Source organism: Gallinula chloropus (assembly GCF_964237585.1).
Source record: "Gallinula chloropus genome assembly, chromosome: 10".
Lineage (NCBI taxonomy): Eukaryota > Metazoa > Chordata > Aves > Gruiformes > Rallidae > Gallinula > Gallinula chloropus.
The window spans coordinates 8,947,293-9,088,159 of record NC_140095.1 but is presented as its reverse complement, the minus strand read 5'-3'; the positions used below and the strand labels follow the sequence as shown (position 1 = coordinate 9,088,159).

General features: G+C 51.6%; 7 protein-coding genes across 8 annotated transcripts in view; 4 read left to right on the top strand and 3 right to left on the bottom strand.

Annotated features, from left to right (window-relative positions):
* Positions 1-12,409, top strand: part of RAD50 (RAD50 double strand break repair protein) — a gene marked incomplete at its 5' end in the record, with an annotated part of 23,403 nt that extends 10,994 nt beyond the window's left edge. The window contains 12 exons of the mRNA XM_084268928.1: positions 322-511; positions 1,175-1,301; positions 1,534-1,727; positions 2,063-2,173; positions 2,644-2,736; positions 2,817-2,930; positions 3,685-3,812; positions 4,989-5,213; positions 8,129-8,214; positions 9,031-9,173; positions 11,378-11,511; positions 11,990-12,409. Coding sequence (XP_084125054.1) covers positions 322-511; positions 1,175-1,301; positions 1,534-1,727; positions 2,063-2,173; positions 2,644-2,736; positions 2,817-2,930; positions 3,685-3,812; positions 4,989-5,213; positions 8,129-8,214; positions 9,031-9,173; positions 11,378-11,511; positions 11,990-12,176 — 1,732 coding nt within the window. The 3' untranslated portion in view covers positions 12,177-12,409. The remainder of the gene's footprint in view (positions 1-321; positions 512-1,174; positions 1,302-1,533; positions 1,728-2,062; positions 2,174-2,643; positions 2,737-2,816; positions 2,931-3,684; positions 3,813-4,988; positions 5,214-8,128; positions 8,215-9,030; positions 9,174-11,377; positions 11,512-11,989) is intronic.
* Positions 12,410-24,854: 12,445 nt separating this feature from the next.
* On the top strand, positions 24,855-26,996 carry IL4 (interleukin 4; the record flags this gene model as incomplete). Its single annotated transcript, XM_084268708.1, has 4 exons — positions 24,855-24,989; positions 25,212-25,259; positions 26,566-26,700; positions 26,892-26,996. The coding sequence occupies 4 exons, from the start codon at positions 24,855-24,857 to the stop codon at positions 26,994-26,996; spliced, it is 423 nt and encodes a 140-aa protein (XP_084124834.1).
* Positions 26,997-31,382: 4,386 nt separating this feature from the next.
* On the bottom strand, positions 31,383-47,724 carry KIF3A (kinesin family member 3A; the record flags this gene model as incomplete). The annotated part of the gene is made up of 18 exons (XM_084268707.1): positions 31,383-31,431; positions 31,947-32,071; positions 32,265-32,333; positions 32,477-32,530; positions 33,804-33,929; positions 34,641-34,751; positions 35,033-35,213; positions 36,007-36,163; positions 39,628-39,699; positions 41,208-41,309; positions 42,412-42,586; positions 42,944-43,141; positions 43,994-44,133; positions 44,853-44,958; positions 45,409-45,493; positions 45,724-45,868; positions 47,120-47,402; positions 47,710-47,724. 18 exons carry the CDS (start codon positions 47,722-47,724, stop codon positions 31,383-31,385), a joined length of 2,193 nt encoding a protein of 730 aa, XP_084124833.1.
* A 4,420-nt stretch (positions 47,725-52,144) lies between these two features.
* On the top strand, positions 52,145-57,879 carry CCNI2 (cyclin I family member 2; the record flags this gene model as incomplete). The annotated part of the gene is made up of 6 exons (XM_084268706.1): positions 52,145-52,258; positions 53,230-53,364; positions 54,094-54,168; positions 55,285-55,425; positions 56,485-56,715; positions 57,481-57,879. The coding sequence occupies 6 exons, from the start codon at positions 52,145-52,147 to the stop codon at positions 57,877-57,879; spliced, it is 1,095 nt and encodes a 364-aa protein (XP_084124832.1).
* Positions 57,880-63,675: 5,796 nt separating this feature from the next.
* Positions 63,676-101,280, bottom strand: SEPTIN8 (septin 8; the record flags this gene model as incomplete). Of its 2 annotated transcripts, none has more annotated exons than XM_084268486.1 (10): positions 63,676-63,730; positions 71,058-71,248; positions 71,993-72,125; positions 72,373-72,541; positions 72,830-72,926; positions 74,422-74,583; positions 79,639-79,825; positions 80,495-80,699; positions 83,982-84,096; positions 101,251-101,280. In XM_084268486.1, 10 exons carry the CDS (start codon positions 101,278-101,280, stop codon positions 63,676-63,678), a joined length of 1,344 nt encoding a protein of 447 aa, XP_084124612.1. The 2 variants fall into 2 exon arrangements, with proteins under 2 accessions (XP_084124612.1, XP_084124613.1); XM_084268487.1 differs by lacking the exon at positions 63,676-63,730 and adding an exon at positions 68,137-68,393 and having other exon boundaries at positions 79,639-79,819.
* Positions 101,281-110,112: 8,832 nt separating this feature from the next.
* Positions 110,113-111,651, top strand: SOWAHA (sosondowah ankyrin repeat domain family member A; the record flags this gene model as incomplete). The annotated part of the gene is made up of 2 exons (XM_084268937.1): positions 110,113-110,385; positions 110,596-111,651. The coding sequence occupies 2 exons, from the start codon at positions 110,113-110,115 to the stop codon at positions 111,649-111,651; spliced, it is 1,329 nt and encodes a 442-aa protein (XP_084125063.1).
* Positions 111,652-120,230: 8,579 nt separating this feature from the next.
* Positions 120,231-131,681, bottom strand: SHROOM1 (shroom family member 1; the record flags this gene model as incomplete). Its single annotated transcript, XM_084268436.1, has 7 exons — positions 120,231-120,810; positions 122,496-122,768; positions 123,002-123,055; positions 123,441-123,588; positions 123,930-124,511; positions 128,479-128,549; positions 128,985-131,681. The coding sequence occupies 7 exons, from the start codon at positions 131,679-131,681 to the stop codon at positions 120,556-120,558; spliced, it is 4,080 nt and encodes a 1,359-aa protein (XP_084124562.1). The 3' UTR covers positions 120,231-120,555.
* Between the last annotated feature and the right edge of the window lie 9,186 nt (positions 131,682-140,867).

Sequence of the window (140,867 nt, the reverse complement as noted above, 5' to 3'; positions counted from 1 at the left end):
GGGGAATCTGCTAGAGGATGGACCTTGCCTTCGCAAGAGGGCACTCTTGCACAGTGGATTTAGACCCTTGTGAGCACTTGCAGTAATTCAGTTAAAAAACAAAGGAGAGTGTTTCGTCTCACCTGTCTAAAACAAGGGCTGTATTTCCTTACTTGGGTAGATAACCTCACTCACATTGGATTTTGTTAAGGGAATACTATTTTAGCTAAATTTAGCCTTCTGCTATTAAATCATAGCACAGATCTTGTGATCTTGAGTGTCTTGGAATTTATGATGCTGGTTTTGACAAAGGGAATGTTATGGATTTCTGTTTCCTTTAAGACAAACTGTAGTTGAACTCCAAGATAGGGACATACCAGACCTGAGGAACAAGATCCAGAATGCAAACAGGGATTTAACGGGCCTGAAGGAGGATATAGAAGAACAGGAATCAGCCTTGCAGACAGCTTTATCTGAGGAGGAAGGAGGCAAGGCACATCTACAGGACATAACACTAATGGAAAGGTACCAGGTATGCTTGGTGATTTCTTTTAACATATAAAACAATACTCACTTGCTAACCCTGAACCATGTAGGTACCCAAGAATGTGACAGAACACTGAGTTCTTAAGACCTTTCAAGCCAAGTGACAATACTTTAAAGGGCAGCATAGCATACATGATGTTGATCCTAATAGCACTTTAAGCTTTATGTAATGATGTTTTTCAATTATGTGCAATAATAACTGGGAAAAAAAGGTATGATCCAGACCTTGAGCAGCACAAGTGCACCAAAGTGTGTTTCAGTCCTCAGAGTGGGCGTCTGTCATCACCATTCAGCCTGTTCTCAGCAGCTGCTCAGAGTGCTTTCTGAGATCTTGTTGTGTGCTTCCTTGTTCTGTGCTGTCTGAATGTATGCTAAGGGGGAACAGTTGCCCTACGCTTTCTACTATGCAATTTGAGACTGTTTTGAACAGTCTTTGTGCCTTTAAAACCAACACGAAATCTTTGCTCAGCTGAGAACCACAAGAAGAACAATTATCTAGAGAACCTGAGGCCAGACAAAGGACTGAGAGCATTTCAAATAGTCACGTGTGCCTCAAGCCCCAAGCTCATTCTTGTGTACCAAAGATGAACAAAAAATACATTGTTAAAGATGAATACAATAATAATAGTACTTTTCCTCATCCTTCCAGACTGATATTAGGGATGTTGAACGAAAAATTGCTCAGCAGGAGGCTAAGCTGCTAGGGGTCGATTTAAGTAGAACTGTTCTACAAGTAAGCCAAGAAAAACAAGAGAAAAAACACTTGTGGGATACAGGTGGGTCATACACTAACCATATTTCATTTTTATATTGAAAAGAATGTTCCCAACTTGCTGCCATTAACAATTTAAACTTCAGTTTACTTATTTTAAGTTTTGAAATAACTGGATTGTAATTGGGTGTTTTGGGGGGAGGGCTCGTACTGGCTCGATTTAGAGTTTAGTTTTCATAAGGAGGACAGATGTTTTTGGTAACAGATTGACTGTTTCACCCTCTTTTCATCCACAGTTAATGGTAAAATTGAGTTAAACCAAAAACTCAAGCAAGACCAGCAAAACCAGATCCAGCAGCTAAAGAGTACAGCTAATGAGCTGAAAGCAGAGAAACTCCAGATCTCCAGCAGCATGCAGCGTCGTCGGCAGCTGGAGGAGCAGTCAGTGGAGCTAACCACTGAGGTCCAGTCCTTAGGCAGAGAAATCAAGGTATGAAATGTTCTTAATTGTTAACCCTTAGTGTTATTGTCCTGGGGTGGGGGGAATAATCTTGTTACATTCAGCATTTCTCTGCAATCCAAGCAAATAAGATGTTATTTTTAAATTTTTATCCTCTTCTGCTACTGTGTATCTTGGAGAATTTCTAGAACTTTATTAATATATATTTTTACTTCTTAATCCCCCCTCCAACCCAACAAACAACAAAACAACCAACCAAAAAACCAACCCTACAGTAGTAAACTTTTATTTTTACTGCTTGAAAATTAGTTGGTCTGTAACAGAAAGAGAAAATTAAAAGGACTTTTCTCCCAACTACTTTTCAGGAAGCAAAAGAACAAGTACTTCCTTTGGATACAACTTTAGAAAAATTGCAGCAGGAGAAGGAGGATCTAACAAATAAAAGGACTGTGAGCAACAAAGAAACACAAGAGAAGGTTGGTTCGCTTTTGGTGTAGCTGGGAGATGGATTATGCATGATTTTTCAGACATGGATGGAAGCTGTGGTAATGAGCTTGCTTTAGGAAAAAGCAATGACTTCAGTGAATGCTTTAGATTGGAGCAGCTTTTAGGGAAGATAAGGAACACACCCAAGTCAGGAGATGAACTCAGTTGTAATTAACCTTTGATAATCTTGTCAAAAGGCTTTCTAGGGAGATGTGGCGATATTTTATAAGCCTTTCCCAGTAGATCTAAGAGAAATGGCAATAATGTCTGTATTCCACACTAGCCAAGAGACAAGAACCTGTTCTTCTCAGAAGCTGAAGACTTCATTAGTAAATTAAAGGCAGTTATGATAAGGAATTGTTCTTTAGACTGTAGTGTTTTCCAGTGTCTAATCGTTGATACAGACTGTATGAGCTCTTGGCCATAAGACTGCGTTTCATCTGAAATGTTTTCCCTGCAGATAAATGCTGTAAGAGAGAAAGCTAAGGATATAAACAAGTATGTGAAAGAAATTGAAAACTACATTCAGCAAGGAAAAGATGACTACAAAAAGGTAATCTAAACCCCAGGCAATGTAAAATTGACATTAAAAGTGCTCCTGTGTCTGAATCATATGCTGGTTTATTTCTTCAGCAAAAGGAGTCTGAACTTGAAGAGGTGAATTCTCAGTTGGCTGCCTGTGAGAAACAGAAGGAAAAGATAAGTAAAGAGATGGAAATGATTCGACAAGATATTGACACTCAAAAGGTAGATGTGTTGTTTTACAGCAAAGTTTGACTTGCGTGGTTGAAATAATGTGGGGGTTTGGTTTCAGCCTGTCTAGGTCCATAGTGGTGCAGAGTTTTTCTCCTCCTGATTTACCTAATCATTTGTTTGTCAAAATAGCTGCTATACACACAGCAGATTGAAAAAGTCTTGAGATTAGGATGTGCAAAAGTAGATGTATTTAAAAAAGCCCTGTATATCTAATCATCATGGTGTGGTATTTCCAAGAGGGCTGAGTCTTTGGGATAGCAGCCAGCGTTTTCAAAAGCACCTTTGTATGGAGAATGCCACCTGCCTTCTGAAGTAAGGTACCACACTGCAGGTGGGATTTTGTTGTGTAGTTACAATTCTTGTGTATATATTGGAAATACTATTTACATTGTTTATTGGAAAGATGTCTTTCCCCATTCTGCCACACCACTTGCTGTCTAACCAAGATGAGGGACTTTGTTAAACCTCACTCTCCATTACTTGCCCAGTTGGAAACATCAGTATTCACACACAGGATCACTCTTGTGTTTGCCTGTGACAATAAATACTGGAAGTATTATTTCAGTTTGAATTATGTAATAATGCTGCTGGGTTCCATTGTTGCCTGGATCTAGCACAAGGTGAGTTTGCACTGTGGTAACTCCTGTTGTTAATTATTTCATGCTTGCAACATATTCTAGAGTTGTGCAGAACTTTGAGAATTGATATACTGAAACATACAGCTTCTTGCTTTCTCTGGAGATAGATCCAGGAAAGGTGGCTGGAGGATAATCTTACTTTGAGGAAGCGCAATGAAGAGCTGAAAGAAGTTGAAGACAACATAAAACACCTTGTGAAGGAGATGGGAGAAATGAAAGTCCCACAGATGAAAAAGTAAGCATCTTCAGAGCAGAGCAGCATGTTTTGTGTGAGAATTCACTGGATTTCTGAATGTAATATCCACGGGGCTGTGCTGTTTCCTGGACCACCTTGCTCCCCATTCACACAGACCACTTCCTCCTCCACGCTCATGTTTGCATCATGTCCCCATGACGACACCGTAGAGGAGTCTGAAATAGTGTAGAGCTTTCAGCTGGAGATACGTGTGTGTGTGCATGTGCTGGTTCCAGCCTGACACGTGGGGTTTTAAGTCACTCCCACTGTTAAAGCCACATTTAAAAAATCATCCATGTCTCTGGATAAGAAGATTTACTTTTCATTTTCTCACTTATGCCCCAGCAGCAAGTTTTACATTTATTTCAGTAGTTACATACATTAATTGCTTGATAATAAACACTTCTGAAAAGGAATTAGCCCTATGTTGGTTCTCCAGTTGAACCATTTATTTAGCTTTCTAAAGATTACCTAATGAATTCTTCTTAATTTCCTCAATATCTTAATTTCACCTATGAAATTATTTTATATGTTTCTACATACAGCCCTTTGGCACTTCAACTTGGTAACTTGCTTCTCCCACTCAGAATAGTGATTTTAATATGTTTGTAACAAACTTAGTATTTTTATTTCAAGAATGTCTTCACAGTACTGGTGACACTGGAATTATTAGCTGTTACAGGCTTCAAGAGAAGGCTGTGGGGGGACCTCATTGCAGCCTTCCAGTACCTGAAGGGAGCAGAGAAACAGAAGGGGAATCAGCTTCTTAAAAGGGCAGATAATGGCAGGACAAGGGGGATGGAGTGAAGCTGAAGGAGGGAAGGGTGAGATATTAGGGGGAAGTTCTTTCCAGAGAGAGTGGTGGGGGGCTGGAACAGGCTGCCCAGAGAGGGGGTGGGTGCCCCGTCCCTGGGGGTGTTCAAGGCCATGTTGGATGGGGCCCTGGGCAACCTTGTGTAGCTCCAGGCCTGGAGGTTGGTGGCCCTGCCTGTGGCAGGGGGTTGGAGCTCTGTGATCCTTGGGGTCCCTTCCAACCCAGCCCAGTCTGGGATTCTATGATTCTGTGATTCATAGATACAATAAAATGAGCTACTGTCTAACACAAGCTCAGGATTAGAACCCTGATCAGAAAATGATGAAATGCTAAATACAAAAGCTTTATCTATCCATTCACAGTGAACAGAAGCATCTGGAGGAGACAATAGAATCCCTGAAAAGGAACCACCACGTTGCGCTTGGCCGGCAGCGCGGGTTCGAGGAGGAGATCGTCCGGTTCAAGAAGGAGCTTCGGGAGTCCCAGTTCAGAGATGCTGAGGACAAATACAGGGAGATGATGATTGTGATGAGAACAACAGAGCTGGTGAACAAAGATCTGGACCTTTATTACAAGGCTCTTGATAAGTAAGTACTGTCATAGGAGGGTAGTTCAATGTTTTAGGCTTTGTTACTGCTGCTAACCTTGAAGCACGAGCAGCTTTCAGTTGCAGACTTCCTGGGGTAGCTTGGAGGCAGTAAAATGAAATTTTTCTTTCTTTACAATTCTTTCTTTGAGGTACATAGCTGTTTCTCTTTATAAAATCAGGCATTTAAATATTAATGTAACATAACAGGATACAGCTGTTTTATTAAGGTATGCTATTAGCAGCAGAGGAGTGATAGGCTGTAGGAAATGTGTAAGTTAATGTATGTAATGTACATACATTACTGACTGACAGTAATTGGAGTCTAATGAGTCAGAGAGGTCCAGCCATCATATGGTTTAACATGTTGCAATTTGTATTTGCAGTGCAGCGATTCCAGCTGAGAGATAATAGTGAGTGAACCCAGCACATCACCCTCCTGTGCCTTCTCTGCTGAACTCTGGGTGTGAAATTATCTCTTGCTGTGTTGCCTGTGGTAGTTAGAGAACATCCAGACAATAAACCTGCTCAATTTTGGCTTTTCTGTGAAAACAGGTGGAAGAGTCAGGGGAGCTTCAAGCTCATCCTGTTCCTCTACTGTTGTTTTTTTGCTGGACTTTAAGCTTTTGTAAGCATGTCTCTCAAGATTTCCCATGTTTCTCATTTCTTCCTGTAATTTTGGTTTTCTTTGAGGTTTTTGCAGGGAAGTAGAGGAAAGTATTACAGGATACACAGTGGAAGAACATGTTTCTTAAGAGTCTGTCTCACATACTCTCTCAAAATACATTAACTCCATGAGTTTAGGGAAGGTGAAATCTGTGTTTAAATCATTAACCAAGATCTCCCTTGCATAGTCTCTCATACTACTTTGGTTTCTATAATAGTGTGTTTCAGCATCTTCTGGTTGTATCTTAACATGATTAAGATAGGCTGGGTAGATGTCATCTTCCCCATGAACATCTTGGGTAAATGATTGCATTCTCATTGAAGAATGTTGCAACACTGAGGTGTTTCTTCCCTTTTTGTGCTTATATTACAAAGACAAGATCAAAAGAAGCATTTGATGGGAAGTGTAGTAAACTTTGTGAAGGGTTCTGCTTCCTCTGGAATCTTGTTTTCTAGGGTTGGGACTGACTGGCCCTAAAACAGGATCTCAAAATTTGTAAAGACAAAGTACAACAAATGACTCTACCAAATAAACCCCCCAACAAACTAACAAATCCCTCAAAAAAAACCCCCCAAAAAAAAACCCCACCCAAAAAAAGCCCCAAACAAACAAATCCCTCAAAAAAAAAACCAAAAAGAAACCCCACCCAAAAAAAGCCCCAAACAAACAAATCCCTCAAAAAAAAAAAAACCCCACCCAAAAAAAGCCCCAAACAAACAAATCCCAGCAAAAAAAAAAAAGCCCAAAACAGACAAATCCCACCTAAAAAAAAATCCCACCAAAAACAAAAGCCACAAACAAACAAACAGGACCCCACCACCACCATTTTAGCCTCTATATGAGCCTAAATACACCATATTTTGTCTTGAATCTGCTATGGAATTGGGCTCTGCTGCGTTGAAAGAGGTCTGGTAGGGCTGGGAAAAGGAGCAGAGAAGAGCAGCAGTGTGGTTGAAGGTACAGCATAATGGTTAGGAAGAGAAACTAGATAGATGAGAACTTTCCAAGTTGACAAGATGGGTTTCAGTGATTATTAAACACAGAGGTCTAGAGGAACCCTGTTTTAATGGTACAATGAGTATGGTTAATGTCAGAATGGAAGCTGATCCAGAATGTATGTGGGGAAGATCTGAATTGTTCAGAGTGTTTAGAATTCTCCCACCTTCAATGGAAATGCACTCCAAGAATTTCTCTTGTAGGGTTGAGACTCTTCTCTGTCTGCTGTCAAACCAGCTATTGTTTCTATTTAAGGCCATGCAGGAAACCAGGCTTGTCATTTCAAGAAAAATAGATAAGCATCACTTATTGGTAATCGTCTGAAAAATCTGAGAGACAAAATGCTAACTCTAATGGCCAGAGATTGAAAGCTCTGTCTCTAGCTGGGAAAACTTAATTGGGTGCTGAGTGCCACCAGTTGTTCTTTAGTGACTTCTTAGGTGGAGGGTTTATGATAAATACTGATGAGGAATGCATTCTTGGATTTAATTTAGTAAAGAGTTGAAGATGCTTCCTTCTTTCTTCAGACCTGACAAATCCTTCTAGAGTTGATGCTTCACTATTTCCCTGAATTTTCCCAGTGTTTTCTCCTTCCCATTTTCAGACATTTCCCAAACAGGTGGAAATAGGTCTGTGAGAGAGGAGGTAGGAAGAGGATGTGCAGAAGCCCATTTTGAAGCATATTTTATTTCCAGCTTATTTGGCATAAACTAAGCAAGCGTTTTTCCATTACAGAGCACTTTTTCTTTAAAAAGCTGAGTTAGAAATGCAGCATCCTGTGCTTTCTTGAGTGCTTTCATAAGGAATCATCTACTACTGAACTGAAATCGTGTTGATAATACTAACCAGGGAAATGACAGATTATGCTGAAGAGAAAGGTAGCTCTAGTCGTGGCATCTGCGTGGGTCATTACAAGAACTGTGGTTTTGGAAGAATGCACCTCATGTGTAAACTGTAAATCTCTTAAAGTCAGGGAAGCTTCTGCTCTGAGCCACTGACTGCTAATCTTCTTGTCTTCACTGCTGTTCTGCTTCTTGAGTCTCAGCTGCTCGTGAGAGTAGGAGTGTTGATGCAGCAGAGCATGGTTAGTCCTCAGGGATTTCTGCATTCAGAAGGATCTGGTATTTACTGTGGGTTTAGTAAAAGTCTTTAGGGAATGAAAGGGAGCTGCTGCCTTCCTTACAGCTCCTTTTGGCCACAGCAGCCCATGGGTGCACCTGTAACAATCTCTACTCTTGGTTTGCCTTCCTTAGAGCAATAATGACATTTCATAGCATGAAGATGGAAGAAATCAACAAAATCATCCGTGACCTTTGGCGAAGCACCTACAGAGGACAAGGTTTGGGATGAAACTTCTTTTCTATTGCCCATACACATCCATTCAGCACTGAGCAGGGCATCCTGGAAAGTGTTAGCTCAGATACTGAAAATCCAGGATCTGACATACCTGGTTGAGTCCAAAGGCTGCATCTGTTGGTCCATGCTCTAATCTCCCTTTTATTATTATACAGTTAGTTACAGAGGTAATTTTCCCTTTTCCCTGTTCTCCAAAGTGAAGGTGCCCTTGAGACAGGGGAGCTGCATGGGTTCATTCCTGCAGTTCTGGAAAACAATGAAATTTCACAGATAATCTATTAGTGGGAGTTCTGTTACAGGCTTCAAGAGAAGGCTGTGGGGGGACCTCATTGCAGCCTTCCAGTCCCTGAAGGGAGCAGAGACACAGGAGGGGAATCAGCTTGTTAAAGGGCAGAGAATGGCAGGACAAGGGGGATGGAGTGAAGCTGAAGGAGGGAAGGGTGAGATGAGATATTAGAGGGAAGTTCTTTACAAAGAGAGTGGTGAGGGGCTGGAACAGGCTGCTCAGAGAGGGGGTGGGTGCCCCATCCCTGGGGGTGTTCAGGGCCAGGTTGGATGGGGCCCTGGGAAACCTTGTGTAGCTCCAGGCCTGGAGGTTGGTGTCCCTGCCTGTGGCAGGGGGTTGGAGCTCTGTGACCCTTGGGGTCCCTTCCAACCTAGACCAGTCTGGGATTCTATGAATGGATTTTTTTGCAGTTACTGCCTATTATACCTCTCAACTCTGTGTAAGGCTGTGATGTTGTTAAAGAGTTTTAATAATGTAAAAACCCCATAAACCCTGTTTCCTTCCCATTTTCAGATATTGAATATATAGAAATCCGTTCGGATGCAGATGAGAACGTCTCAGCCTCTGATAAGAGAAGAAGCTACAACTACAGAGTGGTGATGATAAAGGGAGATACAGCACTGGATATGAGAGGAAGATGTAGTGCTGGACAGAAGGTAATGGCTTGTCATTTTTTAGACCATGGTGAAGAGGATTCTGAGGATTGCAAGAGGGAAACCCTGAAGGGACTGTGAAGAGCAGGTGGCTCCTCAAACAGTTCTGTGGGAGTTTACTTCTCTGTATCTGGATTTTGCTGACAGCATGCACCATATGATTCTGAACATCTGAGACCTATTTTGGGGTGCTAAAATCCAGTGTTTCACTTGGGGACTGGTGTGAGTCCCTGCAGGATTGAAGGGATCACCTTCCCTCTCTCCAAGTTTTTCCATCCCAAGGGCTGGCCCTTGGTCTTCTTTTCACAACAGCATTGACCTCAAAGTATGAGAATACCTCTTTTTCTCCCTGTTAGGCTATACCCCCCTACTGCTGAGTGTCAGTTCATGTCACCAAGTATCCTTCTGTGCCATGCTTTCAGGAGTTGCATGTCACTGTGTGCTCTGTGTCAGCGCTGCAGCCCAGCCCTTCACAGTCTCTTACTCACCTGCCCTGCCAGTACCAGCCATCAGAGGCTCTCCATAGTTAACCACACATCTTCCACGGGTTGGGGCTTGAGAGTTGTTGTTTCCACCTGTCTGTTATGATATGACAGAGCATCTATAATATTCCTAAGCAAGAGAAAAGAACTCCCCACCAGCCTTGCTTATCTGCCTCCAAAATCACTGTACTGGGGTTTTTTAATGTTTTGTTGTTGTTAATGGTATGGAAAATCCCCATGAGATACTTCAGACCATGTGAGCTTACAGCAGAAAACTTTACTTCTTCCTCAGGTGCAGCATTTCCATCAGAACAAGCAATCCTCCTAAACACAGAAATAGTAGAAAAGTGGCAAAAATGCAGACAGGGCTGCTCAGATTCCTTCCCTGCTCAACACTGCACCCACCCTCTGGGCCTGCTGTTGCTAGACAATGTGGAGAGCTCTCCCTGACCTCAGGTCTCACTGTGCAAGGTGCCAGTGGCAGCTGAGCAGAGGAAAATGCAGTGGTACAGGGGAGATGCTGTTTCATTCCTCCCTTGCAGCAGGAGGTGAAGCTTTCTGGTTTCATTTCCTCTGCGGTAGCTGAAGGGTTTATAATGGCAACAGATTTAGATCTCTGTTGAGGAGCTATCACCATTATCTGTGGTAACAAGCTGCCTACTGCCTTGCCTCCAGAGTAGTGATTCCCACTGAGGTGCTTGCATCCCACAGAGCTTCACTGGCAGCCAGGCCTTTTCCCCAGCCCAATGCTGCAGGCAGGAGTAGAAAATGAAATCAAGGATCAAACCAAAACAATACACAGCATCTTGAAGGGCATACAGCAATAAAATCACAAAAGGATAATAATGCATGAGAAGAATACTGTGTTGTTGCTTGAATATGAAAAAAAGCTGTCAAATTAATTCCCACCCAGGTGTAGATGTCTACTTGGTTTTGAAAATTCCATACTAACTTTTTGGGGAAATCCAAATCTTCTTACAAAACAGCAATATAGGCAAAAAAAGTGTCCTCTCCTAAAGTAGTCTAGAATGTTACGTTAGAGTCCTATGTAAATGAGAGTGAAACTTCCTCTTCAGAGTTTCTTTGCTTATATATATTCTGAGAATTCTTTGATCATGAACTGTGATGCCAACAGTTGTGATAGTTGGAAAGTATTTTTGGCAGCACAGTTTCCATCGAGTGTTCTGTCACTCTGAGGGCCTAAGGAGATGTGTTAACATGCCTGATGGTATTATTATTACAGACAGCTCAGGGGGTAAATCCTGCTGCCTTCAGTTCTAGTAAGGACTCAGGAGTTCAGTAACTCAGACTTGGATATGGATAGATTTTTACTGTCCCTGCTGCAAGGGGGATGGGCTTCCCCACCTGCTTGGAGAAGAGAAGGCTGTGGGGGGACCTCATTGCGGCCTTCCAGTCCCTGAAGGGAGCAGAGAAACAGGAGGGGAATCAGCTTGTTAAAAGGGTAGATACTGGCAGGACAAGGGGGATGGAGTGAAGCTGGAGGAGGAAAAGTTTAAATTGGATATTAGGGGGAAGTTTTTTACAGAGAGAGTGGTGAGGGGCTGCAGCTTTTCAGTGACTCCTTTGATACTTGCACTTTGGGAAATACCAGCACATCATTATGCAAACTTCAGTCAGGATTTGTAAGGGCATTAAAAATAACACCTTACTTGTGGTTCCCTAAATGCTTTGAAGAGTGAGCCTCTGGTTTTGGTTTTCCCTTAGGTGCTTGCTTCTCTTATTATTCGTCTTGCTCTAGCAGAAACGTTCTGTCTCAACTGTGGCATCCTGGCTTTAGATGAACCTACTACCAACCTGGATCGTGAAAACATAGAGTCTCTGGCACACGCCCTGGTGGAGTAAGTGGCCTCTTCTTGTGCAGCTCAGGGATTGGTATCTTCCAAATGCTAATAGCAGTCAGCAGAGGTGAATTGTATTTTAAGGTGGCACATCTTTGTTGATGTCTGCAAATATATGTGCAAAGCAGGAGCCTTGGGAACAGTGGTGGAGGCCCCATCCCTGGAGACATTCAGGTCAGGCTGTAAGGGGCTCTGAGTGACCCGATCCAGGGAAGATGTCCCTGCTCACTGCAGGATGGGACTAGATGGCCTCTAAAGGTCCCTCCCAACCCAACTCATCCCGTGACTCCCTGTCCTGTACCTGGAAGAGGAAAACATTCTTAAGTAATTTGGGATTTTTTAAATCTGGGATAAAAGAGTTGTTAGTGTGTGTTGGATTGCTCAGCAGTTCATGCCAATAGATACATACCTTGGTACTGTGTATTGAAGAGCAGAGTGTGCTGTGGGTAGCTGCAGACTAAGTCATGTCTCTGTGCAGGATCATCAAGAGCCGCTCGCAGCAGCGTAACTTCCAGCTGCTGGTGATCACTCACGATGAGGATTTTGTGGAACTTCTGGGCCGTTCTGAGTACGTGGAAACGTTCTACAGGATAAAGAAGAACATTGACCAGTGCTCTGAGATCATGAAGTGCAGTGTCAGCTCCCTAGGCTCGTATGTTCATTAGGCTTTCAAGTAATTGCCTATTATAGGCTGGTTTAGCTGCCTAATTTGATAGAGCTCAAATGAAGCCATCTGAAAATATAATGGTGTTATGTCATGTACTGCTGAAGATTTGTAACAGTTTTAGGTAGAATCTGAAGTCATCTGACTTTTAAACTCTCTGCCTTTCTGCATATTTCTGTGCTTGGGCTTAATCTCCAGGATTTGGACAAATTTAAACGAATATTTTGAAAATAAAGCTGTGATATTCTTTGGCTCTACCTGGATGAATGAGTGATGGTGTGGCAGAAGCCTGTTCGAACCATCTTCCTTGGCATTGTGCCTTGCAGCCTCTGAAGCCTTATAACCCCCCATGAGGTGATTTGTGGCTCTCCCTTGCTTTGTAACCAAATAAGGGGCTACCTCTTCCCCCCTTGAGCTCTTCTTCCAACAGAAGCTGGACTTTGATCCCTTTAAATCCCTGCAGACAGCAGTGACTAGTTGAGCCTCAGTAGCAGGCAGCATGTAACCAATGCTCCATTTCAGAGGAAGATGGTTAAACCACCAGGAAAAAATTGTTAATCTCTGTACCATCAGTCCCTGTGTGTGTGAGACAGTTGCACCCTCCCTTCCTCCTCCTTCAGGCTTCAGGAATACTTTATTTCCCAGGGCAGGAGAGTGGTTTCCAGAGGGGAGCAAGGACAGGAGGAGGCGAGCACTGGTGAAGGAGGGGAGTGCAGGGAGGCCTGGGGCTGGTTAAGCACCACGGACAGAGGCAGCTCCGAGGCCTCTGCCCCGGGGCACAGTGCAGCCTGGCCCTGCCTTCTCACAGCGACCACGCTGTGGCTCTGTCCTGGCTTAGCCCAGCCCCTCGCCTTAAATCACACCCCTGCTGCCACCCCTGTTGCCTCTGGGCAACATCTGCACCAAGACAGACAAAACCCAGCAGCACCCCACGTCTTCAGCTTTGCGGCCAGAGTTAAACATCTCTTCTGGGAGGTGATGGGTGATGACACACTGAGCACTAAGGATTGTTTCCACCTGAATTTTCTGAAACTGCAAGTCACCAGAGTCAGGGTGGCCCCAGTCATCGGGAAACTACTCAGAGATAAGCGAATGAATGGGACTTCCTAGCAATTACCAACGCGCTGGGGAGGAGGGGACAAGGAAAGTGCTGCTGATATGCACAACGCTTGCAGTTTGAATCGAGCGGCTTCTCTGCCTCTTGTACGACATCCTGAAGGGGAATTTCCTCAAAAGATAAAATCAACAGGAAGAAAAATTACCTTGAATTCTGAAATTTTCCCGTACTGCTGCTGTCTTTTAGTGTGACACATATATCCCAGCGCATGAAGAGCTACATGATCTTCACAAGCAACCCATCAATTCTACGTTTTTGCCCCCCACACCCCCCCCAGTTAAAGCCATGGGGTGCAGTCCCTCTGTGGGGCCGCTCCGGCGCGGTTCTGCCTGTGTCAGCCCTTCTTTGGTCCCCAGCTGCAAGTTCAGAGTTGTACACTTTGGGGATTAAGCTTTTTTGGACCAGAACTTGGAAAAACTAGAGCAAGTGTGGTGGGAAACCAACCTCCCTCCTCTCTTGAGTGTCGGGATTAAAATGACAGAGTAATCCATGTAATCTTTTTAGTCCACCTCTCACTGGAATAATCCAGAGGCTCTGCTGTAGCTAACAGCATGGCAAGGAGACCACCAGCCCCCGCCCCCAATTTTGATATGGACTGGGGGGGGGGGGGGAAAGCCAAACACACTCATGTGAATGGAGCATAGGAGAGATTTGGAATACTTGCCATGGTTTTCTGTGGAGTGAGGACAGACGGACCCTGCTGCGACCAGGCCTGGAGCAGGCCTTGCTGCCCCCCCTCCTGCACCCACAGGAAGCAGGGCTGCGGCAGATGGGCTCCGTCAGCCACCCCCATTGCCACGTCAAGGGGATCCCGGCCTCGCCACGGCTTCCTTCCTTGGGTGCGTGACGTGGAGCCACCGAGCAGCGGCGCGGGGGCCTGGCTCGGCCTGCTCTCCAGACAGGTGGAGGAGCAGGTGGCAGGCAGAGCAGTGGGTCAGGGAGAAGGGGTTGTCGCCCTTACCTGATGCTGTGTGAAGTTCAGCGCTGGCGCTAGGGCAGGACCAAGCAGAGCGGCTCTAAGGCGAGCGAGGGACAGGTTTAGTGCAGTAACTCACCAGGCAGGTGGCAGAGCAGCACAGGAGCCATTTGGCTGGCAGTGGAGGCTGGTTTCCAGTGCAGGACTGCGGGCACAGGTTGGAAGGTCAGCATAGAGAAGAGCTGTGGATAAATCCCTCCTGGGGATTTGGGTCCAGAGGGAGCCCTGCGGGCTGCAGCTTCAGCTGGGTGCTTTCAGCCAGGTGTCTGCAGCAGAGCTGCGGCTCCAGCATCCAAACACTTCTCCTTCCACCTCCACCCCCGTCAGCTGCTTCAGCAGCACAGCTTCCTTTCGGTGTACCTGCCCATGGTAAGCAAGGTGGCAGTGCTTTCACTAGGGGAAAAAAAGGGTCTTAAAGCCAGCCTGGCCTGAGCAGCTTTGTTCCCATGGAGGATTTATCTCAGTGGTGGAAAAACCAAGGCTTCAAAGCTCTGATGCTTCCTGTGCTATCACTTGCATGGTAAAATACTGCTCTGAGACACACACTGAGCCCAAAGGCCTTTGGATCATCACTTAGTTTAATTTTTATAGATTTTTTTTTTATTTTTCCCCAGCCAAAACTGCTCCCAGCCCTGCCTGAAGTAAAGTGACTTACAGAACACAGAAGTTCCTACTCCTAGGAGCAACTTTCCTACAAGGCTGCTAACTGCAGAGCTCTGGTTTTCCTCCTGTGTGCTGGTTTGGGCACAACACCCATGTCCTAAAGAGTAATAACAGACACACACACACCCCCCATGCCCCCCCACTACCCCCCTCCAACCAGATGTGATTATCTACAAATAAACACCACAACCCAATAAATGCAGATGATGCTGGCAAAAGCTTAATCATGGCCTGTCTCCTTGTAGCTTTGGCAGCATTTAAATGTCACACTAAATATCATTTTAATCTATTTCAGTATGACAGTTTGGTTACTGCCCCCAACCCCCCGGCAAGCTGCCAGGCGGCAGCGCCTGGGCTCTGCTTGCTGCAAGGTTACACCTTCAGGAAATAATGCCATGCACTTTGCAAAGTCTCCTTCAGCTGGCTTCATCCTACTCCTTGTACCCTGACTTGGTGCCGGAGAAAGAACCGGCTGTCACACACCGTGCACCAGCCGGAGGATGCGGCCGGCTCGAGCGGTCGGTGCCAGCCCAGCACGGGGGCTGACACTCCTTTTCTAAACTCAACCACTGATTCAAGAGATATTACATGTGCTGATGCTAGGCCCTGCATGCTGACCCACATTTGGGGTTGTTCTTTTTTTTTTTAATAAGTTATAAAGTGTTTAACTTCCTCGCTGGCTCCTGAAGTAGGGACGGGCACACGCGAGCGGCCTGGAAAGGGAAATGGTGTGGCTTTGCACTGAGGATTCCCTGAAGCTGGAATAGTGCTGGAAACAAGCAAAGGGTGGGTGGGGTTGGCCAAAATCAAGCCCTCAGAATGCTAACTGAGCCCTGGAGCTGTTCGTGCCACCTCAGCCGCAGCAGCCGCTGGACCTTACAAGGTCTGAGGCTGTTTCTTAATCACACGGTCCCGTCCTGTCCTGCCAAAAAAACCCACAACTGCTGCCCCACAGGAGTGGGCTCACCTGCTGAACCAAAGGTGTGGAGCTGGCACAGGTCATTCCCCCCGCCCCGCTTTGCTCCCACAGCCAGGAAGAGCTGTGCAGACACAAGGGAGTTGCAGGAGGAACCATGGGCTGGGAATTGCCTGGCAGAAGCTGGGGTCCTCTCCCCGTCCCAAGCCAGGATGCGGCTGGTGGGAACCCTCCCACTCCTCTCACCTGTACCTGGAAAGGCTCAAACTCTGCCCATCTGAAATCGTGGGCCGACGTCCCCCCGTTTCCTACAAGACAAGGGGGCACTGCCAGGTGCCCGTCCGCCATACCTGATTCCTTCCACTCGTCCCCACCGTGTCCACTGGCGCTGTCGCACGGCGCCAGCCTGCCCCGCGGCCCTGCACCAGCACGTGGTGGCTGAAGCTTTGGTTTTGCTGCTGGTCACAGCCCAGGACACGGAGCAAAGGAAAAGGGGCTGCTTTCAGCCTGCCCGAGCGTCTCCTCAGCTCACTCCTCTGTTCGCTGGTGCCACCATCCAGCGATGCGGCTGTGGAAAGATCTGGCCACTGCCAGCCCAGTGTCTGCCTTGGCCTTCCTCCCCCAGACCTCTGCTCCATGCCAGGGGCAAGAAACGCCCCACAGGGAGGGGAACTGCAACCTCCAAATTAACTACTTGGATCATTCTTCTGGATTGGTTGGAGACCAACTTGGGGTGGTTCAACCAGGCATAGGGAGAGAGGTGGGGCAGCTACAAGACCCCTCCCAGCTGCTGGACCTGGGGAACTCGCCTGCCCTCAGCCTCTGGCCACAGCTGGAAGTGAAACCAGCTTCTCGTGAGGAGGATGCCCAGTTCAGGCTGGGTCCATGAGTCCTCAGCCATCCTGCAGCACGAGGACGCCATGTCCCAGCCCCACGTGCCCCATTCCTTAGGGACCGGCAGCGCGACCGGGTGATGCATGGGCAGACATTTCCCTTGGGATTCCACAGCCAGTGTGGGGCTCGGTGCTCAGGGCACTGAAGGAGCCATGCCAGCTCCCTCCTAGGCCAGGGATTCTCTGGAAGGGCTGGGCCCCCCTCTCCTGTGCCCAAGCCCCCAGCGGGATGCTGTTTCTCAGAACCAGGCTCCACTTTCAGGCTATCATCTGCCAACCACATGAGCCGTCAGCTTTCCCATCATCAGCTTCATGTTCACGATATCAATAGTTTGAGGGGGTGATTTTTATCTGCCCTTGGGGGAGGTGACAAAAGCTTTACGTGGAGTCTGCAGCTCAGGGTGTTTCCAGCCAAGAAGCTTCTGTCCCCCCTTAGCCCTGCAGACCCCATGGCCTCGTGGTCCCCCCCAAGACCACCGCTGGACCCCACGCCAGGGCACAGGGATGACACCGCAGATGGTTTTTCCCTGGGGTCATGGCACATCCTGCTCTGGCATCCTGCTCTGGCAGCTTGGCTCAGGACACCCAGGAACACCAGCTTGGGGACAGATGGACACACTCACTGGGTACAGGCCACCTTCTACACCTTCCTCCCAATGCCTGCAACAGGAAACCTCTGAGACAGCCCAGAGGTTTATTTACAGGCAAATCAGTGACCAGGAATTGTCACCATCTTTTCATTGTCTTTCCCTGGAAAAACCTTTTTTTCCAGGCTAAAGGCAGCGATACTGGCACCAGTGTGCTCCAGCACAGTCTTACTGGTATAACATTCGATCTCCCCAGCCAAAAAGCCCCCAGGGAGATGTGAATGGAGGTCAGAGCTTCCTTGGGCAGCACGACACCTCAACAAAAAAACGAACTCATTAAGTTTCACTGTTTCTACATTTTACAGTTTCTACATGACTTAAACCATTTACAACGATCTACAAGGCTCTACCTGGCTGTAAGGTGAAGTCTAGGGCTGCCCCTGGCTTGAGCAGAGCCATGAGAGCTGCCAGCACCGAGCCCCTGGGACAGAGGCCGTGAAGAATTTGGGGAAGAAATGAGCCCCTTTGGTGAGGTAACGCTGGACCCCAGAGAATTCCCACTCAGGGCCCAGCTCAGCCATGGTGGGAAATGCCTGTGGGTTTGTGGCTGCTCTTCTATGGACGGGGTGGGTGGAATCCCTGAGATCCAGCTGGTTGTCTGAGGGCCTCTGGGGTGGCATGGGGTGGTGTGGGCTGTCATAGGACATCATGACCCACAGACATGGCACGACATGGGACTGAAAAACACCGTGCTGAGCCAGACTCTGCAGGAACTGCCCTCGCAAGATGGGATGCTTGTGGCAGAGTTGAGCAAGGCCTAGTTCACACCAAACACCCACACGCCAAAAAACCCCTGCAGCTACATCTTTCCAAGTAGTTACACTTGATAAATCTTGAGGTTTTCTTTCAAATATGACTTTGGCTCCTTGAGCTGCTCGCTGGAGCTGCTGCCAGCCTGGGCAGATGATGGGAATTGTTTCCTGGCCCATGGTCTTGTCCGGCAGCAGCCGTGGGCCATGGCCAAAGAGCTGCCATCTCTCTGGTGGCCATGGCCATGGCCACATTCCAGAGCAAAGACAAACCTCTGCTCTTGTGCCACTTCAGCTCCTGGATTTCCAACGTGAGGGTGAGCCAGGCACAAACCCACCTGCACGGCAGTGCTGGGCCAGCTCCCAGCACGTGGGGTGGAGAGGACTCCAAAGTCAACCAGATGCTCACTGGGGTTGTGCTGTCCCCCCATGAGACACCAACACCCAGGGCAGGAGGCAGGAGCCAGGCAGCATCCAGCCACACACATCCCAGAGCCTGTCCTTCTGTCTTTCATGGAAACAAGGAGAGGTTCAGCACGTGACACCACGGCTGGGCTCTGCTGGAGCATCAAAAGGCCCCATGCAGCACATCACAAACACTCAGTAGTAAATACATCCTCAAAGAAAAATTCTCAACTTCACATCCCAGTATCTCAACTATCAATTAGGTGATTAAAATCTGCATGGTAGCCAAACCCAGGGTGCAGAACAGCCCCCCCCATTACATAATGAATGCCCTTCTTTGGGGTGAATAGCACATCCCACCAGCTCACCGACCTGCTGCAGGAAGACACCTATATTTGGTAGCCAATGGAGATGCTTCTACTCCTTCTTTGCCCTATAAAAATGATGCCTGTAGCAAGCAGCGAGGCAGAGAGGCCCCGGCCAGCCAGCCCCACCGGCACGGGACGCGCTCGGACGGCAGCGGCAGGATGCTCCCCGTGCTGAAGGCAGCGCTCACGCTCCTCTCCCTGCTCGGGCTCATTTCGGGCAGACCCCCAATGACCACCTCTCCCAAACGGAAGCTGTCAGAGATCACTCACCGCATCCAACAGCTCAACTCAGGAGTGCAGGTAACCGCCGCTACGCTTCCTGGCTTTCCTTTGGCGCTGGTGATGTTCCTTGGTGCTCCAGGCCGGGCGCCGGCGCTGCCACAGCAGGGACTGTACTGGCACTCAGCCTGATACTCCTCACCTCCAGCTTTGGGCACCCCAGCCCACTTCAGCCTGGGCTTTGGGTGCTCAGCACTTGACTTGGCGGCACAAGAAGCTGTTGGGTGATGTTTTCCACCTGACATTAGGCACAATGCAGAAAAAAACCCTGCTGAGGAGCACAGCAACCTCCCCCAAACCTCCCTGTGCCACACGCTGAGCCGTGTCAGGGCACCGGGGCAGCTCAGTGATGGGGACAGGGTGGCCTGGCGCAGCAAGACCTGCTGGGGGGAGTCCCTGCTCTGTTCTGCCCTGTTGCACCTGGGGACCCTCCAGCCCCTTCCCAAGCAGCTGCTTGCAAGTGCTGTGCAAACCCAGGTGCTGTTTGCAAACACCTCTCCAAGCGATGGGTCTCGGAGGTGGCAGCACCCTGATGCATCCGCGCTGTGCCCTGCTGCAGAGGGACGGGGACACAGTGCAGGGCACAGCTGGAGCATCCTTGGGCACAGGCTCCTGATGACGATCTCATGACAGTCTTGTAACGCTGGTTCTCCCTTGTGTCGCCTCTCCAGGTCCCCTGCAATGACACCCGAGTGGCACAGGTCGTCTTCACAGACCGAAAGGTAAAGATGATGGGGAGGGAGAGGCGGAAAATGCATTTGCAGGAGACAGGCACCGCCGGCGCGCTCCTCGCCGCGGTGCACAGCCCACAGAGTACAGGTAGTTTTATTAGTCACCGAGCAAGAGCTGCTCGGGTGGCAGTCACCAGGGGTGAGCACAGGGAACCAGCTGCACCTGAGGACCTGCCTCCAGCTCCTCTGCCCCCCCTCACACCCCGGCTGCCCTCACCCCAGCCCTTGGGCACAGCCCGGGGCCTGAGTCACAGCGCGGGGCTGTGACCGAATGAAAGCAGCTTAGCAAGTCAGTGTGAGACTTCCCACCAGCCCCGAGCACCTTGAGAAGTAGCATCAGCCTCAGTCTCTGCACACTTGTAGTAATTTCCCCCGTCTTCCCCAGCTGTCGGAGCAGGAGCTGCTGTGCCAGGCTGCCACGGCGCTCACCAAAGTCACCCGCTGCAAGAAAGACTACGAGCCGTTCATCATCAACTTGCAGAGCCTGCATGGCAAGACGGTAAGCAGGAGCCACAGCTCCCCTCCCCACAGCTCCTGACCCCCACCACCGCTGTGCCCCCACTCTGCCTTTGCCAAGCATGGGCCCTGTCTCAGTGCTGGCTCCCCGATGTACCCATCGAGGGACCCATCAAGCTGGTCTTTATCCAGCGCAGGGCCAGAGCTGGGTGCTGCAGGATACGCTGCCTCTGTGGAAAGGGGCTGAGCCCCCCCAGGTCAGCAGGGATGGGGGTCACACCTGTGTTGAAGGGCTGGGTGCTTGTGCTGGGTGGCGCGCTCACCACTCCTAACCCAGTTATTCACGGGGGGCACAGAAGCAATGAAGACAAGCCCTTTGCTTGGACACTAACCTGGCTCCTGGCTGCCAGAACCACTGCATCCCACCATCAGCTCTGACACAGTTCTGCTTCTCCTCCTCCAGAACTGCTCCCTGAGCAACGAAAACGAGATCTACCTGCGCAACTTCTTGCCGGAGCTGGGAAACTTCACCCAGGGGATGTACAGGCGCCTGGCCAAGTCCACTGCGCAGTGAGACGGGCAGCGCTCCGGCCAGCGCTGCCACTGGCAGCCCCCAGCCCAGCGACCTCACTGCTGCCAGCTCTTAGGATAGGTTTTGCAGTTTCTTTGCTCCTCGTTGCATATGCACTTCCTCAGCTCTGCCCCCGTCCTCCTAAACCCAACGCAACCCCACCTGCCAGTCCCAGCAGGAGCGCTGCACTTCCACTCCCGGGATCTCTGGAACATCCCCAGCCCAGCACGCACCTGGCATCGCCCAAGCTTCCCGTCCCAGCGCCCCGTGCTTGACAGGACTCAGCCTGGAGGTCTCGCCTGGACCAGGCTGCCCTTAGCGCTCCCTCGCAGCCCCGCCGCTCTTCCAGCCCGCCCGAGGTGGGGTGCGGTCCGGGGGGGGGGGTGTGGGGTGTGACCCCCTGGGGAAGGATGGGAGCCCTGGGGAAGGATGCGGTCCCTGGGGAGCGATGCGCATCCCGCCGCAGGTTGAGCTTTTAACTCGTTCACCTCCTCCTGCAGCGCCGACCAAAAACAAAACCAAATTATCTGCTTCCTGTTGCTGTTAATGAAGGGAGGCTTCTGCACAATCGTCGCTCCTTTCTAAAAAGATCAAAATCTTGGCTGAAACGAGGCCTACCACAGCTAAAGGGGGGGTGGGGGTGGGGGGTGGGGGGAGGTGACTACCCACGGGTGCCTGGTGGGAGCAGAGCCGGGAAAGTGCAGCATCCGAGAGCGAAAGCCGGGAGTGTAAAGGGCTGCCTCCCCCCCCATCCCTCAACCCAACCTTTAACTTGCCTCTTACCTTGCCAGATTTAAGTTATTAATATTGGAAACCAGGGGAGCTTGTAGGTTAGATTTGGATCTAGTGGATGTCCATCGGGATCCTTCTCCTGGAGTTTATTTATTATTATATTGTTATTTAAAAGTAACTTATTTTTATACTGCATTAATCTAAAGAGTCAAGACCAAAAATAAAAGTCCTGGCTGTTGAAAGCTTTGCTTTGCTTGAGACCCAAAAGGAAAGGAAAAGCCAGTGTTCTATTTTTAGCTTCTATCAGAGTGGCTCTGTGGAGTCCAGGCGTCTGAAACCCTGCTACCTCATCCTTCGGGACCCGTGACCGCCCGAGCGCCTGCCCACCGCCACCAGGGGACGTGTGCTGACCTCTAATTTATTGTTCTCCTATTTAAAACGTTTGTGTGACGACAGAGTTAATATATTGGAGTTGCCGTGTGCTTGGACAGCCTCACCAGTTGTTATTTGACATAAAGATGCCTCAGGGCTTGAAGCAATAAAGGACCAAATCACAAGTGCTTGGTAGCCATGGTTTATGGTCTGGGTTCCCCTGGTCTTACCTTGGGTGGGGAATGGAGCCCCTCAGGGATGCTGCTCCCCCCTTTGGGCAGGGGTGCGATGGCATTTCTTGGGGTGATGCTCAGCAAATCTGCCCAGGCTGCTGCTGAGAGCGAGTCTTCCAGAAATCAGATGTACATGGGGAATGTGGGGGCTGGAAAAGGCTGGGATGAGAGTGCCAGGTTGGGAAGAGGGTCCTGGGGCCAGGATGAAGGGGAGCGTTGTCGGAGGGCTGGCAGGGGACAGCAGGGCTGGAAGGGGAGCTGGCTGATGGCAAGGTGGGGATGCACATGGGGGAGGCACATTTGGCTTGGCTGCCTCCCTGCCAGACCTCAACCCAACCTTTAACATGTCTCTCACCTTGACAGGGGGTTTTTAAGTTCTGAATATTGGAGACCAGAGAAGCCTGTAGGATAACTTCAGATCTGGGGCCGGCTCATGGGATGGCACCCAATGGGAGCTGTCAGCCGCAGGCACATGGGTAGGAAACCACTGGGAATGCTCCCTGGGCAGGGAATGACAACAGACACCTGTGATGGGCTGTGCTCTGGCTAAACCACAGCGCTACTGGCACCAGCACTGGGCACGGGAAGCACGAGAAGCACCTGAGTCCCCAGCACCGCACGACGCCCAGGTGAAGCCTCGCGGCTCTTTTTTGGTGGCTGCCCTGAGGAGGAGGGGAAGAGCAGAGCCCCCCGGCCCCTGCCTGTGGGGATGCTGGTGCTGGGAGGCCAGGCAGGATGCTGTGTGGTGGAAGATGCTTCAAACCAGAGCACAGGGCAGGGAGAACAGCGGTGGAGAAGAACTGGAGCCACGTTTCTGCATCAAGCACCTGCCTTTGGTAGGGAAAACAGCAGCAGGTTCACCCTGGGAATAACAGTTGAGAGAAAAGCTCTGCTGGGCCTCAAGCAACAACCATCCCAGCCAGCACAGGCAGAGACAGGGACTGTGCTGAGGCTGAAGCTGTCCCCACAGGGAGTGACTGGCTGTCGTCACTACCATCCGTGTCACTCCTGCCCTTGGCTGTCGCTGCCATCCACCACATCCTCCCCGTGGGAAAGGATGTGGGCATTTCTCCCTGTGCTGGCAGCTTGCCCATCGCTGCCCAGTGATGGAGTTTTGGAGTTTTCCACCCCAGCAGCTCCATGGTTCCCTCATTTTCTATGAATTCAGGGCTTTCTGTCCATTCACTCCAACTTCAGAGCTTTCCACAGCCATCACTGGGGAAACCCCAGTGCCTGCGGGATGGGATCACCACCTCCATCCCCTTCTCCAGCGTCACTTTTAGGCAGGGAATCTCCCACCACCACTCATCCCACACCAGTGGGGTGGCTCTGGGCATCCCGGCCCCACAGCCATCCCGGCCCCACAGCCGCCGCCGCGCGGTCCCGCAGCCGGAGCGGGTTACCTTATCTGCTCCCCATCGAGCGCGGCGCAGGTGGGAAACGGCGCAGCTCTCCACTGGCAAATCCCTTGCAAAGGTCTATTCTGAGTCAGTGGCACCAACTTCATCTGAGGCATTTCATAATTAGACAAACAGAATTACTCTCGCCCTGGCTGATCCAGGATTTAATCGCGCGCTCGCCGCGTCCTGATCGAGCACCTGATTGCGAGTCGCTATTTGAGTTGGAAAAAAACCTATTAGTTATTACAAAACTCCGAAGTTTCCCAGCTCAGCGGGTTTCGCAGCGCGATTTCCTGCGGCAGCGCTAGGCCATGGTGCCAGCAGAGCTTCAGGCTTCTCCCTGCTCAGGCTCCCCTCCAGGCACAGCTTGGGATGGGCCAAGGCAACCTCCAGTTTGCCCAGATGCTGGAGTCTGAGTTGTAAAATCCCATTTTCCCCAGAAGCAGCGGCTGCCTAACCCCTCACCCAGCTCCCCATCCCTTGCCTACAGCCCCACAGGGTACCATGCGTGGCTCACGCTGTTTTGGGGGGTCCCATTTGGCCAGGGAAGGGGTACAGGGGGGGTGCCACGCTCCCACTCATCAGGCTGTGCCCCAAGGCACTTTCTGTTTCTCCCTGGGCGCAGGTGAAGATAACAGCAGACAGAAAACGAGATGCAGATGAAAGATGCTTTGCATGATTTGGAGATACTCAACCGAAACGTGAGGTGGGGAAGAGCTCACAGGAAAACAAAACCCCAGCGAGCCAGCAGAGCGCCGGCACCCGCGCGCGGCCGGAGCCATGGTGGCCCCATGGTGTCCCCAGCCCGGCCACCTTCACCTCGTGGGGCAGAGCCTTGGGATATGGAGAGATGAGGAATCCCCAAAGCGGGCAGTTTACACGCTCTTCTTCTACGTGACCCGACTCCTACCACCGTTATCTTATGGTGGAAATTTCCTACGTTGAAACGTAATGCGAGATCAGAAGAAAATCTTGACTTTTGAGAGAGAGACCTGTTGTCCTAATTGGATAGGAGCAACTTTGGAAAGTGCAGATAAGGGAAAAATAAGTTTTTCCTACAGGTTCAGCAATTTCACAGCCATAAATTGAGATGCTCCTTCCAGAAAAGCACACACAGGTATAGCTCACCAAAATATCCAGAAAGCGTGAGCTGGGTTCAGTCCAACAGGCCATGAGCACCCCGGTCCTGGTCCTGCTCAGCTTCCTGGTGCTGTCAGCCTGCCAGGGCCACTGGGCCGCCCCGCTGCAGACCTCCACCTTGCTGAAGGAGAGCATCAGGCTGCTGAGCACGCTGCTGGAGAGCGAGGTAGGTAGGGACACCGGCGCCGCTCAGCCCTCACCGATGGGAGGGACAGATCGTTCCGCTGGGCTCGGCGAGAGTGATGCTGAGTCAAAGGAAGGTGCTGGGCAGGGCAGCACTCCTGGGGCACCCAGAGGGGGCAGATGGATGGACAGATGGATGGAAGGGGGTGTGCCCACGTCAGGATGGATCCACCTGATTTTTCTTCTCCTTTGTGTCTTGACAAAGGTTTCCTGTGACACGAAGAACGTGACAAATATCTTTGCAGGCAACAAGGTAAGAGATGGGGGAAAAATACACCCCAGCAAACTCCTCCTTGTTCACAGACAACCCTACGGCCACCATGGGTCCTGGAAGGGGGTGCTGGGGGTGGGAGGGGAGCCCAGGGCACGCAGGAGGCAGGCACGAAGCCCTGGCGGGTTCTGCCCATCCTGGTGTGGTAGCATCTGGGAGCCAGGAGTCTGTGGTGAGCTCTGAGCAGCGATGCCAGGCTGGTCCTCACCTTCCTGCACCTACCTCCAGCTCCAGCCAAAGCGGAAGCAGCTGCTCCTGGCCAGCGTGGAGGCAGGAGGGGTGGCACAGGGCTGAGCAGCACACAGGGGGTCTAAGCTTTGCGGAAAGGAGGAGAGGGACTTCTCCCTGCGCCCTGGAGCGGTGTGTCATGGTCTCAGACACCCACGTACACCTATTGCGCAGCATCTCGAGCTCCGGTGCGACTCAGTATCCCTCTTAAGCCCTTTATCTCTTCAGTGAGTGGATTTAAAAGTAGATAATAAAGCAGATCTCTGCTTTGAAAATTGCTGCCTAAGCCAAGTTCGACGGCCCCAGAGTTCCTGTTTTCACAGAAAGCCGATGCCCTTGCCCCGTGCTGCACGGGCAGGCAGGAACCCAGGGCACAGCAGCCTCCCTCAGGGGGTGACTGAGGGCTGAGCACCCCTCCAGGAGGGACCCTGCACCCCTCCTACCCCAGGAGCAAGAATAGATGACTGGGATGCCACACAGCCTGATGCTGATTTGGTGGAGCCATTTGGATCACTGCAGAGGAGAAGGAAGTGGGCAGAGCTCTGGGCCCCTGTCCACACTGCTGAGGGGATGCAGCACCACAAGCATCCCCAGGGAAGACAAGGGAACAGCTTTATTCCCACCTGTGCTGCACTTGGCTGTTCCTCATCTTCCACATCTCTGCTGGGGGACTTGACCGACTCAAAGCATGTGCCAGAGACCACCTCTCCCCAGGGGCTTGTGCTGTCCCCACAGAGCCTTTGCCCCCCCAAGCCAGCTTCCTGCCCACAGCAAGCACAGGACCCCGTGCTTGGGAAGCTGCTCACACCTGCCACAAGAGCACAATGCTCTGTGCTGGACTCTGCCAGGACTTCTCACCTGCAGCCAAGAGCACACTGTGTGCCAGGGATGGGACAGAGCCACACGCACAGCATCCAGAGCCAGGAAGCTTCAGGGAGGTTTTGGCACCTCTAGCTGTACCTGAGCCCAGAATTGGGGTCTCTGGGCTGGTTTAATCCCTGCTGCTGAAGCTCTGACTGTACAAGAGGTTTCTAACCCAGCCCTGTGCATCTCTTTCCAGAAGCACAGTGACATGGAGCTCTTGTGCAAAGCCACCACAGTCACTTGGGAGCATCGGGTCTGCCACAGGTACTACCTGGAGGGAGTTTCCTTCAACCTGCTGCAGCTTGTCCAGAGGAAGGGCACTGTCCCCAAGGTAAGGCCAAGCCCTACTTACCCCACACAGCCCCCCCACCCCACACCAAGAGCCTTCCACACCTCCGGCTTCTCCCTCGGTCATCATTTCGGCTTTGGCTCAGTCCTGCACCCCCTCCAGCACCCAAGACCCTGCTGCAGAGCCAGCCCCCCCTCAGCAAGCACCCAAAAGGCCCTCTGTTCCCCTTACAGGTACCGTGTCCCGTGGAAGCAGGCAACACTACATCCCTGAGAGAGTTCCTGGGGCACTTACGCCTCGTCCTCCAGCGGTTACTAAAAGAAGAGATATTGAAGTGAAAACAGAGTTAGGGGGGTTTAATGGTTTTAAACTGACACTGCATGTTCAAAGTATTATTTATAATAATCTTTAAATAAATGTATTTTTGGACTAAATTTGCTGCTGTTGCATAAGATGCTTTGTGTGCCTGAGCCTTGGTGCCAACAGCTGGAAAGGACAGGCCCCTGGAGGTGTAAGGAGCTGGTAATTTGCCTTCCCCAGCAGGAAATCCAGGAAAAATGCTGCAGAAATTTAACATCCATTTCTTCATGTCCCTCTCTGCGTGTGGAGGGACAGTGCTGGCTCCAGAGTGCTGAAGGGGGGATGGATTTAGAAATAAGAGGGTGTAGACCCAAGGACAGAAGTCATCTCTGTGACTTGCCATCTAAGGTGCAAGGGCTGCACAGGGCTAAGGTGAGCTGAGGGCTGTTGGCAGAGGAGAGGTGCTGGCAGGAGCTGCCACAATAAAGGATGTGTCCTGCCCTGGGGCTCAGGCTTGTACCAGCTGGAGGAAAACAGCTCCCAGCAGAGGAAAAAACACCCAGGTTAAGCTGGAGTGGAGAAACCAGCCCAAAGTGCTGTGAAGTCAGAGGAGCTGGAAGCAGGGAGGGCAGCTCCACCACTCCCCTCACATCACAGCCCAGCACAACCCTTTGTGAGCCAGGAGAGGCTCCAGCAGCAACAGAAACAGCAACAGAGAGCAACAAACCACACTGCTGGACGGATGACTCTAGGCCACCACGGACCTGGTGCCAGTTCAGGTCTTCCTCTAGCACCAGGGGGCTGGAGGCATTTTGCAGCTTCATTTGGCACAGCGTGGGAGAGTGCTTTGGGAAGCCCCAGACTGGGCAGGGTTCGGTTCAAGCGTCACAGGACTGGGGAGCTGTGAGGCTGCAGACCACAGCAAAGCCTGTTACCCACTGCCCAGGCTGGCTGAAGCCTCTTCCAGGGGCACAAAGGCACCGCAGCCCAGCACGGGGCACGCAGCCAAGGGGATGGAGCTGAGTGTTTCCAGCTACCACAGGTGAACTCAAACCAGCTACAGATACAACAGGCTCCCCCTGGGAAGCCAGGACAGCACAAAGAACCTTCTCCCTGTACCCTCTGTGCAGCACACAGAGGCAGAGCACTGGCAGCACAGGCTGGTTCAGGGCAGCTCGGGACAATGCACAGAGGATGGCTGGAATAAGGGGTACATCAGCTCCTTGGGGTGCATCCCCTGACCTGCACCCTGGCCTCATCTCACCTGTGATCTCCAGAGCTTCACAAAGCATCCTCCTGTTCTCCCCTGGCTGCCTCTTCCACAGGAACTCACTGCCCATGACCCTGGGGCTTGGCAGCGGGGTCCCCACATGCCCCAAACTCACTCCCCTGGCCCCTCCAGGAAGGGCTGTGTACCCCAGAGCCACGCAGGGGCTTTGGGTGCCTGTCCTGGTGTATCTCCTGTATGCCCCAAGCCATCTGAAAACACACAGAGGGGCAGCTGGGAATGGAGACTTTTATTTCATGGTCTGAACATGCTCCAGGGACACAATATTGGTATATACAGTGTAAGGAGTAAAGTTTAATCATAAACCAATGAATAATCAGAAATAAACAGTTAGAAAACCAATAAATAGGAAGATAAATGATACAAAGGGATGAGCAGTTTCTCCTATGTACAGGACTGGCTACGCAGAGCCGCTGCGAGGGGAGAGCTGGACACGTGCAGAGCTGTGTCAGTGGAAGGCACTAGGGACCCTCTCCCCCTCCTCTTAAAAGAAAGGATCAGGAACAAGTTAAATATGGAACAGTTAACACAACATTAAACAACACAAAGCATCAAAAACCTCAATGCTGAGGTCACTGTTGTGGAACAAAGGGGCATCTTCTGTAGCAAGACACAGAGATGAGCACACAGTAAGCAGGTTACAGAGCACGTAGTGACCTGGGGTGAGAGTGGCTGTACTGAGCTCAAGAACCCCACACAGACCAAACCTCCACATCAAAACATGTTATGGATCCATCAGATGCTCCCAGACCAGCCAGGGCTACAGAGAACCCTGCAAGCCAGACTCCTTGGCTTTAAAAGAACATTCCAGATCTTCAACAAAGCCCAGCAGTTAAAAGCTAAGCCAGGCTGACCGAGCAGCCTGACCCTGATACCCTTCCACTTACAATATTGAGCAGATGATTTCTCCAAGTCCCTGCAACAGGGGATTACAGCCAGTTTCTCCAGTCTGCCAAAGCCTACAAGCCATTCTTTTCTTCCCTGCCCCAAGGCTCACTGAAATCCAAGGAGTACTGCTGTTTCCAGCAGCAGGGCTGTAGCTTTAAAGTGTAAAGCACATGCCTTTATAGTCAAGTTTTAAATATCTTAAATGCAGTGCCAAGGTCCACAGGGGTATCTTTAAGCCACTAATGCCTGTCAGGTAAAAGAATTTTCCATGTTTTTTGTGAAAGTAGAGCTCAGGAGAAACTCCCTTAAGAACAGACTTCAAGCACAACAGGACAGAACAGGAAGGGAGATACAACTGTTATCCCTGGTCCTGAGAGCAGCACAGACCAAGCTACTCATCTGTCTGCCAGGACTGAGAACTGACACACAGCCTAAGGCAAAGCAGCATTTAAACCCCTCTGAGGCTGCAGAGGTGAAGTGACACCAGGTAACTCAAGGTTGCCCAAGCACGTTCAAAGTCAGGTCAGCTCTTCAGGAGCAAAACCAGCTACAGCTTAGAACAACAAATTCTGAGTGTTTACCTCTGAGTGTTAGGCTAGAGAAAGCAAGTGCCAGTGTTTCTATCTGGTATGGACTTGGGTGATGGTCCCTCACCCCTCTCCCAAAGCAGGGCAGGGTTGTCTTCATCTAACTCATGATCCCAAAAAGCACATTTGAAAAAGCAGGGAAAAGCTTACAGCTCATTTAGCTCACAGCTGAACATGCCTCCAGAGCCTTCCAAGACCAGCTCTAACCACACTCAACCACCACCACAGAGGAAGGGACACCAGCAACAACTCTCCAGGACTTCAGAAGAACAGTCCTATGGCTGCAAGCGTGGCAACCAGCAAGAACTCAGACACCTACAGAGCCATCTTGTTCCTTCCATCATGCCCAGGGACTCATTTCTATCAGTAACCACAACTTTTTAAAGCTACAGGTGATGCTAAGATCACACAGAAGTTAATTCCTAATTACTACATGGGAACTGTGAGGATGCCTGCAGCTCACATGCTCCAGCGTGACACAGCACACACAACCCAAAGGTGACACATCTTCTGTGGCACAAGAGCAACAAGTTAAAGTGATATGTGTCTATTAGCAGCATTATATCAAAGAAAAAGAGCAGCCACCACAAATAAAGGGTTATCAGAGCCCAGACTTCATCTCCCCGAGCAGAGCCAGACACCCGAGGAGACCCGGTCTGCACAGGAACAAACAGCATCGCCTGCTCCAGGGGTGGTGCTGGAAAACCAGGCAGTTTATGTCTGTTTTAATACAGGAGAGACAATTCACCCTCAGTTTAAGAGCACTGGTCCAGGGATGAGAACACAGCGCCCCAACTCCCTCATCCCAAAGCCCAGTGTTCCAGCATTCCCCCCTTAAACAAGCTCTGCTGTTCGGGTCACAAAACAACACACAGGCATTAAAAACACCCAGCTCAGAAGCATGAAAAGCAGCCAAAGCAACACAGCAACACAGGCTTGAAGGGGGAGGAAAGCTGCCTTCTGTCTTTGCAAAGGTCTCGTGCTCCCCAGCACCTGCAGATCACATCAGACAACTCTCAGTGCTGCTCTGACACACTTGTTCTCTGCTGCACTCGAGCAGAACCCAGCCCCTTCCCCAAGAGTCTCAGCTCATGTTCCCCCTACCCAACTACTCTTTGTACAGCAAGTGGAGGGAAGAGGGTGTTCCATACCCCAACACAATCAGGGTTACACCCACAGGGAGGAATATTCAAACAAAAAGGGTTTGACAACCTTACTCCAAAGGTTTGCAGCAGCCACACTCAGACACAGAGCAGTGCAACAGAGAACAGTGACAGCCACCAGCCATGTGCAAAGCAGGGTGCAAGTGGGATCTACCAGCCTTAAACTTTAGGATTTCCATCAGCCTCTTTGTGTTTAACACATCTAGCACTTGAAACACACCTAGAACCCTTATTTTTTTATACATTTCAACAGGGATTGCCAACAGGTTTCCCTGCACAACACGTTTATCACATGGATTTTCACAACTGTTGTACATACCAGTTTAATGTTCTGTTAATATAACATACAGCATATGGGCAACTAAGGAAAAAATACATTTGTCTTGTAAGTAAAGCTCCATCCCAGGCAGGCATGGATTTTAGAGCCTCTCCAATTCCACATTCTGGGCAAGTCTTACACACTCACTGATTTTTACAGCAATTCTGAGCAGGTGACACCTACTGCAGCAGAGAGTCAATGACGGCTCCTGGCTTTGCTGAACGTTTTCTGTTTGGAGAGCAGAAAGGAAAGGGGAAAAACAACACCACACACACATCATTATGCTGTCTAGGAAAGACAGGGACCAGACACAGTCAAAACTACACAGTGCTACTCTTCCACGAGTGTTTGTCAAAACCAGCCAGACAAAAACAACCATGGAAACCATGCTGAAGTCTCCCCCAACAGCACATTCCTCTCCAGTAATAACAGTACATGTACTGTCGAGGTGTCAGACGTTAAACTGAACCACAGAACACAGCAAAAACAAAGCAAGAAGCCAGAGAGGGGAATGCAGAGAAATGGTTAGCTGAAAAAAATCCCTAGACAAGCTTTTCTGGACAAGATTTTACCACAGTAAATAGATTTCAGCTTGGTTCTGCATCACAAGGACTTTATACTGTGCAAAGGCTTAGTGCTTGGTCTCCTCACTGTTAGAGGGCAGAGGGTAGGTTTGCATGCACAGACTCAAGCCTTCCCATGGGTAAATCCCCCTTATACATAGATACTCCAAAGCTCTTCACCTTCTACCCGTCTTGGGCCTGGATCTTCCTTTTGAAGTCCTTGGCCTCTCCAGCTTCATCAGAGATTGCCTCAAGCTTTCTTCAGTGTAAGCTAAGTAAACATGGGAAAGGTCCACTTCAAAGGGCTACAAACCAGAAAAAGAACACACCACAAACCAAATCAGAATCATACACTGACCAGTGGTGCTTTTATAACACCAGAAAAACTCAGCTCTCAGAGAAAACTGAGCTGGGGAGGGTTGCCTGTGAGCATGCATGGTAGCACAGGCAGAGCTCAGGCCTGTGCTGTTGGATATGAGGTCAGAAAGGGTCACTCACATCTTTTTCTTTCTTATCCAGCACAGGAGTCTGTTTCCTCATATTGTTTCCTGTGTATGCAACGCATTTCTTAAAGAAAGAAAGGTCTGTTAGTAAAGCCACTGCACACAGTAAAACTGACCAGAGCTTTATCAGTGTTCTGAGGGCTTGATCAAACACCTCAGGAGCTCGTGGTGGCATCAGCTCAGACATGAGCTGGTCAGCCAGCTTACCAGCTGCCACTCGCCAATGTCTTCGTTCCAGTGAACGTAGTTTTCAATCATTTCCTAGAAAGAAATGGCAACAGTGATTGTAAGAGACAATCACAGACTCACGGGGTGGGAAGGGACCTCCAGAGATCAAGTCCAACCCCCTGCCAAAGCAGGGTCCCTAGAACAGGGCACACAGGTCAGTGTCCAGATGGGGCTGGAATCTCTCCAGAGAAGGAGACTCCACACCCCCTGGGCAGCCTGTCCCAGGGCTCTGGCACCCTCACCAGGAAGAAGTTCTTCCCCAGATTGGTGGGGAACTCCCTGTGCTCCAACCTGAGGCCATCGCCCCTTGTCCTATCCCCACAGACACTGAGAAGAGGCTGCCCATGGCCCCCTGTGTCCCACACTTGAGACTCACACAAACTACACTCAGATGCATTTTCTAGAACATACATCCCTGAAGCCCTACACAAGCTGCTTAAAAACCAGCCTGGAATTGCTGAGACTGTCTTTACTGGGATGGCCAAACCACGTTCACATCCCCCATTTACACTCAGAATGCTACAGAAGAGCAAATACCACTCCCACGTTGTACACCCTGGAGCTCCCACTACAGCCCAGGTTTCCCATTGTGCCAGCACACTGGGACAGCAGTGAACACAGCGTAACACTGAAAAAATCCAAAATATGAGGAGAAGTAGCTTTTCCATTTATTTAATTTTCTCTTAAGGAACATGCACCCTGTTTAAGCTTATCAATTCTCTGAATGCTGAGGTCACAAAGAAAACAAGAGGTGAGGAGCTCCAAGTTCAGTCCTGCTGCTTTCCACCAGTACCAGACATCAGGAAGCAGAACTTGAAGCACAGGTTGGAAGAGAGAGGTTTGGAATAGACCCAGCACACGGGCACCCAGAGAACAGACCAGTTACATCCATGAATCCTGTCAGGGCAGTGGAGGTGGGGAGAAGGTCTCCCCTCAGCCTCCTCTTCTCCAGGCTGAACACCCCCAGCTCCCTCAGTCGCTCCTCAGAGGATTTGCCCTCCAGCCCCTTCCCCAGCCTGGTTGCCCTTCTCTGGACTCGCTCCAGGACCTCCATGTCCTTCTTGGAGTGAGGGGCCCAGAACTGGACCCAGCACTCGAGCTGCAGCCTCACCAGTGCCCAGCCACACGGGGCCTCACAGCACTACACACCAACTCGCGTGCGCTACAGCTTAGCGGATGAGCATCCATCAGTTCACCAGCACCACATCAGGAAGGGAGAAGGCACAGCATTCCTTCTGTTGGACAGCAGCAGAGCCAGAGAGCTGAGCACACCCAGCACTGCCCAGCATCAGTGCTCCCTCTTTACCTGGTAGTCCTGAGGAATGAAGTTGTCTATGATCAGCATCTGAAGACGAAGCTCCCTGCTCAGCTGCCGAATGTTCTCCAGCAATCCCTCAATCTCCCTCTGGTGCTCTTGTTGCAGATCTGCCATCTAAAAACAAACCAGAGAGGCATCAGACCTGGCTTAAGACACAACCATCTAAAAAAAGAACAGCCTTCTGCTTATAGAAGGTGTTTGGGAAACGAAAGCAAGCTCTGGTTATAAGTGCTAGAATATTTATCTCCGAGTAAACCCTCTGAAACCTTCCAGTTCAGAGACAGCTGAAAACAGCATTAAATTTTGAGTCACACAAATGAAACTGGCCTGCTGCCAATCCAAGTTCTGCACCAGCTAAGAGCGGATGAAGAGCCTGCAGACAAGTTCTATTCCTTGCAAGGTTTCAAGGAAAGCCTCTGATCCCAGGGGCAAGATGCTCTTTTCCTGAAGGGGGAACTCTAGGAACCAGCCAAAGGATATGCTGATCCAGTGTGACTGATCAAGAGACAGCAAGAGCCACAGGCAGAAAGGACAGACAGGTAAGGGCAGAGGAGCGTCTGGGCTGCTGCAAACAGCTTGTGTTTTCCTGGAAGCTCTGAGTCTCAGTCTCACACATACCCCCTTCTCAGCCTGGCTCGGAGGAAAGCTCTACAACACACCCCTGCGAAGCTCTGACACCAGACCTTTGAATCACACAAGCCAAACAGGCAGCACAAAGACACCTCTGAACATACAGTACTTTTTCCAGCCTTACCAAGCTGAGGGCTTACACTCCCCAGCTATAGTCCCTCACACAATCCCAGGCTGAGGACTCCAAACACTAACCTCTGATTTTGCAGCCATAAGCATGGTCCAAACTTTCTTCAGCTTCTTGGTTTTGCCCTGTGCTTCCTCCTGGAGGCTGGTGTACTTCTCCTCGATGTCCAAGCGCTCTTGCTGCGTGCGACATTCAGCAGAGACACCCACATGTTAACAGAGCCAAACACACTCTCTGCAGCAGTATGACCAAGGAGAAGCTACTCAAACAGAGCACAGGGCTTGCCAAGGGCACACAAGCCAGGCTTAGCCAGGCTGGCTCAGACCCACAGCACTGCCAGCACGTGGCCCCCAAAGCTGGGAGGTGCTGCCCCAGCTCACCCACCTGAGCAGGGCCAGGGCACACAGCATGGTGCACCCAGCCACTGCTCTGTTCAGCCAGCTACAGCACTCAGCCCCACCTCCTTCTCCTCCAGCTCCTTGCGAAGCTGTTCTGCTCTTTTCCTGCGTTCTTCTAGCTCCATATTTGATTCTTCCAGAAGCTTCTCTTGCTCTTCTGCTTTTGCCAGCAAGTCCACTCCTCCCACGATCACCTTCTTCTCCAAGGCAGACAGTTTCTCCAGGAGGGACTGGTGCTCTTGTCTAGAGAGACAGGTAAGTGTGAGGCTTCCTACCCTGCAGTGTGCGCAGGGCAGCAGGTCCAGCTCAGCTTCACGGGGCTGGAAAAACTTGTCTTGCTGCCAGGGGTTGAAGCAGGGGTGAGGCAGTGCAAGCCAATGCAGGGAGTTCCCCGAGCCCACTGCCTGCTCCCAAGCACAGCCAGACCTGCAGAGAAGTCTCTCCTGCTGCCAAGTCCCCCCATGAGGCAGCAAGGATGTTACCAGGCTACCCAAGGCAGCCCCTGCAAGGGCTCTGCCAGCACACTGATGCCCTGAGGCAGCTGTGGAACTGGAAGTGTGTGAACCAAGATCAAGGCAAGGCAGTTGAGATGCAAACCAGGAACACTGGCTGCTGCTGGAGCCGCCTCTGAGAGCAGGACTGTCCTATTTACATGGGCCAGTGCAATCTCAGCAGCTTTTTATCTCCAGAGTGGAGAACCCCTACTCCCAAAAACAACATGCTTGTGAGTGTGCTGCAGGAAACCTGGTGGTTAAGAGCTGCTGCCTACAGCCATACTGCTACTCTCAGGTAGGGTTCATTTGTTCCTAGGCTACCTTGCACAACTAAAGTTAAGAAAAGAAAAAAGCTGCTAAAGGATAAAATTTGCCTCTTCTACCTGCTCTAAGCTCTAGATACAGAGTAAGTGCCTCTTTCACTTTGAGGATAGCAAAAGTTGGTGTTCACTGCACTCAAAGTTGGACAGGCACTTCACCATGTGTCTCCAGATATCCATAACCCACACAACCACACTAACTGCTCAGAACAGGGCACTCACTGAGCTTTCAGCAAGTCTTTCTCTCTCTTCTCCAGCTCAGCTCTGGCTTTATTTCTTTCTTCTTCTTCCATATCAAGCTTAGTTTCAAGAGCTTTTCTTTCCTCTTCAATCTTTGCTTGCATCTCTACCATCTTATCAGGGGAAACTTTCTTCTTGCCTTAGAAAGAGGTAGGGAAAACAATTAGTTCACAGAAATATAAGATAATCTCTGTATAAGCATTTTCTCTCAGTTCAGATCCAATGCTTGCATTTAACAGAAATTTAATTAGGTGTCAGCTCCAATTTGGGTGCTGCTCAGTCTTTAAAACCCAGTTTCAACATGGAGCAGTTGTCCCCTGTTCCTACAGAGAGGGAACACTATGTAACTACTCCTGTAACATAATACACCCAAACCAGAAAGCCAAGGGAGAACACTTGGAGCAGGACCACTGCCTGAAGAGAAGCTGCAAACACTGATGTTCTAGTTAGGCCACCTGAGAACACAAGACTACCTCGACCTACAGCTGCAAGAGCCAAGCTACCTGGACTCACACACTCCAAATCCAGAATCACACCCCCACCACAGCCCCTGGTCACTGCCCTCCTTACACACTTACCTATAACAAAGTGAGCACACAGCTGTTTTCAGAGCACACTGCTATGAAAACACAGACTAGAGGAATTTGGAGCAGCCTACGAACAGAAGCAGGTGACCTTTCTGGTGGTGTTTGATCTACATGACAGTGACTGCCCACTGATCTGAAAGTGCCCCTGACTGCTGAGAGTTATCACCTGCACCTCTCCAAAGCAGCTACTGCTGCAGCACCCCAGGTTCACTGCCCAGGGTTACAAAGGAAGCAGCCAGAGCAGCTCAGAACTCTCACCTGGACAGACTGGTCCCAGGCACCTCTGCCAGTGTGAAACAAGGTGTGAGGCTGTGGCTTGTGGCAGCCACTCCAAGTCACCTTTCACTGCAATGCCAGGAGTGCCCTAGCCAGGTGAGCACTTGGGGGTTATATGAAGTGCGAGCACCCCAAATCTCCCAAAAACCCTCAATCCCCCTTTATCCACTACAAGCAAATCCTTCATCATCTTGTTTTGCTCTTCTCCAGACACAAAGAAACCCCAACACACAACCCTACAATCCAGATGCCCGGAAACTAAAGCATCAGCTGTCCAGAGACTGCTTCACAGGGACACAATGCCTACAGTCAGAACATGCTCAAGCAAGCTGTTGCTCCATTAAAGGCTCCCCCTTCTCTCTGGTCTTCAGGGCATTCAGCTTTATTTATACACACCAGTGACCTCTAGGCAGAAAGACAAAATGCACTGTGTTTGTAAACACACATGGCCATGAGCAGGTACCTGCACACAGGTTTGGTCACACTCCAGAGAATATAATCAGTTTTGTGACAAGGTAAAGACTTGAGCAAGCCACAGCTTAGTTTCCATCTGCTGAACCTGGGAACCAGATAATAAACACTTCTATCTGGATCTGCGGTGAAAATAACTCTAATTAGTCTTTGATTAAGCAGCTTTCTGAAAGTGCTACACAGAGATGATTATATCTGGCTTATCTCTTTTTATAAAGGCTTTGCACTCTTGGTGCACTGCACTCTGGATTCTCAGTTAAGGAAAAGGTGAACTAAGCCAAGCTGCAAGACCCCATCACAAGCTCCACAACCGTGTTATAAGGAGGTAGAAATCAGTTACACCAACCTGCTTGATCTTGTGTTAAGAGGAAGTAGAAAGCAAGTCGCAGAGAGGCAGCATGAGCATGAAAAGGAGAAAGAAAGAAAAGAAATTACTGCTTTGATCATTCTGGACAAAGACCATCAGCATCAGAACAAGCACTGATTTCCTACACATGTTCCTAGGGTGGAAAACACAGGATAATCATCACTAGGAACCTCCATTAGAGCCAACGTTAATGAACAGGATTTTATGCTAAAGCAGAGACAGGTTCTGCACTTCAGAGTGCTTTGCATATCCAGGAGAGTCTTCAGCTCAGCCTTGTGTTCCTCTGCCCATTCAGAGCAATGCAGTAAGTGTCAGGTCAGGAGCCTGCTGCAAAGATCATGCCCTAAGAAACCACTACAGGGACAGGGCTCTTCCTCATCAGGGACTTAATGCTTCCCCCCCTCCAGGTGGCCAGTTCTGCTAGGTTACCTGCACAACATGAGCAGACATAAGACTCACTTGAAGCTTTCACCCAGTTTCCAAGCCAATTCTTTGCAAGAGACACGACAGTTGCACACAGGGAGTCTCAGCACAAGATTCCTCCAGTTAATTACACGGGCATATTAGTAGGTTAATTTGCAGTAACTGATGCTTCCATAGAGGTATATAGCCAGTTTTGTTTGTTCAAGCAAGTGCAGCAAAAAAGGCAGGACAGGAGAAGGGTAATGAAAGACACCACATGCAACAGGGTCACACTTTAGGACAGTTAATATCCCAAGCCACAGAGAGCCACTCAATCGCCCAGTGGAACTCACACAACAGAGCTGCTCGTCTCCAAACTGGCAGGAGATGGACTCATCCACCCACTGCCACATCAGCAGTTGGCTATTAACTGTCCTCACCCAAATAAAATACTCAGGTTTCAAGCAAGCTTTAAAAAAGAGCAAGTTTGAAGCAAGCAGATTCCAAGCCTACCATCGTATGAGGCAGCAAAGGTCTCCCTCAGGCTGTGACCCTTCTCAACCTGCTACCTCACTGTCTGAGCTGATGCCTTCTGCTAACAGAACACTGCTGGTGTGACTGAACTCTACAGCAATACTTCCCAGACTCTCTCCACAGAAGAAGGAGAGTGGACTGTGTTTATAGGGGTTAAGCACAACAGCAGCTCAAGTCCCTACAAGCCAAGCCCTGAGATGCAATTTATGTCTTCAGTCATTAAGTGATTGTGGGGCTTTTACAGGCACAGAATCCTCTCCAACCAGGAGTGGGACAGACTTTCCTCACTGCTAACCCAAACCCTAGATCCCTTGTTCCTCTGAACTAAATCCCACAGTGATCCCAGAGCTTAACACCACAGGGCAGTTAAAGTATATGGTACAGCCAAGTAAATAAAGTATATGGCAGTTAAAGTATATGGTATAGCCAAGTATCTGCCAAAATCAAGTTAAACCAGTAAGTGTTACCATGTCTTCTTTGCCATATAAACCTCGTGGCATTTGATCGTTGGCTGCTCCATCCCCTTCCCTCCAAAAGCAGTTGTGAGAAGGCAGAGTCCAACATAGCACAGCACAACCCACTTCACCTCTCCAGCTGCCCTTTTTATGAACTCACTGTAGCAAATCCCATTTAAAGAGTTAGCTTGGGGTTCTTCCTGATAGTTCAGAGGGAGCATTTAGCACAGAAGTTAAACTGGTTTCAACTTAATATTTTTCAGTTGTCTTTAAATCTTGCCCAAGATTTAAATTGCTTCCTACCCTCCCACACACCTGGCTGACACAGCACACATTGAGCAACTGTTTCAAGCGTGGAAGCAGCAAAGGAAAGGCATGCTTTAGCAGTGTTAGGAGTTCAGGTTTATCTTTCCAACAGGCACAGCAGGGGAGAGCACAGCACTGGTTGCAAAATGGAGTGTGCAGATTATGGAAAGGCCAAAGCTTAAAGGACTTAAGAGCTCCCACTCACTAGTGAAGGACTTATCCAGAGGTTTCTCTATGACAGAGCATGTGGAGTCTGAACTACTGCTGCTGCTACTGCCTGGAAAACAGAAATGCGTCCCACAGAAAGACCCAGAGAGGAAGAAACATGCAGATGGGAAGTTAGTTCTAAAGGAAAGAACCCCAGAAGGGCCAGCAACCTTGTTCAAAGAGGCACAAGTTCCCATGAGGAAGCGTTTGCTCGGATCCCTCCCAGAGTCAGCTTGCAAAGCCACCGTTTCCCAGCACAGAATAGCATGCTCCAAAAGACACCTCACTTAAAACCCATCTTAACCAGCCTACAGCTTGAAACAACATGCCAAGGCAGCTTCCATTTCAAGCAACAACAGCACAGGAAACCAGATCACAGTGGAGAGGGCTGTGGGTATCTGCAGGAGCAGAGGATTCAGTGGCCAGGAGGCCTTTCCAGTCTGATGCACGTGGCAATCTGCACCTTCCCTCTGGAAAGCTGAACCAGCTTGCACAGGGACAGTTACTGTGCCTGCTCCTGCTGAGCAGCACCCTTACTTAGGGACCTTAGAGCAGCTTGTTTGGAAGCTGAGTCAGTTATCTGCCCCCTACTCCTTTCAATCTTTTGAAAGTGGTTCCCTCTTGGGAGGAGATTTGAGCAGGACTTGGTTCTTGATAGACACAGTGTCAATCTTTTTGCCTCTAGAAATTACCAGAAGGTTGAAAGTGAGGTTTTTACAGCTATCAAAGGCACAACAAAGGTAACTTACAGCTCTACTTGGACAGCCAGCAAAATGAAGAGAGTGCATCTAGAGCAGGACGCTTAAACAGGAATCTTTTAACAGATTTGGGTGCTTCAGGACAGGAAGGCAGTCTGAATGTCAAAATTAGTTTAGAGCAGCTAAAAGTTGAGGTGTAGCAGTGGGCTTGACTTCTCTGCTCCCCATGAAGAAACATCAGAGGTTCCAGGGGCATACCTGGAAGCTACAACATCCCATGGGACAACCCCCCATTTAACTGAACATCCATGGGACAGTTCAACAACACCCCTTGGAGTTTTGAGGAGTTTAAGACCAGTGTAGCACAAAGTCAAGTCGCCATGGGATTTCCCGCAAGCAAGGAACGTGCACCTCTCCCTCAGCTTTTCAGCTTCCACAAAGGCACCCAAAGAGCAAGCTTTTCTCCTCTGGACACAACAGAAAAGTTACTGAACATCCGTAAGAGCTGAATCCTTTGCCTAAACCACAGCCAGAATTCCCCTCCAACCATTCCCACTGTCATAAAAACCTCATCTGCCTACCAACTCATCTCCAGTGCCTTCTCCCTCCCACCTGCACACAGGGACAAGCCACACACAGCTACTGTGGGAGGACACTACCACAAGCACAACTACCCAAGTGGAAGCAGATACTACAGGTTCAGAGCTGTCCCTCTACAGAGGCATCAAACAGGTTCGTTTCTAGGAGAGGCATGATAATTGCAGCAGCAGTAGGGCAGCTCTAGACCTCCACTCTCCCCCCACCTGGCTTTGGCTACGCTCTGACACCAGCTCCTGGCTAAGAGGAGGTTGGTGACACTGACAGGAGGCTCCTGCCTTACCCCGCCGTTTCTTCCGCTTCTCCCCGTCCTCTCCGATCTCCCCATCCTCATCTTCATCCTCCTCTTCAGAATCGCTGCTCTCGGAGCCAGAAATCTCTTCCCCTAGAAGAGAAGAGTGTGCTTTTTGTTATGCTTCCCTTCACCTCCTACCAGCTCCTTATCTGCAGGCATCAGTCATCCAAACACAGCAGTGCCCAACCTCAGCCGATGAGCACCTGCAGAAGCGAGGAGCTGCTGAGCAGCTTGCCATGGCTCAGGAAACTGAAGGGAAAAAATCAAGATAAGCAATTTAATGCTCTGAGGTCGTGTGTGTGTGTGTGTGTGTGTGTGTGTGTGTGTGTGTGTGTGTGTGTTAAAGCTCAAGTGGGTGCTTTTCACAGGAACTAACACCTTGGGAGTGCAAGGATGCTCTGAGCTATGGTTTCCCTAGCAGGGTCTCCCCACACCTTCTCTCCCATCTCAGAGGAGAAAACAGTCAGATGAGTATAGTTCACATAGATCTGCTACTTAATCTGGCACCCATATACAGGAAGCTGGATGGCTGTTAATTGAATGGTTGTTAATTGAGAAAATGGCCAGTTTCCCACGTTTATCATCACACCAGGCTCAGGTGGTGAGCTTGGGAACCAAACTGAACAGAATCCAGGATTTCACACCCTGGCCTCTCAGTAGCCAACACAAGGCTGTTTGTTCTGCTGCTTAAGAGTCTAAACTTTAAGAAGCCACTCTCAGCTCACCAGAGGTAAAACAGCAACACCCAGCTCCCAACCCCTGAAGAGTTACTGAGCATCTCCTGCCTCTCCTGAACAGGGCAGACCCCAAACAGCAAGTCATGCTTGGGTTATTGCTGCAGCTGTCCTGTGAGCCAAGGCAGTAAGCATCCATCTGGCAAGGCCCTTTGATGCTGACAGACTAAGAGTGTCACAAGGCCATGAAATTACAGCACTTAAAGCAGCTTCTTATTTCTCTGTGCATTGTTTGCTAGTCTGCCCCACTTCTAGCTCCACAAATTGTTTATTTCCCCCCCTCCCTTAAAAATAAGGCATCCCTCCTCCCCCACCAATGAAAGCATTTCACCCTTTGTTAGGCACATAAACTCCCTCTGCCCATCCCAACCCGGGCCAGGAGCCACAGCCACCCCAGTGCTCAGTGCCACCTAGTGGGTACAGCCTGGGGACACGGGCTGGAGGAAGGGCACCCTCACCTTCTTCCAGTTTTTTCTTAAGCTCCTCGATTTCTTTCTGAAACTGGCGCAGCAAAGCATCCTTGGGATCCTCATTAATCCTGGCCTTGTTCTTGATGTTCTTGGCTCGGTTTGCATACCTGAGGGTGCTGATGGTCTCGTCGTAGTTATAGTCTGCTGGACCAATGTTTGCACACTGTGACACAGAGGAGGACAGTGTCAGAGCCCACAGCACTTCAGGGACTCATCCTCATCTCTGTCAGTCTCACACTGCTACCCTTCCCAAGCTTTCCTTCTACACCAAAGCTGCTTTTGGCTGCCCAAGCACAGCTCCTATTTGATCTCATGCATGGGTGCACACTGTGCTCAGACCCTGCTCAGACCCTCCTCTGCACAGGGCAAGGAGGAAGACAGGAAAAACACCCACATACATGTTCTCTGAGCTACAACAGCTCTGAGCTCAAGAGGTAAACACCAGGCTGCTCTCACAGAAGAGTCCCTGTGCTCCCCCTGTAAAAACACCCCTTGACAGAGAGGGCAGCTCTCTACTTACCATCATGGTTTTAGAGTTGCCCCCCAGGGAGTCCTGAAGGAGCCGGGTAAGCTTGGAGTTGCGGTAGGGCACGTGGGTGCTCTTCCCATCCACCAGCGCGGAGATGACGTTCCCCAGCGTGGAGAGAGAGAGGTTGATCTTGGTAGCTTCCTTCAGCCTCTGTCCTGTGGCTCCAGTTTTCGCCTGTCTTTCAGAACCCTGGAAAGAACCAGAAGCTGCAACAGACCCTCCAACACATCCAGAAAGCATCAACTACATCTGAAGTCTCACTGGCAGCCATCAGCCAGCTCCTCTGTTACAGAGCCTGGCTAAGTATCTCAGACACTAATGAAGTGAAGCAGGTCTTAACCACAGCTTTCAGTGCCAGCAAACTCAGGGATGCTCAAAGCAATACAGCTGGGAAAAGAGGTTTTTATCCCCATAAACAAAAACTTCATGAGAAGCAAGCCAGCAGTTATGAGGCATCTCAGCAAGAGCTGCTAAGCACCATCCCCAGCCTCTCCTATCAGTGGATCGAGGGAGAAAAGCAACACTACAATTACTTTAAAGGTTCATAGAGCAACATGAGCATACATCATGTAACTGAAGTTAATGTTCAGACACTGAATGCCTGTAGTCTCCCCTTCCCTGCATCTTCTCCAAGGAAAGGTAGTCCAGTGTGAACTTGATGCTAAAGACACATTTCACCAGCACAGTTACATGCAGGGAACCTGCAAGTGATTATCTGTGTGGTCACAACCCTCTAAAAAAGCTGCTTGTGGAGATCCAGCCCTGCTGTCCAGACAGCTCTCTCCAATGTAGTTTATCCATTTAATTATTAATTTATATAAACAAGAGAGCCCTTTACACTGGGACAGACTCCACTACAAGCTCTTCCCGGTACACCTCTGACTTAAGACCCTGGTTGAACGTGTCACAAGTCAAGCATCAAACAGAAGACAGGCTTTATCCATGAAGCACAGGCCAGGCCCTCTGCTGTGCCTTCAGCAGCATGTACACAAGCAGCAGTGCCCAGCACATGTCACAGCAGAGCTGGCTGCTCCTACTTACAGCCAGGTCGACGAGGTGAAGCTTGCCCATGCGCACGTGCATGTTGCCATCAACGCCCTTCTCGCTGCACTCAATGGTGATGGTGAAGATGGCGTGTGAGCGCGAGCTGTGCTCGTTCATGTTTGTGGCACCCACAGAACCTTTTAAGAGAGGAAAAGCACAGGCTCCTGTGACACTCCTACTGCTCTCAAAGGAGCCCTACCCCCACCTCTTTACCCAGCCCTTCCAGAGGATGGAAGGGCGATGCTCAGACCTAGCAGTTCACTATTCTTGGGCACTGAAGTTGCAGCACATCTCTGATTAGGCTAGCAGAAGCACTACAGCTGTAGCTCTAAGCCAACCATTAACTCCCATCCCAAGAGCAGCAGTTCTCACCTGTTTAAGACTACAAAGATCAGAAGCTTAAGACACTCTCAGACGACCCCTGGAAACAACTGTATGTTGAGAAATAAGGACCCAGCAATCCAAACCAAGAGCAGCAGCAGTCAGAACTTTAGGTCATGAAAGGATCTGAGCTTAACTAAAAAGTCTTCCAGAAAACATAAACCACCTCCCACTCACAGCACAGGGCTGGTTGTTCATCTTGAGCAGGGCTGATGAGGGAGAAGAACCAAGAGACACACCAGCAGTTCTGACAATGCTGACAGCACTCACTTTGCTGTTTCCCTCACTGGCACCAGCCAGTGCAGGAGACAGAGCCTGTTCCACACAAAAGGGGTTTGGGAAGGGATACCCTTTTTGCTCTGCTCAGCTGAACAATCTTTCAGTCCATCACCAGGACGAAGATCTCTCAGTACAGTCTCATAACCAGACTCTGCACTGCCAGAGCTACAAACCTGCCCACAGCAAGGCTACGTACGGTTCTTGTGGCCCAGAGTCATGATTCTGTCCATGTCATCTGCATTGTTCACAACATAAGCTGAAAGGTCTTTGATATAAACTCCTACATCAGGTCTCTCTTTAACCTAAGAGAGAAATAGTTTAGATGGAGCTTCCTTAGGAGATCCCTGGCAGCCAGTTCCAATGGTACTGTAACAGTACAATGATTTACTTTTCCAGGCTCTGGTTGGCACATAAACCACTCTGAATCAGAGCAGGTAAGGGATAACTACTCATGCAGGATAGCATTACACTGGTTTCCTCTGGTGGCAAATAGCAACTTCAGATCAGTCTCTAATTCCTAGAAAGACTGTTGGGGGTAGATCTGACTCAGACTGAGCAGCCAGGTCCTCACTGTGCAACTGACCCAGCAGAAAACATTGCGAGGCATCAGCAGTGACACCCAGCTACTGCACCTCAGAGGAACATGCTGAGGAGCCCGACCTCCCACTTCCCTTCAAGTGCTTCCCTGGCCTTTAAAACACAGTATTGCTCATGGATTCAAACACACACCACGTCCAGACCAGCAGACTCACCTCTAGTCTCTGTGTCTGGTCCTTTCCTAGCAGGTCCCGCACTTCTTCATTGTAAATTTCCAGGTAGGACACGCGGACTAAAAACCTGGAGAGAAGCATCAGGGCAGCTCCCTCAGCAAGGCATTTACTGAAGTCCAACACACAGAATCACAGAGCACAAAGAACACACAGAGATACACTAACACAATCCTACTACCCACCAGGAACTCTCCAAGCAGGAGTCCTTCAGCCAGGGCCAGAGGTACCCTGTCAGTTGCTACTATCAGGGTCAAGCTGCTACTACAGATGGACACACAAAAGAGAGAAGGTGTTTACCTTGTGTCCCCCTCTGCCTTGGCAATGTGACCAAATATATGTGCAAAGGAGTTGGGAATGATGCCTCTAAGCTCAGGAACTGCTCGGACCCCTTCCATGGTGAAGGTTTTGCCTGTTCCAGTCTGCCCATATGCAAAAATTGTACCTGAAGGATAAGAAAATAGATGAACAAGCTCTAAGCAGCTGCTAATTGTGGTTTTACTGATAGCACAGAACACTCGAGAGTTGAAATTTTCCACCCCCTCTAGCAGATTGGAGCAGCAGGAATGCTGGACAGGCACAGCAAACAGGGCTGAGGCACTGTTTTACCCAGCCTGCAAGAGTTCCAAGAGAGAGTCAGCTTGTTTTCCCTCTGCAGAGCGATTAAAGTACAACTGCTAGTACACTTAGGTCTCACACACAAATAATTAAGGCAAGCCCAATTAATAACATGGTCAATTAGAGAAAGATCATTATAAACCAACTGCAAAACCAACCACTGTCAGTGCTCTAAGCCACAGCAGAAACAGCATGAGGCTTCTACAACACAGGCCACACAGCACAAGCCCAGCTCTGAGGCTGCAGATGCAGCTACAGCTGTGCCTGGGTAGTCAGCCTGCACAAGGCAACAACCAGTAAAGTAACTGAGATCCTAGACTCTGGTACTCCAGAAAAATTTGGGGGGTTTAAGTTTAGCCTAGCACTGCTGAAAACTCAAGTTCTGATTGTCAGGGCATTGACATTACAACTCATCTTTCCCCAGCTGTCATCAGCTGATACCTGGGTGTGTTAGCACAGGAGCTTATCAGGCACTCCACAAACCTCCAAAAACCTTTAGAGCACGTGGTTATGGAAAACAATCATCTGTTTCCCTATAGCATCTGCTTTCCTTTACATGCAGAAGAGACACACACACAAATCATGGTTACGCTCTTCCCAGCTGTAGGAAGCAGCAGATGATCTGTGTGGTAGGGCAGATGTGTTTAACTAGTCATCTTAGTTCAAAGCAGCAGAGTTTAGAGCAGGAAACACAGCAGTCACAGGCACGAGCCTGGTATGCATACCTAGGTACTGCAGGGCCATGGCAGCTGCCTGAAATTGCACAGTGAAGAGCTGCTGAGAATTCTGACAGTGAGATAAAGACATTTATCTTTTGCAAACAGAAGATACAGAATAAAAACACACAGCTAGCTGACCTCAGCTGAGTCTTGTTCATCACCAGTCTCCCACTGTCACTGATCACAGTCAGTACAGCCACAGCTCCTCAGAGCAGCAAGTACCTTCGGGGGGTTTTATACATCTGAGGCCAGGACAGGAACAGCACAGGGCTGCAGCCCTCCCAAGGCACAGCTCCCTTCAAGGGCATCAGCAGGAACTCTACAGAGAGCAGGAGATGGGTTTAAAACCAAAGACTCACCATTGTACCCTTCCAGGACAGAGTCAATAATAGGTCTTGCAGTTAAATTATAGACATCCAGCTGTTTGCTCTCCGGTCCAAACACCGTGTCAAACGTAAACGTCTTGGGAGGCTCGTTGGAGGAGTCTGTTTTATGCACAGTTATAGTCCCTCTCATCTCATCCACGTTGACTGCCATCTTGTAGCCTGTAGCCTTCTCTCTCTCATTGAGAGGCCGGCACCGAACCACCACCTTGACATTGTCGCAGCTCTCTGGCTTGTCCAGCTTCTCAGGCTTGTTGATCTATAATTATTTTAAAAAGCAAGAACCATGCAGGCTGTAAGAGCATTAACATGCCTGTCTGCTGCAGCACAAACAGGAACCAGCTCAAGCAAATGCAGACACCTCCACAGGACCACGAACTTGGGGGCACGACCGAAGCTGAGAGAATAACACATGCTTAACCAACACAAGCTTCTTGTGTGCTCAGATGGAAACAGACCAAGGAAAATGTGAGAATTTCCTGTTCAAGATCATCTGTGGATTTCTTCCATCAGCAATTCCACCCTCAGAAGCATTTGCAGGAAGAAGGGATAGTAATTCCCCCCACTAGCACTGACAGCATGCTCTCAGGGGAGCACACGAGTCTCAAAGCTCAGAGATGACAAGCAGGTACCAGGGAGCGCTGGCTGGAGGGAATTCACTGGAGTCACAAGCCCCAGCACACCCGCTGGGCTTTGGATAGAATCATCCAGAAAGCTCAAACACCCACCCTTTCGTTTCACAAAGCCACTAAACACGAGGCTGAAAGCACTGCTGATTAACCTGGTGTCACACTTTATTCACAGATAAATAAATCCAAGCCCCAGCTTACCCTGCCCGGCCTAAGACACGGCCCCTGGGCCCTGGCAACTCGCTGACGTCCAGCACAGCAGCTCTGGCAGTGGATGAAGCCATTAAAGCCACGGAAGCCGGAGCTAAGGCTGCTATCCTGGACAACGACGAGGAACAGGCCCCACTCCCAGCGCCTCTCCCCCCCGGTTCCCCGCAGGCCTCAGCGGAGGCCAGGGCCGGCTCCTGCCCAGCCGCCTCATCACGGCCCCACGGCCTTACTCGACCCCCGGAGCCGCCAGGGTCTCCGGGCCCCGCGAGTCGCGACAGCCACGGGCCGAGGAAAGCGGGGCCGAAGCGGGGCCCCAGCCGGACCCCGGCTCCCAGCAGACACCCGCGCCCCTCCCGCGCCCGGCCAGCGCCGCTCGCCTCACGGGCGGGGCGCGCCGTGCCCGCGCGGCATCCCGGGGCAGGCCGCCCCGGAGAGGCGAGGTGAGGTGAGGCGCGGCCTCCGCCCCTCACCGGCGAGGGCCGCCGCTGCCGGGGGACCCGCCCCACCCGCAGCCCCTCGCCCCACCGGCTCCGCTCAGACTGACGGGACGCCGCCCGCCACGGGAGCGGAGGCCGCGACCCCCCCCTCCCCCGCGCCGGACTCCGCGGCTCCTGTCAGCGGCGGCCCGAGGCCGGCGGGGGCCGGGCGGCGCGGGGCCGGTCCCCGCAGCCCCGGCGGGACTCACCGGCATGGCGGCGGCGCGCGGGCGGGGAGCGGCGGCGGGCGCGAGGCACCCGCCGTGCGGCACAACGGAACAATAACAGCACCGCGCCTGCGCCCGCCCCGAGCCGGCCCGGCCCGCCCCCAATCCCCGCGCGCTGCGGAGGGCTCTCGCCCAATGGCTGACGGGGAAAGGAGAGGCCCGACCTGCCCCTCGCAGCCATAGGTGAGCGGCCCCAGCCAATGAGGAAGGCGGAGAGGCAGGGGTGGGCGGAGCGCCGCGTCGCCATGGGAACGGCGCTGGTGTCGCTGCGGCTCAATGGCGCCGCCCGGGGCGGGAGGGGGAGGCCTCGCCCGGCGGTCGCGACAGGGCTCGGGCACCTCCGGCACTGGTCCTGACGAGGCTCCGCGACTGGAAAGGCTCGGCGGGGTCCGACAGGACACTGGGCCTGGTGAGGCTCTCAGGGCGCTGCGGGGACGCGGGACTGATGGCTCCAGGGCTGCGGGGCTGCAGTGGCTCTCTCAGGCTCCAGCGCTGACAGGGCTCCAGGGCTGCAGCCCCAGCCCATTATCCCCACCGGCAGACAATCCATCTCCTTTTCCCAGTTTCTGATCACACCCCCACCCCCAGTATCTCTGCACAGCCGAACCCTTCCGTTGGCAGGTGGCAGGGTGCTCTGCCCGCTCTGGACAGCACGGCCTGGGGTGCCAGCGCACGGCCAGGAATAACCAGCACTAAGCATCAGTCACAGAAACAAGCCGAGGGCTGCTGGACACTCGCGCTGAATTTCTCCCAGAGGGCTGTAGGCGGGAGCAGGAATGTGGACAGGATTGATCTGGGGCTTCCAGAAGGGCTTCTGACCTCACCCACCAGACTCACGGGTGTATCGCAGGGCTGGGCACACAGCAGTAATGACAGGATGGGGCCAGTCCCTCGCCCTCACCCCCAGCTGAGCGTCACCAGGTGAGTCAGGCAGCTGGAGCACAAGGTGTTCAGCAAACACCGTCGCTTTGCTATTTATGCACAGGGTTACTCAGAGCCGTGCTGCATGCAGAGATTTGCAGGCTAATGGAGTAAATTAGCCCCAAAAATACATAACCCGAAGGGCTGGAGAGAGAACAGGGAGTCGTGCGTGGGCAGGCAAAGCTGAGCAGTGAGGAAAGGTTTAACATAAAATTAACCAGCTCCCCACAGGAAGTGCTGGGTGAGAAAAACAAAGGGAACCAGGAACCAAGGGGAAAGCTGAGGAAGGTGCTCAGGAGAGGGGGAGAGCCTGGCTGGAAGCAAACATGGGGTGAAGCGTGGGTGCTGGCAGGGTGGCCCAGCCCGGCAAGGGGCCGGGTGGGTTTGCTCTGTGAGACACACACACAAAAAAAGAGGTTCCTTTCCAGTTCCTGGAAGGAAAACAGCTGCTGGTGGGTGTTAGGGATGGTGTGGATGCAGCAAGAGGGTGTTTTGGACATGGCTGTGCCAAAGTGAATGGGCAGTGCAGAGGGGACAGGGTGGATCTGGGGCCATGCTGAAGGTTCATCACCCAGGGAACGCAGGGGGACACGATGGTCTCTGTGCAGGTGAGACAGGCCCCTGTGTGCTGAGACAAGGTTCACTGGAGAAGCACCAAGCACTTTGGGCTGGGAGAGCAGTGATCTGGTGACCCAGCAGAGCTGCTACCCATGAGATCAAGTTGGACAGGGACAGGGCAGGTCAGGGCAGGACAGGACAAGGCAGGACAGGGCAGGACAAGGCAAGACAGGGCAGGACAGGACAAGACAGGGCAGGACAGGACAAGGCAGGATAAGGCAGGACACAGCAGGACAACGCAGGACAAGGCAGGACAGGGCCAGACAAGGCAGGACAAGGCAAGACAGGACAGGGCCGGACAAGGCAGGACACGGCAGGACAAGGCAGGACAGGGCTGCACTTTCCCAGATCAAGCACTCCCCTGGGGAGATGACACAGGATAATCTCTCGGGGGTTGCAGTCAGAGCCCCTCCGAAGCCCGCAGGAGGGAGCTGTGCCCAAAGGGGTTTCCGCCCCGCTCTCGCCTTCCCCGCGCCGTTCCTGCCGCGCTGCCCTCACTACACAGGAGCTCCTCGCTCCGGCGGCGCCGGTGGGCAAAGGGCACCGAAACAGCGGCGGGTCTCGGCCGGCACCCGGTGCCCTTCCCGGGGGATGGGGGGGCCGGGCCGGGCCCCGCGCGCAGCCGCGGATGTCCGCGGGCGGAACGGAACAGCCCGGCCCGCCCCGCCCAGCCGAGCCGCTCCCCGGCGGCGGGATCGCACCGAGCGCCCGCCCGCCGCCCCCATGCCCGGGCGGCCCCGGCCCAGCACCCCCGGCGGGGACGGTAAGGACGGCGCCGGGCAGGCCCTGGTGGGGCGGGACGGGCGGGGGTCTCCTCCCGGGATGGAGCGGGACAGGACGGGGTTCTCCTGATGGGGATGGGGAGGGACAGGACAGGACGGGGTGTAGGTCTCCTCCCGGGGAGGGACAGGACAGGATAGGATGTAGGTCTCCTCCCGGGGACGGGGAGGGACAGGACAGGACGGGACAGGACAGGACGGGGCTCCCCTCCCGGGGACGGGGCTCCCCGCTACCCCCGGTCGCGGTGCGGGACTGGAAGGGCAGTGCGGGAACTCCTCGGTGTCGCTCTCGGGGGCAGCCCGCGGAGGGGGAGCTTTCCATTCACTCCCTTTTCTCGTCTAGCTAAAGGAGGAGAAACTTTTCAGTGCATCAGACGGGCCGGGGAAGCCGTTCCAGCTCCCCCAACGCTTCCAGAGCATCCACATCACTTTGGGGCTTCTTCTAACGCAGCTGTAGAGGGGATGGTGTGAAAACACCGCTGAGGAAACCCACACCCACTGCTTTGCACAGCGAAGAGCAAATATATATATTTATATATATCTAGTATCAACTTATATCTTAACAGCAATTCCTGCTGTTAAGAGGAAACAGCACTGAAACACTCCATCCCAGGCTGAGCTGTTCCATAGCTTGGTTCTTAGGTGCTGGCATTCAGAGAGATTATGTGTTGCTGTTGGGTATCTTCAGCAGAGAAAGATTAAGTTGCTCTAAGGAAAACTGTTAACTGGGAATTAATAACCCCCTGAAGAATAATAATCCCTGGGCTCTGTATTTGCTAGAAACTTGGAATCGGGTGGTGAAGGGTTACAGCTTAATAATGGGGAGCTGAACGTGTGAACCAAGGCAAGGAGGGAGTAGTACATACTGCTCACCCGAGGTTACCCAAGCAAGCTTGAGGGAGGAAAAAACCTGAGCTGTGCTGTTGTTTGGCTGTTGACATGTTTCCTTCCATCCTGACCTCCCCCTGGGAAAACGGATGGCAGGATGGCTCTGGCTGCAAACGAGTCCTGTGGCTGCTCCCGACTCAGGAAAGGCATCACGAGGGGAAATCTTAGTCCAAGGAGCTGGGGTGTTGCTTTATAATTCTTTTCTTGGTTTTGACAGTGGCTCCCACCAGGGAAACTGGCTCAGAGACTCACCATGAAGTGCCCTGGGCCTCCGAAGAGCTCGCGACTTGCCTGCTTCCTGGAGAACGCCTTAGCCAGGGAGGCTAGGATTTGGAAAGTGCCAATCTTCCAGAATCTCACCCTGAAGGTATTTCCCCTTGTCCTCCTTCGAAGTGCCTAAGGGACCCTGCAGAGATGCAGTGCTGGTCCTGTTGTTGAACCCACCTCAAGGCAAAGGTCACCCTGCATAGATTAAGCTTAAGGAATGGAGTGGGAGGGGGGTCTGTCTTTGTCCTTGTGTAAGCCAGGTGAAAATTGCCCCAAAGTGCCCTGCCACCCCATCTCTCTTTTGCTGTAGAAATGCTGTTTTTAATTTTACTACTAAATAAAGCAAAATAGTGAACTGGATAACATGAGGAGTGATATTAAATGAACTGGTGGCAAGTGGTGTCGGTGCCCTGTAGCTGCTTGGCCCTTTGGGTTCTCCTGCAGTAATGTTGGAGGAGACATTTCCTTGCCATGAGTTACATGTGGCACTGAGTGAAGCCCTCCCTCTTACCTGAATGCATCTTTAAATAAGATAGAAGGAAGAAAAAAACCCTGAGTATGTTTTGCCTTGGGGGAGTCATAAACCTGGCTCCTGTGGTCCCAATGCTGACCAAAAAAGGAATCCAGGAGGGTAAATCAAACCTGCTCCTGACTCCTGTTTCTCTCTCCCTAAGGAGGCTGAGTCAAATGTGCTGCATGGGGGCTCCAGTCTTCTCTGGAGGGGCAAATAGTGAGCACACTGAGCAGCTCCTTTCTAAGAGCTCAGCTGGGTTGTGCCGCAGTGCAAGGGGAGGGCTGGATGCTGCCCTGTGCTGAGCTCCAGTGAGTCCCAGTGCCAGGCCCCTGTAAGCACAGCTGGAGCCTGGCTGGGTGGGCAGCACGGGTGAGTGCTTTAAACTGCTCCCAAACCTGCCCTTCCCTTCACCATGTAGACACAGCCAACACCTTTCTTCCTTCCAAGCCTCCAGACATCTGAAACGTTAATTACAGCACTTGGAGACTTCCATTGGAGATATGTTAACAGACTCTTCAAAGCAGGGCCTGTATTTGCCTTCTCTTTCCTCCCCCCAGGGCACAGATATCTCTCTCTCAGGTTACCAGAAAGCCATTCTCTGGATTGCAGAAATCAGCTCCCACTTCCAGTTTTACCCTGAAACCTTTGCCTTGGCCACCAGCATCCTTAACCGGCTGCTGGCATCAGTGAAGGTAGAGAACCTCATCAGCTTCTTCCTGGCTGGGTCACTGTGGGGGGCCTGAGGAGGGGGTGGTCTGTGCACAGAGCAGGTGCTGTGCTTGGCAGCAGATTTGGGGAGTGGCCAGGGTCTTCACTGGGGACGGTTTTTAAGGTCATATAGAGGAATTGGGGTGTTTGCTGAGGTTCCACTGACCCACAGACCTCCCTGAAGGTGCTTGTGGGACCTGTAGTGCCAATGCTGTGATAGGCAGAAGGAACTCCTTATCACCTGGTTGTCTCTGCTAAACAAAAAAAACAAGACTTAAGATTTTAGGTTTGAAACCATCATTTGTAACCAGACTGTGGGGCCTTGTATTTCTGCCACTGAAGGCATGAGTTGAGCTGAGCCTTGTGGCTCTCAGTCCTGTTTAGAGGGGTACTGGCCTTTAGCAAAAGCATATTAATTAGTACCCCAGCCTAGAAGAGGACCAGCATTGCATTGCACACACTGGGCATTGAGTAGTCTAAAGATTATGGGATGTGTGAATAAAAGTTGCACCAGGAAGAGGATTTATTCTGTTTCACCTTGGATTTCCTCGCTCTGTTGCCAGCTTCAGATGGGTATTCCTGCAGCTAAACTAATTCAGCAGCAATTGCAGCTTAAATGAGAGTTTGAACCGTGTGCATCTGTCATAAGATGACAGTTATTTCCCTCAGGACTTTTATCTTCTTTACTCAGTGTTTGCTTCTTCTCCCTTCAGGCCCAATTAAAATATCTTCAGTGCATTGCAATTTCCTGCCTTGTCCTTGCAGCAAAAACCAACGAAGAAAATGAGGTCTGTATGGGAGTTTTAAACACATTAAACTCACCTTGTGTGTTCAAGAGGGTTGTGTTTCTAGGGCTTTCAACAGCAGGATGAGCAAATGTTAACTTGTTTACCCCAGGTAGTCCTCCAAGGGGTGACAGTAACATGTTCAGTCCTGTTTCATCACTGTTCAGAAGAATTGTGACCTTCATGGATGGAGGACTGGGCTTTGCTTACACAACAGATGCATCCCCTCCTCCTGCCTTCAAACCTGGGGCTCGCAGGAAGGCTTAGTGTGGGGGGAACAGCTTTGTGTGCACAACATCCCAGTGCTCCAACTCCTCGTAGAGGCCCTGGGACAGTAAGGTGGGTGAAGCAGAGCAGAGATTCATCTCAGGGAGCTTAAAATAGACGAGTTTACTCGGAGTCGAAACCGGTTGCTGAACCTCATGAGGAAATGACTCAGGTCTGCAGCTCAAGGTGAGCACACAAGCTCAGCAGCTGCCCCTGTAAGCGTGAGATGACCCAGGATAATCTCTGAGGGCAGGAGAGCACGGACAGGCCCCTGCAGTCGCTTACAGACACGAGGGAAAAGCACATCTGTTGGTGTTTCTCCTCGGCCTTCTGTCCAGTTCTGGGAAGGAATAGAGAACCCAGGAGTTGGAGTCACACAGTGGATCTCTTCAAGCCACCTCTGCTGCGCTGAGCTGCTGCGTGGCCTCTCTTAGGATGTGTCACACTGAGGTTACTCTTCTCAGCTAAAAAGGAGAAGCTGAGTCAATGACCGCAGGAAACGAGACAACCACGGAGGGCCCTGCCAGGCCAACAGGAAGCTTCCTCCTCGCTCATCAGAGAAGCAAAACTCATGACACTGGTAGCAGGGAACATTAAGCAGCGTTACAGAGGCTCATGGTGACCCAGGAGGTGAACAGCATCGACCTCACTGTGGGCTGGATCACAGCCAGTCTTCCTTTAGGATGGGAGTTACCTAGGAAAACGGTCTCCTGAATGAGCTTAGCCCTTTAGGATGTGTTTAAACTTGTCAGATCCCTTCCCACCACAGACAAACACACACACAGAGCACTCTGTAGGACGTTGGCTTCTTTATTTGTTTAATTTCTTTTCAATTCTTTTCCTTTTGTACAGGTGATCCCCTCGGTGAAGATGCTCGCGGTGCAGAGTGGCTGTAAATGCTCTCCAGCTGAGATCTTGAGAATGGAAAGAATTATACTGGATAAACTTCACTGGGATCTTTACACAGCAACACCAATGGATTTCTTGGACATTGTAAGCACTACGTTTGGCAAATTTATTTTCTTTAAAGAAACAGCTCCTTATCAAATAAGACTAGAAAACACAGATGCACACACATACACACACCCACACATCCTTCCCAAGGTGCTTTGCAGACTCCCTCTGCTGAGCTCTCCTCAAATCTTCTGAAGAACCTTACAGTGATTTTTTTATTTAAAACTTTTTTTTTAAAGTTTTCTACTATTTAAAACCTTTCATTTTGCTCAAAAAAATTACTTTCCTCTTTAAAGGACAACTAAAAACGGACATTAAAAAGATTCTCATAATGCACAACTCTTGGCCATTTGTATATATTTTTAAATACACACTGCAAAAATATTTCTAACTATTTCCATTCTATCAATACTGTACATAGAAAGCTGTCAGAGTTTTGCTACATCTCACACACAGGGTTATTTTTCCTTAAACCATTTGCCTTCTCATCCTGCTAATCACTCACCCTTGTTTTAGGCAATGAGACTACCCCAAGCTGGCACTTAGTTCACATTGCAGTACTAAACATTTGATAGAAACAATTAAACTTTGTCTTCAAGAAGTGGTTGTGTGCTAATAAGGCAAAAATCATGGGGTAGGACACATCCTGGCTCCCTTTTTCAGGGTTATGTGCAAATATTAAGCCTCCTGGGGATGCTGATTGGGAAAACGGCCGTCGCTGGGTGCTTGTTTCCTGGGTAGATTCGGAGCATGGGCAGTGCTGTGGGTGCTGCTCCATTGGGATCTGCTGGCCTGAACTGAAGTTCCTGGATAGCAATCTGGGTAACGTAGACTCTTCAGAAATGGTTCAGAAACACAGGCCTTTTACATTCATCATCAGCTCCAAAAAAAACAGTTCAATGGTTGGCAAGTACAAACACAAACCACCAAAAAAAAAGGGGGGAGATGATGAGGTGGAACCCTTTAGGTTCCCTGATAGGAGATGGAATCAGTCTGTACTTCTGGTTGAAAACATATGGGAACATAGAAAGTTCACTGACCTCTGCTTTCTGCTTTGTTTTGTTTTTTAAATATATACACGCTTTATCTTCCCTCCAGTTCCATGCCATGGTGATGTCCAACTGCCCCCAGCTACTCCACAGGCTGCCTCAGATGAATCCTTCCCGCCACGTCGCGCTCTTGACCAGACAGCTACAGCACTGTATGGCTTGCCACCAGCTAGTGCAGTTTAAGGGCTCCACATTGGCTTTGGTGATCATCACCTTGGAGCTGGAGAGGCTGACTCCTGGCTGGTTTCCTGTTATTACTGATCTGCTAAAAAAAGCACAGGTAGGAATCAACATGGCCTTTGGTCCCACACCCCGAGGCCAGGGCTCCAATAAATTCATAAAGCCCACGTGTTTTTACACCCAGCAAACACTGCTCTTTGGAGATGCACGTGTCCACGGTCTGCTCCTTGCTGCAGACGTCGCTGGAGCCCACAGAAGTGGGAATAAAGCTGTGTTAAGGGCTGGGCTGGGGCAGAGGGGAAGGGAGGCATCCGAACTGCTTGGCCACACACAGCTCCCTGCCTGCTGAGCACAGAGAGAGATTCCCACATGGGGAATGTCTGAGAGCACCCAAAAACCTGCCCATGGTGTCCCCAGCCTCCGGTCAAATGCTGCCAAAACTGCAAAGGATGGTTATGTTTCTTCTAAAATATAATCAGCTCAGCTCCCAGTGATACACCAAGCTCAGTGTAGGGGGTTGGCAGCTCTTCTCCAGTTTCATAAAACACATGCCTTTTTAGAGCATCTACCTAAAGACCCAGGCTGTCAGCTTACCATCACCTCATTTTGTGGTCTTGAATCTGAGACAACCTAGCTTTCCCCTGTCCCCTCCTGACCATCATCACCCCCTGAAAAGGAGGAGCACTTGGTTTGGGAGCTCCTGGTTCTGTGTTCTGCATCAGGGCCGATACGCAGACTGCAGGCAGGCAGCCAGGGTCCCGTCCCGGCTCTGCCATCCCCCTGAGTCACAGGGGTGGCAGCCAAGGGAGAGACAAATCTATCCTGAACTGACCCCCCCAAAAAAAATCTGCCTCTGTCCTTACAGGTGAACAGCACCGACTTCATCCGCTGCAAAGAGCTCGTGTGTCAGGAGCTGACGGGCCTGCAGCCAGCCAACGCTGTTTACATCTTCCGTCCCGCCACCCAGGGCCGCCCCGATGCCAGGGTGCCGGGCCTGGGCCCCGGGGGGCTGCAGCCTGCCCGCTCGGCCCGGCTCGGCCTGGCTGTAGGCCTGCCCCATTTCACGCCTTTCGCCCCTGCTGCAGCCCCAGCTGCTGATGACGCGGCGGAGACGGACGAGTACTACGATGGATTCGGGCAGCTGTACAGCGAGGAGGGGGGAGCGAGCGGCGGGAGGGGGCCCACGGGCGGGCTGTGCCTGCAGCCGGGGCCTGGGGAAGGCAGCTCCCCGTGCCCGCCCTTGCAGCCGCCTGAGAGGGATTAAAGGAGCTGCTGTGCAGTGACTGTGGAGCCATTGGGTCCTGGCCAAGAGAGCAGCCGACACCGCACAGCAAAGGTGCCGGCCTGCTGTTCAGGGGATAACGCTGTGTAGCATCACATATAGGCCTTTCCCAAACAGCGTGTGCCGCCCCCCAGCTTCACCACGCAGCTCCAAGAGGCTGGGGAGAGGCGCGACCTGGGCGCAGTCCCACAACTCAGGGATCGAACTGGAAGAAGGTGGGGGTCTGTGCCAGTGAGAACAGAGTCTCCGGGGCTATTTTTAACGTAGCCATACGATGTGTGGCTGACCGAGCCCCTCATCCTGCTTCATCCAGCTCCCTCCCTCCTCCTCTCTTTAGGGCTAACCTGACTTGCCAGCAGCAGCTGCTTGTGAGGCAGGGGAGAGCTGGATGAGTAGCGCCGAGGGTTTGATTTAGAGAACCAAACCTTCCAGCTTTTCTTGGGGCCTTGCCCTGGAATCCAGGGCTCCGAGGACTCTGCTCCTTCCTGGTTAAGCCATTAAAGACCAGTTCCCGTTCCTAAGAGCTGTGGGAAGTCTCTTCTCATCCGCAATCACCGCTGCTTTGGGCTCACACCACCCAGCACGTGCCCTTCAGGGTGGTTTTAATTTATTCAGCCTCACCAGGCCAGGCAATGTGAAACACCTTTAATTAATCCCTCTCTCCTTTTTTATTACCTGCTAACCTCCATAACAAAGCAGTTTTACAGACTACAAAGGTCAGCTTGAACATCTGCTGCACTTTTTTAAAGCCAGGCCTAAGCATCCTTTCCAAATAAAGTGTTTTCTTGGTTGTTTTGGTTCATTTTAAAGAACAGGAGCAGCATGTTCAGGCTGTCCTAGGCTGAAGGTAGAAGCCAGGCAGTGCTGGACTCCCCAACTACCAGTCCCATTGCAGAACGGGTTCCACAGGGACCACACAGGCTGAACACTAATAGCACAGGATAAATAAACAGGGGACAGGGCTGAGGCACGAGCAAGGAGACCCTCACACCACGAGAAAGTTTCCAGCCCTCCCTCACACATCATCTTACCTTGTGTAGAGCTGTGCGGGACTGACGGCCTGAGCTCTAACAGCTCTTGCTTTCTGAAGTGCTGCCTTTGCCAGGAGTGGCCCTGGGAACAGAGTGAGCTTTGTGTGCAGGGAGAAAGCCTGCTGTTCTTTTTTAAACCACAAAGAAAGCACTGCTGAAGCCTTCCAGAAAGAAACATTTCATATCGGAGACTCGGTGCGATGGCACATGTGAGCAGATGGGACTCGACCTGAAGGAGGTCCCACCAGGTGAGTCAGAGCTGTGGCAGCCACGTTGCAGGGAAGAGCCTCTGCTCTGGCCAGGGGATGATGTGGGAATCATAGAATCCCAGACTGGTCTGGGTTGGGAGGGACCCCAAGGATCACAAAGCTCCAACCCCCTGCCACAGGCAGGGCCACCAACCTCCAGGCCTGGAGCTACACAAGGTTGCCCAGGGCCCCATCCAACCTGGCCTTGAACACCCCCAGGGATGGGGCATCCACCACCTCTCTGGGCAGCCCAGAGTACCCCACCACTCTCTCTAAAGAATGTCCCCCTAATATCTATTCCTGGGAGCAGGACCGGGCTCGGGTGCCCAACCAGCCGAGGTTCCTGCCGGGCAGCAGTGCGCTTGGGCTGCAGCGTTGACCCAGGGAGGGGTTTCATCTGTGGCAGGGCTCTTCTCACCCCCACATTGCAGCACCTTCCTTTTCCATCACAACCTGGCTGACTTTGAAGGAGGCAAGTTGTCTTCTGGAGCTTTCTCATAAACAAAGTGGCAGTTTGGTCTGTGCAGTCTTGGCATGCTCCTTGCAGAGCCCAGCTGCAAGCTGGTGTCTGGTTCTGCTTCTCCTCCTTGGCCCATCTCAGGCACCTTCACCTGCTGGGTTACCCACTGCAAACACGAGCAGAGTAGTTCCGCACCCAGCCCCAGGCACGCTCTAACCTGTGCCACAGCCACCACACCTCCTGGTTTGACCCTGGTGCTGAGCCTGGCTCCATCATTCCTTGCCCATAAGATGGATATCGCGTTCAAAGCCAGCAGGAACCCACCTTTCAGAACCTCCTCACAGCAATACCATCAGCACGAGTCATTACTGGGGTTAATTCGAGAAGAGGAAGTCAGTATGAAAGGCCCATCAGAGTCCTGCACTCCCAGTCTGGGTGCAAGATGCCTTACTGGGATGGGACAGTGCACCTGGAGCTTGGCTGCCTTCCCAGGACCTGCTGCTTCTCTCCAACAGCACCAGTCCCTCCGTCACCCCCACTCCAGTGCTGGAGTCAGGACAAAGGAACAAACCTCGTCGGGTTAAGAGCATCCCTTACCTTCACACTCCTGTCAGCATTAAGGACGGTGCTTCCTGCCCTCAGGAACACGCTCCAAACTCCAGGAACCAGCTGCTGTTGCCACAGGATCCTTGTTATGGAAAGAGCCATTTTGACAGCGAGAGCTGCATGAGTTCCCATCCCAGCGGCAGCACGGAGCCTGAGGCTGCTGACGTCCTTCCCATCGCTGCCTGGACAAGACCTGCAGCTGCAGATCCAGGCGTGGGCAGCAGTCGTGCTGCAGCCATGGCTGAAGGCTCTCTCACTTCTGTACCCACCTGCTTGGGCTGTGCAGAGCCCCTGCTACAGGCACTGGTCTGTTCTCCCTGCGACTGAACTCGCCGCTGTGGATCCCGTAACCGTTTTGCTGCCCACTGGTCACTGGAGAGAAGGTGCCAGATTCAGCCGGCACAGCGGGTGCTGGCACAGACCAGACACGTTCAGGGCTGGGTTTGTGCCGGTTGCTTTTTGGGGGAGTATTTGGTTGCTGCAAAACTCTGGAGAACACTCAAAGTGTCTTCAGAGAGCTCTTATCGTGCCCCATCTTGACCTGGGAAGGAAGAGGAAGGCTGCTTCCTCCCTCTCTCCAGGCAGGGGCACAGCACAGCTCCCACCAGGGCTCTGGTGAGGACAGAGTCACGCCTGCAGGGGCAGGGCCTGTTGCCCTGGGCAGGTGAAGCACGTCTCAAACCCACCTTGACTTCAGCTGGATTTCCAGTGGACACCATCTCGTGAGCCGAGCTGCAGCCACATCTGGGATCCCCTGCAGTAAGGGACCCACAGAGTGTTTTGCCCTTCGAGTCCTTCCCTTGCTGCACACAGACACTCAGGTCCTGAACCAGAGCCAGGACGTAACCCAGACATTGCATCACCTACAGAAACAGCGGCTTCAGAGCCACCCCCCCTCCCTGCTGCCACCTCTCAACCACCCCCTGAAGGAGCCGTCCACAGCTACAGCCGGTCACCCAGGAATGCTGCACGTGGGGAGGAAGCTGCCTCACTGCAGCCCAGCCTTCTCCCACACTAACCCTGAGCCCGTACCGCTGCTTCCAGCAGGTGATGCCCTGGAAGGGCTCGTTTACACGGCTGCAGAACTAATGAAGCTTCTGCCATCAGGGAATCGATTGGGATATGGGGAAGCAGCAGAGGGACGAGTAACACAGTAGTTGTGTTACCACCTTACACGTTTCTGACCAAGTTGCCAAAGAAAGGCCTAGAAGCAGTTAACAGCACCCAGCCCTGGGATAGCAGATGGATCAGAGCGCCCAGCAGAACTTTGCCAGGTGCTTCCTGGTGCACCTAGAGCCCTCTGCCTGCCATTCCCATGGGCTGCTGTTACATCACACTGTGGGGCTGCCTCTGTGGTGGTTTGGGGTTTTTCTGAATTGGCTTTAGTTTGAAATCCGAGCAGAACTTACAGTTTGGTTCTTTAGGAACACAGGAAGGATGCTCTGCATTGAGCCCTGGCAGGCCCCAGCAGCTCACCCTCACTCCTCCCCAGCCAGGTGTGACACTTGAACCCCACCACTGACCAAACTGCAAACAGGACAGTCAAATCTGAGAAATGGGGGTGAAAAAAAGAGAAGAAAGCTTTTCTCCCCAGTGCACCCATCCCAATGGGAATCCAGCCTGACAACAGCTCGAACCAGCCAAAAGCTTTGCCACGAGCAGGTTTGAAACAGCCATCAAAGCAGCAAAGGGTTTGTCACAGCTCAGCTCAGCCTGACAGTCACCACTGCTCCAGCATCCCTCCTGCTCAGTACAGGGCACAACAGACATGAAGACAGACAGAGCCACCCTAACAGCCAGCCCAGTCGGGTCCCTGGCTGCTTCTCGCCCCGTCCCACTCCTGCTGCAGCACCCAGTGCCATATCCCTGCCCGTGGCAGGCACAGGCAGGGATGAGCTGTGTGGAACACACACATTGGTCATGGGGCTTCATCCCTCCTGCCTGCAGGCAGTGGGACTCTCCAGGACTTCCCCATGTGCCCACTTTGGTGATTTTCAGACCACATACCTGCTACTGCTGGGATTTATCCCCAAATTCTGATCTATGCCGAGGGCATCCAGAGGTCTTGGTGTCTGTACAACACACCCCTGGGCAGGAGCTCCATGCCTGAGTCAGTCAGCATCCCTACACCATCTTCTCCACCTCAACCACCTCTTGGGTGGTGATGGAGACCCCACCTGTTCCATGGGACCCCCACTGGACTCTTGTCGCCCATGCTGATGGTCACAGCCACATCTTGTCCTGCTCCAGTAACACCCCTGGCACAAGGTGGAGGGGTTGGGGGGGGGTGGGGTGAGAGTCCTTAAAGCTGCTACCAAGGACTGGTGTCCTGCTGGTCCTACACCCCAGCCCTGTGCCCAGGCTACACCACAGGCACGAGGAGAAGAGGGTTGGGACTGCTGGGGCCACCCAGGGGCCAGCATCCATTAACCACAGGCAGACAGGGTGGGGGTTCAACAGAGGGAACCTGGAGTCACTGAGCGTTGCACAGCCGGCTGCAGCCCGGTGTTGCTGCGCTGGGTGTGTACAAAAGGGGGTTTTAACAGATGTTTGTTAAACAAATCAGTGGTGTTTTTATTAAACCCAGCTTTGGTACAAGCAGGTCATTCCTGAGATCTGTTTACAAGGTTGTTTTAAAACAGATGAGCTGAGGCCCCTCCTTGGTCTCCTCTAAACAAGTCTCTGTGCAGGGGAAACGGGGCTGTTGTGGACACAGAGCTCACAAGACCACAGCTCCAGCTTTAAACCGCTTCCCCTCCAGCGACACGTAACCCACCGTTGTCCTTTAGAGTTGTTCCCTTCTCCCCCAGGTCCTGGGGGCCAGGCAGGGTTACCCACCCCGCAGCAGCGAGCAGGGAGGGGGCAGGGAGCTGGGGAAGGGGTTAAGCTGGGAGGCAGCACGTGCAGCCCCAGGGAAACCAAAGTTGGGGGGGGGGTGGGGGGAAGAGATTTTTGTTATAAAACCTGTAAGTCTACGGAAAATAAAGCTCCAGGGAAGAGTTATTGCTAAGAAAGGTGAGAGTGCGCAGTTGAAGGTTAGGGGTGTTAGGATGTTCCTCTGTTAAACCCCAAAACGGGGCTGAGGATGCATGGAACCCCCCAACACAGCAGCTCGAGCAGCAAGCTGAAATCAGCCTGGCACTGACCCAGCTCTGAGCATCGGCTCTCTGGGAGGTCAGTGGGGATTCCGAGGGGCTTTCGCCCAGCAGTTAGCGCTTTGGTGTTAGTGCAAGCCATGTGGCAGCCTTAATTAGCAATTTATCTTTGGGCAGGTTTCTTAGATTTCAATTTTAAAATCAAGCCAACTTCTCCCAAAGATACAGTGCATCACAGGCCTGCTATACCACCTCTTCTGTGCAATGGATCGCAAGCTTAAAGGTGAAAGCACCCATTAATTTCTTCTGCATGAGATGTTTTGGCCTTAATAAATCTTCTAATTAACATGTCTTCCTGAAGTTATGGAGCACGCAGTGGGAAGACTAAAAAAGCTACAGAAAGAACAAAAGAGAATCAGTGTTTAAGGTTCAGTTATTTACATTACAGACAGCATGAAAGGTCAGAACACAAGCCCAGCGTACGCTGCCTGGGAGCCAGCAGGGCTGGGTATGTTGGAGACGTTTGAATTTAAACTATCACAACTTGGAGGAGCTCTCAGGGCTGCCAAGAGCTTGTTTGGAACTGATAATCAGAGGATTGATTTAAAATTTTAATGAGGGAAGGACTGCTGACAGGGACCATCTGGGAAGCCACGTGCTATGGAGACGTGGGATGGGGAGGGGCAGAGCCATCTCCATCCCAGCCAGGACCACGGGTACCGCCGAGTGGAGCCCAAGCTGGTGGTTTACATCAGATCTCCCTGTGGAACAGCCCAGGACAGGGAGATGAGGCCAGGTTTGGGGCCTCTCCTGAACAGGAAAAGCATCAGCACATCCTCGGGCTGTGGCCACCTCAGGCTTCAGCTCAGGGACAGCAGAACACAGACAGTACCCACCTCCTTGCCAAAGGGCTTGTGTCAACGCCCCACACACTTCCCATGAGCATCTCTAGGAGCTCTGCACAGATACCAATTAAGGATTTCAACACCACTCCTGTGGATAAACACTTTGCCAGTGTTTGTCCTCCTGAATCACCAAGTGTCCCATCTCTGGCTGCTCCGTACGCACCCAGCACACATTCCCTTCTCTGGCCTCCTAAAAGATTTGACTTTAAAGAGCACTGGGATGGAAAAGGCTGTAAAACACCTCACACAAACACCTGGTATTGACTGCTAAGTCCCCACTGAGGCTTATCCTTCAAAAATTGAACGGGCTCCAGCTCACAACTAACCCAGCACAGGCTCAAATTTCCACGTGCACTCTGCATACAGGCAACGTCACACCAGCTCCAGCCACCTGTCAGCTCCCTGTGGGCAGACACAGTGTCCATACAGCACAGGGCTGAGCCAGGGTCCCCATCCCAGCCTCGTAAGAAGGTGGGATGTGAACAAGAGCAGGTTAGATGTCAGAACTGCCCACAGCCTTTTAACCAAGCTGTGTGTGCAACACAGAGCAGAGGTCTCTTACACAGAGTCCCACAGCACAGTCTGTCTGCACCTTTCTAAAATGCTTCTGGAAGCAGCCAGCATCGACCTGGTTTCATTCCTGGAGCTGGGCCTGCAGAATAAGCTCCCCTCAGAAAGCTTCAGCCAACCCCCTACATCAGCCAAACTCTGCTCCTGGGGTTGTTAAAGTGCAGCTTTGATCCGTGTCCAACACCAAATAAAGCCCAGAGACACCCCAGGTGAACTGAACACGCTGCCATGGGCAGCAGGGACAGTGAGAATGGCTTCAGCAACAGCTCTCCAGAGGGGTCACCCCAAACTAGAGCTGTGGCCTCAATCTAAGCATACAATGAGCTTCTCAGAAAGAGCACACAGCTGTGGAAGTGCCACTGGGAACCTCTCACCCTCCACCCTGCCCCCTTTTCATCCCACCCTTAAATCACCTCTTTGGGCATCATTAAGTCAGCGAACCTGCAGCCACCACATCCCACAAAGGACAAATACAAACAAGCTTCAAGGCCACTTTTGCCTCAAAAGGGATGGATTTGACCTAATACCTTAGAATTTCTCCCCAGATGACAGCTGAGATGCTTTTTGGCATTACCATGTGATTAGCTAATGGTTAATTAATTAGCTAATTGTATTTTTGAACGCTCCCAGCAGCCATAAGACATCCTGTGACTGGTGAGCTCTCAGTCATTACACATCATTGTTTCAGCAGAGATCCACTGGGCACAGCAGGAAACCCACTGCTAAAGAAAGGACACCACAAGAACTCAAAATACACGTGAGATTTAATGAAAAAAAAAAGTACAAAGTGAGTGGAAAGAACTGAAAAACAAACAAAAAAAACAAACCCAAACACCCACCACCCCCCCCCCCCCCCCCCAAGACATTTGGAATGACAAAACGATGGGATGCAGCCCGTCCCCAGGCAGATCCTGGAGGTGTCTCTGCCCCGGGCCATCCACCCCACCTCCACCCTGCCAGATGTGAAGCCTACACAGCTTAGAGTCCCACAAAGCACATTTTAAATTTAAATTAGAAAACATATATGATGGGAAATGTTTAAAAGATGAAAAAAATGGAGAGTTTATCCCATTAATACCAACCTTTTACAGCTAGGCATGTAAACCACTGGAAAGATGTGTAACTGAACAGCTCCAGTCATTTCTGATGGGTTTTCCTTTCACTTCTAGCCTAGGAGGTGTAAAGCTTTGGACTGGATTGGGATTAGCATCATTTGTTAAATAAAAATAGGATACAGAAGTAGCCTACACACCACAGGCTTCAGTCTCACCTCAGCCAAAAGGAAAAACCAAGTGCCAGAGGGGGGAAAAAGATAAAAGACCGAGTGCTGCTGGGAGGAGGAGGAGGATGTTGGGTGCTCTAAGGAACAAGGACAAGGAAAAGGTACCTCTGTCACAAAGTCAAGTCAGTCCCTGTAGAATCCTCATTGTTAAGATATCATTATGGACATTGGGAATGTCTTCATCAGAAGAGAGCTGGAAGTCTCTGCAATGCCCATGGACTGGGAGGGGTTTAGTCTCTTGTTATCACTATTTGCAACTATCTGCTACTCTAGGAAAAAAGAATCGATCTCTGAGGAGCCAGGGCAGAGGGGAATCGTTTGCATAGATCTTGCCAGCATGAGAACTGGAGAAAACTATCGACTGGGAGAGCGCTGGCGAGGCACCAGTTCACATACTGGTACCAGCAGCTCCTGCTGCAGCCCAGCCTTTGTAGTATTGGCCTTGAGAGGCAGAGCGATGAACCCAGCAGCGCTGCTCCTCATGCCCTGAGTGCTCCAGAGCTTCTCCCATGAGCAAAAAAAAAAAAGATATTTAAAACAAAAATCAATGAAAATTCCTGCCCCCAGTTTGCTGCCTGACAGGACTGTAGTTGTGGGGGCTGGAACCTTCTTGCCTGTCACAACAGCTTGGGTTCCTTAGGTGTTTCTCCAAAAAACCCCACACAAACTCTCCTGACACTTGACAGTTCCTCTGGCACACAGCTAACCCTGAGGCACAGCCTTCAGAGCCACCCAGCAGAGACCTATCAAACACACAGAGTCTCCACTCAAAGTCAGCCCGTCCCATGAGGAACCCACGAGGCCTTCCCAAGGGTCGTTCCCAGACACTGAGGGGAGTTTCACTACATCCACGTGACAGCAGCTTCATACCTGAGCATGTATTTAGAAATAGAAGAGGAAAAAAGGCTTCTTTAACAGGAGAAGGGAGTTACAGCACCTCAGTGTACAGCTACCCCCACACAGACCTGCACGGGTGCAGATGCCAGGCTGTGCCCCTCACCTGCAGGTCAAGGAACTGCTGGCTTCTGAAAAACAAGGCTTTAAGGGGAAAAATTAAACAAAACTAATCCTGGGACATTAACAACTAAATAAACCCACACACACTCACAGCTAACACTTAGCCAGCATTTCCATGAACCCTGAAGACATTATGTGGGGGTTAATATTAACTGTTCCCTTTCTCTGAGCCTATTCCCTGATGGATGGGGTGGGGTCCAACTCTTTTCCATGACAACACAGCCAGTGAGTCCCTCTTCAGTTATCATCCTGCCTTACCACAAACGGTTTGAGTGGGAGAAAACAACATTGATCCTATTATTCCTGTAAGCTGGGCTGGCCAGGAAATCAAGGCTGTGATTTCTAGGTGTTAGGGAAGTTAAAGGAAGCACCTGCTAAGAGGAAGGGAGCCTGTGGGTATAAAAACAGGGTGCAGCTCAAGACCAGGGGATTCTCCTCCTCGTTAGGCACAGGCAGTTCAAGGTTAAAGAGCAAAAGGAAAAGATAACCACTTAAATAGCTTTTCCCCAACAGTAAAATACATGGTAAAAGGCAGGTGAAAGCCTACACAAGTCCTGCAGCTCCACATTATACAACAAACTCTGGTGAAAAATCTATATAAATGTTCTACCTTAGCAGTAAAGAAAATTCAAAACATTGTCCCATGAATTTTATTAACCACTCTCTCTCTTTATATATATATATATTTATATTATAAATGATGTAGAAAGTGTTTAGGAGTAGTTCAGGATTACAAAATCTAACTGCTGGAATGAGATTTACTCAGATTAAGCTTCCCAGGGCAAAAAGTTGTGGTTTTCTACCCATTCTACAGACTTACTCAAGTGGTGTTAGAAAAATAAACGTCTCAGCGTTCTTCATAGCACTCCTGACACCTACACACACACAGGGGCAGGCAGACAAGCCAGTTACAAACAGAAAAGTAACCCAGAAAGCCAGTATTTAGCTGGTGAGTGAGGTGAGATCAGACACAGATGGTTACGATCACTTTATACGCGGCTGTTCGGTCACTGGGTTCAGGACAAAACATCTTTCTTTAGGGATTAGTTGACTTTGTTTAACAGAATGTAGGTGGTGAGGTGCCTTCCTCAAAACCTCCAGCCAGGTGCTGTACAGACAAGAGCGGGTCGTTACACTGCAGCCACTGGAGAGGCTCATTTTCTCTTTCACTTTGGTCCACTCACACAATGTTATGAGAAGGGTCACGGGGTGGGAAACTCAAGCAACTTAACACATGAAAGCACCAAGTCCACTCTTGGCCTGAAAGTCTGTGTGTGATTAACTGAAAGAAACAAAACATAAAAAAAAAAGAAAGCATGAATTAAATTTATGAAAATTAAGCAAAAGCAAAGTGTAGTGAAACACGTGGAAAACATAAAAAAAAAAGAGGATAAGAAGGGCAAACACTGCTCAGGCACCTGAGGGTGCACAGCCAAGAGCCACCCCATGGAGCATCACCTGCAGCTGGAAGCACAGAAGGATCTCAGCACCAACACTTCCCCCCCACCCCCACACCTGCAATCATCTTCAGTTGTTACTTAAAGCCACCGGAAACCACGGTGCTGGAGTGGGAGGTGGCAAAGGATGGCACTCACTCTCCTCAAAACTGAAAGAAGAAAGAACAGCCCCTCCCCGAGCTCAGGTAAGTTCCCAGATCCTGCAAGGTCACCATGTCTTGTCCAGAAATAAGCCCCAGGTATTTCCCACCTGCATCCACAGCTGCAGGGGCTGTGCTGGCAGCGATGCTCCCCGGCATCCTCTGGGTACCCCCTGCCTCCTGTCTCCCCCCATGCATGCAGAGCACAACCCCCCAGCCAACACCACACTCAGCTCTGTGGGCTCCTGGCTTAGCAAAGCCAGGGGTGCAGCCTGAACACTGCACTCTGCCCTGCTTCTGGGAAGGACACTGCATGCTGCCAGCCCCCCACACTACTGCTGCTTGCCTGGGTCTGGTAATGCCCGGGGGGGGTCTGTGGGGTAAGCATCAGCCCCACCCACTGTGGGACAGGTTAGGGCTGGGCTCACTGGCAGGGGGGTTCATGAGACCCCAGCTCCTTCTGAGGCCACCCAGCCAGAGAGGAGCTCAGGGAGGACAAGGGGCTGCCAAGGCCAAGGGAAATCACTGTCCCTTGAATATTTTATTACAAATTCCATTATCCCTCTTGAGCAGAAGCCCTAAACTCCACCTTCTGAACTAGCTCACAGGCTTGAAACATAAGAACAAAAAAACCCCCAAGCCCCAATCTGAAACCACTTCCTCTCCCTAATTCATTCATTTCATTCCTGGTGACAGTGCACCTCCTCCAGCCCTGCTGCAGAGAGCCCCTCCACCCCATCATCGCGTGGGGGTCCCCACTGAGCAGAGCACACACTGTGCGTGCCCCTCGGTCCTTCGTACACCCTCCCGAGCTGCCTTCTCCTGGCCCCACTTCTGACTGGGGACAGTTTCTCATCACCACCCAAGGAGAGGAAGGGTGTCTGGACTCACGTCTGCAGGTGGCTAAAGCCAGCGAAGCACAGGAAACCTGTTTCTGTCACAGACAGCGGAGCAGGGGGGAAGCTGCAGCGTTTCCGCCTGGCCAGCGCGCACCGCACATCACCACAGCATCCAGCCACGAGCGCGCAGCTCGGTGTGCTCAGCCTCTTCAGAGCAGACCCAGGCCCCAGGATGCTCAGCCCCATGCAGGTGCAGCTGGGTTAAACCCTACTTTTACAAACCATTTTGACCTCTGTGTGTGAGGTGGGACGTGGCCAGAGCACGCTCAGAGGTCTGCAGAAAGGGAGCGCTTTGCTCTTGTTTCCACACCAACACGCTCACGTTCCGAGCACACAGGTTACATTTAACACCCCCTGTTGTGTCCCATAGGAGGAAAAACACTGCTGGAAATGTCAGTGCCCAGAATGAGCTTCTCCAGCGCTGTGGTTTGCAGTGGGGAAGCGACAGAGCACAAGATCTAATCAGCACCGTGACACCAGAGGCTGGGCTGCCCAGAGCAAGCTCTGCCGTGACCAGTCTTGATGGTGTTTTGTTGTTTTGCATGGCTAGAAGGCTCAGAGAGCATGACCACCAGCCTGCTGGGGTCTGACAGAGCCCAGTGTGGACTCTCACACTCCTCCACACAAGGGGAAGTAACACTGGAGTAACAGAACTACCAGCTTGTATGATGGCACTTCTCATTCTGCCCCCAGCCAGTGATCCTTGACTGGCTTGGACAGAAGAGGGATCACCCCAGACCCCTTTTCCTTTTAAGCCCCTTTGCCCCACTCCTGCCCTGTCACTGCACAGCTTGGAAGAGCATTATTTACACCCCATCACCCCACACTCCTGCTGGCTACAGCAGCCTCCAGTAGCTTGCAGGAAGCTAAGAATTCCGCCTTGAGGGACAAAGAGCTTTCTCTAAGCAGATCTGTGCCCCGGAGCCCTAAAGAATTTCCAGTGCATCATCACTCTAAGCTGCTGTTCCCTTCCATACAGCTCTGCCTCTAAAAATAAGCTGTCTCCAAAGAGACTCCGAGCCTACCGATCCCAGGGAGGTAGCGAATGATAGGGAACCTCCTCAGCAAGACAACACCACAGCATTGGGATTGTCCCCAGTCCTCTCACTGGGGAGAGGAGCAGCTGATTTCTAGTGACCCTCCCTCCCAGCCGTCTCCAGGAGCAGACTGCTCGCAGGATCACTTGAGCTGGCTGTCAGAGGCAAGGCTGAACCCCATGGGACACTCAGCCTTCAGACAATGGCCCCAAATTGCAAATCCCTCCCATCTGCTGCTCACCCAGGGCAGAGCCAGGCACAGGCACACCCTGTCTGAATTAGAGGGCAGGAATTGGGAGTCCAAAATCCCCTTTTCCATTTGCACTCCAAGAAACTGCCCAAACATTAAAGCCCCTGAACAGACACCCGACTTCCCAGCAGCAGAGGAGAAAGACTGGAGTTCAGCCACTTACTTTTTCCTGTCTTTGTCCTTCTTCAGTGGCTGCTGTGAGGTAGCCTGCAAGGATTGGGACTGCAAGGTTTCCACCGCTACTTTCCGCCGGTTGAAAGCGTTCATCTCTTCCTCCAGCTCCCTCCTCTTCTCCTCCACCTTCCTTTTCTCTTCCTGGTGTATCCTTTTTAAGTGCTCGAATTTCTCATGCAGCTGGTAGGAGACAGACCCTCTGAGCATCACACCCAGCATGACCATGGGGCTGCATTCCCACCTCCCACATGAATCCCACCACCCTACAGAGAGCGAGCAGCTGGTGGGAGGCAGCACCAGCAGCCAGCAACCCTGCACCGTGCGAGCCCCTCGCAGAGCTGACCTCTGGGCAGTCACAGCCTCTTCAAAACCAGCCCAGACACAATGAACTCAGCTCTGCTGCTGCAGAGCATCAATCCAGGAGGAAGCGTGAGCCCCCCAAGGGCTGGGGACAGCACAGACCCTTCCACTCCTCACTGGATTTGGGGATGGTCCATTCATTTCCTCCCCAGTCACAGCAGTAGCCCATGGCTTCACACCACTGACTCCAGCCCAGCTGCCCCCTTTGCTCCACTGCCCAGTGAGTCTCCAGGGGTAAGACCTACCCGGCTCCAACACATCCTGCATTGCCCTTCTCTCACCAAGCAGCAGGCAAGTCACCCACACGCTGCTCAGGACTGGGAAGACTCTTATTTCTGAGGCACCTAAACCAGTCATGCTGTTTTGGAAACATTACCCCATGTCCCCTCCTCTGAGCGGGCGAAGAGGGGGGTGTGTGTGTGTGTGTGTGTGTGTGTGAGCACACGTGTGTGCCTTGGCTGGTGAGCTCTGCTCCAGAGCCACACGTGCTTTCCAGGATTCATACGTGGCCCAGACCCAGATGCTGGCTGTGTATCTCCTCTCACAGGTTTCTGGCACACCCACCTCTCTCTCCTTCTCCTTCAGCTCTGCCTCCGTCTCCTTGACTTTGTTAACAAACATTTGTCTCATTTCTTCCTCCTTCTTCTGGAGCTCACCCAAGAACTCCTTCCTCTTGGTCTCATATGTTTCTTGGAGGCTGGGAAGAGAGCAAACAAAAGCCAGACTCTTAGGACACCAGTGAGTTAGTGATGGGGAAATGCCTGCCCACCTGTGCTGCTTCAGGATGAACAGGGGACATCACCAAATCCAGCTCCAGAGTTCCAACCCAGCACTAGTATTTTCCAACCCAGCACTGTGGATGCCACCTACAAACCTCCCGTTTTTTTGGGGTGTTGTTACCAAACTGTTGCTGTGAGGTGATGCTGGACACAAAGGCTGCTCACCTGAAGGGCTGGCTGTCTGGATCCGTGTCCTTGAAGCCCATCTCCTCCAGCTTGCACCTCCTATAGAGCTCGTAGTGGCGGGTGTGGGTCTGCTCCCTGAGATCCTCCATGTTCACCCGGATCAGCATCTCCCGCAGCTTCACGAAGTCGCAGTGACTTTCATTCTCAACTGGTGGAATCAAAGGGAAACTTTGGCAAAGCTCAGGCAAGGCAGGGAGACCCACACCATTCCCCTCCCAAAGGCCCCTGCCCCATGTCCCACCCAGGGCACAACACTGGGCATTCCCAGTGACCATTACGACCTGCTGATGGGAACAGGAATTCAAAGCAGAGCCTGGCCACCCCACGAAAGGCTGCATGGGATGTTCCTGCAGCATTTAGCACCTTTGGTGGGGGGACAGAGCTGGGGAGTGTGGCAGTGCCGGCAGCACAAGGGAGGCTTTGGGCAGCTCCTTACCTTGCACCACTCCCCACGGGTACTGCCGAGCTCTCACCAGCTTGTTCCCGACTTTCACCTCCTCCGTGCTGCCAACCACAGCGAAGGGCAGATGGGCCTGAAACAGAGCCAAGGCCAGGGACTCAGGGCACGGGCTAACCCCTTGGAGACCGGCCTGACCAGCAGATCTCCTCACCCAGACACAAGATCTACTTCAGAAAGGCCTTCTCCTGAAGCCAGACACCTCCAACGTATCTGCTACGAGCTGGGGTATTACAACAGAGAGCAGCGTAGGGTAGTAGCACAGCTTTACTGGCAACACTGGCTGTGCTTAACTAGAGAGGGAAATATTGTGGGAACACCATGATCATTACTGAGCCTCTCTGCCCATGTGTCAGGGTGTTGTTGCAGCTGTAGCCGCTCCACATGCCAAGAGCAGGGCACTCCCTGCCTCACAGCAAGCGGGAGCGAAGGCATCCGTGCCCAGGCCTTGGCAGAGCAGTTTGTGTGTGGGCACTGGGGGGGACGTGAGCAGGATGCAACATGTGCTCACTGCTCACCCAGCATCCTGCACAGGAAAGGAAACAGGGACCACGCTGGAGCATCATGGAGAGGGGCTGTGGAGCGGGCACTGCGGCAGGGTGAGGCTGGCAGAACCCTTCACCTCTCAGAAGAGACAGATCTGGAAGTGTGGAACTGGTAGAGAAGTGGTCAAAAATTCTGGGAGGAGGGAGGGGGCACCCCAGCAAGCAAGACTCCTGGTTTTCTCCCCAGCACATACAGCTTAAGGGGTGCATCCTCCAAATTTTTCATGAATTCAGCAAAAAGTATAGTGAAAAGACCTATCCAGGTGATGCAGAAATCCATCAGCTACTGAAATAAAGGGGAAAAAAACACCAACAATAAAAAGAGGGGTGTGTGAAAGAGAATGAAAAGCATTTAACCAGCAACAACAATGCAGCAAAACACTCACTTTGAAGAAAAAAGCTTCTTTTAAATAAAAATATTAACAGGGAAACATTTCAGGTGTTTCTTCTGCAATAGCCACACTCTGATTTGGGAGACAGGAACCACAGAACAGTAGGAGTTGGAGGGGACCTCAAGAGATCATCGAGTCCAACCCCCACTTTCAAGGAAGCCTGAAAGTGTTTTGCATATGTTCCGGCCAGGTCTGAATCTGATCTTTGCATTTCAAAAAGGACAAAGCAGGGTCTAACAATTTTTCTTCTTTCTTTTAAATTGAGTTTTCTTGGCTTAGCCCCTGAAGTCAGAAGGCTAATGTAAGTCTGAACTGTAAAAGCTGTATTTGAAGTTTCTCTCCCCCCAAATGAAGTGTCTCCTAAAAGCAGACAGAATGGATTTTGAAGGAACTGTTTTTTCAAAAACTCAATAAAACAAAATTTAGAGCTGAGTTTCTCCAGAGCTGAAACAAGAGCCACGTTTTAATCAGTTCTGAGCGTGAGAGCCCATGGCCTCTGTCAGGCCCACAGCTCAGCTTTCAAACAGAGCTAGTGTCTGGACAATCCCCACAAAGCTTGCCCTTGAAGGGCATTTCTGTGTGTGACCTTCACCCATCACAGCCTCTGTAGGTGATGGGTGGCAGCGTTACTCACGTTCATCACAGAGTTGGCCTCAGCGACGGCCTCGTCGTCCGTGGGGAACTGGTAGATCTGCACCCCGTTGCTGACCAGCTCACTCATTATCTTTATCTTGAACTTGTGCAACTCGCTCTTGGAGATGGTGTCGGCTTTGGCAATAATGGGGATGATGTTCACCTGGGGGAGAGGGGGACAGGGGGGACACAAAAGAACAACCAGGTGAGCAGCAGCCGGGCAAGCAGCTCTGCAGTGTGGGTGCCCGCAGGGGACCTGGGTCCTGCCCCATTGGCTGCTTTACCTTTCCTAAAGCCACAGAGTCGTTAGGTTTGCGTGTGAGCTGCAGCTGAACACTAGAGGGAAGAGTTTTCCAGGACTAATTTGACTCTGAGACTGAGACAAATGTCTGCAATAAACGCACAAGGAGCAGATCAAAGCCGCTGCTCTCACCCATGTGTTTTGTTACAGGTTTTGAGGGAGGCAGAGGCAGTGTAGCTGTCGCATCTGGAGCTGTCACCTGTCCCCTTCTGGCGGTGCTGACAAGGCATTTCAGAAGACAAGGGTAAGGAAGAAGCGCTGCAGTGAGCTCATGTGAAGCCCCCCCATGGTTAAGCAGAAGGACCAGGGGCTGCAGATCCTTTCTGAGGACTCCCTGAGCCTCTCCATAAGGATCACAACTTGGCCACACTGTGTGGGTTACACAGCCCACCCAGGAAAGGTGCAGGGTGCTGCACAGCAGACCAGAGATCTCTCTTCACCCTCTTGTTGCTCAGCTCTGGTCCTGTATCAGCAGTCATGCAGCAGGGTGCAGCTTCACCAGCCCAGCTCCCCCCATGCCCAGCACCAACCAGCACTGAGAGCAGGCAACAGGCACACCCTTTGGGAGGGATGTGGTTCACTACGACCCCATGCTTGGGAGAGCTACGTTGGGGCAGGATGTGTCACAGAACCCTCTGTTAGATAACACTGCTGTGCCCAGAAAAGCCAAGTGCAATACAGCAAACCACTGCTTAAACAAACAACAACAAGACCCATCTGCCTGAACAGCAGCCAGATTCATCGTGGTAAGACACAAGAATTCAGACAAACGAGGGGAAAGTCTGATTTGCCATCTAACATTTCCCAACAGCTCTCTGTCCCACAGAGCAGAAACTCAGAGCAGCCATTTGGGCTCCAGTGGGAGCCTGTTAAAAGGGATGGCCTTGCTTTCCCAGCTCAAGTTCTCTTTGTAGCTCAGTGTTTTTTCCATCCTACTTGTTTTTCCTTCTCCCTCTGGTTCAGCACTCACTAGAGGATTGACTCGCTCCAGAAGAAAATCATCTTAATTTGCTCACTGTAAATTTGTCTGAGGGGATAAAATGCTCCTTTTCCTCAGCCTCTCACACCCAGGCACACAAACCTGTACAGAACAAGATCTGCTGCTCACTCCTGCGCAGGTCGATGCCCTCATTACGAAGGTAAAGAGGGCCAGGACCACGGCTGGGTGCCTCACTGACCTGCTGAGAGCAGGAGCAGCCACTTCCCATGGAAAAAGGGTCAGCTCAGGGCTCACCCACCCCGGCTCTGGAGCAGTATCTGCAAGGGGAGAGGCAGTGCCAGGAGCTGCTGAGCATGGGGTCTGCACCCACCAGCCAGGCACACCAACAAAGGGCACAAGAGGTGACTTAGACCCCCTCACAGTTGGCCTAAACAGTTCTCCCTCCTCCTTCTCCCAGGGGGCTGCAGAGCCTGGAGCTTGGCCTGGCTTTCCCAGTGGCTCTGCAGTCCTGCTGCTGCCCCAGTGCCGATCGAGGTTGGTTTGAGTCCCCTCCAACCAGGTTCCTCATGCTTTGGAACAGCAACTCACTCAGCACCTCCTGCCAGAGCTCGGAGGGTTGTATGAGTTGTCCTATTTCCAGGAATCAATAGCCAACATCAGTACTGCAGAATCCTGGAAGTGGCATTTGGGTGTATCTCCCTCCTGCCCTTCTCTTCCCTTGCAGACTCCTTAATTAAAACAATTATTACTGCTTTTATTTTCATTTTCTGCATGCCTTAAACCCACAACTGGAAGCCCATGGTTAGCAAGAGATACCTGGAGCACCACACACTCGTCTTCCTGTCTGCCTTTCTCCTGTTTTGAGCATTGGCACCCCAAAGCTCTCGAGTCTCAAATGAGCTCACCCCTTCCCAGTGAGGAGAAAAGACAGAGAAGTTTGGAAACAAGAAACACATGAGATGTGAGATGCTCCTGAACCCAACCACGTGTCTAATCCTGCCCTCCTACAGCACTGTCTGCACATCCACCTCTAGGCAAGGCCAAAACAGACTGACACACAACCAGCCAGAGAGGAAAACTCACCTCTCCTCTTTCCTGAGCAGGTTTAGGAAGCCCCAGTGAAAGGAAGCGATGCCAGAACCATGTGAGGTTTCTCTCCCTGCTACTTTTACACAAATAACGCTTTTCTTGGCAAAATCCCAGATTGTTCTTCAACCCCAGAGCAATCTCAGATTTTTAAGCAAAGATCTTTGCTTAAAGATCTAGTAATAAAATCATGAAGGTAACTACTGAAGCATCACCTCACTGAATGTGGCAGGGATGCAGTGTCCCCTTGACTGTCAGTTCATGTGCTGGAAGTCTTTGCAGATGCTGGGATTATGACCAGAGGAAGCCTGTGCTTCAGGCCAGTCAGAGAACGGGCACACACACACAAACTGGGCCTCCTCAAGCGTTTGGACAGGAGTATTTCCCATCTCTGGAATGCAGCTGACAAGAACGTGCCAAAAGAAGTCAACTAGTAGAAAGTTATTTTACTACTATGAAAAGGCTACACACGTTTTCACCCTGTGAAATACAGCTGGGTTTTACCCTCATATCCAAAGTGTCCCTGAACACAACATCCCAGTAAGGCCAACAGGTCGATCCTACCTCGCAAACTGGGCACAGCATCCCCACCAGCCAGCGACCTGCCCAGGATGTGTCAGCTCAGGGACAGCAAGCCACCAGCCACAGCTCATAACCAGCACATGCTGACTGGAAACCAGCCAGGGACAACGACCAGGCAGCCCTGGGACACCCATGGCCACGCACAGTTCTGCCGTCACTTTCCAGGGCAGGCCTGGTTTAGATCAATAAATCCCCTTCTCATCTGATACAGCTGCAATTTGATTTCTCTCATTTATTTCTCTCCTCCTTTTTCCAAGTTAAGCCCAGTGGAAAGCCAGGCCCTGCCAGGCCAGACGTGCTTCCCAGCTCCCAGCCAGCCCTGCTGCCCCTACCTAGAGCCCCTTCAGCATCTGAATACCCGAGACAGCAGCTGGCCACAAGCTCAGCCAAACGCTCTGTTCCAGTACAATGAGAGGTTTTGTTTACCAAACAGCTTTACCCAGAAGGGATTTTGTAAACTTGATGCTACAAGCAAGGCTCCTTCTAGAAATGGTCCCACAGATTTTGATGCCTGCCCAGCACCCGCTGCTCCATCTTCAACCGCAGAGCAGGGGCCACCAGCCAGGTGAAGCTTTCCCAGAGGAAAGCCATGCTGGGGTGTGCTGGGGTGACCACGGATGTGAGTCAGTGCACATCCCCTCTGTTCAGCATCAGTAACCACTGGTTAACTACCACTGGTTAACTACCAGCCTGGAGCAGGCAGAAAGCTGCCTGGGGTTTGCTGACACCCCACTTCACCCCACACACGTGCTGGCCCCCAAGCACAAATGACTCACACGTGCTAGAAAGGGGCACAGCACGGTCACACACACTTTTTTAAGGAGTGCCTGGAAAGCACCTCCATGTCCTGGGATGCCACCGATGCAGCAACACAACACAACCTCCTGACACCCAGGTAACATCAGTGGTCTCTACTTCTACTTGCTTGTTCTTTGCAAAGCCACCACGTGATGAAATCCAAGATGTTCTCAGGATGTGGTAAGAAGAAAGATGAGCACAGGGGGATAAAACAGCCTCAGAGAGGCCTCGAAGTAGAAGTTCAGAAGTATAAAGAGCTCATGTGTGCACAAAGTTCCCATCCCTGCACAAGCACAAAGGATTTATTTTGGTACTCAAGGACCACATTAAAGGCAGCCACAGGGAGCTGTGAGAAGTGGGGAATGGAGGAGGAGAGAAAAGCTTTGTGGGACCACCAGCGCCATGGGGAATGGTGCAAATGCTTTCCTCCAAGCATATTTCTGGGAACACGTAATGCTGGCACAGCACCAAGGGACAAGAGTTTATGAAGGGAAAGTTTTCTGGATTCCTGATGAAGTCAGTGTAACAGCCACCACGGTTACAGGGAGCTCACTGCGATGGGAAGGCAGTGCCTGCTTTGGAGCAGGGCCAAGGAGAAGCAGGGCACCAGCCCCTGGTGGTAAGGGCAGACAGCAGGGACTCTGAGGGGAACTACGCCCCAGGGAAGTCCCACAATGCTGCACACAGCAGTCAGGGAAGAGACATTCCCTAGATGCAATCCAGGGGATTCCCAGGTACAACAGGGTCCCAGCTCCCTCACCTGCCCCTTCTGCAGACTGATCTGCCACTCCCAAGGAACCACCTCGCTGCTGAACACTGCTCTGCAAGACAGGAAGTTCTTGCAAAGAGAAAAGAGGCTGCTGAGAGCAGTGATGCTTGAAGCCTCCTGAGGCTGCCTGGAAACAGCTGGAGCCACCAGAAGTGTGTCAGAAACCTCCTCGGAGCTGCAGGGACATTGGCAGTAGCAGTTAAGCACCCCCCTGACAGCTCATGTGCTGCCTTGTGTGCTGGCACGCAGGGCCAACGCTTCCCTTCAGCCCTGGTCTCCTCTGCACTGGCCACACCTTAGGACATGGACCATTCTGGTTTCTCTCACCCCTCCTCTCCTGAAGACGGGTCAGGACAGCAGAGGTGGCTCTGCAGCCTCCACAGATCAACTGCAGGAGCTGGAACACATCCTTACCTGCTCAGCCATGAAGAAGAGCTAATGAAGACACAGCTGATTGCTTTGATAAGCACGAGCTAGTCTGGGTACAATTCATACAGAGATGGACACTTCAGACTTCCCACAGCTAGCTGGGTATTCCACCTCATGTTTATCAGGAAAGCCAGAGAGGAAAAAACCCAACACAACCTCAGCAGCCCACCAGAGCAAGTGAAGCTCTACCAGAGTCCTAAAAACAGCTCAGCTGACATGCAGGAAGCTCTCCAGAACAAAACCTACCACGTGACAGTGTTAACAGAAGCTTCACCACTTCCAGAAAGGGAGAGCGTGGTCTCCAAGCCCTTACCTTGCTATCCAGCTTCTTCATTGTCACCAGGTCCAGGGACTTGAGCGAGTGGCCGGTCGGGGTGATGAAGTACAGGCAGACGTGAATCCTGGTGTCGTGGTAGTTGAAGAGAGACCGTCGGATCTTCAGCTCCTCTTGCAAATAGTTTTCAAACTGCGTATCAATGTACTCAACTATGGGCCTGTAACTAAAACCATACCATTAGCAACCCAGCTACTGGAGCTCACAGCTAATCAGTCTGAAGGCCTGAGGAGTTTTCTGTATTATCACTGAGGAAGTAGTTATAAGGCTTAAAGAGCTGAGCCTTACAACAGGCAAAGCGTGGCATTTGCACACAGACCTTATTATCCAAAGGTTGCTGGGGCATCCTGAGGCTGCACTGCAAACTCTAGGGCCAGTGGAGCATGGAAAGATGACTGCTTCAGAGATCCGACTTTGCCAGGATCTCAGGGCTGAGCCACCTGGCTGTAGCAATGCAGCACAACCAAGGAGAGACCTTGGAGTCCCAGAAAGCCTTTTCCTGGGGCTTGAACAAGATGTCTGTGTAATTCAGTGAGACGGGTCCAGAGACACCGATCACTGCCAGAACAGATCATTCCCAACCCTGCACTGAGGACAGCTTGTTAACGGCTCACGCTCCTGGAGGACACTGTTCTGGGCTGGAAAAGCCTTGCATAACATCTTTTTGGTTCCTCACCCACCTCCCTCTACACTCAGTGCCCGAAGCAGAGCCTCTGCAGGGAGCTGCCCCATTTACAGCAGCACAGACACCTCCTCCGCAGCACCGCAAGCAGGTCTGCAGGCAGTTCACATCTAAACGCCAGAGCCAAGCCCAGGAATGCCAAGCAGATGGCACGGGACCTGCCTTTCATCTTTGTTTATCTGATCCCCAAACCCAACAGCGTCCACAATTGTCAGCTTCAGGTGGACGTTGCTCTCCTGCAGGTCGTAGGTGCGCGGCCGCAGGAGAACCGCGCTCTCGTAGTGACTGGCTTCCTCCGTCTCAAAGGTGGTGTTGAAGAGGGTGTTCATCAGCGTGGACTTCCCAATGCCAGTCTCACCTAGGGAGGGGAAATCATCAGCTCACTGCAGCAGGAGTTTGTCACAGGTACTTCAAAGAGGAGGAATTCCAGAGGAGAACTAAATTGTCCTGTGAAAGGTTACTACAGATCGCGTGTGGACAGAGTGTAGCTGTGGGGAAGGGAGCTGCACTCCTGAAGGCCACCCATGCTTCATGCAGAGCTAACACAGGGCCACACAGCACAGCACAACACGCTGCCTTCCCCTCCACAGACCCTGACTTTGCTCAGGACCCTGCACCAGGGAAGCTGAGTAGTTCTAGTAGACTCCTCCTGGTCTTCAGATGAAAAGGAGTAAGACCCAGCAGCCCCACTGACAAGGACTGTTTGGGTCAGGTTTTGGCTGTCCTAAACACAGTGATAGCTCCAGGTAATGCTGCAGAGCAGTGGGAAGCAATGGGTGTTTCATGTGCCACCAAGGGGACAGGGAAGGCCAGCAGCCAGATTCCCAATCCTAACAGGCTGCTTGGCCACTTCCTCCCTTTGCTTTATTTTGCTATTAAAGTCTCTGGGGATTATTTTTGGTTTGAGAGGAGCCCCCTGTGAGGAGGGCTCTGGGGGCCTATTTTAGCACAGAGAAATGTGCAGGCAGCTCCAAACCTGCTAGGACAACTTGCCATCAGCCTGAAAAAACTCTGTAGCAACAAAGGTGCTGGATGAAGGTTTTAGGATTTCACTGCACAGCTGAACTTTGGGCAGCCTGGAAGCCTTAAAGCAGCTTGTCCCTCTTCCACAGCCTCAGCCCCATAGCACACATGTCCCACTAATAACTGTCAGTGGACTCAAGTCCACTCTGCTGCAGCCCTTTCCCCCTCAGCAGCTGCACAGTCAGCTCTGTGGCTCTTTTGCTCTCCCCTCCACAAGCTCCACACGAGGTGCTCAGTGAGCTTGTCCAAGACGGTCCCGTCCTGCACAGACACATCCCAGACAGCACGTCTGAGCTTTGAGATGGTGGGGCCACCTGTGGAACAGCACTGGCCAAACTGGAGGAAATAAGCAACAAACTCCTCTGTCACGTCAGATGCAGACATCCACAGGCATCCAAACTATCCCAGCAAGGCAGCAGCTGTCTGACAGAGCACGGGGTGCTGCTCTGCCCTGAAAAGCTCCAGCTGCACAGGGAGACCAGCCTGGATGGTGGTGGCTGCAATGCAAGTGGTTTCATCTCCTACTGCTCTTGATTTCTGGAGTCTGCCTTTAGTGTTTCTGCTCCCTTCAAGGTTGCCCTGTTGGTCCATGATTCGTCATGCAGAGGGAGAGAGCATGGAGCTGAGAGGAGACGGCAGAGAAACTTGGTATGGGGAGAACAGCTCTTGGAGAGCCAGTGGGGGCCAGATTAGGAGAAGGTTCCCATCTGTATCCCCCCTGTTGCAACAGCCACTGAGGGACACCTGTGATGCATCACGGACCAAGCTCCATCCCAGAATACTTGGCACTCTGAGAGCCAGAAAGGCTTTGAACGGCTGCTCCTGGTAACTAAACAAGACTGATGTTTTCCAGACTGGCCTACAAGGGGCCCCATTTAAAGTCCTCACTCATGACACACAGGCCTGTTGGCCAAGGAGAGGCAGAATCCAAGGACGTGGCCTTCTGTGCCCCCCTCACTTCCCATCCTGATACACCTTGGACAGACAGATGCTGCTCCTCCCAAGCACAACCCCTCTCATTAAGCCCAGCCACCACCAAGGAGCCCTACAGCAGACAGTTTCTGTTGAGAGGTGCCACACCTGCTGCTCCCAAGGGCTTTGGGCTTTTTCCTTCCTCAGGCACAACCACAAATGGGGCTGGGAATAGGGCAGAGGCACCTGCTGCTTCCTACCAGCTGCCACTAAGGTTGTGCAAGGAAATAAACCCAGCCTGGTGGTCTTGGTTAATCTGAAAGTTGGCTGGAGAGCTCAGTACTGATGTAAACCCCATTCTCCTGTTCAGTTGTGGGCACAGCTGGGAGCAGGAACTGGTAAATATGGGGTAAAGGGGGGTTTTAACTCGTCCTCCACCCCCCAAAAAGCCCCTGCACAAGCAGTAGGGCCAGGGGAGAATGCTGGAGCATCCTTCTAGGTGTCCCCAAGAGCAACACTAAGATCACGTTGCCCTCTGCTGCAGTTACCCTTCTGCTAAGGAACAAGCCCAGGATGTTCAACTGATCTCAGCTGTGCTCTTTCCTCATGGTTTGGATATGCAAAAGCACCTCAGGGACAGCACAAGCCCCTTGTGCAAGCTGCCAGGGTGTCGCTGCACGCTCTGTATGAAGCCATGTTCTCTTTGGGAGGGCCAGGCAGGAGGCTGCTCTCTCTGGATGTGTTTCTGCTGGTCTGGGAGGTTATCATACTCCAGACCCCACACACAATACAAGAACCAGCCAAAGCAATGCTCATCTCATCACTGGGAGGGACTGGTTCCTAGTACCCCAGCCAGCATCCCCTGTTAGATTGTATTGATGCCAAAATTAAAGACCAAGATTATTAATGAGGGTATTTTCCAGTCAGGCTCTCACATCTGCTCATAATCTTCAAGATAGTTACTTTATGATCAATACAACCAGTAACACTCCCTTTGCAGCACTGAGACAGGCATGTTTCAAGTCCTTGGACTCACCCTGGGAAGCATCAACCAGGCACAGACTAGACACAGGCCCCTTCTCCCTAGGTTTGGGGTGCAGGCTTGCACTCAGAGGTGACAGAGTTCTTGCCAGCAGCTCTCAGCTAACTTGTGGTGCAGCTGACAGCATTTATGTGGATGCTGTATTCACCAAGAAGCTGACCATGCCAGCCACATGCTTGTAAATGGAAATATTTAAACTGGCCATGTAAGGGTTGAGGTCTTCCCTCAGCCCTTCCTACTGCAAAGCTGTGGCAGCAGAGGAGATGAGCAGCACCTCAATTACAGGAACTCCTCTGGTTTGGCCCACAGGGCTCAGCCATGGCGACCTCTCTGCTGCTCTCTGGACAGTCCAACACCCATCTCCCCCACTCCTCACCAAAGGCAGGAAGTTGATATATTAAATCTTTTCCCAAAACTGCTTTGAGTTTTGGGCAGCGAGTCTCCAACTGTCCTTTGTCAAAGCCACAACTCAGAAGCATCAAGCTCCAGAGACCTCAAGCCCACTGAAATCAAGATGTACTTTTAAGAGTTCAGCATTTCTCCCTTGCTGAAAGGCTCTGCTGAGGCCCGTGGCACAGCAGGACAAGCAACCAAGAAGTTCTGGTCCCACCCTCAGCGCGCTGCCAGCTCGGCCCGTGCCTGTCCGCGGGGGACTGTGCTCACCCACACAGAGGATGTTGAAGCTGAAGCCTTGTGTGACCGACTTGCTGACCAGCTGGTCGGGGAGGCTGTCGAAGCCCACATGGCCCCCCAGGGAAAGGTTCCTCTTCTCTTCATTCTGGCAGGGAGAAGAAATCAGATTAGCAGAACTGCCCTGAGATGGCAAGTCAGAGACACGAGAGGACTCACCAAGCCCAACAACCACCCTCCCAGGCGCTGCAGAGCCACCAACACAAAGCCAAACACTGCTGCAGGACCTTGTGCTGTGGCACACCATGGCTGAAACCCCCTGACAGCCACCAGCAACAGAAAAGAGAGGGGGAAAACTCTGCTGTTCCTGGGGAGTCGGGAGAACCAAGCTACCAGGCTACAAAGAAAAGAAAACACTAGCACAAGCTCCAACTACGTGCAGCTGGGAGAGATTAGCCAAGGCAAACCCACTGCCCTGTGTGTTTTAGTACTCATTTCACCTCATCTTATTTTATTTTATTTAACACCCCAGGGCTGGATCCAGCTAGACAGGCTCTGCATTCCCCCTCCTCCCAGTGCTTTTTCCCCCTTCGCTCTTGCCATGGGCAGCTCAGTTTTGTTTGCTCACACATCCAGGGGTGCTGGTTGTGCAGGCAGGGCGAGGAACCCTCTTGCTTTACCATCTGTGACCAGGCTGTTTTCCACCGTTTCCTTGCTGTTCCTCTTCCTGCCTCCCCCATGTGCACTTTGTCCTTCCTTCTGTCTGCTCCCTCTCCCAGAGACACACTACACTGATGAGCTGTAGCTAGCTGTGCTCTGAAACCAAGGCAAGAAATACCCGAGGAGAGCACAGGTCTGTGCCCTGCATCATACAGCCAGGCAGCCTGGGTCAGCTATAACCCCAGAAGGGAGCATCCAACAGAAGGGTCGTTTCCATGCCCAGTGATTAAGAATGGTAAAGTTTGGATTTGCACAAGTATTTCAACGGATGTGTCACCTCTCTGCACAGCTGAGTGGGTGCCATCCGAGAGCAGGGACCGGAGCATGGCCCCTACAGCCTCTCAAACACTCTCTCCTTCCATGGAGAAGCCAGGACACACAAGTTCAGAGGAGGATTCTTTCACTGTTCCTTCAGTAAAAGAGTCTGGTTTCCTTAATCACCAGCACACTGTGGAAGATTGGGATGGAAAAACCATCTACCCCTTGGCTCGGGTCCTTCTGTCTGTCCCTGGCAGTTTGGGCTTAATGCCCTGGCACTGAGACTGTGAGAGGAGAGCACACCCTGAGAAGAGCCTTAGGGGGCTGTCAGACTGTAGAATGACTTGAGAGGAAAAGAAATGATGTGATGAGCCTTGTGTGTTGCTCTGTGCCTGCCAGGAGATTGCTAAGGAAAGCACCCACCTCTGTTCGACTGCACCTCGAGTCGCAGCCTCTTTAGCTCTGCCTTTCTCAGCTTTGTAAAATAACCATTTAAATCACAAGAACAACTTGTGATCAGCTGAGGCAGCTCCTTAGTCTCACACCCCCCTCTGCCTGCCCTGGTTAGTATGTGATACCAGTTTCCAGGTGATTTCAGCCCAGCACCCTCCAGAGGGACTCCCCAACAGACACAACGGAACCACACTGGGCTCCTGCAATCGATTCTGTTCCATCCCAGCAGGATGGATCGTGCTCACTGAGCGGAAGCAGCAATCATTGAAAGTATTCCTGGGGGACAGGCAGCAACAGTGATGGTTTTAAGGTGGCCAGAAGTCTAGGTGAATTTAAAAGGGGCCCCTACCACACAGGAATGTCTGAGTGAGACTTTTCTCCATTCATCTGGCGCCATATGGAGAGGCTAAAGCTCAGATTAACCCCTCTGCAGGGACAGACCCTAACTGTGGGGTGATCACCCAGCACACAGGGAGCAAAGCGAGTTGGTGCTGACAGAGGCAGCCCAACACTGAGCCACAGATCCAGCACAGGATGGACCAGCTGCACCAGGAAGAGGAACGTGGGCTCAGAGCCGCCTAGGTCTGAGTTCCTTCCTCCTAAGGAGGAGACTGCCAGGAGGTGCAGGAAGGCACTGCATGCATCAGCAGAGCTTAGGGGGCTTCCTCCCACCCTCAGCCCCATCTCCTCAGCACCCACCTCTCTTCACCCCCAACTTTGAGCACTCAGAAAGCCAGTTCCCAGCCCTGCAATGCAGCAGGAGCCAAGCAAGCCGTTCCCACAGAAAGTCACCGAGTTTGATGGTTCCACTTTGTGTCTTTTCATTTTGAAATCATCAACAAAAACAAGCAAACAAAAACACAAACCAGAAGCCTGGGATGACATTTTTTGGATGGGAAATAAATAAAGGCTGCCGATGGCTATGATTAGGCTGAGAGTGCCCGAGGCTGGGAAGAGGTTTCCAGGCAACAGGCAGCACCACTGCTCAGGATTTTAAAATAGGCTCCAGTGAGGCAGGGCTGCACTGAGAACTCAGTCATGCTGAGGAGGAGGAAACCCAAATGCTTTCGCTCAGGGCTTTCTTCTTCCCTTCTTTATTTGGCTTCTGGTCACCGTTCGCTACGGGACAAGAATACACTCACTCAGAACCACTCACCATCTCTTAGGGCTGCTAAGCCCACCAGCCAAGCTTCAGCCAAACATCTTTGTCAGTGACCTTGAAACACACAGTTGCCTTTTATTTCCCTGAGCAGCAATACTAATCTGGTTCAAGTCCAAGACGCTGCTGATACCAAAGCACAAACCCATTTGCTGTGCTGGCAGCGTGTTCAGCTGTCATTCAGCCTCCAAAGGGATTTTGCCATTGTTGCTGTGTTAGGATAAACAACAGCAAGGACTGCTGGAAAGGAATAAGGCTAAGAAAATAAAGGAGAAAAAATGAGTTTTCTTGGGTTTATTCCTTCTCTCCAACCCACTGAGCCTACAAACTTGATGGCCTTGAGAATACATCTGATTTCCCCACTGGACTGTGCCATTCAGTGAGCTGACCTGCACCAAAGGAAGGAGGGGAACCTCCCCACTGCTCTGATGAGCAACCACTGGCACTGCTTCCTGCACCTACCTGCCACTCATTTCCAAGTCTCACCCTGAATGACTAACCCCTTTGGCCAGCTGCTGCTCGCCCAGGGTAGCCCAAGGACAGCTTGACACCGTTCACCTGCCAGGAAAGGCAACAAGGTCACCCTGAAAATTGAATCCTCTCCAGCAGAAGCAGCCAGCCTGCAATGCTCAGCATAAATAATCAATCCAGAATACAAATGCTGCGATAAACGAGGGCAGCAGCAGCACAGAACTGCTGGGGGAGGAGGGGGAGATGCTTCTGCTTTAAACTAAACTTTTTCCACGTTTGGTGCCAGCAACACAGGACAGCAGCCATCAGGTTCCATGGCTGAGCTGGATGGGATCAGCCAGGCAGAAACACAGGCCTGCCCTTTCCAACATTCCCACCCTCCACAATGCCTGGTGAGGATTAGGTCCCTCATCTTGGTGAGCATTAGGTCCCTCATCTCACAGAGAGACAATTCTCCTGGCCCTGACCAGGCAAGACCCCATCCTGGGGCTGCCAACAACCACAAGGCAGCCAGCCTATCCTGAAGCCCAACTGATCGTTTTGTAACATGATAATTAAGTTTGGGATGGCTCCAAGTGCAAACTCCCACCATAAGCAGCTGCTGTAGCCCTGAACGTCACTTTTTGGGTCACTGATGGCATCAGAGAGACCAGATCCAGATCCCTAGGAGGGGATTGACAGGGTATTCACACAGTAATGAGGTTCTTCCAAGTAGACAGAGGGAATGAAGGAACCTGTGAGGAGAAATAGCACCGGCTGCAGCATCAGGCAGCGTGCCTATGAGCCTTTAAAAAGGGAAAATAAAAAAAGACTCAGATCACAGTTTCCCTTCTCCCAGTCTCTTCATGCTTCACCTCCAAATTAGCATCGGTTTCACTGCACGTCATTACATTTTTCAGCAGCTTCTGCCAGGAAAAGCAGCTTCATGGCTGGTGCACAGCCCGTGGGGGATGGCAGCAGGAGCCCCACAGCCAGCTGCCCCTCAGACATGTGGTTTCCTAACTACAGGAGGGAGCAGCTCGCTCTGCTTTTACATGTGCTGTCCCTGTTCTCCCTGGTTTCACACCAGGACCAGTAGGAACAGACTGGAACTTGGACAGAAAAGACTGTTCTGACATCATCTGGTTAAACAAAAAAAAAGCAAAGAGATACAGGGAATTGTTTTTTGGTTCATCTCAACAAGAAACACTTTGGGTGACAGACACTTGCCTTGTCTCTCTTCCTGGATGAAGGAGGTGAAGGCACATGGGAAAACAAAAGCCTGCTCAAGTGACACAACCATATATTGTCGTATTTGGGTTTTTAAATTGTGATTTTAATTTTCTTTTTTCTTAAGAGCTTGGCAGAGGTTTTGTTGGGGTTTGTTTGGGTTTTGTTTGTTTGGGGTTTTTCTAAGAACTGGAGTTGTAAGGTAAATGTTGTGCCCAGCTCCAGCAGGTTCATCAGTGTGCAAAGAGCTCGTGAACACCTTGTAAAGCCAAAAGCAAACCCAGGATCACCAAAGAAGCTGGTTCTCAGCTAACCAGGACTGGAGCAAAGGCTCCTGCATGCACAGGAACGTGCTGGGTTACCCTTCAGGCTGTATCAGAGGTGCCTTTCCCATTTCCATGGTCCCACAAAACAGAAATGAGGAAGAAGAACAGCTGACATTTTCCAAGGCAAAGCAGCAAAGGCTGACAGGGACAAGAGGGGAAACTCCATCCTTTCTTCCCCCTGCTAGATGAAAAGGCCTTACACTAGGGCAATGAGCTTCAGCCCAAAGCTCCCCAACGATCCCTCCAGCACCTCTCAGGGCTTCACACTGTCAACCCAGGGTCTCCCAGGGCCATGGCCAGGCTGCAGGTGCCCAAACGCCAGCCCTGCATGCAGGGCAGAGGCACAGCCATTCAGACTGTGCCTTCTCCTTCCAAGAGCTCACAGGCAGCACTACCTCAGGTTCCTCTCTTCCCATGCTTTTTTCCAGTAACATTTTCCACACACTCACCAAATAGCACGAGGCAACACCACAACCCCTGCACAGCAGCTTCCCACTGCCCAGGCACTCTCTGGTCAGTGAACTCCTCAATCCTGGCCGAGATCTTGACCTTAAATAACACCAAATCCACCAGTGCTTTGCAGCACAGGTCCTGCTCCAGCCTGGGTACAGCCCCACCACCTTCACCCCAGTGCCCACCAGCATCTCCCCGGCACTGGGGCAATGGATGCGCCCACCCATCCCCTCACACCACAGCCACAGAGTCAGAGAGCAGCGTGCCAGGCACCCTGGCCAAGCACAGACAGATCCTCTCTCCCTTCTAATTTACAATCAAATCAAAGCAGAACGTTAAGAGGGCGCAGGCAGACAGGCTGCAGCTCCCCACCCAGCGTGACGCGGAGCCGGGCGGGGGGCAGCGCGGGGAAGCTCGGCAGGGCCCGGGCAGAGCTCCCGTGGTGGGACCGAGCGGTCGCCCAGGGCCTCGCTCAGCGCCCGGCACAGCCGGGGCCTGCGTTAGCCACACAGCAATGGCTGCGCCTCCCGGTGCCCCGGCCACAGGCCACAGCAGCGCGGGCAACACCCAGATTCCTACGTGTCACCAGTGGGGGTCACAGCATCACGGAGCTGTAGGGGCTGGAAGGGACCTGCAGAGCTCATCAGGTCCAACCCCCTGCCAAAGCAGGGTCCCTAGGACAGGGCACACAGGTCGGTGTCCAGATGGGGCTGGAATCTCTCCAGAGAAGGAGACTCCACACCCCCTGGGCAGCCTGTCCCAGGGCTCCCTCACCCTCACTGGGAAGAAGTTCTTCCCCAGATTGGTGTGGAACTCCCTGTGCTCCAACTTGAGGCCATCGCCCCTTGTCCTGTCCCCACAGACACTGAGAAGAAGCTGCCCATGTCCCCCTGTGTCCCACCCTTCAGTTATTGATACCTATTGATCAGATCCCCTCTCAGGCTTCTTCTCTCCAGGCTGAACAGCCCCAGCCCACTCAGCCTTTCCTTGCAGGGGAGATGTTCCAGGCCTTAATGCTTGTCTCCTGAGTGGAAACACATGGAATCAGGAGATTGTTTGGTCCTGATACAGGGAGTCTCAGTTGCAACTGAGCAGAGAAAGGACTGCAGGAGACCTGGCTGTTTATTAAATCCAATCAGAGCAAGCCAGCCCTGTGTGCAGGCTCACCCATGCTGGCACCCTGAGCAGCCAGGCTGCCAGCATTGCCCAGCCCCTCTGAGGCTGTGGACAAGTCAGAGCACCCACAAACCCACCAAGAGAGAGGTCTGCATCAGGGTCCAGCACAAGCAGGGTGCCTACCCCCAGCCCACACCCACATGGTGCTGTGGGATCCTCCCCAAACACCTATCCCTGCCCTGCAGAACCCTTACAGAGGCGCTGGGAGTTTTAGCACCATTTCACAAGTCAATTGAGTCATGGAGCAGCTGGGTACTTGCCTAGAGACCTTTGGGCAAACAGTGTCAGAAGCCAAACTCAGCTTCTTTGTCCAAGTGGCACTCCCTGGGGCCTGGCCTGGTTTCTGGGTCAGTGCACTGGCAAGTCACCTCTCTCAGGAGATCTCGCCCCATCTCTAAACACCAGCTCGACAAACGCCCCTTGACATTTGCAGAGAGACAGCAGCAGGTACAGACTCAGGTTTTCCCAAAGAGAACACTTCTTTCACCAAGCTCAGCAGCTGAGGGGAAGCAACAGCCACATCTGACGTTTGACAGGCACCTCCACAGCATTAGCAACATTCAGAACAGACACCATCACTGCTCTCACACATCACGTTCTCGTTCTTGTACTCTCAGGGTAAGGACTATTAGATGTCTGACAGCATCAATGAGTGAACTCATACGTTGCAGTCTACTAAGCAGAAAGAGGTGGCTCAAGAGAAGCAATGGGACTGAATCTGAGGTTGTCTAACCACAGACAGAGGACCCTGAGCATAGCAAATCTTGACAGAGGGCTTAGGCACAGCAAGTGTGACCTCATGGGTGCCATCAGCACAGGAGATGAAAGGAAATGGGACAGGCCAGTAAGACCTCAGCACCTCTTAGGCCACAACTGTCCCACCTGAACTCCACTGATCTCAAGCAGATTTGCACAGTGTGAGCACACACACAACTCTGGAGGTGTTCAGTTACCTTAAGCACGTGCTCAAAATTCCAGGTCCCTGTAGTGGAACACTTAGCAGGCTTGGGGGTGGGGGGAGAAGGGACTTCAAGGATCATTTGGTCCAACTTTTCCTGCCAAAAGCTCCTCCTAGAGAACAGCACTGCCTGGACAAGGTGGCCCCATCCAGCCAAATGTTAAAAGCACCCAACACTGGGGAAGGCACCACTTCCCTGGGAAGATCACTCCAATCCTGTTCTTTTTGTATCCCATCCGATTCTCCTCAGGAGAAACTCACACCTATTACACCTTGTCCCTTTACAAGGAGTCACATGGAAAAGGGAGTCTTCATCTTCTTTGTAGCCACTCTTCAAGTACTGAAAGTGGTGATGAGGCATCCCCTAAGCCTTGTTTTCTCAAGGCTGAACAAAACCTGTGCTCAGCCCTTCCTCACACAGCAGGCTCGAGCTGTAAACAGTAATGCTGGGATGCTGAACACTGCTCTGCCCTCCAGCAAAGCCCCAGCACCCTTCCAACACTGCTCTGCCCTCCAGCAAAGCCCCAGCACCCCTTACTTCCTTCTCTTTCCAACACACAGCACATCAGAGCACAGCAATGCCCGAGCCATCCTTCCTCATACATGACACCAGTCCAGCCAGTCCTCTCCAGCTGCCACGTGCTCCCCTCAGCAGGCTCCCAGCACAAACTGCAGTCTCCCCCAGTAAGAAACTCACACACTAAAAAAAAAATATATATAAAATAAACCACCAATTCCCAGCCCCCTTTAAACCAATCTCCTAAGAATGCCAAGAATTTTCCCAGACACTCGAGCCTTTATTCATATTCCTCCCGGCTCCCAGCTGCACTCCAGGCAGGCAAAAACATCACTGAAAAAAACAGCTATGGAGTGAGCACCAAGAACTGCCACAGCAAAATGAAAGGCACTTTACAGAGGCAAGAAGAGACAAAAGCTGAGGTTCCCCCCTTTGGGGCTAACTAAAGGTTACGATGCCTGAAGGGATGCCTTTCTGGGAGAATTCGTCTTTGAGATCTATTCATAAACCCTGAGACCAGTGAGTTCATTATGAAGAGCAACGTTCAACATCTTGGGAAAACAAAAATTAAAGAAAAAAAAATATCCCTGGTCCAGCATGGGTGTTCCCTAGCATCCCATGGGCTCCGGGCAAGTCACGGGGAAGAAAACGCTCTGCTGCACCCCATAAAAATCCAGCTTGCTCAACACACGCTGCAGTCACCTGCCTGTAAGAAGGTGTGCAGAGCAAGCAAAACTCTTTAAAAGGAGGGAACTCCTTAGGCAAACTCCTTAATTGCCTTCCTGTGCCCAAGCAGCTGGTGCCAAAGCGGTGGTTTGGTTCCTGTGGCACGCCCTGTACCCACATCCCAGCCACACGCTGGGCGAGCCAGCAGCAGGGGTCTGCACAGGTGACACGCTCCCTCCCACACCAGCCCGCTCACTGGAGTGCTTGTGTGCAGTGAACTGCCAGCGCTGCCTTCAGCCTGGCTCCAGCCTTCCCTCCCTTAAAACCCAACCACCACCAACCACAGAGTCACGGGGCTGGAAAAGACCTTTAAGCTCATCGAGTCCAACCGTCCCTGTCCTGTGCTGACCCAGATCCCTGAGCACCTCATCTCCCCTCTGTGAAACACACCCAGGGGTGGGGACTCAGCCCCCTCCCTGTGCAGCCTGTGCCACAGCCCCACAGCTCTGCCAGGGAAGAACTTTTCCCTCCCAGCTGATTGACCCTGCCCTGGGGCAACTTGAACCCATTGTCCCTTGTCCCTTTTCCTGTCCCCTGGCTGAAGAGACCGTCGCCCACCTCTCTGCACCCTCCTGGCAGGTCAGTGGAGGGATGATAAGGTCTCCCCTCAGCCTCCTCTTCCCCAGGCTGAACAACCGCAACTCCCTCAGCTGCTCCTCACAAGATTTGCCCTCCAGCCCCTTCCCCAGCCTGGTTGCCCTTCTCTGGACTCACTCCAGGACCCCAATGTCCTTCTTATGGTGAGGAGCCCAGAACTGGACCCAGCACTTGAGGTGCAGCCTCACCAGTGCCCAGTCCAGGGGCACAATCCCCTCCCCAGACCCACTGGCTACACTATCTCTGACACAAGCCAGGATACCACTGGCTTTCCTGGCCGCCCAGGCACACTGCTGGCTCGTCTTCAGTCGGCAGCCAACCAACACCCCCAGGTCCTTCTCTGCCTGACAGCTCTCCATCCAAACCACAAAACAAGAAATAAGAGTCCTACACACACCTACAGGATCCAGGGGACTGGCACAGGCTTAAACCAGCTGATTTTGGAGCTAAGGCTGAAGGGAGATTAAAGCTTCCCATCTCTTCTCACACAACACACATCCAAGCTGATACAACCTGCGAAGGCAACACCAGTTTTCATTTTCCACAAACAAGCTGACTCCTTCCAGCTTAAATTCCTCTATGACTTTTTATGCTAAAAGCAAAATCCCCTTTTCTTAACCCGTTATTTCGTGATTTCCCTATAACGTCTTTAGGAAGACTAATTAATTAATTGTGAGGTCTTTCTTATTAAGAAAAGATTAAGCAGGAATTTTGTTCCTCACCACAAGCCCTGAGTGAGAGTTTGCAAAAGAGCAAAACAGGATTTTCTGGGCATTATACACAGTGATTTGTAAACATGAGCGTTGCCTTTGAGAACAGGGAAAGTTGGGTAAAGCAGAGAAAACTAAAACGAACCAAAAATGAGAGACATTTCCTCCAAAATGTCCTTAGAGGATGAGAAAGTTCAGCTTTTCGTCAGCCTGAGAATTCCATCCCCCAAGAGCTGCCCAGAACCAAGAAAGCAAAGTCTAAAATCCCAATGTAACTTTTCCTTTGGTCTCTTTCTAAAGAGCCCAAAATACCAACCAGAAAGAACCCCCCATTCTGCCCCAGTCCACTTCTTCTCAAAGTTATTTATTCCGAAGGTGCTGAGGCTTTTAGTTTAATGGAATTTCCCCATGAACCCAGACAAAGGACTAATCTTATCACCTTATCTAGTAAGAGACTCTCCAGAGTTCACCCGAGGCAGCAGATGCTGCACTGAACTGATCTGACCAGCGGGACCTCTTCCCTTCCCCACCATCCCACTGGGAGGAAGAGGAGGAGACATCTGGCACACACAAACAGCCACAGGACAGGGTCAGGAGAGCAACACCTGCCCCAAGGAGCAGCATGGCAAAGGCCAGAGAAGAGGGGAAAGGATCTGGATCCCCACCGCACCGAAGGAGCCACGCTGGATGTCAGCCACCACGGGTATTTGTTTTAGTTACCACTTAAAATAAACACAGCTAATTCCCACATGTGCTTCCAGAATTTATTGCCTGATTACAATAAATACTATTATTCAGTGTATTTTTAGACAAGGGAACAGAGAGATAATGGGAACCCAAGGGTTCTGGTCAGCACTGTATGCTTTCCCCCTGTTTGCTGTACACAGCCATCTCACAGCATCTCCACAAGCAGCACTGGGAGCTGCTGGACAAGTCTCCTCATGACATGGCCCAAAAGACACCACCACCAAGAGAAGTTTTACATACAACAGGCACTCGGCTCCAAGAGCTAAACCAGAGTCATCATGCTAATAAGCTGGCTGCTATACATCCTATTAACACATGCCTCCAGAAAGCCTCAAAGTGCATTAGCACAGAATGCCTCTAATCCAAAGACTCAAGGCAACAGGGAAAGAAAAGAAAACCTCTATCCAAAATCAGGGTATAGAAGATGAGCTGAAAGAGCTTTTCACTCTGTAGGGAAGTACAGAGCAAAACTATTCACCAGTCCAAGACGGAAACATCTTTGCAGCAGAAGACAGGGGAAGGAGAGAGTTTTTGGGAGGCCAGATCCAGCAGCCCTTTTTCAGGCAACCCTTTTGCTGTGGCAGAGCTGAAAGCCAGGATCAAGTTGGATTAGGATCCAAAGCCCAGAGCAGGCTGCTGGAAGTGGGGTCTGGGCCAGAGACCCCCCAGTGATGTCCCCCTGAGCCGAGCTGCTCTGTGATTGCAGTGTGGCCCCACACACGCTGGGCACCTGCAGGAACACGTACTCTATTTCATGGCACAGTCAGTCTCCTCGCCCAGCAACCCCATCTGCTGCAGGAATGCTCTTCCAGCATGACCAACACGAGCTCTGGGAACACACTTCCCACCGTCCCACAGCTGAAGGCCTGTACAGTCCATCAGAGGCAGACAGAGACTCAGCTGAGGGGTGCATCCGGCCTCCCCGCTACAGCAACCACCAGCTGAAACACTCTTTGCCTGGGGAGGACTCTGGAGACATTCCCCACATGCCTCCCTGCACACGTAATGCAGCGGTGGCACAGACTCATCACAGCACCTCAAGCAACAGCAAGGAGAGGACGGGAGCCGCCCCGAGCCCGGCATGGAAACCCAGCCCAGGCTCCCTCGCTCCGCAGCTCCCTGGGACAATCGGGTCGTGAGGCTGTGTGAGCCAGAGAGGGCAAGAGCCCCAAGGCAGTGTGCTCCATGGGAACTTCTCTCTGGCTGCCTGACATCTCTGGAATTTCATGTGTGTGGGAGACGGACCCTTTTTGGCTTCACAAAGGAATCTGAACGTCTAAACAAAGTGGTGGCTCCAAAACGCTGACCCCATGGGCCGTGGTCAGCCCTCAAGCCGAGAGCAGCGACTAGGGATGCATCCAGGAAGCCTGCTGCTTTCCCTGACACCGTTTGCCCTCCACCCTTGGAAAATCTCCACCGTCACCCCATTTTGGAGGGTGCTGATTCCCTGCCTGCCTCCACTTTTTGCATCCAAATGCCGTAAGCCAGAGGCAAATGCAGTCGTTTCCGCCAGAGAAGAGGCTTTGGATGGAAAGCACATGGCTGGGACTGAGGAGAAGCAGCACCTTCAGGATTTCTGTTCTGGGAGCAGAGACAAGGCTCTCGTCCCCATCTGATGCTTTTACAAACCATGAATTCAAATGCAAAGCTTCAGGTATAAACCCAGAGCTTGCTGCAGCTACACAGAAGCAGAGAAGGGGAGAAACAAGCAGGCTGCATGCAAATGAGCATGAATATGGGACAGGACATCATGATTTCTAAGGGTGGCAGCTAATCCAAAACAAGCAGGGCAGCTTCTCCCATCCCCAGCCTGAAGTATGCCCCACACATACTCTGAATAATCAAAGCTAATCCCAGAGATGTGTGCCTGCCCCACGCAGGCAGGGTGCAAACAGCGTGCCCACGCCCTGCACGACTCCCTCCAGTCCCACGGCCTCCAAAATTCCTCCTCTTAATTGCACAACCCAGGAAAAGCCGATTCAGCATCATGCTGTTTCTTCCCCTCCCAAGCTCTGAGCCACGGGAACACAAGGAAACAAGCGTGACCATCACTCCCACAGACAGAAAAACAGCCCCGTGTCCCCGGAGCGCTTCGTTTGCACGGTGGTGCCTCGAGCCGACAGGACTGGGGACAGCGGGGGCACTCGGAGACAGGGCTGCGCCTCTCCCTGCAGCTGGTGACAGCACTGGTATTCTGCTACAGAAGATAATATTTAGGGAGCTTTTGGCCTTCCAGCAACGCTGGAGACTGGCTGACAGCTGCCACCACAGCGCTGACAGCGAGCCCTGACACCGTGCCGGCCTCCTGAAAGAGAGTTATTCTTCAGGCTTTCATTTGTTCTGTCGATGCAGAGGGCACACACGGCTCCAGCGTTTGCCAGCTCACGTCCTTCCACCCACCGCCTCAGCGCTCGCTGTGATTACGAGCAGTTAAGAGCAGCTTTGGAGCTCCCACGCAGAACAACATGTTGCATCTCTGCTGCAAAGAGGAAGAGACGCTCCGGATTCACCCACAGCACCACAGTGGGGAAGGAGGATAAAAATTTCAAAAAAAATAGAAGAAAATCCTTTTAAAAATCCTCTTTTTCTGGGCACCGTTTGTTCCCAGCACAGACATGCAGGAGGAGTGTTTAACTGTGATGAGCTGTGGTTGAGCTCATTGCTCCTGTGGCTGAGAGTCAGCGCTGGCTTTCTGTACGAGCGCAGGCGAGCCTCCCAGGGAGAGGCTGCGGGGCTCGGAGAGGCAACCACCAATTTGTCTCCTCCGGTAGAAGGCCACTTCCCCCGTCCCTCCTTCCCAAAAAAAGCATAAGCTACAGGCAGAAGAGCTGGCCAGGGCAGGGAGGGAGAGGGCTGCTCCCGCTGGGCCCGCTTCCTGGTGCATGTTACCAGCTTGGAGAAAAATCTGTCACTTCTGTTCCACGCTGCATGGGGGAATGGCTTGAGTTTTTCCAGGCTAAAGGTAAAATAATTCAACGACAAAAACAGACAAGGAAATTTAACCCTGGAACTTCCAAATGGTGCTGCTAGCTGGGGGAAAAAATACCCCAAACAAACAGGGCAGAGGGAAGGGGCAAATCCAAACCAACCTGTTCCTGCTGGAATTGAGCCATGGAAAGGCCTTCCTTGAGAATTTGATTAAAAGAAAATGTAAGACCTGCAGTGATAAAACTTCTGGCAGCTGCTCTGCCCTCGCCATGGAACACAGAGCTATTTCTCAGCCCACTCCTCATGCCCACCTTTCACACACGGTGGTGTAACACCGGCCCCTTCCCACGGGACTGTGAGGGACAAAGGCTGGGCAGTCAATAGGAGAAACCATGAGCTAACAGAACACAGCAGCAGCACCTGAAGTTTATCTCAACCCAAACAGTTGTGGCAGGAACAGGCACTGTTCAAAGGTCCCTCTCCTCTCAGGGTCTCAGGAGCAGGCCACAAGAAGGCAGGGGTGTGGAAACAGGTAACACATGAAGGTGCTGAACTGGCCAGACCCACACACAGCAGCTCCCCGTGACAAGAAAACCCACAACCCATTGTCTCTTTCCAGCCAGGAAGTCGTTGTTAAGCTTTCCTCTGTAGGAAGTGGTGGGTTTTTCCTGGCAAGATGATCTAAGGAGCATTAATTCATAGTAAAGCCCAGCTGCCAGTCACTAACATGAGGGGACATCTTCTCAGGACACACAGACAGCCACCCCACAACTGCAGCTCTCACAGCCATGTGCACACACCCAGCGCTCTCTTTGCTGGGCACCACTGCTCACCAACCTCTTCCCCACACACAGAGTATGAACACAACACAAATGGCCACTATATTTTTCAGAGTTTACAATATAACATGAAATTCTTACCTCAGCCCAGTCCTAATAAGGCTGAGGCCACCTGCTCCTCCTCACATGCACACGTCAGATCGTGGGGCTGCTTAGTTTGGAGCCTGAGCAACTGCCTCTGCACCTCCCAGCCAGTCAAGGGGTTGATGCAGATGGTTAAGCAACAGAATTTTGAAAGGTGGATGAGGTTTATTTAAAAAGAGAGGAAGCAATGGATTTGGGGCTTTGCAAGAGCTTCTCAAAAGCAAAACCTTCTTACAGGCTCGTTCTCACATCACATCCCATCTATTCTCCTAGGCATTTTCAGTCACTTCTCCAGCCTTTCTACCTTCCCCTGATGTACCTCACCAGCTTTCTGGCTTCTGTTTGCACGTGGTGGCCAGGGTGTTTCCCACTCAGGGCAAGGATTCCTTGCTGCTACTGCTGGCGTCTGCTCCAGCACAGTCATCGCCTGCGCTAACTCAGCACTGGCCAGAACAGGCAGTGGAGAAGCTCCAAACTTTGATGGCAAATTAAAGCATTTCATAATTGAGCCAAACTTTAACAGCTTTCTGGCCACTCTGGTGGTACCTATAACAAAGAGAGCTGGCCTTGGGTATCTAGCAGCCATACCTGCAGACCAAGCCCTGAACACAGCAGCCACAACCTCGTGGCAGATCAGTGGAAAACTTCAGTCTCCAAGGGCTGAAGCCAATCCCTCTCACAGTGCTATGTTCACAAAAACAAAGGCAGTCTTGAGCACCACTGGTACGACTCTGCTGCCTTACAGGCAGCTTTCTATGGGCAAGCTTCCTTTCATTTGCTTTTGTCAGTCATTTCCAACAGCAGCACTTCAAGGGAACTGTATTGTGCTGGAGACAGAGGAGATTTGGAGGACTGTACAAGGGCAGCATGCATCTGGGGGGGGCTGGAAAACACACTACCCAAACCTAAGGGTCACTCCATTCTGGGATGTCAACATCGGCTGGACACTTACAAACAGCTTCACCAATCCAAGTAGCACGACCTATCATGTATCACAACCCCCCCTCCGGGGCTTTTCCAGCATCACCTCCCACTGCAGATACAAACAGCTGGAAAACAACAAATGAGTTTCTCACTCCTCCTCGGCAGTAATGAGCTATTCCCACCCAGCCTTCATGCTCAGGAAACTGAGGTATGCTGATATGAACCAGCACCAAGAAGAGCTCCAAACCCTGCAGAACAACAACCAGAACACCTGAATCATGAGGTTCTGTGCTAGTGCTGGAGGAACAGCCTCAGAGCCAAGACACGTGTTGGGGGGTAAAGGAAACAGCAGCTGGGACAGCCCTCTGCCCTGCGAGAAATGGAGACGAGGTGTTGCTCTCCCACTGCTTCTGCCAGGTCTGGGGGTCCAGGGGAAAGGCAAATGAGCCTGAAGGCAGAGATGGGCAGTGAGATGTGCTGGCCCTGCAGAGAAACCCACCCCAGTGCCCTGCACCAAGCAAACAGCTCTCCTCCTAATGGAGCTGGGCACTGAAGTCACGTTGGAGCCAAGCCATTTCTCTTCGGTGCCCAAAGGAGAGCCAAGCCACCTTGGGGAACTTCTTCCACCCCACTTTTATTTAAAAAAAGAGAAAAAAATAAAGTGACAGAGTGCTGACGCAAGCACACCCAGCATTAAAGCACCCACACCAAAGAATGCCAGATTAAATTCCATTTTCTCCCAGGCTAGGGAATATTTCATGTCCTTGAAATAACACCTATGAAACCCTGCCCAGGCACCCCAAATTAACATTAAGAGTATTTATATAAGATACAAACGTAGAAAGAGTTGCTGTGAGCAGTTACTGTGTTGCCATCCCCTGCCACCCAGGCTTTGCCTTAATCCTCTCTCCTCCAAGCCTAGGAGCATTTGTTTCCTTAACTAAGAGCCCACCATGGATTTTCCTTGATGCAAGTTTTAAGTAAGTTACAGCCTTGCAAATTCATTCCGGAGCTGGAAACTTTTGGGCCAGGATTCAAGGAGGCAAAGGGGAGTTTGAGATTCTTGGCAAAAAGCAGTTTACAGAGAAAACAGTAGCAGGGACTTGTTTGTGCTCAACCGGCATGCCTATAATTCAGACAACCACCACTGCTGTTCCCGTTCATTTAGCACTATCTCACCAGGGATGTTGGACTTGGGAGAGCCACCCTATTTAATGCGGTCAGAGCATTTTTAGCTCTGCAAGAGGCATCACTGAGCTATTTCATGGGAACAGCCTTCCAACAACAACAAGGAGGAAAACTCAAGCCTCAGACAAAGAGTAGTTTGGAGCCGACACAGATTTCAGCCCGATTGACTTCCGACAGCAGTTACACAACGCGTGAGCTGCAGGGAGGCGGCGGTGCGGGTCGCGCTCCATGTTTGCGGTACAGCCGGCTCCGCGGTGCAGCGGCTCCCGGACCGGCGAGCCTCAGGGCTGTTTTACCCCCGCTCCAACCGCTGTGTCTCTCAGCATCGCGCACGCAGCGCTGAGTTACTCGCTGTTTCAGATGGGTTGGGTGCCGGTGGCGTGCAAGCGGTGCTGATGTAGGAAGGTCTCACCCCATTTCTTTCTGCACCTCTTCGCCGGGTGCCCTTTACGAGCATCTCGGGCATCCAAGGAGGGGTCAGGAGAGGCGTCCCCCAGCGCCGCCGGCATCAGGCCCGCTCCGAGGCCTCGGAGCCCCGAGCCGCCGTGCCCTCCAGCCCACCCCGCAGGGCCGGACCTCCCCGCCAGGGCTGTCCCCGCACCCTGCCGAGGACACCGGCTTCGTCCCTCCTCGCAGCCGAGCGCACACACACCCCCCACACTCCCCCCACACCACCCCGTCCCCGCTGCCGGAGCCCCGCGGGCTGCCGGGGCAGCAGCGGCGCACACAGAGCCCGCGGGCATCCCCGCTGACCACCGGCCGGGGACGTTCCCCTCTCCGGCGTAGAACCCCCCGCCAAGTTATCTACCCGAGGAGACGCGCGGACGGGAGCGGGGCCGGGCCCCACCCCGCGGCTCACCGAGAAGCGCTCCAGGTCGGTGGCGGCCATGGCCGGGGCTGGCGCGGCGGGAGCGCGGCTCGCCCGGCCGCGGGTGGCTGCGGCTGAATGGATCCAATATGGCCACTTCCTGGAAACTCCCCTCCGCCGCGCCGCCCGCCGCAGGCGCCGCCCGACCGGGAGGACCGGGGGACGGACGCCGGCACCGGCCGGGAAGGGGCGGGAGCGGCCCCGGCCCCCGCAGCCCGACCCCTCCCACGGCGGGGAAGGCAGGAGGCCGGCCCGGGCTCAGGCTGGCTCCGGCCCGGCCCCCTCCCATCTCCCGCCGCGCAGGGGGAGCGGAGCGGGGGCGCTGGGGAAGGCGCGGGGGTCGGTCCCCGCAGACACACACACGCACACCCCCCGCTGCGGGCGGGGGTCGGGGCCGGGCATCGCCCCCCGCCCTGAGCCGCCTTCTGCACCCCCGCGGGGGCGGGCCGGCCGCGCACAGGTACGCGGAGCCCGCGTCCGCGCCTCGGAGCCCCCCGGAGCTCCCGCACCCCGCGTGCGAGCGGGGCCGCCCAGAGCTCCCGGCCCTCACGGCAGGTTAAAGCCCCCAACGGAGACTCAATTCTTCCTTCCCCGTTCCTTCCCCCCCGCAAAGGCACCCCCGGCGCTCGCAGCCCGCAGAGGCATCAGCGCTTCACCGGCTGGCAGCGCAGAGCGAAGCTTCTCTTGCTTTCTGGTGCCCTCTGCTGCAGCGCAGCTCGCACGGAGCAGCTCACCGGGGCTTCGCCCTCCCCAGTGCAGCTCCCCGCCGCACCAGACCCGCATCCCTAACCTGCCCGCTGCCCTGGCTTTGCCCAAAGCTCTCCCCAGCCTTTTCCTTCGCCAACTCCCCACCCTTTCACAGCCAGTTTCAGAGCTGAGCTTATGCATAGAGCTCAGATGCTTTTCCCCCACACCACGACTGCTACAGACCATTTTAAACCACGACCCCTCCTGCAGCTCATTACACAAGAGCCAGAGAAAAGCTACTCTCCATGCAAAAGGGCAGCAGCTTCTCCACCCACCCCACACTCCCTCCCAGCTAGAGACAGCGTGAAGAAGCCAAGATAGCCCCAAGTATCAGCTGAGAGTTAATGCTCTGCTCCCCTCCACAGGTAGGGCCAGAAACTGTCACCCCATCTTATCTGCTGAGGATCATCCCTCAAGAATCATCTCACAGCCTGAACTTCCTCAAGTTAAGCCAGGTAGGGGATGCACAACACAACCATGTCCCAGGGAATGGATGAGAGAACCTACCTGGAGCAATCCAGAGACTCTCTTATCTACTCCTAAAGCACCTCCAACAACCTGCATGCAGAGGGCCACAAATCCAGTCATCACCTAATTACGATGCAGTTAAAGCTGCAAGCCCCACCCCAATTACAAGGAAACTCTGAGCAACTGTGCTCAGGCCCTGCTTCCAGGTATTTTTCTAAAGGTTTGCCAAATTGCAACTTTCTGGCAAGACAAGGAAAAGGAAAGATCCCCAACATCCCAGTTCCTTGAATTCATCGCCCACAAAGGCGCAGTCCCTGGAGAGCCCTAAAGCAGGACTGAAGAATTCAAAGACAACGAAGCCTCAGCAGCCAAATTAAAACATAATTTATGTTTCATTACATTTGATGAGCTGCACCCCACAGGAACTTTTATCTTCTCCCTTACCTGCTCTCTCTGATCTTAGCAAAGGTCTCTTGCTCCCACAGCAGTATAAACAGAGACCACGCTGTGCCAGTGGGTGCTGAGTTTCTGGGTCACAGCAGGGGTGCAAGAGCCTGTGTTACATCACCACCTCTTTGATTCTTCTCCAGGCTCCTTGGGATCCACCCCAACGGTGCTGCTGGAGCTCTGGGAAGCTCTATTCATCCCAGAAGGGGACTGTGCCTGTGCTGGAGAAATAAAGCAGGGTATGAGGAGTAGATATGGAGATAATTGAAAGGAGGGAGCAAGGGTTATCAAATGCAAGTGCTTAGGGGGACTGGTGATTAGGGAGAAGGTCTTGTTCTCCCCTGAAGCAATTTCAAGGTGTTTTCTGCAGAGGTGTTAGCCAAGTGATCTGCTTTTTGCAATATGATGGATCTCATGCAGGTCAGAAGAGCTGGGTTTTGCCCTTCCTGACTGGGCTGCCTACAACCAGAGTAACTGCTAATCCATGTATTAGTTCTGGCTCAAGAAGATAGGCTGCAAAAGATGCTGTATTTCTCTGAAAAGGCCACTGCTGAATGCCATCTGCTCATTTATTTTCTTGGGTCATCAAAAATTACCAAAAGCCCCAAACCCTCCTTCCTGTCACAGCCACAGCTCTTTGATAACGCTGCCTCGTGCTGGAGCTGCCAGGGAGAGTGAAGCTGGCCAGCTTGTCTTTGACATCCAGAGTCTCCCTCCACCCACAGCTGGAATGAAACTTGTTCAGCCTGTGATTCACTTATCATCTCATGAGCGAGATGCTCGTGCAGACCAGACCCTCACTTTGCCATCCTGCTCCTTTGGCTGATTCCTGGAGGTTCTCTGCTTCTCCCTGGGTCCTTCAGTGAAAATGGGGAAGCCAAACTCTCCTCTCTCTGGTGTACAAGGAGAATAATTTCTACAGAGGCAGAGTTACCTTCCCAGGTTGCCTTTATATATCACAAAGAAGCAAAAATAAATAGATTAAAAGGTTAATGAAAAGTTGGTAGGGATTGGGGATTTTTTCACTCTACCAGCAAGCCTTGGAGACTTGATTTAAGATGACAGATTCACAGAATTCCAGAGTCACAGGGTTGGAAAAGCCCTTTAAGATCAAGTCCAACCATTCCTGTCCTGTGCTAAACCATATCCCTGAGCACCTCATCTCCCCTCTGTGAAACACACCCAGGGGTGGGGACTCAGCCCCCTCCCTGGGCAGCCTGTGCCACAGCCCCACAACTCTGCCAGGGAAGAACTTTTCCCTCCCAGCTGATTGACCCTGCCCTGGGGCAGCTTGAGCCCATTGTCCCTTGTCCCTTTTCCTGTCCCCTGGCTGAAGAGACCATCACCCACCTCTCTGCACCCTCCTGGCAGGGCAGTGGAGGTGGGGAGAAGGTCACTTGCTTAAAACTCACGTAAAACTCTTGCTTAACACATTCTTAAATGCCATCATGCCAAGTACTTTGGGAGGAACGATTGACTGGAATTCATTAAGAGCTCTTTTCCCTGCCAGTAAAGTTCAGAAGGTAAGAACACAGGGCTCTGAAAGCTGATTCTCAGAGAGCTCCTGGTTTCATCGGGCTGCAGGTCAGGCGTGTGCAGGAAATTCTGAGACGGTAGCAGGAGCTCAAGGGGCAGCACTGCGGTGGCCTGGCCCTGAGCTGTGCTCCTGAGACCTGCTGCAGCTCCAGTCCCCTCTCCCAGCACGGGGCAGAGCGCTGTGACAGCAGAGCACTGGGTGAGGGCCCGCAGTTATTTTTAAACACCTTGTTATTTCAAAGAGCAGCCTGTTTCATAATGCCAGTTCTGGAGGAACCCTGCGAATTTCAAAAGCTTCAGATGCACAAAAGCTGCTTCGAGAGGAGAGAATTGGAACCGGTGGCTCCTTTAACTGCTAAAGCATCAGTTGTTATGCAAATTATTCCTAATGGCTCAGAAATTAAATGTATATTATGGCGCTCGATGCTCCTACAAGAATTTTAAACCCTGTAGGATATTTGTACCTGCTGAATTCAGGGTGAGCTGTGAATTTTCTACAGTTAGAGAGCTGGGGCGGAGAACACAAAGGACTGGAGAGGCACAAATGTGTCCCTGGAACCTCCGGGTCCTGAGGGGAGGAAGGAAAATGTTCCTCACTGCATAGACGGTGGCACTGCAGCAGCACAGCTTTGATGGTGACATCAGCCAGAGCTGCTTTGCTTCATCATGTTGTAACTGTAGGTACAGGCGATGGAAGCAGAGATAAATGCTGCCACAGCCCCTTTAACTTCCCATGCAGCCAGGGCAGCGGTCGTCCTACCTGCCACACGAATACAGCAGCATGAACAAGGCTTTCTGAAGACAGCAGCGGCTTTCAGGGCTGCATAAACCTCTCGTCTTCAGATGCAGGGGGTGCAGGTAAGCAGAACTCCCTCACCTTGTTCAACACAGGCCAGAGGAAGCAGCTAATTGGCAACTATTCATTTCTCACAACGTGCCCTCTTGGGGATTATTAGAAATCAAATGGTTTCACAGCCACTCTTTTAGCAGCAGCACCACCCAGCACCTTACTGAACTGTCACTGATTACTCTGACAATACATGGCACCTGTAAGTCTTTCTACACACGTGCTGTCCTTCCACACCTGGGGTCAGCAGTAGGTCCCTTTCCCCCTCACACACTGAGCAGCCTTGGTGACTGTAAATGGGGTGGCTGGAAACAGACCCCAAATTTTCCTCCCTCCTCATGCTAACAGACAGAATTCCACACCATTCCTCAAACCAAGTTTGCATCATCCTGCTAGAATCCCATGAAGTTCACAGGCACCACCTGAAAAACAGGATGTTTGGGATGGGTCCTTGCAGTGTCTGTGTGGAACAAGCAGTACTGAATAAACACAGGGCTGGAAAACCACCCTTGAATGGTTGAAACAGGGTCCCAACTGGTTCCTGAGGTCCCTGAGTTACAGCTGAACCTTGCTCATTTATGAGAAAATGCCTTTTATCTGCAAATAACCCTCCCTGCCCACAGAGTTTGGCTGAATTGTTTCTCTCTGGAAGGTTCCTGCATTTCTCCCTGGACAAAGGAAGAGCTCTTTTCTTTCACAATGCATGCTCTTTGTTTCAGATGAAAATATCAGCAAGTGGAAAATCACGGGCTTTGTCACCCTATTTATTCTGGGATCCCTGGTTTCATTGCAGAGGAAAACGAGTTTTCCTTGAGGTACAAATCCCATCCGCAGCCAGTGGCACTGGGGCTTCACCTTCCCACAGGGCACAGTGCCCTGTCCTGCTGAAACCATCTTCCCTCATTCCCTTTTCCTTCCCCTGCTGCTTCCAAACTGGCACCTTGCCATCCCCATGGCTCTGAGATTATCATGGGGAAGGAGAAGGACCAGAGGGCCACAATAATGATCAGAGGGCTGGAGCAGCTCCCCTATGGAGAGAGGCTGAGGGAGTTGGGCTGGTTCAGCCTGGAGAAGAGAAGGCTGTGGGGGGACCTCATTGCAGCCTTCCTGTCCCTGAAGGGAGCAGAGGAACAGGAGGGGAATCAGCTTGTTAAAGGGCAGAGACTGGCAGGACAAGGGGGATGGAGTGAAGCTGGAGGAGGGAAGGGTGAGATGAGATATTAGGGGGAAGTTCTTTACAGAGAGAGTGGTGAGGGGCTGGAACAGGCTGCCCAGAGAGGGGGTGGGTGCCCCGTCCCTGGGGGTGTTCAAGGCCAGGTTGGCTGGGGCCCTGGGCAACCTTGTGTAGCTCCAGGCCTGGAGGTTGGTGGCCCTGCCTGTGGCAGGGGGTTGGAGCTCTGTGATCCTTGGGGCCTCTTCCAACCCAGACCTGTCTGGGATTCTATGAGACTATCTCCTTTGGTTTTGAAGTGCCAGTAGAAACACCTTTGCTCTGACCAGACACTTTGCTTGATCCTGACTTCATTCCCTGGGTCTGTGTGTTGGGAAGAGCTACAGCCCCACAGCCAGCACCTGCCTCCTGCTCTCTGTGCCCCTTACTCCACCATACTGCTGAGAGTCTGAAAGTTTGTGGAAGTTCTTCATGAGAAAGACAATTCTCTTCAGTCACTTGGCTTGAAACAGAGGCCAGCTCTCTATGACTTATCACACAGAACCAGCAAACTGCACTATTTGTATTTGAAATAGTGTTAGTAAATTAATTTCATCATGGATTTCTGTACATTGTTTTTGTCCCAGCCAGTAAATTAAAAATATCAAGACACTTGGCTTGAAATCTCCTAAGAAGCAGCCCACAGCATTCCCTAAATAGCCCCACAGAAATACTCACTTTGTAGGTTTTTGGTGACACAGAAGAAGAACTTCTCCTGCTTTTTAAGGCTGGAAATTTCAGCTGACTGAAGAGCAATAACACCCAGAACGCTGCAAGGTTATATTATCTGTACTAACAAAATTCATTCAAACAGCTTGGTTTCTGCTGCATGATCTGATCAGAATATGACCAGTGCTCAACAAATGAAGAGGAGCTCACTGGGATCTGGTCGTTGGGTCCCTGGCACTCAGCCCAAAGGTGGGCAGCCAAAAGGCATCAACGGATACAGGGAAGGTTGGGAAGCAGGATGCACCCCATGCTGTGGTCTGGAAATGGGACAGAGGGGTAGCCAAAGGTGTTGTTTTCTTCTTAATTAGGGGAAGTGTAGGACTAAGCTAACAGCCACCAACAGACAGAGTGTGAGAAGGAGCACAGGCACAGGGCATGGCCTGCCCACCAAGCACAGCACACGTGGGACAGGCGGTTGGAGGCATCGCTGGAAAATTACCTGTGGGAAGAGCTCCTTGCGTCAGAGCAGCCAGTTCCGGCCGGGCTTGGCACGAGGCACACGTGCAGGCATCCTCTCTCTCTCTTCCGTGACCTCCTGGGATGTGCCCTTCTGCTCCGAGGCTGCGAGGAGTGCCAGGACCTGCTGTGGAGAACAGTCTCAGTACCACCTCTCTCCCCTGACACCAGCCCAATGCAACACTCCGGAGAAGCAACAGGACCTCGGTGACCCAAAGGCTGTTCCCTTGGGTGCTGGGTGATGAGGCTTCCTGGGGACTCAGAGCATGGAGGCCCCTCTGCAGGAGAGGTGCAGGGCTGGGGATGAACTGAGTGGGATTTGGTGGCACCCTGGAGGGTCTCAAAGGATACATGGGTGCAAGGACGGATCACAGCACCTCTCTGAAGCACTCAAACACCCTCCTGGAGACACACAGTCCTCAGCATGGCAGTGAGCCTGAGGACATACCCTGCCACACCTGAACCAAAGCAAGCAACAACTTCTCCCTTCACGTCTGGAGCCTAAGAAAATGTTCTGGTTTGTTAAAGAGCCTATTCTTCTGAATTATTTCCCCTCCTCCTCTCCCTCATTTGCGATGAGAACTGTAATCCTGGGGCACAGGCAGGAGTTTGCAATGCCAAAAATCACAGGCTGCTGAGGTTTCCTTATGCCTGCAATGGATTCTAGTAAGAAAAAAGAAATCGACATTGTAAGCAAGGCACAGCGATTAGTGTCTGGATGCTCGCTCATTATTAGCTCTGCACGGCAGGCAGGGCAGAGCCGTGGCGATGCTGTGAGTGGAAGGCATGGCTGGCACAGTAGAGCACGGGGCACAACCGGCTGTCGCAGCAGAGGGTGAGGTGGTTGTGTGCAGGTGGTAATGAGAGGTGTGCGATACCCCAAGGAGCGCTGAATCGCTACGAGCAGCGTGAAGATTGCACGCTGTTATCTGGAAGAACATGAGAGCAGCAGAATGGTTTGGAGGGACTGGCTCAGCGCCAGCTTGTTAGCAAGAGATAAAGTAAAAAAGCTCTTTGGGAGATCTGCGTGGAGGAGGAGAGAGAAGGGGAAAGGCTGCCAGAGGAGGACTGGAGAGATCTGTGGGAAGAGGCTCCTCCACCACCAGTGAAAGGTGTGAGGAGGCAGAAGGGAGGTCAGCACCACCGAGAAGGGAGAGAAATGAACCGCATGGGGACTGACACGCCTCAGATTGCCTCCAAAATGGAGACTTTGGCACAGGCTGATGCTCCAAGGCAGCGAAAACAAAACCCGAATCTATTTTCTGTTTTCTTCTCCATCCTCGTACAGACAGTTCCTTTCATCTGCCTTCATACCACCCCAGCTCTGCTCGCTCTGTGCTCAGCCTCTCTTGCTGTTTTCCTAGACAAACTGTTCAGTCATCCAGGAATCGATTTAGTGATCTCAATTGCAACACTCAGCGGAGGAGAAAACAAGTTTGCAGGCTGAACGTCATCCCTCCAGGAGGTCTCCAGGCCCACTCCCGCGCCTGGGGAAAGGCATTTGTCTGGGATTTTATTTTCTTTCCCCCCTGTGGAACTGAGAGCAGTAATAATAAGTGTTAAATGCTGAAGCAGAAGTAATTGATCTGGCAGCAGAGGCAGGTTCTCTCTTCACAGAAAGAGCCCTCTCCTCTCCCGGCGTGCAGGCATGCCGCAAGGAGTTCATTGCTCGCAGAGGTTACGTATCGACACGTATCCATGTTGCAGGCGCGATACAGGTGAGAGGCGTCGAGAGAACAGGTGGGATGAGCTATGTGGTACCACACGCAGCTGCACGGGTCTCAGGGGACCCATCTTGACCAGTTCTGACTGGAGCTGACCCGAAGGTCCGCAGCTCCCACAGAGCCGGGGGTGCCTCAGGGACAGGCCGGACTCTGCAGGGTGATTCCTCCCTACAGCTGCGCCGCTGACTCGCTGCGGAACCGAACCGGCGAGGGGCTGCTGCGGGAGGGCGGGAGAGGGCGGGAGAGGGGCCAGTCCAGCCGCCGTGCCCCGGCCTGAGGCGACGGGCGGGAACTCCGGGCACGCGCCGCCTCAGCGCCCGGAGGGAAACGCCAGCCCGAGACCGGCGCCTCACCGGCCCCTCATCGGGCCTTCGCCGGCCTCCCACCGCCCCTTCACCGGCCCCGGCGCCCGCGGAGGCGAAGCAGGTAGCGGGCGGGTCCCGCCGCAGCACCGCCCCGCGGGCGGAGACCGGCGCCGGGGCCGCTCCGCTCCCTCAGAGGGAGGAGGCGCGGGCGGGGCGGGGAGGGCAGCCCGATCACCTCAACGGGAGCGGCCGAGAGGGACGCGCTCGCCGCCGCAGGTGCCTCCGGCTTGCGAACCCCGGCGAGTCCCCGGCTCCCGGGCTGCCTACGCCGCGGGGAGAGCCGGCGGGCCCGGCGGCGGCTCCAGCACCACCTGTGGCGGCGGGATGGCGGAGCTCGATATCAGCCCGGCGGCCGTGCTGGGCTTCCTGCGGGAGCGCGGCGGGCGGGTGCGCAACACGGAGCTGCTGAGCGCCTTCCGGCCGCTGCTGGAGGCCGGCGGGGACGCGGCGGCGCGGACGGAGCGGCGGGAGCGGTTCAAGGCGGCGGTGAACGCCGTGGCCGTGGTGAAGGAGCGCGATGGCACCAAGTTCGTCGTCCTGAGGCGGGAGCTGCGTCCCGCACCGCCGCCCGGGGGCGATGGCGGCGGCGCCGGTCCCGTCCCTGACCCCGGCCCCGAACTCATCCCTGATCCCGACCACACCCCTGACCCCATCCTCGATCCCGATCCCACCCCCGACCCCGAACTCATCCCTGATCCCGACCCCGTCCCCGAACTCATCCCCGACCCCATCCCTGACCCCGTTCCCGAACTCCTCCGCGATCCCACGCCCAGTCCCACCCCCGACCCCAGTCTCGACCCCATCCCCGATCCTGACCCCACCGGGCGGCTCTCCCCGCCGCCCCCCCAGGATCTGCCGTCGCCGCGGGCCGTGGCCGAGCTGCGAGGCCTCTTCCAGGGCGGCGGAGGCGGGGTGCCCCTGCCCGCCGGCGCGGCGGGGTCCCGGCGGGAGCCGCAAGCCAAGCCCTGCATGCTGCCGGTGCGCTGCGTGCCGCCCCCCGCTGCCGCCCCGGCCGCGGGGCCGCCTGAGGAGCCGGGATCCCCCTTGTCGCCCCCGCAGCTGGAGGAGGAGGCCGGGTCCCGCTCACCGGGCCTGCGGCGGGTCCCCAAGAGCCACCGGTCCAGCGAGGAGGTGGCAGTGATGTCCCTGGAGGAGACCGAGCACCAGTGGCTGGTGATGGTGTCCGGCGGGCAGTGGACCCAGCAGCTCCACGGGCTGCTGCTGAGCGACGCCAGCCTGGCAGCCCGGCGGGACTTCATCTCGGGCTTCACCGCCCTGCACTGGGCTGCCAAGAGTGGCAACTGTGACATGATGAAGAACATCATCACCCAAGCAGAGAAGGGAGGAGTCCGTGTGAACGTGGACGCCAGGTCCTACAGCGGCTACACGGCGCTGCACCTGGCTGCCATACACGGCCAGGAGAAGGTCATCACCATGCTGGTCTACAGCTACCATGCCAAGACTGACCTGAGGGACTACAGCGGGAAGAAGCCACACCAGTACTTGAAGGAAGGGACCTCTTCTGCAGTCAGGCGCCTGCTGGGGGACCCCAGCCTTGCCCACAGCACGGAGCCCACTGTGCCCATCAAGAAGAGCACAAAGCTTGCGGCTTCAATCTTGAGCTCTACTAGCACTTTCCTGGGGGTCATATCTGATGACATGGCTTTCTACGATCTCACCAAAGGTTTAAGGAAGCCCTCGTCCTTAAGCAAGCTCCTGGCTGCCACTACAGGCCCAAGGAGGAAGCCAAAGACCAGAGGGGGCTTCCCTTCATATTCTTCCCTCTCCGAGGTAACAGAGGAGGAGGAAGAGGAGGTCGTTGTGAAACGCAGACCTGTCTCTGAGCTGTTCTTCGGCCACTAGCTTCTTGGGATCAAAATAACATCACTGGGGGCTCAATTCTTCCCTCACAGAAGCAGCCTGGATTTCTCCGCTCCGTGTCTGTCTTTCTGGATGTTTAAATCAGTGACCACTGGAGGAAACCTGGCTCACCGACACCTGGGGAAAGGGAGCTGCCCAGGGAGTGTTGCAGATGCTGTACGTACCATTGGTGGAGACCACAAACTTTATACTTCATGGTTGAAATACTAAACCAACCTGTGTGTGTGTAGACAGGTTAAATCCTTAAGGTACAACCTTCTTGTGCTGTGTTCCTTGGCTGGAGAGCAAAAGTAAGGTAAAGAATTGCATATTTACACTGTGAACAGCAAGCTGGTAGCTGGCTACTTTCCCATGGCTTGTTACTTAGCAGGCTTAAATTATTAGAGGGGAGATGAATAGTTTTCTATGATGTTTCTGATTATTTTGGTAACAGAAGAGGAATATTTCTATTTAAAACAGTGTATGTAACTTTTTTCAAAAGAAGAGTTTCTTGCTATCAGAAATACGAACCAAACAATCTCAATTGTTGCCTAATGTGTTTTCTTAAAAATCAAAACAATTAAAAACCCCAAGTGCCCTGTCTACCTCAGCCTGAAAGCTAGGTTAGCATTCCCATTGTGCTGTTCTCTTCCTGAGGGACTTTCTGACCAGCTGGTACTAACCACAGCCTGGATGATACTGTGAACATTGAGACTTGACTCTAGTTCAGTTGCTTCATGTGAAGAAAAACCTTGTTGATATTTGGTATTGAGAAACTGAACTGAAAGACTGGGGTTGGGTCCTGTGGAGTTCCCCAGTGCCCAACTGGAAACAAAGTCAGGCTTGTGTGCCTGACTCTCTGTTTGAAACTTGGCCTTTGACCTGTTTACAATAAATACTTATAAAAATTGGGCTTTATGTTAGGTGTTTGATGATGTGATGTCTGCATGACTTCTGAAAGCAATGTTTATATCCACAGCATGAATTGCTGACCTAACACTGGCTCCTCCTCCTCTTTTATATTCTAAATGAGATTGCTCTAAACAGAGGAGTACGTGTAGCTCCAAAGGGCAGGTGAAGTGATACCTTTGCCGTGTGACTATCGCTTCTTAAACCATTGCTTGGTTAAAGGTAACGTGAAGAGGCAGAGCTAAGAGCAGAAACTGCCCTTTTCTGGGCTGGTCTGTGACCCAGCACGTTCCCTCAGTGTAATTAAACCCCCGTGTCACTCCAAGGTGAGGAAGGTGATGGCAACACAGCACGTGCTCCACTTCTCAGCCCTGCAGGTGTTTGTGTGTCCATGCTGAAACACCGGTTTGCATGCTTTGCCTTTCTTTCCAGCTCAGTGACTCCAGGAATGTGGGGTTTTTTTCAGCCTTGAATTAAGCCTGGCACTTCCAATTGGCTGTAATTGGCTTCTCCCAAGTGCTCAGCCAGGAACGCTGTAGGACTGTGCTGAAGGTGGAGGCTCTGCTGGCTCTTACACCTTCTCCCAGGAGTTGGTGAGATGTTGGCAGTGTAACCATGGATTGCAGAGGGTTCAGATTATTCTGCCACCGCTCTGCTTCCCTATTGAACTCATTAAGTTGTTAAGCAAACATTAATGATCAAGCACCTCATGACTTCTCTATCTGGAGTAGGGCTTAAAAAAAACCCAGCACAACAGATCCTATTTGCTCTGTAGCTGTTGGTGTGACCATTGCCCAGCATGGTCACTGGGAACCTTAATTTGTGCTGCACCGTATCAGCTTTCAGAGTTCCAAGGGAAAAGAAGTCTGTTGCTCTGTTCTAAAAAGTTTTTCTGAGTTTATTGACATTAAACACTCTCTTTTTCTGCATTTTCTGAAACCATGGGAGCACGTGTGTGTGTATGTGTGTGTGTGTTCCTGTCACAGCTGAGGTGCTGGGGGACTGACATTGCCTGGTCAGTGTCTGTGGGAATCAGTAACGCTCTCCAGTTTGACTCAGCCTTACTGGGAAGCTTGTTAGTTGTGGATATGTGCTTGATACCCGTTCAGGTCACGCAGCTGAAGTGCTAATTCTGAGTGGAACCTACCTGAGCTGGAGGCTGGGTGAAGCATGGAGTGGTTTCTGTGTAAGGAAAGGCAGCTGACCCACCCGCACAGCGCGGCTGTGACCTCGCCCTCGGGGAAGCAGGGGGAAGGCTCTGCTGCTCCCGTATTGTTGTGTCAAAGGAGAAGCCAGAAGTCACAGCTGAGATAAGACTGGATTGCAACACGTATTGTCAAGGAAACTCTGCTCTACTCCTTCCTCCGAGGCACCTCGGGATGAGTCGTGTGACAGAAAAAGGCCCAACAACAACCAGCCAGCCCTTCCCCTTCCACCCGCCCCGGGAGGTGCTCAGAGGCTTGGTAGGAAGGTTGCAACACCAAGGTGGGGAGCTCACCGGCCCGGTGCTGTGGGTGGGGTGGTGACTCAGCTCCTTCCTTCTTGTTGAGCAGGTTAAAGACAGGGCAGGCTGTGATTACCATCCCCAGCCAACCTGAGAGGGAGGCAGCCAGCCTGTTGGCCTTCCCAGGCTTTGCTTTCATGTCTCACTCTGCACACTGTGCGAGGGAAACTGCAGAACCATCACAGGAGAGTTTTCCTGGCAGAGACTAAGGCCAGGACTGCTTTATGAATCCCTCAGCTTGATTGATTCTCTGTATTTTCACTGTGCCAAGTCCAAATCCAGGGGGATGCAGTAGGATTCCCACCTGAATGAAGCAGAGCAGTGAAGTTTAGGCAGGATGCTTTCAGAAGTGTGCACCCAACAGCACTGTGGTGAGCGGCTGGGCAGGCAGCCTGCCGAGCCTCCAGCCCAGCCTGGAGCTGGGAGTTGCCTTCTGCATCACCAAAGCTGGTTGCAGGAAGGGATAAAGGCAACAACCCCCCCCAAGTCCTTGGGGGTCCAGTTCTGGGAGGGAGATGGCTGGGGAAGGCTGGAGGTGGAAGGTGCAGGTAAGGCACAGGACCAGGCTCGGGGTCGCACTCTGCCTTGGCTCCCACATCTCCCTTGTCCTGCTGTGAGCTGCAGGTAATGGCCTGGGTCACTCCTGGGAAGCACACACTGCTGCTACTCCACATCAAGAGAATCTTTCAGACCCATGGACAGCACGAGCAGCATCATCCCCACCCTGTGAGCGCTGCGTGTTGGGGAAGCGCCTACGCAACTAAAACAGGCTGGGAGTTTAGTGCAGCAGCACCAGAGACCAGCAAGCTCAATGTTTCTCTGACCCTGGCTCAGTCAGTCTCTCTGGAGATAACTGGGTTCATCCATTCCTGCGTTCTGAGTAACACCAGCTCGGGAACCCAGGCTGAAGGGCTCTGCAAACCAGCTTCACACACCAGGAGACAGACTTTGTCCTCCCGGATGTGGCTGTTTGCGCAGCGTGAGGTGGTGCCGGTGTGCTCAGGCTCACAGAGCTCTGGCTGTCTCCATTCCCTCTGGAGCACAGGAACACCTGTTTTAGGGAAGCCCTGGGGATGCTGCTTCTGTACCACCAAGGTGTTTTTACGGGTCACAAACCCAGGGTCTGGTGGGAGAGCTGCAGAGCAGCTCCAACAGACCCGAGGGGAGCTGTAGCCCCCAGCTGAAGGTAGAGGAGGACTTTTGAGATGTTAACTGCCTGCTGCTCGTCCCTTCTCCTCCTGCTCTGCACGTTTCCACCATGACCTACATTCCTTGGGTGCATTTGCCTCCTGATTTGCATATTAATCTGAATTTTTGCCCTTCCCAGTGATTCGTACCAATGCTTCCCCCCAAATTAGAGAGTTGTTAACCAGGACTTGCTAGCCTGGAGTGGGCATGACCAGCACAGCCCGTGTTTGGTGCAGGGGGAGAACAGGGACAGAGCAGATCAAAAGCTCTGCATCCTAATGAGGAACATTCATTCCCTATTCCAGTTCCAAGCTTTACTTCACTAATTGATAAGACAAAGCAAAGCACTAAGCACATCCAGCCCCTATCCTGGGCTCAGTGCCTGACCACAGCCAGTGTCCTAATATTTGCCCACAGCCAGGAAAAGAGCATATAATGCCCAGGGACTACTTCTTTTATCCCCAGCAGGAAGAGCTATGGGCAAAGAGATGCTTCCCCTTCCTACCTCCCACCTCCTCTGCCCTCTCTGGTCACTAAAGCCAAAGAAACCAGCAGCAGAGCCACAGCATGGTGGCCATGGGCAGCCCCAAACCCAACTGTCACCCACCGCTGGTGGTTGGTGACCCACTGCTCCTCCTGGAGTGAGTGGCCAGCAAATCCTTCCAGCTCGGTAATGGGGGTGGTGGTTTAATTATTACTGTCATGAAAAATTGCTCCAGCAACATAGATCCCTGCTGTTAACATCAAAACAAGGTTAGGATGTCCTCACCTCCTGCTGAAAGCACCCCAACACCTGGGGGGCTATCTGCAGCCCTGACTGCTAGAAATGCTCTCGCAGAGACCACAGCCCAGTTGGCTGCAGATGTGGAGGGGAACATGGGGAAAACTCACTCCATGGCACAGCAGTAGTGAGGTGTTTGGGCTCCATGGGGCTCAGGTGGATCACGGTGATGGTAACACATCACCCGTTGCTCTCTGCAGCAGTGCTGGCAGACCTGGATCCTGCCTGTGGGAGATGGTCTCAGCACGGCCATGCTGGTAAGATTCAGTGTCACACCACCACGCTGCGGTGGTACCAACAAACTTTCTCACCATGGTTTTCTGTTGTGGTTTCTTCCACCACTCTCCTGCTGTAGTCTCCCCTTTTCAGCAAAGCACAACAGCTCCACTCCGAGCTTGGGTCACCCTGGGCTGGACCCTCTCACTCCTCTCCATGCAACCATCTGTCCGGGCACCTCAGCTTCTGCTACAGGTTTTGACCATCAGTGAGGATCACTCTGACCTCTTTTGCTCCTTTCACCAGCTCCTGCTTCCCATTGTGACACTGACCTGGTGCCCAGGGGGGAGCAGCTGAACCCCAGACAGGGCTGCTGGAGCCACTGGCTGTCCCATTGGGAGCTGTCGCAGCGCAGGGATCTCAGGAGGGATGTGGATGGCTTCACAGTGCTTCCTTCTGCAGGTAGTTTGGGATGTTCTTGTTCTCACGTCATGGATGGGAGGCTGTTAGAAAGGCATCTTCCTGTTTCTGTACATTTTTAGAAGTCTCTCATATTTCCTAAATCAAGACTATCAGTTCAGACTATCAGTTCAGCCTGTATCTTCCCTCGGCGGGTCTCTCTAGGAGGTGACTCAGCTTCAAGGCTCACGTGGCATTTCAGAGTCTCTGTGATAACCTTTAGTGCCTCCGTTCAGCAGCAGAATCCACGTGTGGCTTGTGAAGCCCAGCGGCTGTGGGCTGCCTACAGCCCGGTTCCTCGTTAGCGCGTACGTGGGCTCGAGCTGAGCTCTGCCATCCCGCTCCGGGGTTATTTATACATCTTATTCAGATGGTTGCCATGAGTTCCTGATGCAGAGAGAACATCTTTCTACTCATGAAACGCAGTTCTCCAGCACCACACTGATTGGCTGCAGAGTACATTGACATTAAGCCCTGCACCTCCCCGTTCCTTAGTTAGACCCACAGCAGACACCCCACGGCGTGATGCCCTGGGGAGGAAAGCCAGGCCTAGGGTTCAAACAATAAACATGAAAATCCTACAATTCAGTGCCTGAGATGCTGAACCAGCAGCTCCTCATCCAGCAGCGACTCCCACACGTTGCAGTGGGCGTTAAATCAAATCCTAAATGAGCTGCTGCTGCTGGAACCCCCGGAGCTGCTGCCAGGACACTGTCAGCCAGGCATGAGGCACCGTCTGACCGCTAGCCCCATCCCACCCCTGTAGCGCTGGCTCATCGCGGCTCCAGGCAATAAGAGGGATCGTGTTGCCCAGAAGTCAGACCTGTCTGCTTCTGCTGAGCAGCACAGAAGCTGCTGCAGTTTCTTCCCCCACACTGCTTGTGCACAACGGCCAAATGAGTTGCAGAGATTGTTCCTGGAACCCCACCAGCCTCCCCGCAGCCGGCACCCCGCGGGGGAGATCCAGGCTCTTGTGTTTTGCCTGTTCCACCATCTCCCTTCTCCTTTAGTTTACTTTCTCCTGGATGCAGCTGCAGTGAATTCATACAGACAGCTCGCTGCAGGTCTCTGACAGCAGTCCTCATGGTGGTGGGGTCACATTACATTCTACCCGGGATGTTAAGGAATTACAAGGCTTGCAGGCTGCAATAGGAGACAGGGAAACGTTCCTGCTCCCTCTGGGCAGCGGTGGGGATTTCCTGCCTGCCCTCCCCAGCAGCAGATCAGGTAGCAGGGAGCTCCTTCATTCCTCACATTCCCCCAACACACGCACCTGGCCTTGTTTGCCCAAGCAGCAGCCCAGCAGGTCTCAGCTCAAGGGAACTGCCAAGGCTCTGACACCAGGGACCCAACAGCAGCCACTGGGAAGAGCAGCAGAGCATTGCGGCTTCCCCGGTCAGAGGCAATGCCAGTCCAGCAGCGGGGGAGCCCGGTGCTGCACAGAGAAGGTGCACTGCATTCCTGGCTGTCTTGGTTTCCATGCTGCAAGAGGGAGGAAAGGCAGGCAGAGAAGCAGGGAGCAGCAGCGGTGCTGGCTGGGGGCAGCTCTCCTGCCATCGTTTCCCCCTTTGCAGCAAAGCACAACAGCTCCGCTCCGGGCTTGGGTTGGCCCCAGAGCAGCAACCATCCTCCCCTTGACATAAAAGGCTGAAGAGGTAAGAGAGACTCCACAGGACAGAGCAATTCCTCCACCTAAAGCCAAGCGTTACCTTCACTTATCATACATTTCCTTCCAGCCAGGTGGATTTTCCTCAACTAGGGCTAGCAACAACAGGGTGCCCTGTCAAGTCGGGCTTCCCAGCTAAAGAGACCAGCTTACTTAACACAGCTCATGTTTGTTTAATTCTCTGCTGATTCCATTAGCATCATGACTGTTATTTTAAAGACCATTTCCATAAGGCAGCTTTCAGCTTTACATATTAAAGGCTTGTCCTCATGGCCTTTGAGAACCCCTGTGCAGATCTGCTCCCAGGATCTACAGTGCCTGGCCGTTTGTCCGCACATCCGGAGGCAGCCCGGTCACTGCTCTCCTGCCAGTCCCTGTGTCCAGTGTTCTCAGCATGCAGCTCCTCTGTTCACATCACTGGCACAAAGTCAGAACATCCCCAGAAGCACTCTTTGCTGTACACCATTCACCTGCTCCTACTGATACCTGGTACACATCACAAACCTGCCGCTGCCAAGTCCTTGCAGCCGTACCCAGGGGACTGCATCCCCTACCCTGGAACATGATAGCCAACTCAGAACAGAACAATGCTGCTCTGTTGGAGCCTGGACAGCACTGATGATACACTCCTTTATTCTGAAGCAAATACAGAGCAGCTGAGGACCTTGGAGTCCCTCAGCTACCTGTGCTTTGCTGCACCATCGTGTAACTCCCAGGCTGCTTCTCAGGGTGCTCGCGGGGAGGCACAGCACACTGAGCCCTCTTCCAGCAGGCAGTGTGCTGGCAGGTATCCTTACCAACCATCTCAGGCAGAACACACACAGTGGTCTCCTCTCCACATGCTGTCATTCCCTGACCACCTGATTCACAGTGCCCAGGGACAGACTCAGGTGAAGAACAAGATCTGGGGTAAACCAAACCCAAACCATCAATTTAAACCCTCACGACTCCCGTCCTGGGTGGCTGTGGGGTTAGAGAGCTCACACAGTCCCAAGGGAGAAGATGCCTCAGGAGCTGGACAGTTCCTCGTGGTGGTGGTGGTGGTGATACTCACTGGACCAGGACACACAGCCCTAGTAAAACCTTTCCTCCTGTAGCCTGCCATCACAGAGTGATGAGCAGCCGGGGAAGCAGCCTGAGTTGGACCAGCAGCTGCCTTAATCACGCTCTGGGTATGTAGCTCAGATGGAATCTTCCTCTCTCTGAATACTCAAAACCAACCAACCCAAAACCCTCACATTTTAAACACACCACTGCTGGTTTGACTCAACACACAGCCTTAGTTTCAGAGATTTCTGCTGGGGGATTTATATAAAGCCTCACTGAAACACCATCATTTCCTCCACACGTCCCACCTACCTCACTGTGCAGCAGAGCTCCCCCGCCACGTTCAGCACTTCTTGTGCGTGTCAACAAGGGAAAGACACCTGGAAACAAACCCCTGGAGATGCTGCTTGAAAAATAAACATTGTAAAAGCATAGCAAGGACTCTGCAAATGACTGTGCCAGAGCAAGTTCTGAGTTTATCATTCCCAGAAGCGTTCATTAAGCTGCCTTCATCACTGCCCAGTGAGAACCACCCTTTTTCCTGCCCTCCTAAGATCAGCCTACTGGGATTACACAGAGCCAGGAAAGACCCATGGATGGCAACTCCCCAGAAAGGCAGTCAATCATTATTTTCCCTCATTACAGTGTATTTTCACTGTGCCATGAACAGCAGAAAGGAGTGCAGGAGCCTCACCACATCAGTCCCTAACGTTTCCTACGGCTCCGTGCAATCTCCAATTCAAATCTGAACACCCACCTCCTGTTTCATTTCAAACACTCAGGCCGCCCACACGAGGGAAATATTTGTGTGGTTCTTTTATTGGGATTATGTCAATCTGGAAACAGATGGATGGACAACAAGGAGGGGAAACACACACCGAGTTAATAGGAGCAACACATCCTATCGGGTGTTTCCAAACTGCAGTCTGCTGCACAGGTAGGATGCTGTTCACCCATCCCAAGGGAAAGGCACGTCCAGCGGGTGCCTAGTGCATCCTCAGAGTATCTAAACACTCCTCAGGACTGTGGCACCAACAGGATTGCAGGAACTCACCCAGTGGAGCGCATGGGGATTTCCAGGGACACACCACAAACCACAAGGCGTGCAGATGGACAGTCCACACCCCTGGGTGGCTGTTAGAGGGGGATGCTTTTCTCCAGGTTTTCTAATTGCTCTTCATAAAATTTAATCTGCTCTTCCAGGTCCTTCTGCTCCATCAACAAGGAGGTCTTGACTTGAACGAAGCGCCGGTAGCCCTGGAGCTGCTGCTCGCTCAGGTATTTGGCGAGGATTCCAGAGACCACCCGCTCCCGACGGTCCAGATTCTCCTTCAGGTCTTTGGCATCCTCCCTCTGTCTAGACAAGAGCTCGTGCCGCTCCGTCAGCGATTGCTACCAGGGTGAGAACACAAAGCAGCACTCCATGAGAACTCAGCATTCCTGGCAGACTCTAGATCTTCATTTGGAAGCCACAGTCGGTTTAGTTTAATTACTTCCTCCTGTGGGCTCTCTGTTCCACAGGAGGGGTTTTTTTTCTCCACTGAATTACTCATTCTTGTGGCTTGTAAGGTAAAGGCACCCAGTAAACCCCATCAAGGCTCACTTCTGCACTGCCCTCAGGAAAAAAAAATCAATATACTTAACAGTCTGGTAGTTTTAGAGCATCCTGTATCCATCTTCATTCAATTAGAAGCTCTTTAAGGCACATATCTCTGTATTTGGTGAGCTGTGTGTGGCCAGAGCTGTGTATTAGATAGTGTGACTGCTGTTAAGGGTACATGAGATACAGTCACTTGAACACAGCAGACAGTGACTGCTCATCAAAGGCTCCTTTTTAGCAAAGCCACGAGAACCCAGCCTTGCCTGTTCTACAGGATTTTAAGACATTTCACATCTTTCAGCTACCCTGATTTCCACAGGGATAGCACTGCTGGAAAACATCCAGCTTTGGGACAGTGCCCACAAACACACCACGGAGCAGCGGTCACCATCGGCACCCTGAAAGTGGGGTCAGAGACGGAGCCCTCCCAGCTGTGCTAACGCTGGGGCAATCACAGCCATCAGGAGATGGCTGTAAGGACCCCAGCACACAGCCAGGCCTTCAGGGAGCACATTATTCAACTCCTCAAATAAAGTATTTTTAACGTCTTTGCTGTGAAGAGCATAAACAGGAGAGAAACAGCAGCCCCCTGCCAGCCCCGAGCCAGAGTCAGCGTGAAATACCACTCAGAATTATTTGTGGGGACAGGACTGACATTTTGGAGTGGGTAGATCCTGCTTCTTGGCATCCCCCTGGCAAGGCAGGGCTCTTCTAGTGCCCTCCTGTGTGTAAGCTACCATCAGTCTCTAGAGCTACAGGTTGGCAGCAGCAGAGCTCCAGGAAATCCCAGGTTCTCTAACTTCCATGAGAGGTATTGGAGTGATAAAACACAGCAGGTATTGTGATGATAAATCATGTCTAAAAGCGACAGGGACAGCAGGAGGGCATCATTCCTGCCTTATCTCCTCTAGAGGTAGTAGGGTATTTCAGACTTGAAAAGCTTTCCTGGTGACATGAGACAATTACTAATTTCCCAGCAAGTCTGGCTAGTTAAACTCCAGGGAATTTTATCTCAAGTTGTGACCATGTCTTCTTCCTTCTCACTGTAGTTAAGACAAGTGAAATAGGATTTCAAAGGCAGGAATTACTGCACTGAAATGGGGAAAAACCCCAAAACACCTCTCTGAAGCAGAGGTTGGAGCTGCTCTGCAGGGAACAGCCCGAGGGTTCCAGTTCAGGGCTCAGGCTCTCTCAGGGGTTTGTGGCTGCAGCCCCCCAGCTGTGCAGCTCAGCCTGTGCTTTGATTCTTCAACACTGAACCTGGGGTCCTGCTCAAACGTCTGTTCTGCTTCAGCCATGGAGACACAGCCTGTCTGTGGTGCTAAACACAGCCCATCATGTGGCACTAAACACCACAATGCCTGGTTGTGTTCATGAACAGTCTACAAGTGTTGTTTAGAGCTGGCAGACAGAGCACAGCCCTGCCTGGAAAGAGGCGACTGGCACCCATCAAACACCCTGCTCTCTCGCCACTCACCTTCTCCTCAGCATCTGTGTTGCCATCGATCCTCCTCATGGCGTTCTGGACCCGGGCAAGGCGGCTGGACAGGCAGAGCAAGAGGTTCACCACCTTCTCCAGGTCACCGATGAACATCAGGTAGCGCTCGAACTCGTTGGGCTTGCAGACATCCCTCACCGCTGCCTCCAGCTCCTCACCGTGCTCAGTGCACTCCCTGGCCTCAGCAAGGACGAGCTCCCTCTCCTCCCACAGGGTCTGCAGCTTGGACTGGAGGCTGGAGATGAGTTCCAGCTGCAAAAGGGAAAACAAGACCCCCCAAAAAATCATAAAGAGCTGATCTTGCCAAAGAGAATCCGTATCATTCCCATGGAATGGGTTTTCCTCACCTTGTCTGTGCCAAATTTTGGACTTTTAAAGGAATTTTAAACTCTGGGAAAGAAAAAGAAAGAAAAAAAAGAAAAAGAGAAAGATTTCCTAAGCTGTGCTTAATTCTCAAATCTGAAAAGGGACTTACTGGTAAGCACCTTAACTGCTGATATAATCCCTAGCTCAGAGAGCTTCCCCTCAGCCAGAGTGAACTGCAATGAAGATTACAACATGATTACATGTGTTATGCTCTAAGACATGAATGTGAAGTCACAGATCCATCACCAAGCTTTACAAGAACCAGCAGGAATTTCATTTATAATATCACAGACTCACAGAGCTGTAGGGGTTGGAAGGGACCTCCAGAGCCCATGGGTCCAACCTCCTGCCGAAGCAGGGTCCCTAGGACAGGGCACACAGGGTGATGTCCAGAAGGGGCTGGAATCTCTCCAGAGAAGGAGACTCCTCACCCCCTGGGCAGCCTGTCCCAGTGCTCCCTCACCCAGGCAGTCTGGGATGGAGCAGGGCCAGGTTTCTATGGGGGAAAAAGAATTCCCTAATTCTTCAAAGCGATTCCTCTGCTGGTCATCTACCTACTTTCTTAGCTGTGATGTCATCGAGGTCCTTGGTGCAGCCTCTGCTCCTGCTCAGGACCCTGTTCCCCTTCGAGGCAGGATCCTTGCTCCCTTGCTGGGTATCGTGTTCAGCTTCAGGACATTCTTCTGTTGCATCTTTCCTGCTTCCCCTGCATTTGGAACAGAAGGTAAATACCCATGGTAACCACTCGAAGGAGTTCTGTTCTCAAACACTGTGCTCAGGGGGTGTATCACCAATTGTTCTGTGTTGTTTCACAGACACAGAGCAGCACAGGTTTGTGATGGCCCTGTTTGGAAGGTGCCACTGAACCACATTTCTCCTGTTGTATGCTCACAGCCTCAGGTATTTCTTGGTATACGAATCAGAAAGCTAAAATATTATGCTAATGAAACAAAATTATAAGCTCAAGTCATCTCATGACCAGGACACACATGACAGTTGTGCTCTAAGGTAGCTTCAAATACCAGCTGATGGCTCTTCTCTACTTACTCATTCTGCCAGGCAGGCTGCTTGTGTCCCATTTTTCTGCGTGACCTATCCAGCATGGAAACACTAACAGGAAACAAACCCTCCATCAGGTCCAGAGCAGTTGTTCTAGCAGGATGAGGCATGAGAATATCAACCAGAGAACTGTCTTTGGCAATGATCTCCAGAGCAAGCTCTTCACATCGCTGGTCTTCAGGGGACCGCAGCCACCTCCTGGGTGGGTCTGTCTCTCCCTCAGGGAGAACATCACCTTGGCTCTTGTGCACAGATGTGTCCTGTGCAGCTACACCTTGGGCTGTGTCTTCATCTCCTTGGTGAGGCTGAGCTAAGGCTGTGTGGCAGGACAGTACTTGCTCCTGGGGAGTTCCAGGCTGCTGCTCTGGGCACTCTATGAAAGCATTGCCGTTCAGAGATGCTGTTCCACATTCCTCCTCCACCCCAGCACCTTCCTTGTTTTCACTTCTGAGGACAGGAAGAGAGCTTTCAGGAGTCAGTTCTTTAGTATCCTGACAACACCCATGTCCAATCACATCATCATGTTTCCACTCATGATTATCACATCCATCTCTCTCAGGATCCTGTAAACTGTAAGAGAACAGACACCTCTCTTTAGTTCAGATGCTTCTGTAAAATGGGTGTTTTGGCAAAGGGTTTAAGCAGCTGCAGGTAATTGTCATTATCTTTCACAAAAAGCTTCCTCTTTTTATCAAAATTTAAAAAAATAAATCAGATTCCATAATACCTATGTGCTTGAGAAAAGAGACCATCCATGACCACACAGCTGCACAGCTCTGCATTATTTGTATCCCTGTTCAATTTCTCAGTTCCTCAGTAGGACCATCACACATCTTCAGAAATCACAGCATCACAGAGTTGCAGGGGTTGGAAGGGGCCCCTGGAGCCCATGGGGTCCAACCCCCTGCCAAAGCAGGGTCCCTAGGACAGGGCACACAGGTCGGTGTCCAGACAGGGCTGGAATCTCTCCAGAGAAGGAGACTCCACACCCCCTGGGCAGCCTGTCCCAGGGCTCCCTCACCCTCACCAGGAAGAAGTTCTTCCCCAGATTGGTGTGGAACTCCCTGTGCTCCAACTTGAGGCCATCGCCCCTTGTCCTGTCCCCACAGACACTGAGAAGAGGCTGCCCATGTCCCCGTGTCCCACCCTTCAGCTATTGATATCCATTGATCAGATCCCCTCTCAGGCTTCTGTTCTCCAGGCTGAAACGTGCCTGTGCTGAAGCAGGCCCTGCCAGGCCACGCTGGTGCTGTTTCAGATACAGGGCACACAGCTGTGCCACCAGCCTTGGTAAGGACCGTGCCAAGGGGATGAGACACTGGTGGGGACCACGGATTGCCGAGACCCTTCCCGGGCTGCATCCGGGCACCACCTGGCAGTAAGAGGAGGACGTGTTGTACTTTGTGTTCTCCTCCTCCAGCCCTCTTGTAACATGCAGTCTGCACTGTGAGAGGGCAAATCTCCCCTGCCTTGTCCCTTACACCTTCTTATTTCTAGAGCAAGAACATTTCAGCCTAAGAGTGAGCACCAGTTTGATGCCTCCTGTGCATCCCTTCTTGGGGGAGACATCTAGTGCTTCCTTGTCTCTAGGCACCCCAAATACCAGCACAGAGGAAATAGTCTTCATCTGAGGCTTCTGTTTTGGAAGGGCCAGTAGGCTTAAGCCAAAGTTTTATTAAATCCTCTCAGATAATTATTTTTGAGATCAAACCTCTACCTCCAGTAGCCCAATGCAAGCCTGACCCAGGGCTTTGAGCCTCCCAACACAAGGCTTCAGGAGCTTGGACAGAAAAGGTACTGAGGGATTAATGAAATTGAATATTAGGAGGAAGTTCTTTCCAGAGAGAGTGGTGAGGGGCTGGAACAGGCTGCCCAGAGAGGGGGTGGATGCCCCATCCCTGGGGGTGTTCAAGGCCAGGTTGGATGGGTCCCTGGGCAACCTTGTGTAGCTCCAGGCCTGGAGGTTGGTGGCCCTGCCTGTGGCAGGGGGTTGGAGCTCTGTGATCCTTGGGGTCCCTTCCAACCCAGACCAGTCTGGGATTCTATGATTCCATGATTAAGGAGATATATGTAATTTATAAATACACTTTGGGACAGAATTTGCAGTCACATGGGGGCACCATTGAACACATGAGCACTGGAGCATGCCCAGCCCATCCTCTGCAGTCACCGCTGTCCCTGTCCACAGCCAGGAACGGTGTGTGAGGAGTCGCTGTATCTGGACACAGAAATGCTGCTCTGTTCATTGTGACTGAACAAACAAACCTCTTTTCTTCCTCCAGCTTATTTTTCATAAGCTGACAGCATTATGAGGGGCCAGAAGAGAGGAATGCCAGAGGGATTAGATAGAAAGAAGATTTAGGAGCCCAAATTTAACTCTGTTAACCTGACAGATGAGGTTCAGAGTTGTAGGCACTAAGTTAAATTTACTCTCTGAAGAGAGGCATAGAGGGTTCACTGCAGGTTTTGTCCAACTCTTTTTCTAAGGTCCCACATAAAACCAACACAGCTGGGAGAGAACTGGCCCTTCCCTGCCCTGAAGGTACTAATCCTAAATCTCTAAGGATGGCCTCTAAGGAGCTTTTCCTAAAGGTTGACTTTTTCTTTCCTGGAGGTGACCAGGGCAGCAAAGGGCAATGAAGAGACTTAATGCCTAACAGTAGAGTCTGCAGAACCCCAGTGAAGACACACAGAGTAGTTTCTAGATTTAAGAAAATACCAGCAGATTTCTTTGTTCTAGGAAAGCTTCCACATGCTGTGACTCTGGTGTTTAATCCCACGAGCCCCATGCTGTCTCCAGCCACTGCTCACCTGGACAGGTTTCCTGAGGCAGACGTGGGGCTCTGGGGAAGGTGTGGATGTTTGCAGCTGAGCTGTGCTGACCTGGCTCAATCAGGCACTGGTGAGATACAGAGCTCTTCTCAGGGCCAGCCCAAGCTGTGGCTCAGCAACGGAAAGCCTTACTGTTTCTGAAGTTCCACCTTCTCCCCTAACCTCCCTTCCTCCAGGTCTGCAGACACTCCATGTAGCAGCTTTGAGGCAGCTTTCTTAGCTTTCCATCAAAAAGGTGAAGGCAGCCTGGCAAAGGGAGCTCTGTTCACAGTCCATGCTGGACAGTGCCACTCAGAGACAGCTATTGTGGGCACCTCTTCACAGTTAGAAATAAAAACTCATCTGACCCTGACTTGAGCCACCCATTCAGTGATGCTCTTACTGCTGGAAAAGCCTTTCCACTGAAAAGGCCCTAAACCCACCCCCTGGAAATCACCACGGCACGGCAGTGTGACCCTGTACTGCAGCACTGAAATTCATGGGGTGAGGATGTGATGTTCTGACCATGGATGGACAAATGTTTATGGAATGACAGCTGATGGAGACACAGAGACACCTGAGAACATCACTGCAAACATCAACAGGCCTTTTCCTGCTCATTCTCAGCAAAACAAACCATCTGCAGCCATTAGTTATGATGGAAAATGAGCATCATCAGTGGGAACTGCCTCAAAACTGCATTGTGGATATAATAAGAGTGTCCTCAAGCTTTTCTCCACACCAACCCACGGACGCTGTCAGTGTGGGCAATGATGAATGCTCTCTCTACCTGCTGCTCTCAGTTGCAACTTTTATTGGAGCAATTCATAGTGCAGACATGCCTGGTGTAGCCTGGATTTCCTACCACAGCTCAGCTGCACTTGCTGGTGGAAGGAAACGAAGGAAAAAAGATGAGATAAGGGAATGAAACCTGTGCTTACAGCTGTCTCCCACGCATGATCATCTACATTAATTACTAATGAAACCAGATCTGGATTTCTCATCCTTTCACTACCTAGTACATATTATAGAACTAGATCAAATACACTTCTGGTCTGGCCACAGCTGCCAGTGATGTCCACACTGACCTGCTAAGCCTCTTAGAGAAACTAGGAAATTCAAGAAAAACTTCAAAACCGTACCAAAAATACATTTTTTCTCCCCCTAAGCCTCCAGAAACCACCAGGATCTCTCTGAATGGCCCAAACAACAATTCCCTCACTCCACAAGTGTCAGCATCACCACCTTGGGACAAAGTTCAGATCTTTTTTCTCCCCTGAGGCTCCTCAAAGCAGCAACACAAACACGGGCAGTTAACCCACAGACTTTGTAGTTAGCTGCACATAAATGGCACAGTATTTTTTTTCCCTTAGAAAACAGGCCCCAGGAGCCCCTGTTCCACCACTCTGAGCACACACGTTTCATATCCCAGGCATTGCAGATGCTGTTTTCACCGGAGCTCAGCTGAGGGAGCTGCGATCTCGGGTATCACAGGAGGGAGAGCGGCTGCAGGGAGCGCAGCTCAGGTGCACCCTGCATCCCCCACTCTGGTTCCTCACAGTATCTAAAGACTCTCCCAAAGTGAAACAAACAACACAGTGGGTGGATATTCCCACATGGATAATGAGGGATCCCAAGACAGGAGAGCAGAAGCAGGCAACCACCCCAAGATGACATAGGCCTGTCAGGCCTGTGCGACATAGGCCTGGCCTAGGCCCAGCCTTACCTGGGGGTCCCAAAACAGCTCCTGCAACGCCGAGACGGTGCTGCTGCCCCACTGGCACATCTGAAAGTGTCCTGGAAATGAAAACAGCACACTGGGACAAGCAGCATTTTCAGGCTGGGCAGCTGTTTAATTTTACTCCCACGTTCGCTACCCCCAGGAGCTGATGTCTGTGACACGTCCTCATGTTTTTGGGAATAACGAATTGTCACCATTCACCAGCAATATGTAACGTGTTAAAACTGGTGGCACTTCTCTCAGATCCCCCCCATTATTTCTCCTGCAGACTGCAGAGCACACCTTTTGCTTTGGAACAGCTACATGGCACTTCCTACTGATGAAGAAAATGGGGCGTCTCCCTCCCTTCTGCCAGCTACATCCTCAGCACAGAAAGTCTGACCTCCTTATTGGTGGCATTCAGATGCTTTTCCCATGAAAAGTCCCACAGTTCTCTAGAACAGTCCTAAGTTGGACTCAAACAATCATTCCTACCTCAGTATTGTCCTCACCTGCATGGGAGGAGTTGATTTCGATCGCTCGTGGGGTCTCCCAGGCCCAGGACCACCGGCCCGTGGGACACTTCCAGCTGATGCACACTTGTTGGTGCAGCTCCCATCCACGTCACTGGGAGATGGGTTGTGCTTCAAGGTGGTTGTACCAGAGCTGGGATCACACCTGCTGGACACACTCAGCAGGGGAACAAAAGCCAGAGGAGGAAAAACATCTGGTGGTTTCTCTTGAGAGAGAACTTGGCTGGGAAGCTCATTGTTTTGCACCTTCCTACTCCCAGCTGGGTTGGGAATATTGCCAGGGAGCCATTTGGGATGGGACAGCCTCTTCTGCAGGGGTGGCTTATGCAGTGGGAGGTGTTGGGAACTACCTGGTCTTTGATTAATCTTTCGTTCCATGTATTCAATGAGTGCCATATGCTGGATTTGTTTCAGCTCCGTCCTGGAGATACTTGAACTGGAAAGTGCCCTCCCTCTGTTTTCCAGAGTCTTTCTCCTAGCTGCCACTATATCCTGCTCAGGGATTTCATCCCTGACCTGGCTCCATGGTACTTCCTTATCCTCCAGCTGATCCAGTTTCTCAGGTTCAGAATAACAGAGTTTTTTTTGCTCCTTTGCCCCCCTTTTCCTTCGTCCTATTTGACCTGTTCGCAGCCTGATCATTTCTTCATCTCTACTGAAGCTCTCCAAGGATTCCAGATGAGAAGGGGAACAAGGAACAGGTTTGGCATCCTCACTTGTACCAGACAACGAGAAAGACCTCAGGTGTTCGATTGAAGGCCTTTTAGAAGGTTTGTGTCTCAGTCTAACAGGCAAACTCATCTGTAGGTCTTTTCTTTTAAAGGAAGTTTCTCTCAGAACTTTTTTCTGAGCCACTTTAAGCTTCTCTCTATAGTCATTCTTGAAGTTCTCATCTGTGGATGAAGTGGGACTCCCAAGAATGAGATCTTGGGTCTCCAGCAGGTCACCAGCAGTGCACCGATGGTGGTGGGGGGTCCTCTGAAGCTGGTTGCCTTCTCTATGTATCTCTAGACAACGCACTGAGGCAGAGTAGCAGCTTGCTGGAAGGTTTTTTGGTGAGTTCCTTGAGTCTTCTTGACGTTGGGTGAGGTTGTTGTGGTGCAGGATATTGGTGGCTTTCCCCCCAGAAAGGTAGTAGAGCATGGGAGTTGTCTGCCTGGTTATTTGTTCAGCAGCAAGATCATCCTGAAGCTGCCTTAGGAGGTGGTTTTGAAGTTCAGGATGATATTTCTGATCAGGAGGTTCCTCCTGTTCCTGATGTGTGATAAGGTCAGGACCACTGTTATCAGCCTGTTTTTCTTTCTGAGATGGGGAATCTTCCTTTGGCCTGAAAAAAGACATTTGGCTGATATTACCACAGCACTGCTCATGTCCCTGATCTGACTCCTCACAGTGAGAGGGCTCCACTTCCACATTATCGCAGCTGCAGGACAGGGATGACCTCTGCTGATTCAGGAGTGGTTCCCTAACATCACTCCCAATTTTTCCTCCAGACTCACAGCACTGATTTTCATCTGTACAACCTTTCAGCTTCCTGGAAGCATTTTTAACTAGAAGAGCATTCTCCACACATTTCAAGTCAGCACTGTCCTCAAACACATCTTGATCCAAATCTGAATGCAGCTGGGCATGGAGCAGGCACTGCTGGCTGGGTGCTGGCACCTCACTTTGCAGAGCTGCTTCTCTGAAAGTTGGCTTATGTACACTGCCAGGATGCTGTTTGTCTTCTCGTGTATCATTAACCGTGCCAGGGCTGGTATGCACCAGGTGACAGGGCCTGGAGCTCATCTCCTCAGGAATTTTATAAGCATGAACTGCATTATAAGCAGAGAGTATTTGAGGGACATTAGCCACAGAGTCAGTCTTTAAATATTCCTGAAAAATGAATGAAGAAGGTCTGCTGGAAACGTGTGGATTGCTCCTCTTTGCAGGTTGCTGGGATGGGCTCTGCTCTCCATTTTCTTCCATCTTTAACCCCTGTATTTTTGCTGTAGACCCTTCATTTGGAGAATCAGAAGAAAAGCCCTTGTTTTCCACATTCTTTCTCCTAGCAGCCACCATATGTTGCTCTGTAACATCACCCCCGTGCTGACTCCGAGGCACATCCCTACCAGCCAGGTGACTGTCCTGTGCACCACACTCACTGCCACCCCCTGACTCCTGTCTCCCTCTGGAGTTTTCAAGGCGTCGAGTGACTTTATAGCTGTCGAGCCGCGTGGGAGGGGGAGGTGCAGCCAGAGGCTGGTTTGAGGCCCTTCTGGTGGGAGTGCTTCCACAGCACTCAGCAAGATTGGTGCTGTGAGAGTGGTTATGGATGCTCAGGTCCAGTGCCTGGGAGGGATGCAGGCACCTGAGGTGAGAGTTTGCCGTGCTGAGATGATAAATACCTCTCACGTATTCCGAGTCCATGTACGGGACCTGCTCTGGGGGTAAAGAGCAGTTTTCTCCATGGCACAGTGGGGTGGGATACTCTGCAACATTTGATCCCCCTGAGAAAGAGCTGTAAGCAGAGTCTTCTCTTCCAGGGAGGTGCAAGAGATGGTCTACACTGGTGATCGACCTCACTGGTGAAAGACAATTCCCAGTTTTAGGAGAGGTCACGGGTTCTACCAGCTCTCCAATGCTGCCACCTTGCCTGTGAGTCCATCTCTCTATCTCATTCCCAGATGAAGCCATGTTGTAGCATTCCCAGGAATCAAGGTCTGGTTAAACATCCACAACTGAGTCGTTAGACAAAGCCCCTTTTGCCAGCTGCCCCATTCCAATAGTATCTAGAGGATCCTGAAAAGGAAGAGAAACACAGGGAAAGACTCAGTGGGAGGATTCTGATCGCACCTGGGAGATCAGGCAGTGAGCATCACACACATACTCAACATGAGAACCTGAAAATAGTATTTCAGAGCAGTCAGAAGTAAACTTCTGGCTTCAGTAACTATCAGGATTTTGGAAGGATCATTTCCTCTATCACAAACAGAGCAATTAAGTCTTTAAATAGCAAGAATTCTCTAGAACTTCACTGCATCTAGAAGACAATCCATGCAATTAGAAGATGCCCTCTCATTGTGATCATAAAATAACATGGGCCAGAATCAAAACTAGTTTCTGAGCTTGCCTACATCTGAAAGAGTGAAAACCCCAGCTCTGATGCTGCCTGATCCTAAGTGCAACATGCACCCAGCCAGCTCAGGGTTCAAACAGCCCCAGGGCTGTGCTCCCAAAAAGGCTCCTGACTGCGGATCCGTCACTCGCTCCCACTTGTCTGGATCTCAGTAGCACTGGGGTTTGCAGCTACCTGACTGCAATGAGGTTACACCAAGTATGCTCCAAAGCCCAACAGTGTGACTGTGTTTTCTTTCAGAAGCTCTCACACAGAAACGTGAGCGCGTGGAGAGTCAGTCGGACACATCAGTGCCCTGTGGATAACTGCACCGAACAAGCAGTGCACAGGCTAACCCAGAATTATGATCAGATAGGAAGAAATGAGGATTATAATCAGTCTCATCAGCCTTCTCCCCCCTTCTTAAAAGCTTCAGTTGTTCCTCAGAGCCAAATCACAGTTTGTTTCATGAGCATGATGAAAATGGGACATGGTTCAGCACAGGGTGGGGACGGTTGGACTTGATCACCTTAAAGGTCTTTTCCAACCTGGTGATTCTGTGATGGTTTGTGGTTAAGTGAGCTTCTGTTTCCATGCAGGCTCAAAATCAGGCCTCTTGGAAAACCTTTCCCAGAGACTTACAGAAAGTGGCCTGATGAGAGGCTGATGGAGTATCTGCTGGTGGGAACAAATCATGGATCTTTAAACGACAGCCAAATATTTCATGGCTGATGCTAAGAACTCCCCTGCAAACATACCAAAAACACCAGGGAATAAAAAAAGCCCCAGCTTAGAGTTAGAGTGCAACAAATACCCTGTATTTGCAGAGTCCAGAAAGGAGCCCATGTCCACCTGCAGCACTTGACATCTCCTCTGAGTGTTACACATGATGCAGGTTTAGGTTAATAAATGGGAACTCTCCAAGCAGCTCACTTAATGGGCCAAGGGGAGTCAGGGAGTGGATGATCACACCAACAGCACAACCCCCTCAACCATTCCTCAGCTACCAACCCCTGATGCTCACAGGCAGCACAAACCTCTCTTAAGTGACCCTGTTTAGTCATTCTCATTTAAACCAGTTCTCAAGACTGACTAGTTATTAAGAAAAGCCAACAAGCAGCTTTGAAAACCTCCAGTGACAGGCTGCTCCAGTGACACCCCTTCTGAGGAGATACAAACTGGTTCCAAATCCTACCAGAATACTACATGTCTGATTTTTCAAATGAGATGGAATTCACCAGACTCTAATCTGCCATTCCCAGGACCACTCTTCTGCGTGGGGCCTCGCAGAGCTGGCAGAAGGAGAGGTTTCAGGGGTCATGCTGCTGTTTAATCAAAAAACCTCACATTCCTGCCTTGTTTCAAAGACAGTCCTGGTATCATTCATTTCAGCCAGAGGAAGAGATGGGTAGGAGCCAAAATATACATGTTAATCTATAAAGGAAACTTGGACTGGTGGGGCACTGTAAATAAATTAACTAGTTTCTGGGAAATGAAAACAGCCTCACACTGCACAGTGGGAATTTCTGCTGGGCTTTTTTTGAAAGTTCAGTAAGACACCGACTCAAGGACGCCTGGAGAAGCTTGCTGTCTGCAGAGGGGATGGGAAATGCAGCTGTGAGATCTAATTCTGTCCCTGAATAACAGTGTCACGTAGGAAACACAAAGCATCGGTGGCTGATGACAACGTTCCTCATCCTTTTCACCATGGTGTACTGAAGAATTGAAAGAAATTAAAAGCTCAGCTGTGTGGTGAAAGGAAAACCTTGGATTTTGTGAAGCTAGAGAGAAGTAAAAGCAGCTGAGAGAATGACTAGCCTGACACTAAATGCAGAATCAGACTGAACCACAGTCGCTATCGCCCCCTCTCACATTAAATGACCAGCCTGAGAAGCTGGCCCTGCAGCTGGGTCTCACTGAGCTGCCCAAGGCACCGTGGTCTCTGGAGGTGCTGGGAGCTGCATGGGATCAACCCCCACTCCACAAGCCAGCCAGAAGACAGATGCCTGTGTCATTCTTATCTCTGGTTTTTCAATCCAGACTTAGTTCCAGTGGAAGTTCTCCAAGCAGCTCCACTGCTCGACTGCTGCTGTCAACAGCCCAAGCCAGGTCTGCCTGGGATGTGCTGGCACCTCTCCCACTGAGGGTCACAGAGCCACCTTGAGTCACAGGGAGAGTTTGGCTCTAACACCTCACACTTGGGTGCAGAACCCCAGTAACAGCTGGGATTTTGCTTTGCTTTGTGTATATGGATGAAACACTCGCTTGGTCTCTTGGTGTTTCCCAGTTACTCCCAGGTCCCCTGGTGCTGCACAGGGAGGTCAGCAGCACAGGGAAGAATTTTCATCTCAGGTTTATACAGAGATGCCAGAAATAACAGGATCTATACTGACAGTGTCTAGGAGACTGGAGACAGCAGCAGGAAGCGCCCAGGCCCCGTTTGTGCCAGGCACAGGAGGACACTGCAGCTTGCAGGACGTTCCCTCCTGTATCTGCTCCTTCCAGGCAGGGTCTCCATCACCTGTCTGAAGCCACCTCTAGCCTTTCCTTCTGCTCCAGGGTGCAGTGCCAGAGAAGCAAGAGGACTTTTTCCCCTCCTTGGGTGCCCTCTGGTCCTGCTTTTGCCACGGCTCCCATTTTGCATACCTGGTTTGCTTGTGACCCAGGTTGCAATTTCACATCCCTGAAGTGCCAGAACAATCCTAAGGACTGTAGGACAGCAACAGACTCTTCCCCAGAAGCCTCTGCTAAAATGTAAATAACATAATGACACACACCTTTGGGAAAGGATTTCTTTTGGGGTGATGTTTCCTAAGCCCTGGAAGGAGAATCATTTATCTCAGTGTGTTTGAAGAACCATGTGAACTGCTTTCTCTTTCACACAGAAAAAAACCCCACTAATATCCTTAAAACTCAACTGGAGTTAATAGTGATGTCATCACTCTCCCCACGGGTAGGTGGTAGAGCACCCTCATGGACTCACTGTCTCTGGGGATAAGAAATGCCCTGGCCAGACAACGTGCACTTTCCAGACAGGCTCACAACATTTCCATTGGAAACTTCTGTAAGGAGAAAGAAATCCCATGAGATTAAAAGCGTGAGAGAACCAAGAACACCAGAAGATGAAGGAAATCATATTAACAGTGTGTCACTCCATGGCCAAGGAAGAAATAAAGCCACTACAACCTGTTAAGATGCAAAGTGTTGTGTTTGGTTTATGTTTGGGGGGGGGGTTGTTTGCTTGTTGAGATTTTTTTAAACTAACTTGACTTCCATCCACTTATTTGTTACATTTACTCCAGAGCTACCTAGGAAAACCCACACAGACCTCTGTGCAAAGCACTCTTCAAAAATGAAACATGCAGTCTGTGCTCTGTAGAGCTGACAAGAGAGATGAGATGAACACAAGTGTGGAAACAAAACAGGGATGGGGCTGTTCTGGTGCTTCACAGCATGCTGATGGCCAGGGAAGAGCAGAACCCAGATGACACAGGGCACAGTGGATGCCAGGCTGGGCTAAGATAATGATGTCTTCTGTGTCACAAGAGTATTTGTTCCAAGTTTCCAGTATAATAATTAATAAATCATAGAATCCCAGACTGGTCTGGGTTGCAAAGAACCCCAAGGATCACAGAGCTCCAAGCCCCTGCCACAGGCAGGGCCACCAACCTCCAGGCCTGGAGCTACACAAGGTTGCCCAGGGACCCATCCAATAAATAGTAGTGATGAGGCAGTGCCAGGAAATTCACTTTACAGCCCATGCTGTATGTTTTCTCAGCTCAGGTACCAGTGCTTGCATTAAACCTTCATCACCCATCTATCAAACCCAGTCCTGGAGCATTCAGTGCAGGTCTGAGTCCCACTGAAGTGCCCAGTCCCTCAGACCCCTGGTAAAATACCAGTCACCACCTCAACCTCATCATTCTAGGGAAAGGTGGCATGTATTGCACAACCTTGAATTCCTTGCAACCAACTTAGTAGGTCAAAGCCTCATGTCTCCAGCAAATTAACACTGTACAGAGGAAAATCAGCAGTTCCAGGCTGCAGCCAATTAACCAGTTACCCATCTTTCAAGGGCAAGTTCTCTTCTACTTCCACCTTGTTCTTCTTTGGCCTCGTTAGATTGTATTAGCTGCTGCTAATTAATCTAGAACTCATCTGCAATTATACACCAGGCTTACCCAAAGTGTGACCCATCTGAAACACAGGTTTTTTCTTTACCAAACCTCTGGTTTATCCTCAACAGCCCAGGACAAACTGCCCGTGGCTCTGAACACAGCCTCAGGGGGACATTCCTGTACTTGGGCAGTTCTCTTAAACTTTACCAACACAATTTTTCCAGCAGAGGAGGGAGATCAAGCTCTTTCCTTCATAAACAGAAGCAGAGAGAGGTCAAACCTTCTTTTGAGGCTGGGCTACTGCTGTTCATGGGTGAGGAACTGTAATGTTGGAAAACCAAGCAGGATTTCTCTTCCAAAACACTCTGGAGACAAAGACAACACCCTGCTAAGGTGTTGGCATGTTCCTCTAAAGCTGCCCTTTTTGGATATGGCTCCATGGAGATGCAGGGGGCAAACCCAGCTATTAATCCATATCAAACCAGAACATGCAACTGTTCTCCCAGCACTGGGAGCGTGTGAGATGCAAAGCAAACACCCTGACCAACCTCCCAATATTATGTCATGTACATGATTGTGAATGCCCTGTTTCTTATCAAAGGGTAAACACCTGATGTAAATATTAGCTGAAATTCTTCAGATTCCAATCAGTTGCCCAATCTGCTGCACTGACCCATCTGCTTCACGGACCATGAGATCTAATTGCTACCGAAATAGCATCTGTGAGACCCCTGCTTTAGCTGCACCCTCACTGGCTGGCCCAGGGAAGTCTGGAGAGTCTGAAGTCCTGGGCAAGGCAAGTACAGAGACTCTGGTATCACAGGATCACAGAGCTGTAGGGGTTGGAAGGGACCTCCAGAGCCCATGGGGTCCAACCCCCTGCCAAAGCAGGGTCCCTAGGACAGGGCACACAGGTCGGTGTCCAGACAGGGCTGGAATCTCTCCAGAGAAGGAGACTCCACACCCCCTGGGCAGCCTGTCCCAGGGCTCCCTCACCCTCACCAGGAAGAAGTTCTTCCCCAGATTGGTGTGGAACTCCCTGTGCTCCAACTTAAGGCCATCGCCCCTTGTCCTGTCCCCACAGACACTGAGAAGAGGCTGCCCATGTCCCCCTGTGTCCCACCCTTCAGCTATTGATACCCATTGATCAGATCCCCTCTCAGGCTTCTTCTCTCCAGGCTGAACAGCCCCAGCTCACTCAGCCTTTCCTCACAGGGGAGATGCTCCAGGTCTTTCATCACCTCCATATCACAGACGCCTTCGGCGGGTCATCGCTGGGTTCCCAGACCTCCACCCCTGTCTCCCTGGACAGAAGTCTATACACAGGCACAACACAGACGTATTCTCAGTGACTGTCTCTGAGACATGAGACGTCTGGAAATAAGAGCTGCTCCTTTGACCAGGCTGTGAAACATCCACAAATTCCAGACAAATGTCTGAAGTCTTCAAATTCCATCACTTTCACATGAGTGGTGACAGGGTGAGAGAAACAGAAGGATTCCTCATCCAGGAAAGCATGGCTGGCCCAGCATCTCTGACACTCGCTGTTTCTCTCTTAACTGCTGCCTTATTTTCTCCTCTTTCCCCAGTAGAAACATTCCCTCTGTTTATTTGTTTACTACAGGGTAGGAAAAGCATCATCCCCAAGGACTGTCAGCTTTAGGTCTCAAACAGGAAAGCAAACATGTCAGATGACACCTCCTTTAGGTGACTGGAAAACACACATCCTGATAACCTGTATTCTTCTTTCTGAAGCCCTTAACCCCCAGACTTCTAATTCAGGGCACTTTCAGCCCTGCCACTCAGGTAAGGGCTGCCAAGGATATCATAGCTCAAAACCCAAAGACAAACCTCACACAGGCCTGGTGGGAAAGTGACCCTGCTGCAGAGAGCCAGGGAAAGTCAGAGTGCCAGACATTCCCAAAACAGAGCCTCCGTGGGGTTTCCATGAGGTTTGTGCCTTGTGTGCACAGAAATAAATCTCCCCATAGCTTGAAGAATGTCAGTATTTCCAGTAAACCCCACAGATACAGGCTGAAGGCTTTCTGGAGCTATGGGAGCATCTTGAATAGTTTGGAGGATGAAAATAATAATGCATCTCAACATCCTGTTTTTGGGGATAAAACTTCCTTAGCCAGCTATGCCTCGCTCTTGGGAGAAGGAAGAGATTCCTCCTGATCAGGCTGAGAGCATTGCTGGAGCCATCACATTAGAACTGGTCCTTCCTACACCTTCCCCAGTCGACGCCCATGCAGTGATGGCATCTCACTGCTGGGCACGAATGTTTGGTGTTTAAGTAACACACACACTTGGCCAGTGAAAAGCTGTGGCCCAAATAAAATGCTTTTAGACCCAAGAACCATGGTCTGATCTCTGGCCAAGGATTTAATGAGGAAGATCAGGTTTGGCAAGTCTTCACAGCCCTGTGAGAGACCTTTTCCAAGCACCCAACAGAGTCTGACCTTTTAATCAGAGCAGTCACCCGCCACATACTTCTCCTTTGTCCTTGAATTCCCTGACTTCCCTTATTCAGCCTCAAAAATTTCTCTTGGCTTCCATCATCATTACTCCCTAATCTACTAAACACCAAACACTCAGCTTTGTTTCTGCCTCTGAAAGCACTTCTCAAAAAGAGCCTTTGCCAGAAACCCCAGCTCCATCCCAAACACACATTTCCTTCCAGTCATTTCCATGTCATCCCGGCAGCAGCACTTTCCTTCTTTCTTTTTGAAGTCAAGTTCGTTTGATGCCATAAATTTACAACCCAAACTGCTTTTACAAGGCTGTAAGAACAGGCTCAGAAGTATCCAAGAGCATTAAAGCATTGCAGACTCTAAAGAACCCAACATTTCAGACAAGCCCCATGATGAAGCTGATTTTTCAATGTATGCCTTTAGAACCAGCACACATCATCCAGCATCCCAGAGAACACAGAAGAAAACGCAAAGTAAAAAAGCCTTCACTGGCCTCCTTCCTCTCCCAACAAGCTTAGGAAGAAGCTGCTCTTTAATGCAGAAAACCACTTTCTGCCCCCACACTTGACTCAGGACAAAGAGAGAGGCAAGAAATCCCAAACAGAGCAGGACACAGTGGGAGGACAGCTTTCTGTGTTGGATTAAATTGGGTTTGCCATCATATTTTAACTGATTGCAAGGAAAAAGAGCTGATTTCCAGGAACACAGTAACCTGCAAATGAGCTTCTGCTCCCAGAGCAGTGGTAAGAGCAGTCTCAAATGATGTCTCTCATTTCTACCTCGTTGAGTGCTTGCCAGGAAGGCTGCCCAAGAGACTTCAGAGAAAAACAAAATTCTTAGAGTTTCCCTGACCTGTCACTAACTGCCCCAAGCTTCCCACAGCTGAGGCAGCAGATCAAGCCCACAGGAGAAGAAACAAGTGAAATCTGGGCTTCTAGTTCACCATTGCCTTCCATGGACACGTGGTTTGACTCCAGAATAACTAATGTAAGGGTTGGCAGTGCCCTGTGCAAGACAGAGATTTAAAAACACATCTACTATTAACAGCCTGTAACTCAAAAAAGCCAAGTGCTTCCAGCAGACAGCTCCAGCAATTGCCACACATCCCAAATCAAAGGTACTCACAGCACACCGTGGGCCCAGGGCTTTGCTAGAGCTCTGGGAGAGCTGCATGTCTCTCACACTTAGGAGCTGGCTGACTGGGAAATGCCCTAAAGCCATCTGATCTTCCGGAGAACAGCAGTTTCCTGGCAGCTGTAGTCACTTTCTCCTGGTAAAAAACCATTCTCAGAAGCATTTATTCTAGATCTCACTCAAGGGGTAGATTTAGATTGGATATTAGGAAGAAATTCTTCACTATAAGGGTGGTGGCTCAGGGTGTTCAAGGAAATGGTGGATGCTCCTGGATCCCTGGCAGGACTCAAGGCTGGGTTGGATGGGGCTTTGGGCACCCTGGGCTGGTGAGAGGTGTCCCTGCCCACGGCAGGGGGTGGAACTCGATGATCTTTGAGGTCCCTTCCAGCCCAAACCAGTCTGTGATTCTAAACGTTATCATCACTGGCTTCCCTAACTCTGTGAAGCTGTACTGGGAGTTAAAACTACTCTGGAGATATTTATTGGTCATATTAGTGCAGGTTTCATGGCAGGGTGCAAGTTGCTCAGAACCAGGGGCAGAGGTTAAGCATGATGTCTGCAAACTGTACCCAGAGCTGCTACAGACCTGAGGGGAGCCTGGGGAAACCAAACACATTCCATCCAGGGACAGGCAGTGCCTAGAGAGAGACTTCAACAGAGCAGCCAATGCCAGGGCAGCCATTCCTCCTCTGACAACGGGCGAGAAATCTGGAGAGGAGTGGAAGTTTAACTGAGAGGGTGGCCTGGCTAGTGAATGAGCAAGAGACACAGTGATTCCCTGTCTCTCACACATCATACCACCTCAGCCCTGTCTGAGCTGTGAGGATTTTCAGCCATGGCTTTGATTTTTAACCTGTTCTACAGCAACTTCCCCTTCAAGCTCCCCAATCCATCATCTACCACCTGTGTTTCATCCTCAGCCTCACCACTTCCACACTGCCCACGCCAGTGTGCTTGTGTATCCTCTGTGTAAAACCATCTAGCCACCAGACTTCTAACCTCCTCTCTTCAACAAGGACCAAGATTTTATTTATTCTGA